Raw genomic sequence first — 137,002 nt, 5'->3', positions numbered from 1 at the left:
AATGGGAAGAATATTTGCAGAAATTCTATCTCAGGTGAAAGTACTGAAGTGACAAAATCAATCAACTTTTGCCATAATCTTTGCTAGTCAACTTCTGTAATCAGCAAAAGATTATGCTCAACACTTGCTGATGATAAGTTATTCCAGTTAAATCTAAAGCTAAGGTGGCTGTAAAATTAACAATCTCTACCAAACTACAACTAATCATGAACAAAACCTATGGGCATTGTTTTACAAAAGGCTTTAGACTAACTTTACTTTATGGGTTTCTGATTCTAAGTTTTGTGGTGTGGTCAAATTATACAACCAAAATAATATGTTTCATAAATATATGACTATTATATGATAGAGTATAGAATTATTCCTTAGTTGAGTTGGTTCTTTGATAATTGACATGGTATCAAAGTTAGCGTGACATAAAAGTCACAGGTTGAAATCTTACCATCCATCCTCTCTAAGTGGAAGATTTTAGCTCTATGTATTATGAGGGAGGTCTTTTTTTTTTTTATTCGGTAATTAACTAGCCAAATAGGCTCAGCTCTCATGAGTTAGGGGTAACAAGGGGATCTCAACCCATAAAAACTTCCAGAGATTGAAAAGTGGGGATTTATACCAACAAGCAGATATCCACACAAACACCCCAAATTTGGGATTAATGAGAGTCGAGCTCCCGACCATGAGGTTGGGGATGGGAGCTCCAACCATTGGGACATGATTCTCTTATAAGGGAGGTCTGTGTTACATCTATACTTCAAGCCCAACGGACTATCGCGTGAGGGGTGTGATAAAGTATAAAACTTGTCATGGAAATCCAACCATTAACTTAAACTTTTAGTTAAGTTCATCCTTTAATAAGACATAAGTCAAAGTGAAACAACTAAAGACGGTGATCACAAACAGACAGGATATTAAATTGGCTGGAAGCCTAACCAACTTCAGTTGCACAACATCTACTTTCTGAGAGAAAACAGAAGCACCCCAAATACATGATCCACTTCACATTTCTTGTGCTATTTAATTCAAATAATGGTAAGCCTTCCCCTATTTCCTTTCACTTTCTGCCATCCGAAGTACAGGAATCAAGTTTATGTGGAGTAGTTTTCAACAGAAGAATATGCTTTAGACCCACCACCACAACATGCATATCAAAAACAAAAAGGAAACTGTATAGTGATTAGTGAGATATTGCTAGTGCTACAATATTCAATGTTCAATCAACAAAATCCAACCATTCTTTTCTTGTATGCTACTTATGAGTTATGACAATTGCCCATAGGTCAGCAAAAGCGACTTGAAATTTAAAACAAAATCATGCCAACACTCTCTACTAACTTCATAGAATCTCTCCTGTACTATAGCATCTTATCTACTTTTTGATAATTGATCTGAAAAGTCATAAAAGTTGTACACTATAATTATTTTTAAGGTAGGTAAGATGAACGATCTTAGTAAACTAATACCTCGCTCAAGTTAAATCAATCATGTTTGTAAGTAAGACTCGTTGGGAGGAAAGGGTAGTAAGAAAAACCTCATTCCCAAAAAGCTTCTGGTGGGATTCAATCCATAATCTTGAAGTCATGAGGTCAAGGTAGGTAAGATGAACGATCTTAATCAACTGATACCTCACTGAGTTAAACCAATCATGTTTGTAAGTAAGACTCGTTGGGAGGGAGGGGTGGTAAGGAAAGCCTCACTTCCAAAAAGCTTCTAGTGGGATTCAATTCATAATCTTGAAGTCATAAGATCAAATTTTTACCGCTATCAATTAGGTAACTAAATGCATTTACAAAAATGTTTTGTATACCTTAAATTTTTAGATTTCATTCTAAATCTTACAGAAGTTGCTCCATGTTTCATAAAGGTCACCCGAAGTCATGTAGAAGTATTTCATAAAAGGGTGACTATTATACAATTTTGGTGACATGTACAATAATTGTCTAAGCTACTATAAAAACTCTATACTAATGGTAGGATTTATGCATCTTTTGTATCTAATTGTAAATAGAATAAGAGAATTAATTAACTAAGCTAAGAAAGAACCAAAACACATAGATTTCAAAAGAAAAAGGCATATTACTCGAGTTTTTACAAGCACAATGTATCTCATACTACTAGTCTAACAATACATATAATCTTATTACCAAAAACAGATAGCATACAAGTATTAGCTTCTCTAATCTCCTAAGCCTGTGGCTGGATTCATACTAGATTGTTGTTGTCGTCGTCGTCGTCATCGTTGTTAGTTTGTCAAGGGAGAACTTCAAGTTCTTCACTTCAACAAACCAAACAAAGGAAAATTACAAATTTTCCAAAAACATAGGGACATATATAAATCCCACTTAAACCATTTGAAAAACTGTTCTCCACGAAACATATAAAATAATATATCCACCTGGTGTGGACTCCGCGAACAAGTTTTTCATTTAGCCTTTTTTTCTGCAACACAAAAGAAAATAGTATATCCACCTGGTGTGGAGTCCACACCAGTTGCGAACAAGTTCTTCATTTAGCCTTTTTCCGCAACACAAAACGGCCTCGAAAAATCTAGATTACATAATCAGACCACTCAGTAATATGAGAAGTATGATCCATAGTAAAACTAGGTATCTTATCAAGTCTCATTGGATTTTCTTTACCACCAATAAGTCTTGCAGGATTACCAACAGCAGTAGTTCTTGGTGGTACACTTTTTAAAACCACAGAACCTGCACCAATTTTAGCACCATCACCAATCTTAACATTCCCTAAAACACAAGTTCCTGCACCAATTAACACACCATCTCCAATCTTAGGGTGCCTATCTCCACAAGTTTTACCAGTACCACCTAAAGTAACATTATGCAAAATTGAAACATTGTTACCAATAACAGCAGTTTCACCAATCACAACTCCAGTAGCATGATCAAACAATATCCCACGTCCAATTTTTGCACCAGGATGAATATCAACAGCAAAAACCTCAGAAACTCTATTTTGTATCAATAAAGCTAGGATTTTTCTACCATTAGACCATAAATTATGTGCAATTCTATGAGATTGACAAGCTAAAAACCCTTTAAAATTCAAGAAACAATGAACATAACTTATACAAGCTGGGTCTCTTTCTTTAGCTGCCCTTAAATCTTCCTTCACATCATTGATGATTTCCCTGTTCTCAACAAACACACCAAGAAATAAATCAAAAAGGGTGTTTGAATTTAAGCTTGAAAAGCTTAATTTCTCTGCTAAATGATTAGCCAAAGCTTTCTCTATGCATTTATGTGACAGAATTGAATTGTAATAATAACTTGACAATATTGGTTCTTGTTCAACATCTGATTTTGCTTCTTCCACCATTTTTGACCATAAATCTTCAACTTTTTCTTCTTCTGAATCTTCATTAAATTCCTTTGAATTTATGGGTTTTTGATGATTCTGTGAAATGGGTGTGCAGGAAAGAAGATCAGAAAAAGTGGGTCGGCAGTAATTTATGTATCTATAACGATGATGATCTGATTGAGATCTATCTGTGTCACAATTTTTTGTGGGTTCTGCCCTAGAAGAATGAACACAAGTTGCCATTTTTGGGGAATAATTTATGGGTTTGTAAAATTTAGGGTTATTAGAAGAAGAAATTGAGAGAGAAGTGTGAGATTTGGGAGGAGAGAGAAAATAATGTTGATGTGGGTGTTTTGAGAGTGAAGGTAAGCTATGGTTATTATTATTTTGATAACTATATATAAAGCTCAAAACTTTTTTTGATGAAATTGTGATTTTATGAGATAAAATTATGGGATTGGAGGAGTAAACAAGTAGTAGGCTCATGTCACTGATTTTGTCACTCCCTTCTAAATAGTTTTTGTAAGAAGGGAGTATTAAACAAAAAAAAATGGGAGAGGTTTCTTTGTTGGTGAAAGGTTGTGGATGTAGAGCTACATAAAAAGGTTTTCTTGGTCATGACATGAGGGGTAATTTAGTAATTTTGTATTATTATAAGTTGATTTTTTGTTGGTCAAATTATTTTTTGATATAGGAGTATGATTTTATCCACTTTATATAGATTATGTTTATGAGGGAGAGGTACCCGGAATTCCAGGATATTATTCAGGGTTCGAATCCTTATCCCAATAATATGTTGGATCATTTACTTTTGGGTGGTTTAGTCTTGTACCTAACCTCTAAGCTGGTGTGCCCAACAGGCTAATAGCCTATTAAAAATTAGTTTTCGAACCAGTTATCTTTCCTAATAAAAAAAAATAAAGTAAGATATGTTTATACATTATCATTAGACATCTTTGAAGAGGAATTTGTCATATGAGAATATTATTGAAATGTATATATGAGGAAGGATTAAGCAAGAGAAATAATTAAATAAAGATAGCTTGTGAAATTAAAGTCTAACAGAAGTATTTATAGTTCCTTACTTCCTTGCAAATTTAAACTACATTATGTGCAAGTTTCAAACATTTTTGCATCATATGTCAACAGCTGACAAGTCTTCTCAATGAAACTTCATAGTTACACTATTCTATGTCAAACTTCATAACCTCACAAGTTATGTTTATTTTATGCATAAAATACATTTTCTCCATTTCATATTACCTGTAACACTTTTATTTTTATGCATGCCAATGCAAAATTTTGAGGACATATATCTTTAATTTTATATTTGTAAAAATTATAAAAAGTACATATTAAAAATACATAATAAGACGAATCTAACAAGATCTCACATGACTATATTTTTATTCACGTATAAATCACACACGATGGTCAAAGTGAAATTTATTAATTATGTAAAAATTACAAATATTGTATGTAATATGAAACGGAAGAAGTATAAAACTTATTTTGCAAAAGTACTTTTTGAAAAAATTGGAACGAATCTACCATATTATATATAAGTGTTTATAAGTAGTTGCACTAGCAACACAAAATATACTACTCTTTTCAGAGCTTTCTTTATAGTCATTGTGGTAATTTCTTCTTGATTTTTAATACAACTTTAAGTTCTAACAATGTAAATCTCTAACAAAGAACCTATTAATAAAAAAACAGAAAGTTGATATATAAAAATATATATTGAAACTACTATTCCTAAAAGCAAGATCCCAAATATTTTTTTGGATAAGATGCTAAACTTTAGAAAATATGATCTGATCTGATCTATCTAAGAAGGAAGATGAAAATACATACCACTACAAATACAAAGGAATTTACATATATACCAAACGAATTATCAATAGAATTTTTTTTAACAAGGTAAGTTAAAGTCCCTTACAAGTAGGGAAAATTGAAGAATTTCTCTTACAAGATATGAGACTCGTTCTCATAATCTCTAAGATAGCGAGATGATGTCAGTGCCACTAGATCATTACCTTATTGCTCATATGCACAACAAATAATGGATTAATCAAAGGCAACTACTCAACTCAAAAGTTGAAAAATATAGCTTTTTTTGTTGCATGTAAGAATTAGTATTTTCTATGAATTATTATTTCCCTTGAAATTTCATTTTTTAAGAAGTGATAAAAGTTATTTGATTGATCATGGAAAAAAACAACTTCTCATGAATTTATAATCTAGAAACCTAATTAACTAACTTCTTTCATTTAGTGAAAAGTAGAACTTTCTAAGAACTAGTATTTTCTATGAATTATTATTTCCCTTGAAATTTCATTTTTTAAGAAGTGATAAAAGTTATTTGATTGATCATGGAAAAAAACAACTTCTCATGAATTTATACTCTAGAAACCTAATTAACTAACTTCCTTCATTTAGTGAAAAGTAGAACTTCCTAAGAACTATTAAGGGGTTGTTTGGTTAACATTATTTAACATAGAAAGTTAGAAATCCTATGAATTAGAATTGTTTGGTGTTGTTTGGTTGACAAATTCATGGAAAGTAGAAATTCCTAAGAAGTTCCTCTTCCAACAAAATGGAGGAAATTACTTACCTAGGGGGACCTAGCCCACCTAGGTAAGTGGAAATTCTCATGGGAATTTTCATTTCTCTTGAATCACCAAACATCTAGCAATTCCTAGGAAATACAATTACATATGAAGATAATATTCCAAGGAATTTGCACTTCCTATATTCAACCAAACGAGCACTAAAAAGTACAACTTTCTACTTTTACATCAATAATAAATTGACAGTAGAGGTCTGAACTTTTGACAATAATTTTAAAAAGGTTTGAACTATTGATTAACTTGTGTAGGTCCCAACTTTAGGGGGTCTTAACTTTTAGCGGACCTCGGTGACTTAAAACTGACGATTTTTTTAAAAATCTCACCTAGTTCCTACTTCCCTCCCTCAATTAACCCTTCTAGTGTGACCCAGATTTTACAAGTTATATATGACCTATTAAGCCAGTTTCAAATCACTAAGGTCCGCTAAAAGTTAATATCCCTAAAATTGGGACATACACAGGTTAATCAATAATTCAAACCTTTTAAAATTTTAAAATTTATCATACCAAGTTAAGACCTCTCTCGTCAATTTTTCCTATTTTAATTTATAGGAAGTTCTACTACCATTCATTTTTATATCAACCAAATAACCCGCAAATCTATGATTAGAAAGATTAGCAATTAAGAATGGCAGTCGGCTAGTGGCGGCCTTCCACAGCTCCAGTGATGGAGTTGACCGATCTGACGGGTGAGAATCCTTAATCAAAAACCGTAATAACAACAACATTATGTAACTTTTGTCTTTATTTGCATGTGTCACATTTTAACCTACAGTAAAATCTGACACGTGCATCGACCATCGCGTGTTACTCACGGAATTCAGTAAATGAGTAAAATCGTTTTTTTTTGGGTTTTTATTTTTTAAGCATGCGTGCCTAATACGGGTGATATTTGGGTCCATTAATTAAGTTATTGGCCTAATTTAGTTGGGCTAAGTGCCAAATCACGAGGTTACCATGTTTTACTACCGTAGAAGGTGTCTGTACTAGGGCTAAATTTTTGCGTTGATACAAGCAAAATCGAAACGCGAAACGTGAAACTTTTTTTTTTAAAAAAAAAGCGAAACGTGGAAGTTGAAACATGAAATAAAAAATACTCCATCTGTTTTTATTTAATTGCTACATTGATTATTATCGTGTGCACAACAATTTAGGCAATATCACTTTCAAACTTTTGTAATTGTACTTTTTGACTCATTTCATGTAAAATAATAAGGAGAAAAGAAAAAGTAGTACTTTTGGGTAAAAAAGAAAAAGAAAAACAAATATAATAGTAGAACTTTATGCCTTTATGGTGGGTCAAGTACCTTAAATAATAAAAGGTTAAATAATGAAGCAATTAAAAAGAAACACTCATATATGAAAAATGTACCCAAAACGGATTTGTAAATAAAAACTGGAGGAGTATGTCTTTTTTAACCATGTTTAATTTTTTTTTTTGTAATAATAGATAAATAAGCTAAGCTACTCCCTACTAAAGGAACAACATAACTCGTTCAAGCGATGGGGTAGGGGTGCTAATCGAGCGAGTCGGTCACGAGCATAGGCTTACTCGACTCGTGTTCCCTAAGTTTCGAGTCGAGCTGCTTAAGAGTTTCGATTCATCTAGCTAGTTCTAGCATTTGATTCTTATATCTTCTTTTTTAATTTTTTTTTCCTTTTGTACTAGATCAGCATATTTTTTTAGTGTTAATGTATTTCTTAATTTCAAAGAGAAATTAATTGAAAACGGTTGAAATGCGTGCAATGTTATCGAGTTTCAAGCGAGCTCGAGCTAACTCGAGTCAAGTTTTGACTGGGTTGAGTTCAAGCTGCTCGCGAGCTGCTTAATTCGATTAGACCCCTACGATTGACAACATAAGTAGTGGAATTAAATTAGCCTAAGTTGACTATAAGATCTGCTATTTTGAGTGTCTCTTGAAAAAAAAAATCGGACTTAACACGTGAAAAAGTTTATGTAAATAGAAATCTTGATAAAGTTGAATATAGAGCATGCACTACAGGCTTACGGCGAAAACAACATAAACATCATGATACGAAAATAAAATTAGTGAAAATACTTGATACCTAGGCTCCAATTGGTTGGACATAAAACATACATATTTAAGGAAAATTCACGGAAAAGATCTTCAAAGGTAAAAGTGAAACATATTTATGGTGCAACTTTCCTTTGTTTGGTTAATTGTACAAATAATTTCGGAGAAAATAATGAAGATAGAACAGGAAAAGGAATGATGAATTGGAAGAAGATAAAAGAAAGTAGATCTAGAATAAAATGTGTTTTTCTTTTAAACCCTTGTAAAAGCTACTTTAACCTTTTGGAAAAAATATTTTCCACTCTTTAAAACGAAACAAAGGTAAAAAAAAAAAAAAACACACATTTAAACACTCCACAAAGTGAACTTATGCCAAACTTTAAGACAATAAAGTAGAAATTCATTTGAACATTCTAAAATGATGCATGAAAATGGTAACAAAATATTGTATTGTTGACGTGGTAAGACACGAATTTGAAAATGAGGAAATACAAAGACACCTCAGTAAAAACACAGTTTATTTTTTTAAAAAACTATACGATCAAATACTAGTTTAAAATTAGTAACTTCTCTTTTAATGTTTTTTACATTGTGCTTTTTGATTAATAATATGATACTTCAAATACAAATTAAAGATGATCTCAAATCATATAGTAGAAATCATCAAAAGAAACAATAACTCAACTAAAAAAATATCATCCAAGTCAATAATCAAAATTTGTATTTCAAGATTCCACATTGGGATTGATTTCAAATCAAAAGAATATATAATCAGCTTAACTAATGATTGATTGCAATGTAAAATATGGAAAATGTTTGAGTAACCCTTAGAGCAAGAATATCGGTAGTCTAGAGCACCGAGTCTCAGCGCAGACTTTGGTGAGTCTGCCACCAGATTACTGATATTTGGACTAAATGGGATGATGAGTCTAGGAATGAGTTTTGGTTTCCCAAACTCAATCTCATACTTGGTTGTGGGCTTTTGGTAGAATAAATGTTATCTAAAATAATATGTTCAACTTTTGGTAGAGAGTCTGGAGTGAGTTTGAGGGATAAAGTGTAAAATTGGAATGAGTCTGGAGTGAGTTGATGTGACACAGTCTGAAAGTTGGGTTTTGGGTCTGAGGGATAAACTCACCCTTAGAATTATCAATCCAATTAAATATATTACAATATAATATTGATACTATGTAATAAATAATGGAAGAGGTGATATAAAAATAGTATTTTAATATATTTCAATCAATAAAAATTCAATAATAAGAGGATTGACAATCTTTAAAATGGCTCAATCAATCTTCGTAAAATATTCATAATCCTATAGGTCCTAGTCCTAGTCCTAGTTGCAAACTTTAAATTAGATCAATAATTCGCTCGTGAATACTCTTTGACTAGAAATAATGAAGACCGAAGTCGTGACGTTTGAGGTGACGTGGCTACTCAATGGGTCTCAACTCTCACTCACCGCGTCCGGCGGAGTATCTGCAAGGAATATTACCGACCTTTTAAAATTTCCCACCAAAAGGATTCCCTGTTTTTCTTTATTTTTTCTTTTGCTAAATAGTAAAATATCCAATCCAATTAATAACTAATAAGCATACTTCTATGATTTTAATTATTTTCGGTGTTCATAAGTATCCGATCCAATTAATCCAATTTGGTTGATCCGATCAATTCGCCCCGATTTTTCGGATAGTCGGTACACTTTTAAAAATTTTGGATATTTCGGATCGGATATAGATCGGCATTTTTCGTTTTCAGATATCCGAAACATGGAATATTTTTGGATTTTTTCGAAATTTCGATCCGAAATATCCGTTTTCAAGACCGTGTATATGAAATATCTGATGATCCGATCCGAAACTTTATGAACTTTTCCTTTGAAAATGTCATTTTTTTAATTTTCGGATATCCGATTATCTGATTTGATATGATCCGAAAAAATTTGGGTCAGATTCGGATCGCCTTTTCCCGAACACCCATACTAATTACTATGTCACTAGTTTTATATGCACACTATGCGGTTAAATTCAAAGGTTGAGTGTTAACTACTTTGCAGTTTATTTGATCAATTTTTCTTTTTTTCATTTTTATTTTTAAACTAATAAAATTACAGGTGTTGTAGTTTTCTTTTTCATATAGGGTTATATTGGTAAAAAATGGTAAACACTAAAGTTTTTAAGAGTTCCATATATAATAGAGATTATCCTATTATGTGAATGAATACAATACAAACTTTACAAAAGTTCCTCATTTTTTTAATATATATGCAATAATATAATAGTTAGTTTTTTTTAAAAGAGATATTTCATTTATTGAAGGCAAACGACATCAATAATAATTATTAAAAGAAAAAAATATAATCTGAAAAAAATCAAGTCAAATTCATTTTCAAATAAACTAGCTACATGAACCAGATCGAGCAATACAACGCAACCCCTTGGATTTGCCGAATCACACAGCTATTGATGGAGAAGTCTGTTATTCTGACACAGGGGAAGAAAATTCTTGATTTAACCATGTTCAGCGCTTTCGAATTGCCAATATCTCGATTTTTATGGTCTCGAATTTCAATCAATAAGAACAATTCTCCATACCATTTTTTAAAACTTCCAGCCACGTAGAAAGAGAATAAAACCAAACCTCAAACTCCCATGAAAGCAGAAAAAGAACCCAAAATTTGAGTAGAAAACTCCGAAAAGAGATAGAGTGGAAGATTATTATCAACAAAAACAATAAAATCCAAAAGAAAAAAGAGGAATTGGGGACTTAATTACCACCATCAAAAGGATGATGGCAGCCCCAAACTAAAAGAAAAGAATTAGTATTTTTTTGAGGAGAAAGAGGAGAGAGGAGAAAGGGGAGGAGGCTTCATAGTTAGTTGATGGTAGTTAGTAGTTAGTACTCCCTCCTCTATTTTTAATAATTTTTCCTTGTATTTATATTAGAGTAGTATGTTTTTAAAAAATTTCTAGAGGTGAAAATATACATTATTTGGACAACAAAAAGTAGAGTGAAGTACTTATAAAAATTTTAAAAGATGAAAAGAAAATAAGAGATCAAATTTCGCAAAAAGTAAATTTACTTGGTTCATTTCACATCCCCTATAGGAAGTGTTTGGGCTTATTTCCTGGGATAGGCTTACCAGGGATAATCCAGCCCAATAAAGGCCTTAGAACCTCCAGTGGACCCCACCTGTGATGGTGCATCCCAGCTGTCAGTGCCCCCCAGCTGGCCTACAGTTGGGATATCCCCAGCACTATAAATACTCAACCCCCCATCAATGAGAGGGTATTGAATTCTTACCTAACAAACCAGAGCATCTCTCTCTAGACTTTATCTCTCTAAGCTTGATCACTGACTTGAGCGTCGGAGAGGCGATCCCGGAACAACCCCGGGGCAGTCTAACCATTACTTTTGCAGGATTCCGGCGTACGGACTTTAGACTCAAGACATTCAAATCTGACCCGGTATTCCCTAAGCAAAGGAGTTAGAACCCTTAATTTCTAGACAGAAACAGTTTGGCGCCGTCTGTGGGGAAAGTACAAAAGGTTACTTCGCCACTACTCACTCAGATTTATTCACTCAGCTACTCAGCTCAGAACGCCAATTGACATGGCACCAACCAAAAACACTCGCGGCAAGCCAGCCTCCGAGCAGGTCTCTCGGCCAGAGAGAGGCCACTCGCCCGCACATAATCGGGATCCCCCAATCCCCCGACCGGAGCGAGGTCATTCGCCTGCGCATAACCGGGAGGCCGAGCGGACTCCCTCACCGGCTCGGAGGTCACCTACCGTCCAAACCTGGACCCCGGTCGTATCCCAGCATATTCAGCATGTGGAGCCTCAGCCGCTCTTTGCGTCTGACCTGGCCCTTATCACGGCTCAGCTCCAGGAACTTCCAAAAGGGTATGATGGACATGATGGCCATGCTCAGCAGAGGCAGCCACAACAAGTCGTCCCGCTCAATCAGCATGAGCCCAGGGAGCGCACGGTCGTCCGCTCTCAGAGGGACAACTCTCGTTCTAATCGAGACCCGCAGCCTAGCCGGCCACGGTCCGATGCGAGAGACCCGAGCCACCGGGAAAGGGAAAAGTCAGCGCGACAGGGGTCGACCCGTCAGCATGCAGAGACCCATGTTTCTAAATCCCCAAGGGGGGCGGGTCGGAAACCCCAAGATGCCCGAGAGTTCCTTAACAAAAGAAGCGCCTCAGCCAAGGCTATGACGCGGGAGTTCCTCAGGAAGAAAGCAAAGACCGAGAGGGCCAAGGGAGACTCGGCTCATTCTCAGCCCCTAGGCTAGCTGGAGGAGGGCTCAAGTTCCTGATCCCCTTCAGTCAGGAAATCCTAGGGACTCAACCCCCGGGTAAAATTAAAACCCCCCTGATCGAGCCATTCGCGGGCCTAACCGACCCAGATGATCATATGGCTAGTTACAAGGCTCAAATGAGCGTACAGACAAGCTGCGAGGCCACTTGGTGTCGCTTCTTCCCTACCACCCTCAAGGGTTGGCTCTGAATTGTGTTCCAAGACTGCCGGCGGGGGTCATCACTGACTTCGCCATATTGAGCACCTCTTCATCCATCAGTTCGTAGCAGGAAAGAGGCAAAGAAAAACCAGCCTTCACCTCATGGGGGTGAAGCAAGACAAGAATGAATCCTTGTCGGACTATATAAAGAGGTTCAACGAAGAGTCTCTCAAAATAACCGACCTACAGGAGTGGTAGCCTTCGCTGCCCTCATGTCCGGCCTCCAACCAGGTCGGCTTAGATGGTCATTGGCCGAGAATGAAGTCAAAACTTACTCGGAAGCCATGGCTCGGGCTCAACGATTCATCCAAGCAACGGATATCTGCCGTTACTCGGACGAGGGTGGCAAGAAAAGGAAGGACGAAGGGAATCACGCGGGTCAGCCTAAACATCAAAGAACGGGGGGCCGAGGGGATCGGCTCACCGATAATGGCAATGATCCCCGGTTCAATAAAAATCGAAAGGAAATCTACTTTGAGATCCGGAATAAAAATTGGCTCCCCAGGCCAGCACCCATCCGGACATCATCGTCTCGGAGGGATAAGAGCTTGTGGTGTGACTACCACAAGGAATGTGGACACACCACCAACGACTGTCGGGAGCTCAAGAAGTCCTTGAACGGTTTAGCCGACCAGGGTAAACTCAACCCCTACCTAAAGCGTTCGAGCGAGGAAAAGGGGAAGCAAAAGGCGGGTCAGTCGAACAGTGGGGACACTGAAGGATTCATTGGTGTCATCGCTGGGGGATTCGCGTCGGGAGGCCTAACCGGCCGAGCGCGCAAGGCTCACCTTCAAAGCCTTAAACACCAGGTGCTTGACGTCCAGCTCCCCCGAGCTAGTGGTCCCGTCATGACCTTCGGGGAACCCAGTCGGACGTTGCACGTTCCGCACGATGACCCCCTCGTCATCGAGCTCAAGGTAGCTAATACCAAGGTGAAGAGGGTGCTGGTGGATAGTGGATCATCCGCCGATATAATCACCCTCGACTGCCTCAAAAAACTGAAATACACCGAGCGGGATGTTACCCCCATGGCTCAGCCGCTCATAGGCTTCGGGGGCAACTCTGTCCACCCGGTCGGATCAATAAAATTACCCACTCGGATGGGTGAAAAGGGTAAGGGGAGAAGCCTACCGATCGACTTCTTGGTGGTAGACATACCTCTGCCTTACAACATAATAATGGGGAGGCCCATGCTAAACAAGGCCAAGGCCGCCATCTCCACCTACCAGCTCCTCTTGCAGTTTGAGACTGATGATGGGAAGGTAGGAAAAATTCAAGGCGACCAACAGGCCGCAAGAGAGTGCTACGTGAATAGCCTCAAAAATACCGACGTCCAAAAGGACTCGGACAACGACGTCCAAAAGGACTCGAAAAAAAGAAGAAAATACGAGGAGGGTCAGCCCTCAACGGGCCTCGGGTGTACATAACTGAAAACCCCAAGCAATACGAGCGTCCTCAGCCAGCCGAGGATGACGAAGAGTCGCGATCGGCCAGGACCCCGGTCGGACTGTCAGGGTAGGCAAGGCCATGGACCGCAAACAAGGCAAGATATAATCCAAGTCTCACGGAAGTACCAAGATGTCTTTGCCTATGAGGCCACAGAAATGCCGGGGCTCGACCCGAAAATCATGTGCCATGACTTAAATCAAAGAGGGGTTCAGACCTATCAAGCAGAAGCTCAGGCACCAAGGTCCCGAAAGAAATGCCCGCGCAGCAGCAGAAGTCAAGAAGCTGCTCGAAGCGGGTTTCATAGAAGAGTGTCAATACTCGGAATGGCTGGCCAATGTGGTCTTGGTCAAAAAGCCGAGTGGGGCATGGCGAATGTGTGTCGACTTCACCGACTTAAACAAAGCCTGCCCAAAAGACAATCACCCTTTGCCAAAGATCGATAGGCTGGTCGATTCAACGGCAGGGCACGCCCTTCTCAGCTTCATGGATGCAAATGCCGGCTATCATCAAATTCCCATGGCCGAGAAGGATAGGGTTCATACAGCGTTCATCACTCCTCAGGGTGTCTACTGCTACAAAATGATGCCATTCGGCCTCAAAAATGCCGGGGCGACATATCAGCGTACCGTGAACAAAATCTTCAGCGACCAATTGTGTCGGAACATTGAGGTATATGTTGACGATATGATAGTCAAAAGCAAGGCCCAGTCGGATCACCCTGCAGATCTGAAAGAAACGCTGAGCACCCTAAGGAAATACCGAATGATGCTCAACCCTAAAAAATGCGTCTTCGGAGTTAAAGGGGGAAAGTGCCTCGGATTTCTAGTGGATGAGAGAGGTATAGAGGCCAACCCGGACAAAATCAAAGCGGTCTTAGAAATGAAATCGCCTCGGAATGTTCGGGAAGTACAGCGCCTAACCGGCTGCTTAGCGGCACGTCGGTTCCTCCCCGGTCGGCCGATAAAAGCTTGCTGTTCTTCAAGGCCCTGAAGCGAAAAGAGTTCGCATGGTATGACGAAGCCGAGCAAGCCTTCGCTGACCTCAAGAATCACTTGGCATCTTTGCCCAAACTGATCTCCCCCTTGCCGGGGGAACCCCTGTTTATCTACTTGGCTGTCTCGGACTACGCTCTTAGCGTCGTCTTGATAGCCGAGCGAGAAGGAAAGCAACACCCGGTATACTTCATCAGCCATGCCTATAGGGGGGCCGAAGCGAAGTACAGCGATGTTGAGAAAATGGTCTTCGCCTTGGTGATGGCGAGCCGGAAGCTCAAGCCCTATTTCCAAGCACACCCCATCAAAGTCCTAACCGGACAACCGCTCCGGAAGCTTATTGAGAATAGAAACCACTCGAGTCGGATGAGTGATTGGGCAGACCAGTTAGCAGATTTCGGGCTCGAGTTCGAACCCCGAAGAGCCATCAAGGCCCAAGCACTTGCTGACTTCATCACTGAATGCGCAACTCGACCCCCGGTCGGTTCGCAAGAGGGTGGGAGCTGCTTGTTGATGGATCATCCACAAAGAGTGGTTGTGGAGCCGGATTGGTCATCAAACCTCCGGTCGGAGAAAAAATCGAATATGCTGTTAAGTTCGAATTTCTCGGATCTAACAATGAAGCCGAGTATGAGGCTCTCATCCTCGGAATACAGCTATGCATCCTAGCTGGGGCAACCTCAATCATAGCCAAGTCCGACTCACAACTCATAGTGGGTCAGATTTCCGGAGACTATGAGGCCAAGGAGGACAACATGAGGATGTACTTGGCCAAAGCCCGAGCTGTCATTGCGAGGTTATCCGGATTCCGGATTACTCACATTCCTCGCTCGGAAAATCAGCAAGCAGACGCACTCGCTCGGATGGCTAGTTCTGCTGAGGGGTCGGCCCCCAGAACCATAACTTGGGAGGTGTTGAAGGAGCCTAGCATAAATGCCAAAGAGCAGCTCGTACTCAATCGATCCTCAAACTGGATGGGTGAAATTGTGGTAGTACTTGCGAGACGGGACCTTACCTAGCGATCCTAAAGAAGCCGACCGGGTTAAGCATAAGTCAGGTTGGTTCCTTTGGCACGAAAGGCAGCTCTATAAAAAGTCTTTCACTCATCCCCTCCTCAAGTGTATAACTCCCGAGGAAGGAAATTATGTCCTCTGGGAAATACACCAAGGAGCCTGCGGAAGCCATCAAGGGGGTCGAACTATAGCCGGAAAGGCACTAAGGGCCGGATACTATTGGCCTACTCTGAAAGCTGATGCCTCGGACTTAGTCCGGAGGTGTCCATCTTGCCAGATTCATTCGGACATACCGAGGGCGCCGGCCACTCCCCTCACCACCATTCAAGCAGTCCTACCCTTCGACAAGTGGGGCATGGACCTGCTCGGACCTTTTCCCCCGGCTTCTGGGCAAAGAAAGTTCCTAATTGTGGCTATTGATTACTTCACCAAGTGGACCGAAGCCGAGCCACTGGCGTCAATTACTGACAAGCAGGTTCAGCTGTTCGTTTGGCGGAATATAATTACCCGGTTCGGAATTCCAAGAACCTTGGTATCAGACAATGGTCGACAGTTCAACAGCGGGCCGACACGAGCATATTGTGTCCGGTTCGGCATACAAACAAGGTTCTCGGCAGTCTCCCGTCCTCAGACCAACGGACAAGCCGAGTCAGCCAATAAAATTGTTCTAAAGGGTATCAAAAAATCCCTTGATGCGGCTAAAGGGGCATGGGTAGACGACCTACCTGGAGTACTCTGGTCGGCTCGGACAACGGTGAAAGAAGCCACCGGGCACTCTCCTTTCGGCTTGGTCTATGGAAGCGAAGCTGTCCTTCCGGTCGAGGTGGGAATCCCCTCCCCTCGGATGACATTCTATGAATTCGACCAAAATGAAGAAGAAAAGCCCGTCAACTTAGACCTATTGCCAGAAACCCGAGGCAATGCTTTGCTACAAGCCATCCGGTACAAGCAAAGAATCACGAGGCACTTTAACCGGCGAGTAAAGCCTCGGCCAATCAGTCTAGGCGACTGGGTCGTCCGGAAGGTCGAAGCCACCGGACTTTCCCATCTCAAAGGAAAGTTGGGGGCAAATTGGGACGGTCTTTACAAGGTTACAGAAATCATCAAGCCAGGGACATTCCGACTCGAATCTCCCGAAGGGGTCCCCCTGGCTCGGTCTTGGAACCTAGACAATCTCAAAAGATTCTATGTGTAACTCCTTTTTCGTTACTTGCACTAGGGGCATGATGTAAGGCCAGTACTACCTGGTCGGTTTAAGCGAGCAAATCCAACTGTACTCGGACTTAACCAGTCCATGTACCAAGTCGATTTCATTCTAGAAATAAAAAGACTTAGCCAGTCTCATTATTTTGATCAAAAGGACAAGCAAAACTTAACCAGTTTATTGTCTTTTAAATGTTGTAATATATTGCAAATAACGAAAAAGTACGACACAAGACAAGTTGCAAAATAGTAGTTGTATTCCAATTGATAAAAAGTTGAAAAACACAACCAAGAGTTTACAAAAATACAGGACCAAAAGCGAGGCAAAAATAGAAAAGCTAGAAGGCCGACAAGGCCAAAGCTAAGAAAGCAAAATCCTAAAGCAGCTAAGGACCAGCAGCAGGTTGCTCAGCAGCAGGCTGCTCGGTAGGAGGTGGCACGGTGCTAGCAGCATCTTCTTCTTCGTCGTCAGACTCGTCATCTGAGCTCATCTCCTCAGCCATCTTGGCTTTGATCTCGGCTGCTTCGGCCTCAGCCAACTCTTGATAGCGAGACCAGACTGAATTCCAGTCAGCCTCGGGGAAGGAGTCGGCCAAGGCTTCCCTCAGCTTGGAGAGCGCTTCGTCCTCGCCCACATTATGGGAGGATTGGCCCACCTCAGCGCAAAAGTCGGTACAGTCGTCCGACCCCTGCCAGGCTTTGAACCACTCCTCCTAAGAGCGAGAAACGGCCGCTTGAGCTTCCTTTAATTGGGCCTCAGCCGCAGAGAGCTGGAGCTTGACTTCCTCCAACTCCTTCTCGGCCTGAGCCTGCTTAGTTTCGGCCGTGACCTTGGCCGACTCAGCATTCTCCTTAGCCAAGGAGAGGTTGGCTCTCTCTTCCTTCCACTCCTGCTGCTCTTTTTGCCAGGCCTCCTCGCCCTTCCGGATCTTCTCCTCCACCTCTTCCTTGCGGAGCTCGGCCAATCTTTTGTCCTCTTTGGCTCGGTACAGCTCGTCAAAATGGGACCGAGCCGCGTCCCTCAGCTCCTGGACTTCTTGGACGAAAGCGAGCCGATCCTCGGCTACTTTGGTCATCCGGATGGAAAACTGCAAAACAAAGACAAGTTAAAAAATAGAAATGAAAAAGTTAAAAGAGGAGTAAGGCTAAGGTACTTACGTCCATCCAGGAGCGAAAGAGCTCACTCGACTCATTCCTCTGATTGACCTCATTGATGTGGTCTCGGTCAGTTTGAATGCATAGGATCTCCAGGGAGTCGGAAATCCTTTTCTTCTTGTCCGTCTTGGACATCTGTGTGAAGGGGACGGGCGCCTCGGACAGAGAGCGCTCGGCCGAGAAGGGTGGGAGGCCCCCGGTCTTCGACTCCGAACAGGCTCGAAATCCGAGGGATGGACCGAGACATGGGTGTCCCCACCTCCGGAATCGGGTCGAGGACTATTCACCTCGACAGAAGGCTCCTTTCGAGCCTTCTTCGCTGACGCCTCCTTCTCGGCCCGAGCTTTGGCCAGGGCCTTCTCCGTCAGTTCAACCCTCTCCTCGGCCCTCTCCTTTCGCTTCCTCGGCTTGGGGTTGGACGGATCCTGTGAATACCAAGATGTTAGCAAGATATGCAAGGAAAACTCGAATCGGGTCGGATGGTAAAATGTTTACCTTCGGCTTGGAAGGCTTATTAATCTTATTGGCCTTCATCTCGGCCCTGATCCGAGCGGCCTTGAGAGCAGCGGAAGTTAATCGCTCAGCCATCTCCGGATCGGTCTCTTTTAAGAATGCTAAGGAAGCTTCTGCAAAAAGAAAAAACACAGTTAGCAAAATATAACAAGTAAACACAAACAAGTCAACCAGCCCCTTTTGCCGAATTACCCTTGGGAAAGGCCGGACTCAGGCCGAATGCGGCGAGGAAGTGCTCGTTCTTGAATAGCTTACAGCTCGGGAGCCAATTCCCCGCTACAAAAACCTCACCGCCATCCACTATCTTCGCCTCTAATTGCATATAGATGGCAGCCACTGCTTCATCTTCTGATAGCTCGGGAACTTTAAAGTTGAGGTAGTGGTTGGGGTCGGCAGACGGAGGTACGATGGGGATGCCCCAATCTCCCCATAGTAAACAAAAGCAAATCCTCGACGAAAACCCTTCTGCGAGGTGGGTAGGTCGAGGACGGTCCGGTAGCCCCGTCGAGCCTGGAAGCACCACCAACCAGGTCCATGATCCTTCTCCTCGAACAGCTTGTATAAATGGCGCCATAGGGTGAGGGTCGGCTTAACACCGATAATATCACAAATCACCTGAACCGCCAATATACCCCCCAAGAGTTCGGAGATAGCTGACCCAGGCACAATTGGTACGCATTCAATATATCCTTCTCAAACTGGGTCAGCGGGAACCTCAAGCCCATCTCCATGGCCTTGTAATAAAAGGCGGTGCATCTAGGGGGTGGGCTCAAAATGGTGTGGCTAGCATCGGGTCGGACCAGCAGATAGGGGTCCTTTATCTGAAACTTCGCTGCTTGGCCTCGAGCATCCTCCATTAGGGCCTTTATTAGAGAAGGGAGGGGGAATTTTGCTCCCGGACCACCTTTAGGGTCGATCTCAGGATACGCGAGCCGACCGGATGTAGACGCTTCGCCTTCTTCTCCCGGCATAGCTATCCTAACTACACCATCAGACAAATATCTGTCTAAGTAACTCCTCGAAGAGGGATAGGCCAGGGACACCTCCCAGGGTAGGGGGATGGCACCCTCGGCCTCCTCCTCCTCGGCTTGCGAAGGAGTACTCGGGAGGGAAAGCGCCTCAGGCACAGCCGAGGGGTCCGGGCAACTTATTAAAGTTGACACCAATACCATTCCCATACCCCTCACTTCCTCGGCTAAATTGTAAGGAGGTGAGGGAGGGGGTGTCACTGACTCGGACGAGCTCCCCATTATTTATCAACAGAAGGGGGTCGGCCGATTTTATTAAAAGAAAGAGAAGAAAAAACTTAGCGAAAATACAAAACAAAGGCGTACCTGGTCGGACGAAGAAGATGGAGCCCAGACTTAGAGAGAGAAAATGCTCTGAAGTAGAGAGAGAGAGAGAGCAGAAAACTCAAAGTTAGAGAGAGAGAGAGAATTGTAAAAGTGACAAAATCTCTCTCCTCTCTCCCTACTTATAGGCAAAATCCTCGGTCCCCGTGTTCCACGTCATCTCTTGGACCGGGCCTTGTGTCTTCAACACCTTAATGGGCCTCCCAACTGCCCAAAACTGTTCAAAATGTACAACCCCTCGGAATATCAATCGTCACAAAAGTCATAAATAACCAGAAGTTGAATCGCCACCATGTTTTCAAGCACCCCAATAATCCACCGTTGCCACGTGGCATTTGGGTTCCCAAGAAGCTATTAAGTTCACCAGCTCAATATTGCCAGTTCATCAGCTCAAGGTTACCCACTCGGTCACCTCAGCCAGTGGTCCAAAACCTTAGGCACCGACTCGGACAAGCATGGGGCTCATTGGCCCCTCATCCGAGCCGCGTCCAACAAGCTCAGCCCTTGGAGGCACTCCTCCTTGGTTGAGTAAGTCTCCTAAGTCCCAGATTGACTTAGCGAGAGCAGGCACCGACTCGGACAAGCATGGGGCTCATTGGCCCCTCATCCGAGCCGCGTCCAACTAGCTCAGCCCTTGGAGGCACTCCTCCTTGGTTGAGTAAGTCTCCTAAGTCCCAGATTGACTTACGAGAGCAGGCACCGGCTCGGACAAGCATGGGGCTCATTGGCCCCTCATCCGAGCCGCGTCCAACTAGCTCAGCCCTTGGAGGCACTCCTCCTTGGTTGAGTAATTCTCCTAAGTCCCAGTTGACTTAGCGAGAGCAGGCACCGGCTCGGACAAGCATGGGGCTCATTGGCCCCTCATCCGAGCCGCGTCCAACTAGCTCAGCCCTTGGAGGCACTCCTCCTTGGTTGAGTAAGTCTCCTAAGTCCCAGATTGACTTAGCGAGAGCAGGCACCGGCTCGGACAAGCATGGGGCTCATTGACCCCTCATCCGAGCCGCGTCCAACTAGCTCGGCCCTTGGAGGCACTCCTCCTTGGTTGAGTAAGTCTCCTAAGTCCCAGATTGACTTAGCGAGAGTAGGCACCGGCTCGGACTAGCATGGGGCTCGTTGGCCCCTCATCCGAGCCACGTCCAACCGGCTCGGCCTAAAGAGGCCCTCCTTGATTGACTTAGCGAATGAGGACACCGGCTCGGACAAGCATGGGGCTCATTGGTCCCTAGCCCGAGCCGTAAACTAACCACACCCCTCCATTTCTCGACGAGATTGGGTCGGCATTCATGCCACCCCTCTCCCTGAGGACACCGGGTCGGCACTCGAGCCACCTCTCCCCTTGAGGAGACCGGGTCGGCACTCAAGCCATCCCTCTCCTCGAGGAGACCGGGTCGGCACTCCAGCCACCCCTCTCCTTGAGGAGACCGGGTCGGCACTCAAGCCACCCTTCTCCTTGAGGAGATCGGGTCGGCACTCAAGCCACCCCTCTCCTTGAGGAGACTGGGTCGGCACTCAAGCCATCCCTCTCCTCGAGGGGATCGGGTCGGCACTCCAGCCACCCCTCTCCTTGAGGAGACCGGGTCGGCACTCAAGCCACCCTTCTCCTTGAGGAGACTGGGTCGGCACTCCAGCCACCCCTCTCCTTGAGGAGACCGGGTCGGCACTCAAGCCACCCTTCTCCTCGAGGAGACCGGGTCGGCACTCGAGCCACCCCTCCTCCTTGAGGAGACTGGGTCGGCACGTGCCCTATTTTCCTGCCTAAGAAGCAGGTCAGCCTGGGTTCCAAACTATCTAGGTTCCGCCACGAACGGGAAACATTTCAGCAAGGCCTCGATATTTCCCATTCCTGGCGTGGGGCTAATTGTTTGGGCTTATTTCCTGGGATAGGCTTACCAGGGATAATCCAGCCCAATAAAGGCCTTAAAACCTCCAGTGGACCCCACCTGTGATGGTGCATCCCAGCTGTCAGTGCCCCCCAGCTGGCCTACAGTTGGGATATCCCCAGCACTATAAATACTCAACCCCCTCATCAATGAGAGGGTATTGAATTCTTACCTAACAAACCAGAGCATCTCTCTCTAGACTTTATCTCTCTAAGCTTGATCACTGACTTGAGCGTCGGAGAGGCGATCCCGGAACAACCCCCGGGGCAGTCTAACCATTACTTTTGCAGGATTCCGGCGTACGGACTTTAGACTCAAGACATTCAAATCTGACCCGGTATTCCCTAAGCAAAGGAGTTAGAACCCTTAATTTCTAGACAGAAACAGGAAGACCTTAAAGAAACAGAAAAAGTAAGTACTATATGCGGCTATGATTTAAGTTGATGCAAAATAGTATATATATATCATGAGTTCACTTTAAATTTTAGCCTTGATATATTGTATATATTCAAGTACATATGTTACCAAATAGCTAAAAGATATATTTCCTACATTATATACTTTCAATAATTTTTCTAGTTTGAAATATTGACATAATAAAATAGGCCAATGCACAAAAAAAAAAAACATGATTGTTTTAATTTCTTATAAATTACTCTTTTCACAAATTTCACTACAAACTTCTCCATTATTCATAATGTTTTATAGAAGCCAAACCATTAATTTGTGTGCAAGTTTCTACTTCTTATCTACAACTAAGCATACGAACATAGAAAAAAAGTATACGCAAAACGTTTTTGGGCGACACATATAGCACTAGTACACTAATAGGATACGACTAACATGCAACTATTTGATGTTGAAGCGATTAGCGAGATAAAGACATCACATAGTTAGCCACTTCCTTTTGAACTCCTATACATAGGATAGTAGGATACAATGTACATCATTTTCAGATTTCAGCTTTTATATCGTCAGAGGATCAACTCAATCAAAAGTTTAAATTGATGGTTGGAGTTCCACACGTCTTCTCACACAAGAGCCCATTGGACTTGAAGTGTGGATACATCAGAGACCTCCCTCATGCATAACGATAAACATTCCATTTAGAAAGGAAGGGTGGACGAGATTTGAACCCGTGATCTTTATGTACACTAGCTCTGATACTATGTCAAAAGACCAACTCAACCAAAAGATTAAGCTGATGGTGAAAATTCCAGAAATAGTTTTATATTCTATCACATATATTATGCTAAAGTCCATCATATCATTAGTGTAGCTCAAGTGAGCAAATATCGTGTAGTTAGTAGTTAGTACCTCTCCTAAGAATTTCATTACGACAACTATACTAGCAAATGAGCCAATAGGACATCAAAGACAATAATCTATCTGTCAAATGTCAACTAGAATAGGAATATATGATAAAGTGACAAAGTGGTATTTAGGGCTATGATTGAATTTTATTTCCATTTTTGTTTTTGTGGCTCTCATTTTTGTTTGAAAATGTTAGTAGTTCTTCTTAAAATGCTTGGATAGAAACTCATAACGTCAAGGTTTTAGGGAACTAAAATAGGGTTAATAGTAATAAATGAATCGTTGGTCACGGATAATGAATTAGATTTCAAGAAAAAAAAGTAGCTTATTCATTAGATTAGACACTACTTCTTTAGCACTTCATAAAATATGGCAAATTTCCTTGTTAAGGCAAATTAAATTGAATATTATTCGAACTAATTAAAACATAAAATTAAGAGTATCTTGTGTTGAGCACAAATCATTTATTGTTTTACCAAACTCATAACCAAGAAGCTAAGGGATGTTATATGTACTTATGTCATTATATAATTATCCTTTGATTTGTAGGAAAACAAGCAAGTAGTGATTGTCCTATCTCATAACGGATTTAATATTATAATATTACTATTTGTTTATTCTCTTTAATTTCATTTCAAACATAACACTATCAATAATAAAAAGAACAACACTAATGATGAAAGAGGTAAGTTCAAGTTACATGGATTATACATTTTTATTGTGTTAAGAGATTAGAGATTTTGGAATTATTTTTCCAATAGTAGATATGTCATGACATAAACATATACGAAGGATAAAACTTAATGGAAAGAGAAATCATCCCCACACATAAACTATAAGATTTGGATTTATTGAAGTGGGATGAGAGCATAATTCTATCTTGAATATTAGTCTTATTACTAAATAATTCATCTTTTATTTGATAATTGGACAATTGAATTACAGTGTGATACAATGAGTCTAATATTTGCATTATAAGTACAGTTATGTATGCTCTTGTTAGTAAGACCATGTATATATTACCATTAACCTTATTACAACTCTACCGATTTTATCAATAATTTCATATATGCATTATGAGTAGCACTATCTATGTTATTAGAATAATCCACGTCATACCATCAATTAATAATAATAGATAGGTTATCGGGTGTAAAAAATATATATTTTAGATCTTAATCAACCAAAAAAAGTAGAAGTATAATATTATTGGAATTGTAGTCTTTATAATTTTTCTTTCTTTACCTCTCTTTCTAATTTTCACATGCATTTATTCAAGCAAACATATTTTTACTATAACTTTAAAATTATAATATGAAGCAATATTTCTAGGTTTACAAGTCATACAAAATAAGACTGCCCTTCAATTTTGGCAGGCTACAAGAATTAATAAATGTAATTTGGGGACATATATCACTATCATTCTCACTTCACCACAAGTACCTTAATTGAATATTGACCTCTTATAATTTGATGCACCATAACAAAAGCATCTTATTGTATGGAGTTTAATCACTGCCCATTCATGCTTTTAGGAGCCAACAACAGAATCTTCATTTTTGTTATTGATTTTCTGGTTACTTTCATAGAAAAGAGAACTAATGATCACTTGATGTGGATACCTTTGCATTGGCACTTTTGACGATTTTGCGCCACTCTTAGAAATTTGTGGTCGCCGCATATGAAATTTGTTTGAGATGCTCTAAACGGTCTCTCTTTATTAGCCGTAAGGGTGAAAATTCGGTGTACGATTTGAATTTTTACTTAATTTAATTTGATTCGAACAAAATTTGGATTCTAATTTTTCAATCCAAAACCAATTAAAGTTAGAGTCCAAACCAATATAATCCGAAATTTCAGACACTAGATGAGATTTGATCCGAATTTATCCAAGTTTTTCTAATTTATGTTTTTTCGCTGAAATGAATTTGACACGAGGATCAAAATAAAGTGTTCGATACTAGAAGTAATTCCTATAGTCTCTTAAAAATTCATTAATAAACTAATAACAACTAATAATTCATTGCAAACTCATAATTTATTATAACAGAATAATCAACAACAACATAACAACATATTCACCTTTACAGCAAGTTAGAGTTATAACTTTTAGAAAAAGGGAAGAGCTGTCGAACCACTTGAGCTTTAAAAAATCGATAAGCCTACTCATAAATATAAAATATAAGGCCTATTTACTATTCAGTTATTTTGGATTTTTGGATCCAATCACCATTTATACAATCCAACATGAAGATCCGTCCGATTTTTCAAAAAGAAAAATTCAGTCCGAACATAGTCCAATCCGAATTACTAATAATTCGATTTAGATTAGATTAGGTTTCGTTTTTTTTTCTAAATTACTTTCACCCCTAATTAGACTATATATATATCTTGAATATGAAGATTAAATGCCACTATGATTTTTTTTTAATAAATAAAATAGTTATTAGTCAGGAATAGTGTTTCATATTATTTTATAATCAAGAAAATAACTACCCCTCCCATTATAAAATAGATCGAATTTGAAGGTTAATTATTCTCAGTTTAAGTGGCAAAAAATAATAAGAAAATATTATTATAGTATTTTTCATAAGAAATCTAATAGTATAATTTTGTAATTTTTATTTGTCATATACTCATATCATAAGAAATAAAATAACATTAGATATACACTTTTTTTTTTCTTCTTTTGAAAGGTAAGGCGAAATTCACATGTTTTAAAACGAAAGCATTTATTATTACTATTATTACTGATGCAAGTAAGGATCTTTAGATGTTTAAGGAAGTTAACATTCGCCACATCGGGAGGGACGGGAACATGGGCGACGAATTTCATTGCTTCCAAGGGACACCTTTAGGGTTTGTTCTCCCTATCTTATTTTCAGTTCGGTTCAGTTTTAATCGGTTTAGTTATAATCAATTCAGTTGTAAATCAGTTCAGTTCAGTTCAGTTGTAATCAGTTCAGTTCAGTTGTAATCAGTTTGGTTCAGTTGTAATTAGTTCGTTTCAGTTGTAATCAGTCTGGTTCAGTTGCAATCATTTTGATTTAGTTCGGCTTCATTTATCATTTCTATTAGTTATAATTCAATTCATTATTTAAATTCAGTTGCAATCAGTTCAGTTCAATTCAGTTTAGTTTAATTCAGTTTAGTTTAATTGTTTTATGTCGAAGAGAACATGCCCTTATAATAGTATACTATTTCCTTCCCTCTATATGTATTGATTTTTTCCTCCTGGTCGAAAAGGACGTTTTAAGTTAGCCTCGCAATATATAGTTAGCCTAGCTTTTTCTCTCATTGGTAAAGAAAGAAAGAAAGAAAGAATGGAAGCATTTATTAGGCTATAATGAGTAATTGAGTACACATAACACAATGCATATAATTGGGCTGGTTTCCAAACATTTATCAAGCCCATATAGATCAAATACTTGAGTTAAGGGCTTGGCCATCTATAATGAAATTTTAAGTCCACTTCAAAAGATGATGGTGATCCAATAAAAGGCCCCACAACATCTGCAATTTGTATTCCAAATTTAATGTGCATATCTAGCCCATATCTTTTAAATTTTTTAAAAAATCATCTAAAAAATAAAAAAAAATTCTATATTCCCTTCCAAAATATTCTCTCTCCTTTTAATCCAAAAATTAAAAAAGAAATATATTCTCTCTCCTCAGCTGAGCTACACCTACATGACATGTCTTAAAGTCCTTCATTTCTGTGACTTTCATCACCATTTTTATGGCTTACCTAAGACTCATCTGCTCCTCCTCCATTTTCACTTCTTGTGCTCTTTTTTTACCCACTTCCAAATTATGATTACAGCAAAAAAGACATGATTTTTAACTCTTTTCTTTGAGTTTCTTACAACTTTGATTGTACCCTTTTTTTTAATTCTTCATTTGAGCTTCTAAAGTTTCATTTTTACTCTTTAATTACCTAAAATAAGAGTGCCCATCTCATTCTTTTGATGATTTGTTGCATTATATGATGTCAAAATCAAGTCTTTAGCATTTCTAAGGTGCTTTTGACTGGGTGCCCCACCTTATATTCTTGTGATCTGGCTGTAATATTCTTGATTTCTTTGTTGTTGTAGAATCTTTATACATTTGGGAATATTACTCATGATTTGATTTTTTTTTTTTTGTGTTTATTTACTTTGAGCTGGAATGTTTGATTGTGGTTTCTAGGGTTTAACAATCTAGGGTTTTCTGGTGTAATTTGGGGAAATTCCCCCATTTCTTGTAGGTTTTGTAATTGTTTGTTGTACTATTATAGCTTCTTGGAGGATTAGTTTTGCTGGTTTGGGAAGGATGTTGTAGTATCTTGCCCCTGAGAAGAATTTCTTGTAGTTAGGGTTTGTTTGGGAAATTTGATTGAACTTTGGAGCTTTTCGAAGAATGGCGGAAAATGGTGTATCTTTTGTGGAATGGAAGGAGGAATATGTGTCTCAGGAGAGAGGTGGCCGTATAGTTCATTATATATTAAAGGATTCTTGTGGGGAATCCATACTTGCAGTAGTGGGCACTGAGAGGAGTCTTAGGCATATGGTTTATGTTGTTGCTGAGGAGTTTTTGAGTTATTCTGGCACTGATAATCCGGTCCAAGCCGGGTTTAAATGGAGATCGAGAAGGGAGGTGGTTGACTGGCTTACATCTATGCTGGCCAAGCAGCAACAAGCAGGTGATCCATCATTGCTATCACCTTAAATTTATGTTTTTAATATATTTGTGTATCTTCTTGCTTTAGTGGAAGTTAGTACACTTTGTTGTTAACTGGCAAGTTGATGTTTGATAGGTAGATGGCGCTTTGGTGGTTTTCTTTAACATTTCGTGTGCTTTGATCATTTTGTGGGTGGGAGAGTGAATGGCTAAACTACATTTTCAGTTTTTTCAATGTGAAGGGGTATTCATGGGGTTCTCTTGTATCCGTTGGTACTTTGATGTTTTCTTATGACTTCGCTCTTGTTGTTGTGGTAGTATGATTGAGAGAATGCTTTCAATCAAGAAACTGAATCATTGAATCCAATAACCAAACAAATGGATGTTGAAATACAACTATACAAGGGATTTTCCAGTCTTGTTGCTAGAAATAACAAATCATTATGCTGAATGACAACTGAAACGTATCTGCCTAAGAACCTAAGAAATGAGTCACTAGTATCAATAAAGCCATAAGTCTGACTGTATAGGCTGACTAGTTAAGTATATAAATTATCTCTCTTTTCAGTCAATTAGCTCGACCTTCAATCTGCAGAACCATCCTCCTAGTATCAATAGAATGACCACCAAAGCCGTCAAGAGTACTCCATTTACGTCTATCTACCATCCAAAATACTGCCAACCTCTGTGACCCATTAAGTTTCCATGATAGGTTTTAACTTCAATAAGCGCCACCTATATAATTGCTAAAACTTTTGAATTAATGGTAGCTCACCCAATTGAATACAATCTGTGATGTACCAACATGTAAGTTCATAACCTAAGATGCTATACTATGTTAGCACTCAAATGAAATACTTCATCTCTATGTTTTGTACCTTGTAGCTGCCTTGTGAATTTGTTATATCTATCTTCACCACTCTTTCTGTTAACTTGGTTAAAAGAATTTTCTTCATATCTATCATATTTGTTAAAAAGAGAGAAAAAGAATATGATTTCATCGAATTATGAGTAAATTTCACCTCTATATCTTTGTTACATCTTTCACATATTATATAGGATTAGGTCTATCATGTGTAATTAAAATAAGGTGGAATTTATCTCTATCTTCTTTACAATCTTGTCTAGCATTTTGTAGTCTTTAGATGTAGGTCATTAATTCATTGCACTATGTGACAACACTGCACATGTTCTAGATGAGCAAGTCTTAGGGTTAGACCATCTCACACTAATTGTTTTTGAGGCACTTGAAGTTACTCCAAAAAAGTATGGTAATCACCTCTGAAAATTTGGTCTCACTTGTTAATTGAGTGTTTTATCGCTTCCATACAAATCTCTGCCTTCTAAAATGTTCCCGACTAGAGCATCAGTCGAGAGCCTCGTATATCGTTACTCTTACCAACAGTAGGCGTCAACGATATATACTGAGCAAATACTTATATTCTTCTGCTGCTGATCATGACAGATTCTCCAAGTGGTGATTCAACCCAGTCTTTAGGATCTTCTGAGTTGTTAAGTGCTCCATACTTTTCTGCAAATAAAATGGTAAATCCCAGAGTCTCAGAAACGTTTTTTCCCCCCTAACATCAATTTATTGATATAAAGTTGGTAATGTATTTTGAATTTTTCAGGATCATCGTGTCAGAAACTTGAAGCAATCCTACTCAGATATAGTGTGGTTAGGTGCTGCATGGACTTGTGGAAAGCAGCTAAAACACTACCCTGCGTTTTGCAGGAATGGCACTACGATTGCAGTAAGCACTTACCGTTTTCTGTAATAAGTTATATCATGACATTTTGGGTTCTTGATTCTTGAAGAATCATATAAACCCCCTCCCCTTTTGGTGTAGTAGGGATGTTTGAACTAAAATCTATCCTATGAAGATCGGATTTGTTAATCGTATTTGTTATTGTATTTTTAGGGATTAACCCAATTACAACCAATGATTAAAGTAATTAGTCAGAAGTTATAATATTATTAACCAAGAGAATACACTTCCGGGAACCTTCAAGAGAGGGTGAAAAAGTCCACAAGTAAAGGATACCTCAACCACTATGATTAACGAGAACAAGGAGAATGGATATTTCTCGCTTCTTACAATATCAATGGTGCTCGTTGGATGTATTTAGTGTTCTGTTAGAAACCGGAATCGCAGGGGAGACAGGATGAAATATGGCTCAAAGCTCTCTCTACACACCCACATAAAATGCCTAGTTTAGAATGGGGTATTTTACATGGGACAATTATGCTAACAGCTTAGTTCAATCTCAGACTCGGCAGAGTATTATTGGTGTTCATGACATCGCAAGGATTCACTTCAGCTGCAGCATCTGTAGCATGCCACAGCTTTATTTTGCATATTGGCCCATGCTGCTTTCTGGAGACAAAATGTAATGGCAGTGACAGAATACCTGTACCCATCAACACAGTGTCATAGCCCGCCCTTCCTGATTTACACTTTGTGGCACTGCCACCTGCTGAATTAGCCTTCATGACTCTATGTTTATAGTGCTTCCACTTCTAAAATATACTCATGTTAATCCCAAAACTACATACTAAAACACTAGTAGGCACCATGCAAGTCATACATGACACTAACCTTTAAAGGAAGCACAATGCTTGCTTTACAGTTTTGAAATGATAGAAATGCTTAGCAGTGTTACAACAGGTTACTGCTAAGAAATGATATTCGAGAAAGAGTACTTTAGGTATAATCTTAGTTATAAGCTTGCGGAATAAGTTAGATAGTTTATTAGGAGGTAAAACTCTATATATCGAGGGATTTAGAGAGAGAGAGAGAGAGAGAGAGAGAGAGAGAGAGAGGCAGGTTCAAAATTGATGAGTGCTTGATTAGCTTTTAGGAGTTCATTTGGGAGAGAATCAAGCCTTTCGAAAGCTTGAGTATCGTTTACGTTTGCCGTAGTTTCAGTTTATTAATCAAATCATCTCCGTCTTTCTTAATTTCTGCCATTAATGATGCTTAAGCTATGCTAATTCATAGTTCACTGGTTAACTAGGATTCAATGGTGATCCTTGTTTCATTTTATGACAAGCTACAGTCAATGATTGCATTTTTGACATGTTGATGTCTTTAGTACATGAAATAAATAGCTGTCTGAATGATAATGCATCAACAGTTTTAGTCATTTAGAATGTTATAATAATAATCTAATAGCTTCCTCTGTGTTGCTATGCAGGCTCAATCATTTGTGTTTGTGATGGCTAAAGAGGGAAACCGGTATGTTGCCTATCTGGAGGATATGTATGAAGATAAGAAGGGTGTAAAGAAAGTTAAAGTAAGATGGTTTCATCACAGTCAGGAAGTTAAGGGTATAGTTCGTTTGCGGAACGCTCACCCCAAGGAAGTTTATATTACACCTTACACGCAGGTGATAAGTGTTGAGTGTGTTGATGGTCCCGCTATAGTCTTAACCCGTGAGCACTTTGAGAAATGCTTAGAAGGCTTTCCAGATGGTTTATTGGGAAAGCTACATCTTTGCTGTCGTCAGTTTAGAAGTAATAAAATTAAACCATTTGATTTGAGTAAATTAAGGGGTTATTTTAATCAGCCTGTTATTTCTTTTTTGGAGTCAGAAACCTTCCTAAATTCCGACTCTGTGTGCCGTGGGGTAATGGGTAACAGATTTAAGATGTTCGGGCCAGGTGATAGGGTAGCCAAAGGGACCAAGAGAACTAGGAATTATGGAGACCGAGAAAACTTATTGACAAGTTATACTGGGGTGGAAGGTTTTGACAAGAGGAAATGTACTCGTGCACCATTTGTTAAGAGTGGGAACTCTGATACCTTCAATAAAAGGCTGCTTTCATTCAATAATGGGGAATCCCAGCGGTTGCACATCCAGCTATTCCGGGTAGATGACAAAGTAGAGCTGCTGTGCCAGGACAGTGGCATCCGAGGCTGTTGGTTTACATGTACTGTCTTGGAGCTATCTCGAAAGCAGATGAAACTCCAATATAGGGATCTGGAGGACCAAGATGGATACGGAAATCTTGAGGTACTGTGTCAGACCTTTCCCATATGATGATGGTGTGCTTTTTTTGATGATGATTTGCTTAGTAACAGTATTTGGAGTTCACCATCTTGAAAGGTTTCACTGTCTTCTGGTTGCTGTAGGATATAAATGCTTTATAAATTCTGCTGAAAATATCTCCTTTGTTGTGTTGGCTGTGCCTGGCTGAAGTTTAAGCTGTCGAATTTTTTAATTCTATATGGCCGGGGAAGCAGAGTACTTCTAATGATTTATCTTAAGTGAAGACATAAAATTTGTTTGACATCTGATACCGCATCGCAATATGTCTTGAAGCTCTCCAAATGAACTAGTTATCAACGTGTGCTGTTTTATTTTGTAGTGTCTTTTCGTGTCAAATCTCTTGCAGTTGTTATGTTCTTCCTCTCACATCTCTTTTCCATCTGGTAACTAAAGGATTTCTTCCGAGTATGATATCTTTATACTACCTAGTTTCCGTTTAGGTGACTTGTTTTGACTTTTGACACTATTTACATACTCCACTTAGGCCGTCGTTTGTGTAATTTACTCAAGATTAAATATAATTATGTGCGACCTTATTAGATTCGCTTCGTTGTATTTTTTTTCAGAATATCAACTTTATATGTTTTATTATTACTGGTAATTAAAGGTGTGTATGATTAAGTTGTGTGTTGGCAAATGTGATAAAAGAAACTAGTCAACTGAAAAGAAATGGAGGAAGTATTATTTAGAAAGTAGAAAATGGACTTGTGAATGCTGGAACTCAAATCAAGACATCATGAGCAAGTCAAGACCTAAAGACCGTAAATTCACAGAAAACTTAATGTTTTTCTAAAAGTTCATATTGCGCTTCAGAAGTCCTAGAATGATGTAGTAGGAAATTAGAAATTTTTGCTGCTTACTGACACCAAGTTTAAGGCATAAACTAATAATACTCAAGTCTAATGGTATCAAGTTGCAAGGTTGTTTCTTGATATCCTTTTTTTTTTTTTTTTTTTGAGGGGTATCGATGACATCTGTTTCTGCTTGCTTAGTTTTTGATTGAGCTATGTCAATATGAAGTGGTAAAGAGATTTATGCTGAACCTCTTGGAGTTCTTGTCAACTGTTTATTTTACTTTATCTTATGTGATGGGGCCTGGGCCACTTCCAGCTTTTTTTTTATTTTTTATGTCTGTTAAGGATATAAATAATGTTTGCTTGCGTTGTTGATATATGCTGTTTAATGAATTTCAGGAATGGGTTCCAGCTTTTAGGTTAGCTGCTCCAGATAAGCTGGGGATGAGATGTCATGGACGACCTACAATCAGGCCATGCCCTCCTGTTAGTGATTCTGTGGATATAGAGTTTGAGGTTGGAGCTCCAGTAGATGCTTGGTGGAGCGATGGCTGGTGGGAAGGTGTTGTAACTGCAGTAAACAATGCCAGAGATGATAGTGTACAGGTCTATGTTCCAGGTACTAGCTGACCCTTTTTTCCCCTCTAGTCAGGCATCTTGTTTGTGATTCAGTTACAAGTCTGTTCTGCCCATTGGTGTTATCTAATGCTCTTTTACTCTCCCTTCTTGTTTTGATTTTTTTCTAATAATATATTATTGTACTTACATCAGGGGAGAACAAGTTCTTAGATGTGCCCACCAAGGATTTAAGAGTTTCCCGAGATTGGCTGAGTGGAAAGTGGGTGGATGTTAAGGCAAATCCGGATATACTTTTGGCTATCAGTGGTGAATTTAAACCACCTGTAGCCTCAACAGTCAGGAAGGATGGTGATGATGCTGATGATTCGACCCTCAAAAATGAAGTCAACGAAAATGAAGATGAAACAGCTGACGTGCCTGCTCCAGCCTCTTCCATTGGCAATATTGAAAAAATTTCCGCTTCAGAAGAAGATGATCAAGATGATGGTCACCATGTGAATGACAAAAGTAATGATGTTGGTGTTCAGGATATGTGCTGTGATGATGACCAGAAAGTTGGCAATGATGAAAATGATGATCGGAGAGAAGGTGAATCGGGTAATGGAGATGTGGAAACTGCAGCACAGGCCAATGATACATTGGATCAGACAGATGTCGTGTAGGAGCTCTTTGAAGCTCAAGATACCAGTGTAGATCTGTCAATTGTACAAATTAGTGTAGATTTGCTGAGCGCGAGGCTACGTTGATAGCATTTGATCCTGCTTTGGAGAGAACACCCCCCAGGTGTACAGCAATTAGGTGAGTCTTCCAAATCGGTTGTCTTAGATAAGTTTCTAGGATATGCCTGTGATCAAGTTCCAGTCATTTAGAATCCTTTAAGTGGATTAGATCGTGCTCATGTTTCCTGTCGGTTACTTCGGATGATGATGGTTCAGGAGTTCTTTACTAACAAAAATAGCCGTAACTTTTTGAAAATGTCTTCCAAATCGGCTTTCTTAGACAAATTTCTAGGAAATGCCTGCGATGAAGCAAGTTCGAGTCATTTAGAATCCCTTTCAAGTGGATTAGGCCTTTTGCTTATGTCTGTTGTAACATCCGTGTGAACTTTTCTCAGTTGTATGATGTCAAGTCGTGGTGAAATGAAATTCACCACTACTAAATTGTTTGTTGGTTACTCCGGATGATGGGTCAAAAGTTCTATTACTAACAAAGTAGTGACACTTCAAGGAAATATACTGTGTTCTTGAAGACCAGTGTAAATGTATTCAAATGTATGATTATTTTGTGGAGTTGATAAATTGTAAATGAATTATAATTGGGACAAGCTAAAAGAATATGTTGTATGCTCTGTAATGTACATGTTTACAATATAGAGCTAATCAGTTGACCTGACTAATCCCACAGGTTTTTATCTAATTGTTTCTGTAAGCTATAGTCTCAGCCATTTGTTGCCATCAATAAACTCCATATCAAGAAATGGTCTAGCATCGTCAATCCTGAAAGACTTCGCCCATGGCACCCGCCTTGTTGTGTTTGCTCCTGTTCCGATGCACTGAAATTCGCCAAACACTGTGGTTCTGAAATAAAACCCAGAAATCATTCTCGTTACTCTCAATACTTGCAAGTCTGATCAAATTTTTTTCAGTTAAAGTTAAAGTGAGCCTTATCACATTTCTGTCCTTACTATTTCTTGATCTAGATGCAGGCCAGGCACTTGGAAGTATTGGGGGAGGGGTTTGGAAAGGTACATGGAACCCCACCTTCCAAGTGTCCTCAGTTGGCAGGAATCGGACGCAAATAAGTACATGCACCCAAGTCCATGTAGAGCATGGTGCACCCTTTTCTAAACTACGTCGTTTTATTATTTTTAGAGTCTATAATTTAAAAAAATTATTGTTATTTGTTTCCTTAAATTTTGCAAGTAAAGATTTCTTTTTCAAATTTAAATTTAAAAGATATATGTTCTTTTACCTTAAGTGTAGATGTTCATTTATTAGTTCTTTTCATTATAACATTTGTTCTTTTATAAATATAGATTTACACGTTCTTTAATTCTAAGCCATGTGTTCTTTTTTAAAGTAGAAAAGTTGTTGAAAAAAGTTCATGTTCTTTTATATTAATTGTATGTTCTTTTTGGGTGCACAATGAGCATTGTGCACCCTAGTCCATAATCCACGCTTTGGGAATCGGACCGCTGACCTTACGGACAGGAGGTGAGATCCTTGCCAATTGAGCCAATCATTGTTAGTAAGGTTGATGATCATGCTATATGTAGTTTCAATGTTAACCTATACATACTTCTGCCTTTCTGGGTCACCCCAGTCACTCCATCCTTCTGGTGCTATGACATCTCCCATGTCGCAATATGAATATACTGCTCTTGAGTATGGCCCCCAGGCTCTCCCTAGGTAGATCATTCCGCTTCCACTGATCGTACAGTTCAAGAACGAAAACCCAGTATTTTCATCAGGTGAATTTCGGTGATGTGCTGCAATTGCGCCTGACCGGTTGGCTATCGAACGAAGAACTGAATTCTGTTGGATGTTATTGTTCAGTATCAGCAGGGGAAAAGTTCTGTACTAAACTCTGAGAAGATGGAGAGGAAAAGTGAATGTTTTCAGGTTACCTGATATAGTGATCTTGCATTGCCAAAAATGAAATCAACTGATCCTTGGATTAGGCAGTGATAGAAGTAGTGTGAGCCTGTCTCATCTAAGAGAGTATCTTGGGAACCCAGCACATTTACTTTGTAAAACATTGCCCTTTCAGCTGCTACTCTTAGTGCCACTGCTTGCATCCCCAACCCACCTGGTATTGCCACTACTGTATTCTGCATCCATTACATATTAACATTCAGTTTTTGGGTATATTTAGGGGAATAAAAAGGGTGATATGAAGATGATATGATTTCTCACAAGGGAATGATCTAAATGAATATCTACATTTATTGTGTTAGGTTATTTCGAGAACTGTTTGCAACTCAACATGTAAGGAGGGACGTGTTGGCAAAAATATTCAATGTGGATCTTATACCATTTCTTTTTTTCACCTAGGTGTAGAACACGTCCTTCATTTAGCCTTTTTTTTTTTTTAATTTGATGATTAGAAAACATGCCGTTTATTGTTTCGTATTATTTTACTCGTCACTCTTTATAAAATGACCAACATGCCCTTTCCCTAAGATACTATTATACAAATGAAGTGCTTAAGATACCTCAAAAGTAATCTGAGATGCACAGAAATAATCAGAGTATATGGTGATAGTAGCTGAACCAAAAGTTCCAAGTTCAACCCCATTGCTATTCTTATCAGAGGCTTTATTATTCCATGTAATTACTGTATTTGAAGCCTGATTTTCTGTTCCAATAAAGGAAATGTAAGGCTTGGAGCTTGGTACAGTTACCCTCTCCCTGCATGAAAACAAATAAAACCACTCAATATTATATTCTGAACCACAGGATACTGAAAATTTTGGTTTTTCTACCACAAATCTTGAGCTATAGTACTACTATTTCTTGCTCTCAATAACACTAGGACCATAATATATATATATATAACGTCTTTTTTTTTTTTTTGTTTTGAGGTAAGATGAAATCCCTTGCAAGGAGGGGGAAAATTGGGAATACCTCCTGGCAAGGGGTGAGACTCGATCTCAGGATCTCTGGAATCGGAGATAATGTCAATACGGCAATACCACTAGACTATCACTTGCTGCTAATAATATATAACGTATTGTTGTATCAACTACATTACTTGAGAGTTGAAATACTAAGGTACAAGCACCAAAAGTGATTACTTATGCTACATAACAAACAAACATCGTTTAGGAAATTTAATGTGGAGTTAGTAATGAATTTGGCTAAACTAACTTAATTCAGTACTAGTATTGTTTATTAAAGGAGAAAGTTCTTCAAGGGAGAGATGATAATAGATTAGAATCTTCCAACAACCATAATGTTACTCTAATTCAATAATGGCATCATAATTAAAGAACAAAAGAGAACAGAAGGAGTATATATATAGTCCTCCCCTCATATTTTTCCTAAAATGGTCTCAGAAGTTCTAAAATATTCCTATCTTGGTGTTTGTCAAGGGGAAATAACATCCCATTTTCGATATGATGCATAGTAATCGGTATGATCAAATTATGGTGTGTCGTTATTAGTAATTTTATACTATACATTATTTCTAGTTTTGTGAGAAGGTAAGTAAACGGCTTTTAGGTGACTTTTCTTTTATTGTCTTTTGCCTTTTTATGTAGACAAACAATAACGCGAAAGTATCTAGTTTATGTAGACAAACAATAACGCGAAAGTATCTACAAGATGACTTTTTGGTAGCTAAATAGCAATTGGTCAAGCAAAAGTAAAAAAGCTAGCACGAACCATTGCTCTTACCAAAAAAAACATTTATAAACAGTCAATAGTCAAACAATCAATACAAACAACTTATTAATAAGTCACATAACGCCATATCATGTACAATAATTTGATAAAAAGTTTTTCTAAAAAAAAAGTTCCACATTCTTTTCCCAAGTGTGTGAAAGTTAAAAAAGAATTTTCCAAAAAGAAAGTAAAAAAAAAAATCACTAAAAAATGGAAAAAGAGGGAAAATATACAATACAGTTAAAAAAAAAAAGTCCAGATAACTGTCAAGTGGTAAACAGTAAACACCCACGTAGCTCCAAAAATACTACTCAAAACACAACTGCCAACTCACTAACCGCAGTAAATTCAAAGAGTAAGAAAGATTATAAAAAAAAAAAAAAAAACTTGATCAACATAATACTGCAAAATTCATCAAATAAAATTTAGAATTTACCTGTAAATTCCTGGAAGTATTAAAATCCTAATTCTCTGAGAATTTCCATAAGGAACCAAATCAACAGCACCTTGAACTGTCACTGAATCCCCTGTTTTTCCACTTTTATCAACAACAATAATTCCACTATTATTCCAATTTTGCTTTCCTTTAATCTCATTTTTCGACATTGAATCTCTTAATTCATCAACTTTTATATCATTCCATGTTATGTAATTGTAATTTCTGGTACTTTTTTGACAAAATCCCAACTCAACTAAAACACCCAAAAAACAGAGTATCTGTATATTTCTAAGCAACATAACTCAATTAATATGATTATGAGTAGCTAAATTTTTGTGGGTATTTGCTAAAATTGTTGAATTTGATGAAATATGAAGTGGGTATTGAAGGTTTTGATGAGAATGTGAAAGAGGTGAGAGAAATAAATACTTGGAGCGTCTTACTCTGTGACACTTCGGTGGTAATCAAAATTAATATTGGTTGTATAAATGTGAAATGATTTTTTCGGGTTTTTAATATTTATTGGGAGGGAAAATAATTTTTGGGGGGAAATAAATTTGGGAAATGTAATGAAAAATGGGTGTCATTAAAAGAGTGTTAGAAGTGTTATAATCCAAAGTTTTTATTTTGTGGGTAAGAAAGAATTTTGAAGATGTAGGAGTTGAGAATTTTGTTTTTATAAGTTTGTTTGTAGAAATTGGATTGAAGATGTGAGAAAATTTTAATTGAGTAAAAAAGATGAGTAGTTAAGAAACTTGAGAGCAAAGAAAACGCTTAAGGTGCTCTTAATTGAAGTATAATTTTATGTTTAGTTGTTATTAATGCTAAATTTCAATGTGAATGAATTTTTCCTAAATTTTCTACTTAAAGGAGTTGGAGTAACTCCTGTAATTTTATAATCTATAAAATATTTTTAAATAGCTGATTAGATATTGATGATGAATTAGAGAAGTAGACAGCCTTTAAGGAGAACTGTGTTGCATTGCATTTTAATAGGAAGTTTATTGTCGTTGTTGAGATTAATTTTCTTTAGCTTCATTTCATTCATATGGTAAGAGCCTTTAGATTAATAGAGTGAGGCAAAGAGTCATGGGATATATGAAAATTTTATTTGAGCAAGCACTATGCCGTTGGAATTTCCCCTTCAATTATTTCATGTGTTCTATATATCCTAAATTCTTTGGATAAAAGCCATATTTGATGCATTTATCACCAAGATTGTGTACTCTAATCTAGTACTTTCTAACTTGAATGATTCGTCTTGAATCTAACTCAAAAAATAAATCTGTATTTAGAGGTAACACCATGAGATGATAATAGAGATTACACCCGAATTTAGGATTATACTTGGATGTAGAATTCTGGCGTGTATTATTATTATGTTAGATTTTACTCAATTTTGGTACATTTTCTTAGTTTAACATGAAACTGTTAATAAATTAACCGAGAAAAACAAGTGGGATATTCACACCTATTCATCAGGTAGTCTTAAGTGGTTATATATGCAATTAATTTTGAGAGTTCGGAAAGGACGCAAAGGTAAGAAAAAATTGAACTCTTGATGATGATATTAGGGATGATATAAGGGTTTTTTCACCAAATACCCCTGACAAATTAACAAATTTACAATATATCCTCAATGTTCCAAAAATGCACCACATACTCCTGAGTTTTCGAATACGTTCACCAAATACCCTGTTCGTAACTGTCGTTATCTTATCGTTAGCATTATTTACAATTTTGCCACAATTTAACCCTAACCCTAACATCTAAACCTAAACCCTTACCCTACCCCAAACCCTAACCCTAACCCACCCAGTCCACCACCCCTCCACCCCAGCCCAACCTCCCACCCCCAGCCCCACCCCAACCTCCACCCCCAGCCCCACCCCTCCACCCTCCACCTTCCACCACCGCATCCCCCCCTCCCCTCCCTCTCTCCTCCGCCGCAACGCCCTTCTCTCCCCCCTCCCTTCTTTGTTCACTGTCGCATCACCTGTCGGATTTTCACGCAAGGGGTGGGTGAACGAAGAGGGGGTGGGTCGGATTTTCGCGAAGGGGGTGGGGGAATCAACAGTGAACTAAGAGGGGGTGGGTCAGATTTTCGCACAGGGGGTGGGGGAGGCCCGCGTAGAACGAATGGGGGGTGGGGGAATCGACGGAGAACGAAGAGGGGGTGGGTTAGATTTTCGCATGGGGGGATACGACGGTGAACGAACGCGCAGGGGGTGGGGGAGGCCGGCGGTCAACGGACGCGCAGGGGTTGGGGGGATGTCGGTGGTGAACGGTGCTGCAGTGGGGGAGGGGGAGGGGTAGGGGCTGGGGTAGGGTGGAGGGGAGGGGGTGGGGGCTGCCAAGGACTTAGGGTTAAGGTTAGGGGTAAGGGGAAGGGTTTAGGGGTAGAGTTAGATTATAATTAGGGTTAGGGTTAGATTAGAATTAGGATTAGAGCTTACTATGGCAAAATCGTAAATAAAGCTAATGACGAGTTAACGGAAGTTAGAAAAAGGGCATCTGGTGCACGTTTTCGAAAACTTAGTCGTATATGGTGAAATTTTTAAACATTAAGGATATATGATGAATTTGTTAATTTGTCGGGGGTATTTGGTGAAAAAACCTTAAAAATATTAACTGACAGATAAAGAGTCAAAGGAGGAGAAAATAGGACCTTAGCTGTTTTGGTATAGCTCCTTGACCTCAGCAGTATTATTGATATTTTGTTTGGCTGCATCCTGCATGCTTTTGTTTCGTATTAGAGCTTGATGTTGGGTTTTTTGTTTTGAAGTTTGAAGTTTGGACAGTCTTGTGTTGGGTTAATGTGTTTAATAAGGTAAAGCCCAAATATTGCATTCAATTTCATTCTTACAAATTACGATGTGTGCTTCCAAAAGTACCCCATATGTTAATAGCCCAATGCCTCAAATTCCTTCAATATGGTCCAATAAAAAAATCCATATTTTAAAAAATTGAGAAAAATCAGGAAATGTTAAATCTAAAAAACAAAGGAATTTTTTTTTTTTGGATAGAAGATAACATTTACATAACCCTGTAATTCCAAACCAGTAGGCTAAAGAACATAGGGAGGAAGAAGAAAAGAGAGATAAAGGTGTGTTTGTTTGCCAAAAATGGCTACTTCTTCAATTTCTGCTGCATTATTATCTCCACTAACTCTTCGTAATACTTCTTCTACATCAACCAAACATGACTTTTCCACACTCTCTCTTCCTTCATCTCTTATAAACCTTAGAAGAACCCTAAGTCCTTTTCAACTCTCACCCACCACAAAGTTCACTACTTTTGCTGCTCCTGAAGCTTTGGAGTCTCAGGAAACTGTCCCAGAATCGCTTGAGGTTAATTCTTCTTTAAATTTACGGAAGTTGTTTTATTTGATGAAAAACTAGCATTTGTTGTTTTGGGTTTGTTTGCATTTCTTGTATTTAAACTTGTAATTGTGTACTTTGTGCAAAGTTTTGAGGTGGGTATGTATTGAATTTGTAATTTGAGCATTTTGGTGAAAATGGGTGGTTGTTAATTTTGGTGTTTGGATAAATAATTTGTGCAAAGTTTTGTTGTGGGTACATCTTAATTGTGTAATTTGAGCATTTTGGTGAAAATGGGTGGTTGTTAATTTTTGGTGTTTGGATAAAGAAATCATTGATTTTGGATTATGTTTATGAATTGTGAACTCATTAGTCCATGCTTACTGTCTAGATGGGATAGTCAATATTGATGATTCTTGTTAAAGGATAAAGTGGATGGGTGTTTCTTCTTTTTCCTTGGTTAATCTATGATTTGTGCTATATGATAAACTGGATAGGTGAAATCTCTTTCCTTGACTAATTTGTGGTTCGAGATTTTAATTTAAGTTGAAGATGGGAGTTAACACAAGAGGTGTAATTCTTTGGTTCACATGTGCTTGTTCTAATATATGATTTAGTAGTTGAGATAAGGTGCATCTCGAGTGGTTCATGAACTCGTATGTGTGTTGGTCGAGTGTGTTTACCTAGTGTGTTGGTTTCGTATTTCAACGAGAATTAACAAATGAAGCGTTGTGCTTTTGGTTCAATGTGCTATTATATGATGTGACATTAATACATTATGCATCTTTGAGATGAGTATGTCATAGTTCCATATACGCTGCAAATTATCAAATTAGTGAACGAGTCTGCTTTTGATTCAAAATTTAAATAAATAATGAATCGGAGCTCATGAAACCCTTTTCTTTCTATCAAGAAAAACATGGAATTGATTGTTGCTTCTTTTCTTATGGATTTCTCTGCAATGTTGTATAGGAGGATGCTTCTGAGACTTCCAAACTAAGCATTGCTGCTGACTCCGATCAGGTATTTGGCTTTTCTTCCCTTAATTGCCTTTTTGATACCAAGTTTCTAATTCTTTAACTTAGAGACTGTTGTGCTATATGGGTAAATCTGGTATAAAGACAAACAATATAAAGTAAAATCCCATGAGAACTTTTCTCTTCTACATCCTTTGAACCTTGAAAGACATAGAAGGAGTATACTTCAAGCTGCCCTTATTTCTTAATGTCTTCACTTTCACTAGAAGGATGCTTAGCAATGAATTTTAGATTTAACCATGCTTCAAGTTTCACATTTTTGCAAGCATCTTGAAGATACGAGCTTACAACCTTAGGTTTGATGGCTTCCTTTATGTGAAAAAATTGATTTATAACATGTCGAAAATGAGTTTGGCTTTTCGTTTCCCGAAAACCTCTTATTGGTAGCTTAAGGATGGTTCTGTATGCAGAAGATGGTGAAGATTGTCCTATTTTGGGATGTAAGACTAATCGTTCTAACTTCTAAGCACATTTTCAATACTGACATAGGCCATGTTATATAGCATCTCTTGTGTAGGGTCCTTTTGTTGTACTGATTGTGGATCATTGAACAAAGATGCAGTGCCTACTGCATAGTATAGATATAGCTTAGCAATTAATCTAGGAAAAGTTAAAGTCTCCGTCGCTTACCCCATCTAAGGTCCCGTTTCCTTCTTTTCTGTCCCTATTATGTTTGGGCATGGCCTCATGGGGATAGACTGGCGGAATGTGTTCCTTTGTATCGTTCTGTAAGATAAAGAAGTGAAACATTTGCAAAGGGATGGTGGTTTACCTCACTACAAAGTCTATATTCAGGGATTCCTTTACTCAAAGCCTGAGGTCCCTAGAAAAAACAAAAGGCAAATGTAAAGACAAGAAAGCAAACAATCTTCAATTCCCCTTCCAGAAGAAGAAGGGAAAAAAAAAGAAACGGGAAACAGCTAGCCTAATGCTACTATGAACAACATTTATGAAAAAGGCTATAGCAGATGAAATCATGAAACTAGGTTAGGATTAATTTCATTAACAGATATACTAAAGATCCTGCTTAACTTTTTTCAACTTAATCTCATTCACAATTAAATCCACCTTTTCTGGCTCATTGTGCAACTTTTTGGCCAATCTGATAGTTGCAACTAAGCACCTTTTCTAACATAGCTCATATAGCATTTGTGTTGAACTTTCAGATAGTACATATACTACATACCACATACCACATATTTCTTGCTTTAAGCCCCTCTGCCTTTCTTTTAATCCAACCCATCTGAAAATCTCACTCCCCAGCTGATATAAAAATCTTGCTCTGGAAGATCACATGTGCCTGTATTGCAAATCCTTCTTTGAATTAGCAAATCAATGAGTGGCAAGTGTGAGAGTCGGCCTTTGTTTCTGAGTTCTGGTGTCTGAATTTCTGAGACAATCATAAGCTTCCTTCATCAGAAAAGTCTCATGTACTCAGTTCACTGGGATGCTTACAGCTCGGAGTTGTTGATCTTTCACCTTTTTAAATGTTCCTTACTGACATAAGAACTTCTAGATCTACACATCCCGGATGCCGTGACATTTAATGTTTATGTATTTGACTGGCTGAAATCTCACCCTTACCATTGAGTGGTGTATGGCTTGGTGCTCATCTGTTGTATTGTGTTGTGCTTTTTAGTGGCACATCGTATATCTTATGATAAGTTTATTTTGCACTATCAGATGGCTCCAAAGCAGAAGATAAGAATTAAGTTGAGGTCGTATTGGGTCCCCTTGATAGAGGACTCCTGCAAACAGATAATGGATGCTGCAAGGACGACAAATGCGAAAACTATGGGGCCTGTACCATTGCCGACAAAGAAGAGGATTTACTGTGTGCTCAAATCTCCCCATGTGCACAAGGATGCCCGATTCCACTTCGAGATCCGAACTCACCAGCGCCTCATTGACATATTGCACCCAACTGCCCAGACAATTGACTCATTGATGCAGCTTGATCTCCCTGCAGGTGTCGATGTGGAAGTTAAGCTCTGAAGATCTTGGGTAAGAATTTCTCGAGGCATCAGTGTACTTAGGTTGAGGGTGTGTTCTCTTTACTATTGTCACTTATCTTAAGTTATTTGAATTTATTAGCCGTGAACTTATTGGCCCTGAACTCAACTTATCTGAATTATTTCTCTTGAAACCAAGTAAAAAGGAGGTGAAGACTGAGGAGAACACAACCTAACACAGTGAAAGAATAGGACCTTTTCCCTCCTAATCTTGTATTTAAGCCATATTCTCTACTTCTCTTCTCCTTTTCATGGGCAACTTCATTCTTTTCGCTTCTAAAATGCTTATGTGAACTTAGCCTTAGTTTAATTGTGCTTCTAAAATTCTTATGTGGGCTTGGCCTTAATTTTAACTTAATTTAGTTGCAACTTGAACTTAGATAGTCCTTATATGAACTTATTGGTCCCTATGTGAACTTTTGAGCACTTATATCAGAACTTGCTTTCTCATGGTAGAAAAAGATATTAGCACTGTCCAATTCATTGTTAGAATCTTGATGCGCATAGTGCACATGTAATCTATCCTCATTCATGAAATTTGATTGTCGGAGAATCAGGTGAGATCTGATGAATGATGATCATTCAAATCTGGGCCTTTGGCTTCTGCTATTATTAAGGATACAGTAATTTGCATGTTTACAGTGCTTGAGCTCCTAAGATATGAGCCACACCTGAATTGTCCCATGATTCTTACAATGATAGTGTTTTCGGTTTATGCGTGGCTCATAAACTTAGCCACTTTCATAAGACAATTGCTGAAATCCCATAAGAGATGCTAAAGCCGGATTTAGATATAATCACAACGGCATAGATTTGGTTTTCTTTTACTGATGTATTTTTCGTGTGCTTTCTTCATGTACCAGACTGACATTGTTTTCTTCTTGTAGGACCTGTAAAATTCGTCTCATGTCAATGGTTACAGATGTAGATCCAGAAGCCAGTCTTGATGGATTTTTTGCTTGTTAAAATTGCATGATTTAAGCTAGGTTTGGTTAATTTTCTAGTTTTTCACCCAAAAAAAAGTTCTGCAAGCTGTATAATTGCATATATTTTTTTTCTGTAAAAACATCTTGTGCAATGAAAAGTAGGGGAAAGGATGCAATTAAAGTCTGAGTTATAGAGCCTGCAGTTATAATATTGTTGTGCACTTCAATTCCTGAATACTGCAGTCACTTTATATCTTCTATTCTTGATCTTTTACCTTTCTATTCTCGATCTTTGATAATGTACACGAAAGAGAGAAGATACGGTATAACTTGGAACCTAATGTGTCTTGGTATTAGTCAGAATCACCACTGAGGTGAGACAAAAAGACCTTAGTGTAGGCTACAACTCACTCATTTTTCCAGAAACAACAACAATGCACCTTTCATAAAAAACAACAACAATGCACCTGCATATCGATAAACACAGATTCAGAAATCGTTGTGCGCCATCTAAGATCCACCTGCCTCCGCAACACCACCTCAAAACACGCTCTCGAGGATATAGAAACTATTGCCAAAACACTACACTGCTGCACGATAACAAAGGGTAAGCGAAACCAGGTTAAAAAAAACCCATGAGCTTGCATTCACTTGCCGAAGTACCGGCATACCTTTTATTAGTTCTCAATTTTGTACGCTTTCTCGATGTCAAAATATAATACTCATTCATTTTTTTAAAGGGGTCACTTTCATTCCCCTAAATATATACAATCTGATATGATGTTCCCTCTAAGTCAAAACTAAAGTTACAAAGGAATCATCAAACAGTTGATACAACCTAACTGAAAAAGAGAAAGTGTGCTTCTCTATTTCATGAATTTTTCAAATGATAAAAATTTGTTCCACAACCAATACAAGATTCAAAGAAGCCCATATACTTGTAAGTTATAAGTACCAAAAATATGCACTCTTGTCATAGCTCTTCAATGACATCCCTTGAATAATTGTGATCCTGAAAAAGATAAAAATAAAAAAAAACTTAGAGAGCAAAAACATCACCAGAAATTAAGCAGCTGAAGCCTTATTTACTTCCAAATTGCAATCATAAAATGTACCTGTCAAGTACCAAGATTAGGAGGCAAAGTCGTCAATGGAGGTCCACGTGAGTATCTCCATTCACTACATGCTGAACATCTTTCCAGGTTTATGCTATTCTCTAAGGTACATATTTTACAAGACCAGAATTTATACTGCACCGATGCATCTTTCGGCTTCAGGGTTTCACATGCCTCGCAGACTGGAGCCAATGGCTGCAAAATTTCCAAGTTTAACGTTATTGAATATAAATCCATCCTCAGTGTTTGCATGAGCTGACAAAATTTACATAAAGACTGTCCTTAGCTTGTTAGGTGCTTCAATGCGGTTTATCCATGGTGTGTGCACTGTGAAGCATTAAAACTTCTATGCTTAGTGTGTTCTTCCTAAGTCCCTAAACTAATATGTAACGAGGGAGAAAACCAATTTACTGGTGTGAGTGGGCATCCAAAAAAGGTAATAACGAGCAAATATTATGACAAAGAGGTACACGATATTCACTAAGGAGACACTCACAGGATTCAACAGAGTGCATGTTTCACAAGTCCACTGGACAGCCTCTTCTAACTTGTTCCCTGCAGCATGATTAGGTGTCGACCCAGAGGCTGAGACGCCCATGGATGAAGAAGATGAACTAGAGCAGGAACCACTGGTTTTTCTACTTTTGTCACGAGCACCAGATGAGGTAAAATTTTCAACATTGCTTAAATCAATTAGATTGGTAATGCTGCCACTCTGAGGCCTTTTCCGAGATGCTGCAGCTCCAGATTGCACATTGTCACCATTAGAAGCTTTAGAACTGGTGCTAGCAGCACCGGGCTGACAGAGTACTAAAGTTTCTAAGGAGTCAGGATCTCCCTCTTCTTCAGCATCAAGGCCACCAGAAGCAGAAGCACACCATATTTCATCCCGTAGTCTCCTTTCAGCTGCCATGGCAGCAGCCTGAACAGGACTTAATGTGGACATTATGTTTCTATCACCACCAACCCGTAAAGGTCCAGATGGTAGAAGGGATTTAAGCTGTTTCCTATTTTCTGCAGCAGCAACTGTTGTTTTTCGGAGGGAAGAAAGAGGTGGCTGACGAGATAAACCACCTAAACGTCTTCCTGGAAGATCAAATCCTTCTCCAGCGCCACTTATTCCCTTGGACATCAATTCTTCACATTCCTGTATATGATGGAAAAAGAAGTAAAGAGACAAGAAAGGTAATTAGAAAACCTGCTCAGAAATCAAGGATATGGCTTACTTACGGCTTAGGGTAACCTATATAAATTACCCTACAACAATTACATACACCCCCTTTCCAAAAAAACTCTACCCATTTGTTTTTCTCACGGTCTCTAAGGCACAACCTTGACCATATATGTATGTAAATTATGTATTAATAAAAGTTACTCCAAAGCCAATTCACAATCAAATGTTAAATACTAGTATCATTTTACAAGCTCAATAATGGCTTCTGTTTATACCATTAACTGATTTCATATTTAGATTGCTGCTGACCTTTCTAAGTTGATCCCATAGCTGATAGAAACTGGCATTATGAGGACCATGAGCATTATGGCAAAGCTCATGAAGCATTGTATCAAGTACCATATCGAATGGGTAGAACTCCAACTCGTTGTTAGGACTTCGAAGCCTCAGCTTCACCTCTATCCCACGTCCAACATTTAATCCCAAAAGATTCTTTCTCTTTCCACTGCAAGTCCAGCAATGAACAACTATTAATTCCATGATATACAATTATGAATAAATTCAGTTATAGTCAAGCAAAACTATATATTAACATAAACTACAAATATAAAACTACATAGTCCAATTTAATATTTACTCAATAGTCCATACATTATGAGGAAGCAATGACAATCACTCCTCTTCGACCCAGATCACCCATAATTTATCAATCACCCTTGGATACTATAGCATAGTAGAACCAAAATGAAAAAACAAAGAAACTTCAATATAGCCATGTTCCATTCTTAGACAATTAACTGAAACACTGCTTTACCCATCAGCCTGAGAACTATAGCGGCATTGAAAAGTGTGTCAAAGACTCGAAACGATGGTAAGATGTATGTATTTTAGAAGTTATAGAATCAACAACAATAGGTAAGCACTAAGCAATTCTGTGACAAGTCCTTAAGATATAGATAGAAAAAATTAGTATTACAAGGCTTCAAAAAGCACCAATGAAATACTACAACCGACAAATGATGGAGTCAAATGCCACAAATAGGACTTGATACTTATAGTCGAATGCTCAAAAAGTGGCAAATTATTACTTCATGCTTTCCGTTTTGTCTTTTTTTCCTTTTGAATCCTTTTCTTTTTATTGAACCTCTTAGGATCATTCCCTTCTATCATTGATTACCTCCAAATGGTCACCTAATGTGTCTCACTTACCCTATCAAGTCTACAAACACATCCTTTCATCATTATTTAACCCCATATACCGCCCAATAGGTCCCACTTTCCCTTTCAACTTCACACACTTTTTCTCCTCAATATCCTTATCAAAACAACAAAAAGGAGCACAGGGAGCAGTTACGCTATAATTGACCAAATAGTGGTACACAATCTAAGGGAAGGAAGGCCAATCATAGCCCATATGTGTCCAACGAACTTAAAGGAGAAGAATAACATATCTTTACACTAGAAGCAATACAAGTAATCACAAAGGTGCAAAATTTCATCCATTGACAAGTCTAAAAACACCCCTTTACATCAGCAAACAAAAAAGGAATTTAGAACCAACCTTAATCCAATTAAAAAAAATACAACTTTCTAGCATCTATAATGTCCTACAATTTGGAACATATGCTATTGTCAATCACTCATAATAACCCAAAAAGTATATCCGAATGCAAAGGCAATGTACATATCAACAGCCATTATCAACAAAACCATACAACAACTAATAAAAGTGTGTGACAATTAAATGAACACAACTTTCTAGCATCTAAACTTTCCTTCTATAATTTGGAACATATGCTATTGTCAATCACTCGTAATCACCCGAAAAGTATATCCGAAATGCGAAAGCTATGAGCATATCAACAGCCATTAATAACAAAACCATACAACAACTAATAGAAGAGTGTGACATTTGACAAACAAGTGATCAACAAATATGAACAATGTTCTAACAAAACAATTATAAGAAAAAAACATCCAATTTCCCCTGCACACTAATAAGAAGGTGAAATGATGTAAATTTGAAGAATTAAAGAGCAAGAAATTGCAGGAAACATACTACATTTCAGAGAGAACTTTGACCCGCCAATTATGTTTGCGCATAATGGGTTGAACTTGTTTAGCAATGCGTTCAAGAATTTTCATTGCTTCATCTTGTTTAGGTTTTCTTTTCAAAGCTTTGATTTCCCATACTTTGTTGAGATCCCCTGATTGCATTTTCTGAAATTTAAAACCCAACCAAATATAAACCCTAATTTGAAGAAAAATTCCCCCTTTTCTTAACTAATCACTTTGAGTTTTGGTTGCTAAGATCAATTTAATTATCTGGGTTCGTTGTATAAAGGGTTGATTTTGATTTTTGGGGAATTTTGAATTGGGTAAGAAGAGTGATGAGGTTTGAGGAGAGAGAAAATTGCTTACATTTGGTATTGTAGATGGAGAGGGAAGGAGGAGGAGAGTAGGCGGCAATGATTTGAATGAGGGTGCTATATACGCACCAAAATTCACCCAATGACAACCCAAGATTTTTATTTTATTTTGAGGGATAGGAATTTAGGCGAGATTCAATCTCAAGTCTTGCGATTTTATGAATTATGGTTTGTTATACTTGTAAATTATCAAACTCCTAATCTTCTTTATCAATTTTCATTATTAATATATTTTTGTAATATTCTAACCCATTAGTTAAAAAATTTATTGGAACAATGAAAAAATAAATATATCGAGTATCGAAAATTGTAGAGAAGGACTATGAAACAAACACGTCGATCATCTACTTGGCTAGTCTGATTTATGCGGCTGTGAGGCGGGGTGGGAGGGGGAATGGGGTGGTTTTTGGTGGGTGTAGGTGGGGGAGGAAGGAGGAATTTTTTTTAAAAAAATTACTTTTAACCTGTCGCGACTCGGGAGAGTAGTATAAAAGTTGATATATTAAAAAATAACTAAAAGTTTGTATTATTTTCGAAAAATTGGGCAAATTTTGTATTATTCTAATTAAATATTTAAAAAACAAAGCTAGTATAATTTTGTTATATTAAGTGATATAAGTGAAAAAGTGACAATAATAATTGGATTTAAATCCTACCTTACATAAGTTTCACCTTCTTCAGATCTTGATTAATAATTTTTCTCAAATTTAATTTATTCTAATCAACCTACTGAAAATCGAACTTAAACTGAACTTGAACTTGTGATCAATTGTTCACAGCAATTCAATCTTAACTATTAGGTCAAGATATCTTTGATAAACTTAAACTGAATTGTGATTCTATAGAATTAAAGGGTGGAGCCTATGATGACTCATTAATCACTATAATCCCTTTTTGAAGTTTTGATGATTCACATTATTGAGGTAATTAAAGAGTGAAAAGAAACCGACAAATAACAAGGCAACAAAGCCTTTTAAAAGCTTCCTAGTCCCTATATAATTGGTTAATCTACTTAAGTTTGCCTCACACCACTTTTATCAAAATCCCTTCAAAACCCAAAACTTGCAACAAAATCCAACGATTTTCATCTAATTCTCTTTTACCAACATGACTCAGTAGTCTTCCACAGAGGACTGTCTTCTTCTTTCAAGAAAAAACCCACCAAAATCAGGGAAAAACAAGTGCCAAGAAAAACCCAAGTTTGAATCTTTAATAATCCCTGTTTATGTATTTTAATCTATTTTCTGTGGGATATTATTATCATCTAAAATTAATAAGAGAGATTGATTTGATTGAATTGGGTAATTTTTTTCTGGGATTTTAAGATCAAATAACGAAGAAGCTGAATAAATTATGTCAGGAATTGCTGTAATATTAGATCTGTTGAGGAAAAATCCCAACTTTTATTCAACACATAGCTTGCATTCTTTTGGTTCTTTCTCAGCTAAAGTTGCAGTCTCAGGTGCTGCGGCTTCTGTTCTTGCCTCTTACCCTTTTGGGTTTAGGGCTTTCCTTGGAAGGTACTATTTTTCTTTATTTCGTTTTCCTAAATGTAATCTTTTTTTGTACAATAAAAATAAAAATTGAGGAACATAATTTTTCTTGTTGGGTTATTTGATTTTGTATATACTTTACTGTGCATCTATTGTCTTCAAGGTGGGAATTTTTTTTTTGGGTTAACATTATTCTTCTTATGTTGCACTTTTTGTACATTCTAGCTGAATAATTAATGGGTATGATTTTCCAATAAATAACATAAAATAATTGGCATATTTTTCTCGTGTTTATTGTTTTGACAATGTGCATATTGATTGGATTTAATTGGTTACATAATTGTGAATTTAATATGAGAAGTTGGCTATGATTAGTTTTGTTTGTCATCAAGTAATTGGAGTTCTTTACAGTTAAAGAAAATAGTTTGCTAAATTAGCTTCAATCAACTATGGAGATAAATTGCCTTTAGTCATTGTGTTTTGCTCATATGAGCTCAAAAGTCATAATCTTTCTCATTGGTTTTGGTTGAACTTACACCTAACTAAGTGAAATTGTTATCATATATTCCTAATTAAGCGTCTATCATGTATGGCAAGGCCTTCCGTAGATTGTTTTAAACTGTAGATTCATTAAGCAATCTCAGCTCCCACTCTACATCACAATTAGTGATGTTAATTCCCCTAAGGTATTATCCATAACTTTTATTTGGGAACTAGTAACAGCCAGATTGTCACCCTCGACAATCAGGGTACTAATTTCCAAGAAAGATGCTCCTTTTAGACCTTCTTTAAGGCCCGAAGCTTCCACTTGGAGGATGCTGCTGCTGGGAGATTGGGTCTTACAAGTTTAGAACCTAATTCGCTTGCTTCCCTATGTTTCTGTATCAGTTAATGATTCTTATCATGTGACTATCAATAGCGCATTGCGACATTGTAGTTAATATATCATGGTAGTGTCAACTGCCTTGTTTTTTTGGGGCTGAAGGGTTTGCATTGAGTGGCATTATACCAAATGCTAAGAGAAGCACAAAGAAAGCAACTTTAGATGATGTAGCTGCCAAGATTTTGGTAGTTCTTTTTCTGTGGCAAAATTTAGTGACTATTGTGTTCGAGTCTTAGGATTTTTCAAGTTTTGCCACAGTTGTGTTTTCACTGTGGTAGGGTGAAACAGTATTTAAACTAGTTACGCCTTTGTTTCTGTCTTGGTTGTTTCATCTGATTGTTAGAATGATTCACTTTCATCATTGGTCCAATTGAAAACGCCGTCGATGAATCTGGTTTGGGAAATTATTACTTGCATCTAGCTGTTCGTTTTTTAGGGACTGTGATTAGTTGTACCATTTATTGGTTGTTTGTTCACCCAATGATTTGCATGTGATGATCTGCAGCAATAACAGAGTTGCTTACTGCGATGCTGCTGCAACATGGAATGAGGATCACATCTCTAAGGATCATGATGAACATCGATTCGAGGATCTTGACATCCCTAAACATGTTTTTGAGCATTATTCCCTGTACAATGGGAAAGTATATAATGTTGACCTGAAACCACTTTCCTCAGCTTTTCACCCAAGGACATTTGCTCTCACAGTCTTGAGATCATTTTTGATGTATTATTTACCGCTTTTGGAGCCTCGGACGGCATTGGAAGACGATGATGAAGACTTCCTTGATGATAATGTAGAAGATAAGCGCTATGATTTGGTTGGTCCATTCTACAAGTCAGTAAATCAAATTATGCGTGAGGTTTGTAGTATTTCCCAATTTCCCTTAGTATTTGCATTACTTTATCTCCCATCATGTTTGACTGTGGCCAATGGATGTTCATCTGGAATGTAATTTGTTTGATATTGTGCAACCGTTCTTCCCCCTTTCTCTTTTATGTCAATGAATGTCTGAAATTGTTTTATAAAGGTTTCGACCATGTGATGTTCAATTAACTTACAAGTTTAGCCTAATATCTTCAATGTTTCACAATAAATCACTCTACCTTCTTGTGAATTGCTTCATTTGTCGACATGGCATCTTTCATGTGAAAAATGACATTTTAACTAGCATTTTCTTAAACCAAAGGATTATGACTCTCGATAGGCAGACTGTTGGGCATATTAGCCAGAGCGCTTTTCTGATATAACTTATGCTCTAATAGGAAATGATGAGGCCTTGCTTTGAGTTTTGCAGTTTATGATTGCATTTACTTCCCATCTTTTATGTGAGAGTTCCATCATTATATGGTATGTAAAGTTTCTTTCGGTTGTTTCCACTTGAAGTTCTTTGTAAGTCAATATACCTAATATAGCTTCTATGAGGTGCAAGAGTTGTTTTTCTGAATCTTCCTTCTATTACTCTGTTTGTCAGTTTAAGTTCTCACAATACTAGTTCAAATTACACTATAAATGTCACTGTTAATTCCGTGTGGAGGAAATAATTAATTATTAATCAAGGCAAAAGAAGAAAAAGAAAAGAAACTAATATAGCCTTCGCGGCTCCCCCCTTTCTTCTCTCCCTCCCCTGTTCTGCAAATTTCATTCAAAGTTTTAGAAATTTTCATGCTTTGTGATGGCTATTAAACTTTCTTTTGCATTCAGAGTTTTCTGCTTGCTGATAATATTATTTTAATAGTTCGTTTTTTGTTTTGCATCTTGTGTGTCATCTGTGATGTTCGATTTACAGCGATACATGGTCTCGAATAGTAACATATACTAAGAAATGCTGAAATTAGTCTCAGTTACCTTTTCCCTTTTGTGGTCAAATTTTGATAGTATGGTATAGGAGCGTGCAATGTTACTGGTGTAGGCCTCAAAATGTCATCTCTCTGTGTGTGCTCGCCCCCGCCCCCCCCTTCCATGTCAGCTGGCTTTGATTTGGTGGTTATGATTCAGATATGATCAAGAAGCTGGGTTTTGCGTTTCTTATTGAAACTCTGTTTTCTTTTAGCTCTTTTAGGGTTAGTACTGAGACCATTTGTTTTGCTTTATATCTCAGAGTGCTGTCATTACTACTAGGAGGGTATTGGAAAAGTTAGCTGTCTCTTATCTCTCTCAACGTTGGGCATGGAAGCTTCTTAAAGGTATGTTGTGTGTTTAGTTAGACGTTAGTCTTATGAAAATCAAATACAATCACTTAATATTTGCCATTTTCGCTACACTACGCCCAAGAAATAATTAAAAAAAAGAGAGATGACAACACTTGTTCACATCAACAAGTCATTGACTGATATCAATTTTTTCTATAGATGCTCGTAAATCAGCCTTGCGTAAGGCACAACGAGGTTTTCCATCAACTGTTTACATCTCTGCTGTTACAAAAACAACTTTCAGAGGTAGACTTGCAGTTCCAAAGTTTTCCTCATGCTTTTAGCTTTGAGAATTTCAACGTATACCTATTCTTTTCCTTGTTGATCTGTTTCCCTATTGGAGCAGCTCATTGTCTGGGAGTGGCAGCATCTTGGATTGTTCAAGTTGGAGTTGACATCTATAAAACCCTCTTCCGTCTCTTTAACTCTAAAGAAGATATAGAAGAAGTTAAAAAAGCAGAGGAAATTCAGCTTCTTGTTGGGAAGATATATGCTGTGACTCTCAAGTGCTCTGCATCATTAGTCTTTGCTGCCATCGGTGCGGGCGTTGGTGCGTCATGTATACATGCTTCATATGGTCAATGGATCGGTAAGAACTTCTACCAACGATGCCCTCTACTCATGTCTTCTGTTTGACGAGTTACATGCTAACAGCAATAATGTGGGGGTCATGCTGTACTTTTCAATACTCCCTCCGTCTTTGTCACATTGTTCTAACTTCTAACCCCTTATAAATATGGACTCATCACTATTTTACTAAAATACTCTTGAAGAGGGATTATCTTTGAAGATTTAACCATATCAATTTCTATTTTGACATTCCAAAACTACTACATATAATATGAAGTAACTATTATTTACAGACAGAGGAGTAACGTTGTTAAAAATTTAAAGGCCCCTTATTCTAGAAAGTGGACAGTAACTAGTATGGAGCAACTCTGTAGGAAATTCGTGAAAAAGTGGGGTAGTGAGGGAAAATGGTGAAAAAATTCAGTTAATGGGTGGATAAATGAAAAATTGAAAACTAAGGAGTAGTTCAATGAAATGGAATTTGTACATAAGGATTAAGCTTGTTCATAAAGGCTAGTATGTATTTTAATCTTTGAGCTATTCGATTACAGGCTGTGCTGCTGGAGATTTGGCGGGTCCAGTGTTTGTAGCACTTTGTTTCGACAAGCTTATTCATGCCAATGTTTAGATTCTCTGGAATTTGCTCATAACGACACACTGATTTGAGTGCCTCAGTATCGGATTCAGTTGTATACTCCTGTTGTGTTTTCAAAACAATAATACCACCCGATCACCAGCCTCAAGGTTAGTCAGACCCAGCAAGAAACATCTTTTTAACAGACTTCGGAATGTGTTGATTTCAGATACAATTTTTCGTGAAGCTTTCTGGAATAAAGACTTCTTCTTCATAGATACTAACGGCTGCTAAGTTTCTTTTTTATTAACCTAGTTATTGAGAAATCTATTGTCTCGAGAAAAAATAGGATTAAGGTTTTTGTGCTTTATATTGTGTTAGCGTTGATACTTTCTTTGTACATTTATCTATAAGATATCAGCAGCAGCATTTCCCTTTAGATAAGATGTTTACCTATTCAAACTTCATAAAGAATAGAGGGATTTGAGTAGTATTTTCGTGTTTTTTGCTGTTTTTAAGTGCTTCTCTAGTTGATCCGGTGACCCCGTCACAGCGATTAGGTAAAATTCATCTATTCTCGGGGGGTTTTGTTCCAAAATATATATTTAGTGAAGAAAACCCCTAAATGGAGGAATACCTACCCCTGAGATTGGATCTGTTTTGCCCATCTTTGAGACGGAATCACCATCGATCACATCTGCACTCCCTTGTGCGATATGATTTGTTACTTGACATTTGGTGGGGGTGTGTAATATCATTTGTCTGACTAATTGAGCCTCAAATTTTCGATAAAAGGGGGGAGACGGCATTCAACTTGAAAGTCGATGTTTCATTGATTGCCTTGTTGCTTGATAGTTGATGAAATAGAGCATAATTGACCCATGTAGATCATCTGTTCTAACAATTACTTGAAAGCTTTGTTTTTATAGCATTGCAAATTGTGGTGAAATAGACTACTCTGCAAGTGCAAATAGTTGAAAACATGGGATAATTATTAGATAAAAGGATGTAGATAAGTAAAGCATATGTGAACAGAAGACCTGAAATTGATGGAGACAAGACAGATAACTGATAAGTTGTTGCTTCCTTCTTTTAACAACCATTCTTTTTGCTTCATGAATTTGCAAACCTTGTTAGTTGTTACAGTCATTGTATTGCATTTATTCGTGACTTGCAAGTGACTACTCTTTCTTGCAAACTTGTAATTGTGATGGTTTGTTTTGTTATTGTAAGAGAACAAACTGGTAGGACCATAATTTACTAGAATTAGTTGACAAATTAGGCTGAATCTTCTAACAAGGACAATAATAATAGAGGTATGTGGCTTGCTTAACTATGGCATCGTGTAGCGATTAGCTGTTGGCTGGTGCACTTGCATTGTTCGACTATTAAGTATCTCAATTGTTCGTATTAGCTATTTGTATTGGTTGGTTTAAACCGTAGTTGAATCGGTCTAGCCGCCGGAAGTGGTGTGAATGTTTAACACTTTAAGGAAAAGAAAGAGAGATCTTTTAAGGCTGTTACAGAAAATTGGAATATATTCACCCACTCCCACCTTCAAAATCTAAGTAAAAGAACTCATGATGGCTAGCATTGTTTAGGGTCCTCTTGGCACTTTAGAAAAATTATAATGTCACTCCATTGTTTTAATTAAAAAAAAAATACTCATATATATTTTTTAATAGTAAGAAGATTGACTTTGTCTAAATCTCAACTCACGTGGCGTTCTTGGTCTAGTATTTATAGGCTAGACACTCAATCCCTGCCCCCAATTCTCTAGTACCGCATTTGGAATAATTCGGCTACATTCAGCTACACCAAAGTGAATCTCCAACCAATTACACCAAGCAAGCTTGACTATTATACTCATTTATATATGGTTAAACTTTCAAAGTCTAGAGTCTATATTTGCAATTATAAACTTCCAAGAAAAATATACTGGTGCTCTAAAGATATCATGTGTACATGCTCTACAATAGCAAAAATTGAGTCTCAAGTAGCTCTATTCTATCAAGTATCCCAAATCATTACCACAGCAATGACCCCAACTCCCAAGACCACAGCCAAAAATCTGAAGAAGGGAGTATCTACCCCAACTTTCTTTCGAGGAGAATAACCCTTGGCTAACAAATGGTTGATTGAAACATACACAAACACCCCACAAGCAATCCCCATGGATATAGCAAATATCCAATCAGCCACTTGTCCTTGGGCTGTCTGATCAATGATGATCCCGATCGCAACTCCGATAGGGCTTGAGATGGCGAAGGCAAATGCGTATGATGCGCACGAGAGGAAGGGTCTGTTCGGGATCATACGAAGGAGGGCTATTGCCATCGCGATGGCAGCAAATATCTTGTGTAGAGAGATTGTCCAAAGGGCTTTCCAGGCGTCTTCTTTGGTTTCCGATACTCCAATTGCTATGCCTTCAAAGACTGAGTGGAAGCATAAGGCTGTTATTAGTAGGATGGTGTCTCCTAAGGAACTTGCTGTTGCTAGGGTTGCATTGGCAAAGTGGTTATGTGTATCACCTTCCTGTTTTAACATCAATTTAACGTTAAATCAGAATTTCATCAGGCAATACCTAAAAAAAACTAACTCGACATGAATACGAAGTTGCTGATAAAACCCAAGTGCGATACAACACATACATGAAATTAACTCGAACTTAACCCTATTTGATACTTTTGAAAGATCAATATTGACCTGAAATGAATATTGCATACAATTTGTTTATCATAATTTAGATCTCTAGCAAAAATGAGGTGAATAGCCTTTTACTTTATAATTACAAGCCACATTACATGTCAAAATTCATTGACTATAAATTATGCTAGAAATCAGAAAGATAAGCCTAGCAATTGTAAATTCACATTATAACTCAATGCATATTTTGGAAAAATAACAGTTGAATTTTAGTTATTAAAGTCAATTAGTCGAATATAGTCAACAATCTTTAAACAGAGGTAGCAATTTCATCTTATGTACCTGAGAATGAGCTGTTGTATTTGTGTGCTGATTGTTGGTTTTCTGATTAGGGAGACCTTCTGTAAGCAGAGAACACATAGAAACACTAAATTAAAGCCAGGAACTTTTTTTATCAAACTGATTCATACATTGTTTAAGCAACTATTATTCTTTAGTGGGAGCATGTGATGCTATTAATTAATTTATGCATATACAACAATACAAGACTAACCTTTTCATCTTCAATTATGAAAATGCATCATTCAGAATCTAAGAATATATACTATCATCCACTAAAACCCTGAATCTCACCTTCATATCACGCAATCTTACTCCTAATTAAAAATGAATCCTAATGTAAAACAAAAATACTTGTTTGATATCATACGTCCCTTATATCCGGTGCTAATCCGTGACCTTTTTGTCATACTGGCTCTGATACCATGTTAAAGGACCAACTCAGCTAAAAATTTAAGATGATGGTTGAGGTCTCATGAATAGATTTATACTCAATCAAGAAAGCACAATAAGAACGAAAACAGTAGCAAAGAGAAGGAGTGTCGTGACCCTAATGGATCATAAAATCAGGCTTTAAGATTTTAAAGGTAGTAAAATATATAGTGTATAATACATCCAAAGCTATTTATAAGCAAATCAATCATAACAATAGAAAACGAAAAACTACCACGTTACTCATTTCAGCTATAAAATAACACGAAACTGAAAACAGAAAACGATAACGAAAAAGGAAAGAAAACAAACCTTCAAGCCCATTAGAATCTTGAGTTTTACTCTTTCTAAAGACATGTGTAATCACACAATCAGCCAACATGGTAATCAAATACCCAAAACAAGCTAACATAAACGCAAAAGGGTATTCTTTTGTAGTCAAATCTCCAAATGTTTCATTTGCATCACTCAAAAAATGCATCATAGCAGTACCCAGAAAAACCCCACCAGAAAACTGAGTACCCAACACTAAAAACCCATCATTCCATTTCAAGAAATAAGGAGAAACACCCCCTATAAAAGTTCCTAAAAAAACAATAATCAAACACCATATTTTCACAAGAATCAATGGTTTTGATCTAAGTTTAGCATGATCATCATCATGATCAGACGGTGCTAATGAATCCAGATCTTCATGTCCACTGTGAGATGACACACAGAGGATTAAAGTGAGAATTAGAGAGAGAAAGAAAGAGATTTTGTAAGACATTTTTTGGAGATTGTTTTAGAGAGAGAAAGAGAGGAACTTATTTTTGTTTGATTTTTATAAGTTCACGTGATAATTGGGTGAGAATAGTTTTTTTTTTGTGTACTGCAAAGATATAGGAGGAGAGAGAAAATGGTACTGCAAAAATCATTGTTAAGTGGGTGATTAGTGTTAATTTGGAAAGAAGATTAGGGTGATAATGAGAGGTTTAGAGACTTTAATGGGTAGTAGTACAATGATAGGGAAGTTTAGGAAAATGCAAAAGAAGTAGTACTGCAAAAATGTTTGTTGCAAGTTGGTAGTTGGTGCATTTTACACCAATCATTTACAAGTATGCCTTCCAAGAAATTACATGTTGACCTATTGTCCTATTGATGATGTATGGTCAACCTAGTAGGAGTATTAGTTGGGGTGGGAGTAGAGTTGGAAGATTTGGAAGTTTTATTTAGTTAATATTTGTTGGATTGGATTCGGATTGAAATTTAAAATTTAAATTAAATATCATTAGAAAATTACTGTGGGAAACAATCAGATTTAGGTGTTATTAACATTTATAATTTATGTAATGGTTTTATTAGATTTAGAAACAAAGATGAATTGTTTTTCAGGGGAAAATAAATAATCAAACAAACTATCAACATGCTCATTGTAATATCCCGAAAATTTAAACTCGCCTAAATTAAATAATAATAATTAGTGGTTAAAATTTTCCTTTAATCATAAGTTATTATTGAAATTTTGTTACTCTATAACCACATAATGATAATTAAATCGTTAAAGTTACAAATAATAATAAAGTTATGTTAGATTAAACATTAACAATAAATTAGAGTAAGGAAACAAAGTAGTAAACAAATTAGATACACTACTAATCCAATAATATTGGAACAACTTTGTTAATATTTGAAATAAAAAAGGAAAAGAAAAAGAGAAAAGAAAAGAAAAAGGGAAAAAGAAAAGAAAACAGTAGAAACTGTTTTCATCAACATTCAACCCATTTTTCCTTCCCAAATAACCCGACAATGGATTTTGACCCAGGACAGATTTTTTTTCACATAAACAAACTCAATTGCAATTAGAAACTTCAATTCAATTCAAACCTACCTAAAAATCTGATTTTATAATCAAACCCACCCAAATTTCAGTTTTTCTTCATCAAATCAACCCATCAAATTCATGAAATTTATCCCCCAACTATACCTATAAATACCCATTACTTCCTCCCTCAATTCACCACCACAACCATTCCACTTTCTTCGCCAAAAACCCGCTAACCCTCGCCGGAAAAAGCCACCAAAACGCTCCCCAAAGCTTCTGTTTTTTTTTCGCAACTCTTCCTCCTCTGTTTCGGGTCAGCCACCGCAGCCCCACCGCGGCGCCGCCATATTCCTGCGCCTCTTGTGCGCCACCACCACACCTACTCACCGCCGCGAACGCCCTCACTCGCTCGCCCCTTCTTTCTCTCTCTTATCTCTCACGCCCCAACTCTCTCTCCATCTCGTGTTCTCTCTCTCCTCGTGCGCCGACGAACTCGCGCACAACACCGCCGGAATACCGCGCCTCCCGCCGCTGTCGCCGGAGCTTGAACCCGCCGCATCCAACCTCTTTCCTCCCGCCCCTGTTCTTCGTGCCTGCTAAGTGAGCAGGAGGTATGTCAAATACCTCTTTACTCCATCTTTATATTTTAAGTTGTTAGTTGTGTTGTTAATGATCTAAGCCCAAATATCCAAGCAATATATAGAATTCTAAACTAGGCCCAAATCTGAATTTTCTTATTATGTGCTTAAATCATATTAATTCATGTCTTTAATTCATTAATTAAAATTTCCTTTTAAGAAAAGAAACCCAATATATCATGTGTTGTAATAGTAATTGTCAAATTATTCTGGTAATCTAGAAATAATAAATGAATATTAGTAATTTATGATTAGTTGGGCTACGATAACTTAAATTATTATAAAACTTGTTGAAGCTAATTTACTTATTAAATTGAATAAGATACCTAGTAGTATCAACAAATGATGAGTTTAATTATAATTCTATTAACTGAAGTAACGTAAGCTTAAATAATAAATATATGTAGCGACAACAACAATCTTCGATAATAAAAAGGATTAATAATAGCTAAAGGACAATTGTTAAAATAGATCAAATATTTATATTTTGTTGCGTCATTTCATGGTTAGATTAAATGGAAAGGATATTACAGCCGGAAAGGATATTACAGCCTCCCCCAGCTTTCAAGTTATTACGCAGGAACCGAGGTAACATCTATTGCTAACACCCACGATCCCCTTCGAAATGTGTTTATGAAATGATGTTTATAATTATGTAAACGATTTTGCGATGTGATTCTTATATGGATTGTGGGATTAAATTGTTTTCGAATGAGATTCGTAAATGATGATCTTATGACTTATTGATGCTCAAGTATGATTCATGAAAGATCTATGGCTTATGCCGATGAATGCTAAACGAAGGAAACATGATAAATAAAAGTGAAAGAGGTTCTGGCAGTATAATGTTACGCTTATCTACTTTATGGTCGTGCACGTACCTTCGCACCCGCCGTACACCCGAAAAGGGAGTTGGGCTCCTTGAGGGGTACCGCATGCTATTTTGGTGCGAGCGGTGTATCCAAAAAGGGAGCGGGGCTCCTTGAGGATCATCGCATGGTGGTGTATCCAAAAAGGGAGCTGGGCTCCTTGAGGATCATCACATGGTGGTGTACCCAAAAAGGGAGCTGGGCTCCTTGAGGGTCATCACATGTCTATACTCGCCAGTTACCAAGCTAAAAGATGAAAAGATAATGGGAACCTATGAAGTATCAAGATGCTATTTATACTTGTTTACCCTGCTATTATTTCATTACGAATTTGAAATATGTTTTACTATATTCTCTTCTCCCTGTTTGCAAATAAAATGAATTGAAATGAATTTACGTTGTTAGGGTAGTATGTTACCGAGCTTCGGCTCACGATGTTGCTTTTGGTTTTAGATACTAATGAAGATGACGGGATGGCGTAGAAGTGAGGATGGCCAACTACTTTACATTATGAAAACTATATTGGTTATGTAATCTAAATCTATGATCACTAGAACACGAACTTAGTTTAACTATAACTACGTAATCATCTATGCTTAGCTATTTATATTAATATAATTAAGATGCTTATTTTAATAACTATAATATGTTTAGCGTCATATATGAACGAATGTTTGCCTTGTATTTTCTCGAACGGAAAATACGGCAGTAGCGCACCGACCATCTAAGTTCCGCTGCTAACATTGGATTAATTAACTTAAAAATAATGTTTAGAGGTCGGGGCGTTACACTCATTGCCCAGGACTTAGACCTGGGCATGGACTAGACTTGTTCACGGGCTCGGCCCGCATGCTTGGGAAAATGACGGGTCATATCGGTCCCAATCTCGTGGGTGGCGGGCTGTGACTGGCCTGAAATTTTCAGAATTTGTCCACGGCTCGACCTAGGCCCATGGGCCCGCGAGCCGGACTCATGCCTCTTGCGGGCTTGGCTCGTTTTTTATATTGTTCTTTTGAATTTTTCACAATTCTAGGCTAAAAACAAGGGAAAGGGGCGTTTGGTTCGCGGGTTGGTCCACGGGCCATCTAGGTGGGCTAGTGCCGGTGCGGGCCTGAAATAAAATTTCTTGACCGTGATAGACCCACGGCCCAAGTAGCGGACAACGGGCCGGACAAGACCTCGAGCGTGCTCGGGGTGGGCCCAAACTGTGTCGAATCGGACCAGTCCGCGTGCTGGCCCGGCCCACGCCTACCTTTACCACGACTATACTTTATTCTAAAAAAGCAATATATAATGTACATTAAACTCAAAGAAATCAAGAAGAAAAGGGGGTGTTAAGACCCCCTTCATGGCTCTGTCACAACAGTTTCACCCCTATTTTTATATTACTTTCATTTCTTAATATTTGCGATATATGGAAATGACACATGAATTAAAGAAAGAATATGGAGTGAAATGTGACTTGACTCATTTGAAGAGGGGACTCTAAATCAGTCCCGGTTCGAATAATATGTAGGCCCTGTGTTAATATTGAAAAATAAGCCCTTATATGAAAAGTTCAAAGAGCCCACCAAAATATGCAAGTAAACCAAATAACAAACGTGCATCAAACTAAGCTTTTCTCTTCAAAATCTTTTGATACATTCCAAAAAGAGCTGAATTCAAGAAACTTGTAGACATTTTGACTGTCAACTTTTCTTCAACTTTATGTTAAAGATTTCTTTTTTCAATTTAGAGGGCTCTTTAAAAGTGAGACTCTATCGTTTCATGTCCCACTTTAAACATGTTAAAGGTCGAGCCTGCTCTAAATAAGAAATGTTGCCGGTCTTGTAAAACTTTTAAATTGAAATATGTTGTAAGTATTAAAAAACGAATGATTATTGGGATGGATTTCGAGCATTAAGTGGAGAGCAGACTTTTAGGGTAGCTGTTGAAACAAATGTCTATCTTACATTCACGGTGGCGTTGCCTTCACGTTGCGTAGCTGGTGTCAAACCCTTGTCTAATTGTCTTGGGTCTTGGCCCAAACATGCTGGAATTAGATTGATGTGCTGCATTTTCTGGCTTCTACAATCTTTCAGGTTATACATTGCCATTTAAGAAATTAAGAATAGTTAATGGTTTAATATTGTCTATACTTCATTTTAGTCATAGTTTTTCTTTGGAGTTTGTAACATTGAGTCATTGAGCAGGTAACTACAAAACGAATTACAAGAGCATATGAGGTGATGAAATGATGACAAATGATGAATCTCGTTGGTTTATAAGTTACTTGAACCAATCTCATTTTTCACATGTTGAGCATGAATCAACTCAAGGGATTTGTGGAATGACTTGGAGTTAGTTTAATTTTTCACAAATAATACAAAATAATTAAGCATAATTGTAAAGATTTATACAAAACTGTATAAGTTACAAGTACTGAAGCACTGTATGATTGAATCTATCATTTTTATTTTATGTGAGAAGCTGTAAATACATGGAAAGAAAGAAACGACATTATCTTTAATAACGTCACTTTTAATATTCCCAAAATACTCCATTAAGCCAAATTCCTCTATCACAAATGGGTCTTTTAAACATCACTTGATTCTTGCTATCTTACAGGTACTCCATTCTCCTCTCACAATCCACCACCTCCCAACGCACCTCTCATCACAACTCTATCATTCAAGTTTCTTGGGCTCCTTCACCTCCATCCCACTTCAAATCTCAATTTTGACGGCTCGGTCTCGAATAACTCAGCTGTTGCGGGGGTTAATATTCGCAATAATAACGGTGAGCTCACTCATGCCACCTCTTACAATCTAGGAATCACTCTAGTGTTCGTGGCCGAGGCTATTGCTCTTCAAAAGGGTCTTCTTTTGGCTTTGAATCATGTCACCCAGAAGATCCACATCAAAGGTGATAATCTTCTTGTAATCAACGCGGTTAAAAAACTGTGGAAGGTTCCTTGGCAGATACAACTTATCATACATGATATACACGCTCTATATCAACAATATCCATCATGTTTATAAGGAAGCTAACAAAGTTGCAGACTGGATAACAAATATAGGACATTTAGTTCATTTTAGTTGTGATATTACTTCTAGTAATAAGTCAACTCTTCATTCCATTCTTATAAATGACTTTTTAAGAGTTCCTTTTACGATAGGGTCTCCTAAAATTCTTTTTTCTTATCTTGTAAAAAAATTGTAAGTAGCAAAGTTGTCGTTATAGTTGGTTATAATATCCTTATTTCGAATATATTTTTGCTCATTTTTTAAATCATTTGTTATTTGTTCTAGTCAAACTTAGAGTTCTTGTTTCTTTCCAAGAGGTTTAACGTACATTACGTCAGATTTATTTTTTCTCTTTTAGAGTTTCCACTTGAAAACTTCCTTTTGCTCTTTAGAAGTTCCACCTCAATATCTCATGATTCCTACTAGAGGTGGTCATTGGGTGGGTCTAACTGGACCCAACATTGAACTCATATGTAAAAAAACTGATCAAAACCAGACAACTAAATGATTGGGCATGAATTAGCACGGAACTTGACAACCAAACAGGTTCTCGTGGGCTGAATTAATGAGCGAGGAAACCGACCCGATCCTAACACTGAATTGGACATTGAACCACACTGAGTCCTGAAGTCGGACTGCAAATCTTACTCAACCGTGAACCAACCCGTAAAATCAGTAGAGAAAATGCATAAAAGTACTTCATCCTCGGCCTAATTACCAAAAACACTAGTGTATATGGATGGTATCGAAAATTATTTATTGTAATTACTAGTGCATATATAATCAAAATTCAAAAATCAAAATGCATTTTCATTTACGTAAAAAAAAGAAAACACCGAACTGGTCCGAACCTTGATATAGACTGAATCGGAGCCGGACCAATTTAGATTTGAGAAAATCCAACCCTAAACCCGAACTGGCCCAGCCGGACTTGTAGCCATGTCTAATTCGTACCGATCATATTGCTTTTCCTTGATTTACTCTGAAGTCTGAACGTACATATGCATGATTGTGATTTAAAGACCACAGTGTACCAGTTTTTCGAGCATGTAAGATTCAAAAATCAAATGCATTTTCTTTATTGTTTGATATATATACAAGTAATAATCGATTCGAAAGACCTGCATTGGAAGTCCCATTACATGTTAACTTATACTTATTATAAATTAATCTAATCTTACATATGTTATTAGCTAGTTTTTCCTACATAAGTTCATTGGTTATAAATTATTATTATGAAAAATATGCTACTGTGGTTTATATTATTTGTAATGATTTGACATAAAATATCTAACAAAAATTATTAAAAAAATGGTCTAATTTTAAAATAAAAATAGACCTAGTTACTAAATGAAATAAACTAGTCACCCAAAGAAATTAATCAAGTCACTATTAGGCTAATTCTCTTTTTTATATTGCGCTTATCATTGCCTAATTTTAATTTAAAAAAAATAGACGGTCTCTTACAAGACAAAATCAATGTCTAATCGTTGCAAATAATATGAAACACAAATAGTATTTAGTGATGATATTCTATCTTTTTTCCTATGCATACTAGATTTATATATTCTTTAGCTAAATATATTTATCATTAACACATTCTCAATATTTTCTCTAATACCATCCCTCTTAAAACTTTCAACTAGGGTTGTTCGCGGTTTGGCTTGGTGCGGCTTGGGGTGTAACGCACGCAATCCAAACCGCAAATATACGGTTTTACATTTTTTCAACTCAAATAATCGCACCGCACTTTTTGCCCAAACCAACCCAAACCGAACCGCGCAAAACGGTTTGGTGCGGTTTGGTTTGCGATTTTATCATTTTTTCCTCCGTGACATTAATTTGGTAATCTAAGAGTAAAAAAAATTGTTTATAAGAGTCCAAATAAATATGAAGTTGACTTCATAATTAAACATAAATAATAATTTATCAAAAGTGTTAAAGTTCTTTACATCAAACTTCTTTTTCAGTTGTATACTTGTATGCCACCTTGTCAAGTATATTTTTTTTAAAAAATATATAATTGCAGTTTGCGATGCAGTTTTGGTTTACAAAAATTAAAACCCAACCCAAATTGCGGTTTGCTTGAAATCATAACCCAAACCGCAATTTTAAAACCGCAAACTAGCCCAAACCGCGAAAAAACAATTTGGATTACCGATTTGGTGTAGTTCAAACCGCACTTTAAACCGCCCTACTTCAACTACTCCCAAAAAAATATCTCCCATCTAATGTGGCCACTAATTCATGGGAGCACAAAAAGATTTGTATAGCTCACAAATTAAACCTGAACATAAAGTGGCCACGGTTATTCACACGCAAACGTCAATTAATTTGATACAAAATTTATGTCAAAAGTGGCATAACACAAAACAACCTAAAAAAGAAGTTTCTAGCAAATAATTTACATCTTCCATAACGTTCCAGCTGTCACACTTTGAATCTACCATATTAAACATCATGCATACATGATACTTACATTATTATTTATTACTTGCAATTCAAGCAAAAATTATATATTTTTCGAAAAATAATAATAAATACTCCATCTATAAATAAGAGCCTCCTTTTATGTCATATTAGGTTTAATAATACATACAAACTTCTCTCAAAAAACCTTCTTTTTTCCTTAGAAAACATGGCATTAAATTGGGTATCAAATTATACTTTGCCATGTTACCTAATAACACAAACAACTACATACCCAAATCACAACCTTAAAGATTATAAAAAGTCTGAAACTGAAAACCTTAATACTAAAAATAATGTGTTAATGGATGATTTTCGTGTGCCTCTTCATTATCCAAGGTATACAAAGGAAGATTATGCAAAAATGGAGGAATGGAAGTTGGATATGTTGCTAGGGCAATATGGACTTGATCATCATGTTAAGGGTAACCTTGATGAGAAGAGGAACTTTGCTATGGGTGCTTTTTTGTGGCCTGATCAACTCTAAAATGTCGATTTTTACTTTTTACTCATATAGTACTCCACTGTTTCCGAATATTCTTCCTACTTCGACTAGTTTCTTTTCTCAGCATAAAGATTTTAAATAGGAAGAACAAACGAAAACGGAGAAAGTAATATTTATCTCATACTAATTACTCCCTCCGTCCCATAATATAGTGCTTCATTTCCATTTTGGGTGTCCCAAAATATAGTGCTTGGTTCTATATTTAATTCCATAATTTTTTGTGATTTGCCTAGAAAAATCGTGCCATCATTATTTGTTTGCTTCTTGAAAATAGTTTTTTTGCTTTGTTTATTCAACCCAAGGGTTGCATTTAATGCTCTTTCACCAATTATTCTTCATTCTCTCTCCTAAGATCACCTTTTCCCACACAATATTTATTTTAATAATAAAAAGTTTTTACTTTCCTCTTAGATTCTATTTACCTTAATTCCCGTGAAAAAATGGAATCAAGCACTATATTATGGGACGGAGGGAGTAGTATGGTATATTTGGCTATGTGGCATGAAAACGCAAAAATCTTGAATGGTTTAAGTTGTTTTTGAATTTCGGAATTAGCGTGGAATAAATGTGATGGAATTTGGAGAACGGAAACGAATCGGGGAGAGGTTTTTGTGCTTCATAGAATCATAGTGTATTAATACCTTGTTGTTCTGATATATATGAGTATGTAGTTGTACTGTACTGTTTACCTTTTTGAATGATAAATTGAAGAACAACCAATATACATTTTTTTTGTGTGTGTTCTTATTAATTCACTCTTTAGTTCTTCAATTCTGCTTTTTTTTTCTTTATTGTGATATGGGATGCTATAATAAAGCTTGTTTTCTTTTTTAATGAAAGTAAAACTAGTTTGAAAATTGAATTCGTGTTTATGCGTCTTTTGTATTAGTCAAAATAATAGAATCATAGAAACATATTCTTATAAGAATCTGAACAGAATTTGCACTTCTAATTAAGCGTGAAATTAGCAATGTACACCAACAAATTGAAGTTTCTCGAATTGAATTGTTCACTATTCTTTTAACGATTTTGATATATTCGGTCCTAACTCTTTCAACGAATTGAAGTATGTTTTTACAGTATTCTTTCCTAAAAATGGTCTTCCTGCGTTTCATAATATAGTGCAGGAAAAGTGAAAAATAATACCGTAATATCATTTATATTACCTAAATACTTAATAATGTACTTGTATTTGAAGCTAATTGCCTTTTTATTTGTTGAAAAAAAAGGATCTATGGCTAAATATAACCAAGTAACAACCAGCATTAAATATTTACTAACATTAATCATATAGGAATTAAAGTTCGCATAAATTTGAACAAACCAAAATTAACCAATAAGATCCTGTCAAAAAAAAAACTGGCAAAAGACTTTATTGATCGATTCCACCATAGTTAAAATAGAAAATATAAAAAATGAACCATTTATTGAGACATTTAGAAAGGAATACAAGCACACTATATTATAGGACAGAGTGAGGATTACTTTCAAATTTTATGAAAAAATTCCCACGTGGATTAGTGCTATTAATGTCTATTTATTACTTAATATTTTCATATTTATGATGATTTTCGTTTATATACATAATTAAACTGAAAAAATTTAATGGAATAATACACCTTTAGAATCAGTTATAATCAACTTATTTTTGTTGAGCTCGATCTGCTCAAGTTATATTTGTTGAGTTTAACTTATTTTATTAACTCGTTTTTTTCAACCTAACTTATTTTATTCTAATTTTATTATGGGCAAATGATACATGTATACGAAGCTAAGAATATAAATATTATACAATAAATAAACATTAATAACATTGATTGATGCGTGATTCTGTCATAAGTTCCTAAATTAATACTATTTTAGAAAATATACTTAATATATGTTTATTTGCAACCCTGACGTCTCCATATATCAAAATTATGGCTCAATACAAAGCTCTCCCTCAACCGTCGCACGCAAACAAAATGCACAAATTAGATGTTGTACATGCATGCACTAAAATATATTATCGTGAATTTGATGCACCCAAGATGTATTAGTTACTTAGTAAAATCTTTTAGAGTCGTTAACCAAATCTTAGAATAGAATAATCTCGTTTACGTCACCGACAATTGGCTTATCAATCGTTCACACCCAAACAAAAAACAAGGTTCATCAGTTGCAAGTCCAGTAGGCTCACGACCTCGTTACCTACTTCCGTACTAAAACTTATCAAAGTGAGCCCGCCCTGGAAAATGTTCGACTTAGGTAGATTTTTTGGGCCTGAAATTGGGTTGGACTTTTTTTTGGGTTTGAGACGTGTTTTTGGTAAATTCAAAAGTAACTTTTTAATTCAATTTTGACTCGATTCGATTTTGGCTCGAAAAGCCCGTTTTTTTCGGCAAAAAAGCGGGCTTTGGGCAAAAACTTTGGCCCGCCCAACTAATGGGCAAGGAGCGGCCCAGCTTTGAACCCGACCTGTCATTTCATCACATCTACTTCGTACTATATTACTAGTAGTCTTCCTTTGTACACTTTTTGTGTTTCTTGTATACCAAGCTAAATTTGGCATAGTGGTAAAAGAATAACTTTCCAACCTAAAGGTTGAGGGATTCGATTCTCATTGAAAGCATTTTGGGAGAGGGTTACCCCTTACCATCACCCTGTTCTCAAAGTGTTTGCCCGACTGCCCGTAAACACAAGTCGAATTAACCTATAAGAGATTCCGATCTGACATACCTTTCATCTTACCATAGTGTCTACAGTTAGGGCCCAAGCAAAATAAGTTTCTTGTAGGTTGTTCTTACCGGGAAAAAAACACACATAATACCTCTATATTTTTTTTTAGTTGCATCATTTACTTTTTCACATCTGATGAGACGTTTATTTGAACGTTAATATCTCTTATTGGGTATAAGTAAAAATTATGAAAATTTGATATTTGGAATCCTTCCATTAAAACAAATCTAACAAGACTACACTTGACTATTTTTTTCTTATATAATAATGCGAAATAGTTTAGCAAAATTGATTGATGAATACTTGAATAGCAACACCAACAGAAATCGCGAGCAAAGAAAGGGCCTTTTCACAATCTGTCCGTCTTCTTCTTCTCTACGCCGGCGCCAGTAATCAGTTAGTACTCTATTTTCTCTCTTTCCTCTAATTAAATTTTTATCGTTACTTACATTTGTTTGTAAATTTTTTTTGTTGATTGCAATTTTAGCTATATATTGCTGTTCATATCTTGAAGTTTAGTACATTCTTTACCAAAAAAAAAAATTTCCTTGTAATATAAAAATCTATTTTCTTGTTTCTGGGTGTTTTTCTAAACAAAAATTAGATTTATGCATGTTAATTCTTTGATTATAAAGTTTAATTCTTGCTCCCAGATAACGAAATACCAAAAAAAAAAAAAACATTGAAAGTTTTCCGGTTGAAATTTGGGGAAAAAGGAAAGAAAATGAAGTTGAGATATGCAATGGTGTGTTCTTCCAACCAGAACAGAAGCATGGAAGCTCATTTTATAATGAAAAAACAAGGGTTTGATGTCTCATCTTATGGTACTGGTGCACATGTTAAGCTTCCTGGACCCTCCATTAGTAAACCTAATGTTTATGAGTTTGGTACTCCCTACAAGCAGATGTTCGACGAGTTACGTCGTAAAGACCCTGAATTGTATCCTTTGAATCATTGGCATATTCAGTTTTGGTTAATGTTTGAATTGGGTTTTGATTTTTGCTGTATGAAGTTGTTGAATGATGGTAGTTTGTTTGTGTTGATTGATGAAGTTGAAGAAGAGTAGGTGATTTGTGGATATGTGGTGTATCTCTTTAATATTAGTTGTGTTTTTGTTTATGTTGGTTTGTGCTTGATGAATATGGTTGACATTTGAGGTTTATTTAATGAAAATTGAATGTAATTGGAGCTTAGAGATAGCAGTTTTAGTTGGAGAATTTCAATCGAGTGTAGCATAAATATGGAGGATTGCTATCAAATGTAGCGTAGAAATTGTAGAGAGAAACCGTGGTGAGAGCCATTACAGTTTTGCCAAGTCTCTTGGCTTGACTCTGAAATTCAATTCACCAGGGAGGCAAATATATCATGCTTGAGTGTATTTCTATTTGAGATTTTAGTGCTCTATGACTTCTGACTGAGCTTGTGCATCAGGATAATTATGTGAGAGTAAGACTGGATCTTTTAAGTTGGGTTTGGCACATTATACTTTGTGTTCTACTATTGTTTTGAGTTGGTTCTTAACAGTTCTCTATGTACAAGCGTAATGGCATATTGCCAATGCTGAAGCGGAATTCATCTGTCAAGCTTGCTCCTCAACGCTGGCAAGATAATGCACATGATGGTGTATTCGATGTGGTGATAACATTTGAAGAAAAAGTCTTTGATATGGTTGTTGAAGGTAAATTTCTTTGGACTCTCTAGATCTTGCTAATGTTCTGTTTGTATATATATATATATATAGTCTAAGGAATGATTTGTTTGGATTTGGCTGTAAGAGCATTGGGTAATTGGGTAAAACTGATTATTGTAAGAATATTTGAGCTGTATTGTGACCTGTTGTTTATCACGAGATGTTGGCTTACTAGAAATACACTTGTTAATCAATGGCAGAAAGGGGAGGGAGGGGGGGGGATGCCACCCCTACAAGTGCTGCTACTAACCCTCTGCTCTAGTCAAATATGAAAAGCTAGACCCAGGTTATTAGGGAAGTTGTAGCTGTAGTGCTGTACTCATACTTATCAGAAGATTAGAAGAAAAAAAAGCGTATTACTATGTAAAAAAACGGAGGAAGTATATTGGTTCACATAAGGTCACTAGATTTGCGTTAAATTTTGTATAACTCGTAAATGTTGTATTACTATTGCCTTATGTCAACGATTATGAGACATTATTGATATCTATCCCCTTAACCTTAGAACCCTGGCTCTGTCATTGCTGATAAAGACAGCCAAGGCTTCATGTCTTAACGTATAGAAATTTCCTGCGTACTGAGACTGACTCAACACCCATTGTTTGAAAGGCTTTAGATCCTTTATGGTTCCCCAGAACAAATGCATGATCCATCACAGGCATACAAGCCTACCTGATGTCATTGACAATCTCACATTTCCTCTCGTCTTTGGTAAGAGATGATATGTTTTATGGCTTCTAAGTACTGAATATATCTTTTGTCACTAGAAGATACACATACACTACTGAGTTGTGTGGGCCTGGGGAAGCTTTTACCTTGATACCGAGTATCAATGGTCGGCAGTTTGTTCTGCTCTTAAATATCTAAATTATATATGTACTATATGATTTTACAGTGTCAAAAAGGTTTTAAGATAGTCAGGGACTACCTTTTATTTAAAGATTGTTATCCGTGTTAACTAGGAGTATATAGAAGCAAGTCACTTGATAGTTTCTTCCATTACATATCATTGGCTTCTTTTGCTTCGAGATAGTACTTATTCACTACATATAAGTTTAAAGTTCTTGTCTGTACTTTGCGTTATTTGTACTTCAGTCAGTTCATGTATTATTTATAGTTCCAGATGATATAAGAATTGAGAAGTATTCCTGAAGCTCATGTTGTTGGGCAGATCTATACAATCGTGAGCCTGTACTTATGAAACCTATTGTCATCATCAATCTGGAGGTGAAAGACAATCATGAAGAGGCAGCTATTGGAGCTCGCCTTACAATGGATTTATGCCAAGAGGTCTGCACTATTGTTTTCCTCCTTCATTAGTAATTAATCTCTCCACTCACCATAGAAACAATTCATTTTATATACTTTTTTTTGAAAATTTAACGAGGAATATTCCAAGTTTGGGCCATGAGAATAATTCCAGTTTGATGAACTCTCATAAGAAGCTCAACTTTTCTATGTCTGTGCTGTCATAAGTGAACTAATAATAGACACTTTTTTTTTGCTGAATATGTACTATATATAATCGTAAGAAAAGCCGAATTTTTTATATGTGATATGTATGATGATGGAGAGGATGGAAGGTAGGGAAGAAAGATGTAATTATAGGGTTTTAAGTGATGGAGTCGTGAGAAAAAGTTTGTCTTGGTATTATTTTTGCTTTATACCCCAAATCTGTTATTGTTCATGTCAATTGTTCCTAATTTTTTGGGGAGAGAGGAAGGTGGGAGTTGGGTTGCATAATTAAGATCGGTTTTTTGTTAGTTGTGCCGATTATTCAACTTTAAATGTATTGCTTTTAGTTTCTACTTTGGGCTATCCGCTATAATATCTGCTTTCTTTTTGTAGTAGTATTTTGAACTTGAATTTAAGATCAACTTAGACCATTTCTGAAACTTCAAGGGAGGAGGAAAACTTTCAAATGCAATAGAACACTATAGAGTGCCCAAAAACAAGAATACTCCTAAAAGATTCTTTTATTAAAAAATATGACTGTTTAGTTGGGATGTAAATAATTTTTCAAGAAAATTTCATTTTCCCATTTCTTTGTCTAGATTGTTAATGTCCAAAACAATTTTCTTCGGCTGAAAATGGTTTTCCAGACGGTGGGATATTATGTTTCTAACGCAAGGAGATACATGCCATATTTGCTTCCCTATTCCACTCACCTTGCTCCTCCTCTCCTCAGGCCCTACATTCCCCTCGCCTCCCCTTCGTTTCTCTTATTCCTTTTCTCTCTTTCTATCAAGAAACCAACCAAAGGGAAATGAACTCTGAAGCCCGAATTCTTTTTTCACCGAATTCAACTTCCCATTGAAATAATTCAGTTTAAATGCTTTCTTTTGAACCAAATACAGCCTATGTGAAATATCCATTCTCTGCTTCTTATCAGTATGCAATATTTGATGCAGATTGATGCAACTGAATCCTGGGAGGATAACATAGATGAGATCATTGCTGCCTTTGAGAGACATCAGAGGCGGAAGATTGTTTACACCATTTCCTTCTATTGAAGATATCATAGAGATGTTCAAATGCTATACTTGACCTATGTTTCGACTACTCTCCATGGATACATTTCACCTCTTACCCTAAGACTATGTTGTACATGAGGTAGCAACCTACTGACGGAAGTAGTTTGATGATGACAAGCCTCGGAAGCTGTGCCAATGCACAAAAGATTGTTACGGATTGATCGCCATCCATCAATACTTTGTAACGTAACAGTCTTAGACATAAGATGATGTATAGTTTCTATTTTTTCTAGTTAGAATTTTATGTGGTGCTTATTTTGCAAAGATATTTCAGTGGCTTTGATTTGATTTTTTATTACTAAATATTATCAATTGTATGATCACATATCATCCTACAAGGCAGTTATGTTTCTGAAGGTTGAACTATGCTATAGATGTTTCAGATTTAGAACGTTGTTGGCCAGATTCGACTATGATAGGGCTGGATGGGTATCTGTCGTCGAGATGGCTAGGGTTTGATGTGGATTCAAGGCTATGTAGATAGGTTGCTGTGAAGGTGAAATCTCCTTTTGAATCTGATCTTCTTGGGAAAGAAAGTCATGAAGGTTTCGCATCTCTTTCTTTTCTCATCATCTCCCCCCTAGGTGGCTGTCAAGGTGGTGGTGGATGGGTATAGAGCAAGCAAGCCGATGCCAAAGAAGTGGGTTACAGTTGTGGTTGGGATGACAATGGTGAAATATGGCTAGAAAGGAGTGCTTGGTTGTTAAGGTGGCTAGTAGGGAGTGACTGGTGGCGGGCTGGCGGCTAGTAGGAGGGTGGGTGGCTAATTGATAAATTGTTTAACTAAATGGGATCGCTAATTAAGTTACCCCTTCCAATTTCTCTCATATTCAATTAAATTTATATCATTTTGAAGTCTAGTAAGTTATATGAAATGGAGGGAGTAACTTTGCCAACAAAAGTTATTAAATCATTTGCATGTATGACAAACACATTCATTTCAATGTCAAACTATTCTCAATGTCTCAATGGAATTATAAGTCAAGCTAGTGTAGAATAGCATTTCGTGAACTAGAGGTGAGTTAGTGTGTGGAGAATAGGTAATTTTGCTATGAATAATTTTCTCGCTCTCAACTCTTTTAAAAGATTTGAGTCTTCAACATAAATTAAATTAAATGTTTAAAGATTCTCTGCTTTAATTTAGGCAAAAGATTCAAAGTTTACACATGATTTTTAGGTGGCTATAATAAATATTACCATGAAAAAAGAAAATCTAATAATTTAAAATAATTTTAATTCCATATATTTAAATCTAAAATCGCTCGAAACCACTAAATTTTCTATGGTCATATATATTAGCATCACCATAGTATTTTCATTTTTTTTTGAGGCAATAGTAGTGTTTGAGTTGATTCGAGATTACTGTAGTCTGTAACAATTTGCAGCTAAAAACCCTACCGAAACAGTATATTATAATCGTGCATTCTTTGGGTGCCATATTTTCTGCAAGAAATCATGAAACCGTTGTTATAAGCATTAAGCAATCAGTCACTGATTGGTATCCATAAGGAAGCAAAAGACAAGATAGTCAAACTAACTTGGACAGACATAGATAGAACCATTACCACAATACTCTTGATTGCACAAAACATTCTTTTGAATGGAAGCAAGCAAATAATGAGACAATTTTGTGTTTTGTTTGTTTCTATACCATAGCGTAATCAAGTATCATACACATATACTTCCTCCAATCTTTTTCTATTGCAACAATGATAAATTCACACTATTCATTCACCACCTTTTAACTATTTATTGTGATTTTTACATAAGAAAAAATATTGTCATGCAGGATCTTGTTAGATTCGTCTCAATATATACTTTCAAAATATCAAATTTTTATATTTTTTACTAAAAAGTAATTAAAGATGTGCATTGACAAACATGAAAAGTAAACTGTTGTAGTAGAAAAGAACGAAGGAAGTATATATTTAGTAAATCTCCTATTCTCCTATAATGGCCAAGATAACAGAGATTAAATGTAAGCAACCTAACAGCAACAATTGCAAGTGCAATGTGGAATGTTCTGTTACAATACCATACATAATAATCTTTGTGTTTGTTCCTTTCCTGAATATTTATATCCTTCACTCAAATGATCAACTGATACATAAATGCACCGAAAGCTGTGTATTCATTACTAGCTCTGTCCCAGTCTAATTATCATACTTCCTCCGTTATAAAATAAGTAAAACACTTCTATCTTTCAGTATAATAGTTCCAATTGTACTTTTAATTTGACAATTAATTCCAAACTAAGAAATGACCTAAGAAATTTTAAGTAATTTATAGACGAGTTGTAATTTGTAAATCTAAAGCGAACACACGACAGCAACCGAATCATATACTGCACATACAAAAAAAAAAGGTCATCAACATATATTTTGAAAGACTTGAAAATTCAAATGATTTGATTAGTATTTTATTAATTTAATTAGATAGGCTAATAGAGATTATAATTCACAAGTGTCAACAAGAACTGCAAGAATTAGTTTCTAATAATGCTTATGTAATGCAATAACTCGCTGGCATTCTGAATGGTCTTACAACTGATATCTTACAACTCAAGTTCAGCATTAAAAACAGGAAGCTGTTTTCTCTCATTTTCACCTTAATAATAATAAAAGAAGATATTAGCATTGATTGATTTTGTTACGTATAAGTAATCTACCTTAACCCATTATATAAATGTGATACTTTCTTCACTTTCCTAAGTTTTATACACTCATTTTCATCACTTGTACCCTAAACTTCCCCCTCCTCCCTTAAAATGGCCTTGAAGTGGTTGTTCAGTTCTGCTTTCACTCACACACTTGTGCACACACCTGATCAGAAAATCAAACAAGACCAAACTTTACAGAAAGTTAATTTACAGGCCAAACAGAATGGTGTTAGCACCTTCCAAATGCCCCTCCATTACCCGCGATACACAAAGGCGGAGTATGAGAAAATGGAGGAATGGAAAGTGGATATGCTGTTAAAGCAATATGGACTCGATCATCACGTCAAGGGAAGCCTCGACGAGAAGAGGAGATTTGCTATGGGAGCATTCTTGTGGACCTGAAATAGTTCTGAATCATTCAGGTTTTCGACACAGAATGCTCTAGGGAGCCCTCTGAAATAAGACATGTTTATGTCTTAGAACTTGTACTAGCACTATCTAAATCTTATATACAGAATAACAAATAGGTGGTGTTCACTAGCTTACTCTTTGTTGTTCACTGTTCCCGACAACTAAGTATGCAGTTGAGAGAGAGGCATAGGGGGGAGGGGGTAAGTAAAAGTATGTTTCTACTTAGTAGAGAGGCAAGGATCTTCTTGTAATGTACTAAATATGAGTATTACCAGTTATTTCCAGGTGAGTTATGTCCTGTTTGCAATTGATATATGATCTGCAACATAGAATCATACTCAAATCAATGAACAATAACAATTCCATCTCCCCAAGATAAGAAAAAAATTGAAAGAAAGACAACTGATCACGAACTTAAAAGTGCAACTTTTCCTGCAGAATCAGAGGACTAATTCTCTTTTCAACCAGCAAATTAACTGTTCAATAGTTGTGATTGTGTCCAATGTTTTTCCACACAAACAAATGACAATTCTCCTTATAATCAACAAGACCTGCAATTATCCCAGGGTCCTATCTCTAGAATGCCACCAAGGTAGGATGCTGGGGAGGAGGTGAGTACCAAGTTTCACACTTAAGACCAGTTGGATGAAAGGTGAAAGCCTAACCATCACGGCCAACCTTAACTCTCTCAAAAAAGCATATACGTAAGACTGTCGAAACAAGAAAATATTGGAGCAATAATAGTAAGAGTATAAAGTTTAATAGCCTAATAAAAAAATGGAATTTTTCGTCTATACCATTTTTCCTTTTAGGTGGCTATGGGTTATCAAGCATTTTCCAAAAGATCATACAAGAAAAAAACCGTAAGGGGAAACATAGGAAGACAATGGACACAAAAACTTTCACATGGAGTTAAGAACTTAAGATAATAATCGTTCTAGTTAATGGTAATGATACATATGAAGCACAGGCAACAAAAATATAGCTTATGTGGGCTCAGATGAAAGATTCAGCCAAATACCAAAATCCACAGTTTCAAAAGCATTTTGTGTTCCACTTGTTTACTATCTCATCTTCTCGATTCTTCTAAACCAAAGTACCCACTAGCACAATTACTTGCTTTGGAAAAATGAAAAATTTTAAAGTAGTATATTCTGCACTAAAGCAGATGAACTTTCAAAATAACTGGTTCCTAATTTTGGTCCGACTATTACTTGCTTTTGGTTGCTAAACTAGATAGACACTTCTTTACAGAGTGGTAAGCTCACAAAACAGTCTGAGTTTGACTAATCTAAGACTATTAACTTCTCCACCATCTTTGATCACAACTAGAACAAGACAAAATTAGACTATTGTTTGTAGACGGAGGATCGTAAGTAAGATCCTTCAAGCAAATCATATCAATATACCACATTTATCAAAAGTGAAGTTTCTATTCCCCACCCCATTTCAGTGGTGCAAAATCATCATATAGAACAGCTTGGCACGGGCCATGTCACGATGGATTGATGGGCAAAGAAAAAGGCTTGAGTGCCAAGCTTGTTCCAAAACTTTCTAGAAGGACTCATGCGCAGGCTATGTAGCACAGGTACCTCTTCTAGGTCACGTACTCATACCCGCACTCGTATCCCAGCCCAACCTACATGTCATGTCGGGCTGCATCACGCTAAGGCAACCCCCCCCCCCCCCCCAAGATTCTTGGTTTAAAATGAGCACATCGGATCAACTTATCATGCAACATTTTTTTGCAAATGATGTTCATACATGGCCCATCATCGTGTCTCTAGTACCACGTTTTGCTAGTAACAGGTTTGTGCTGGCCATTTTTATGCCTAGCTCCAGAGTTGAGAACATCCACATAATTCATGATCAACATGTCAAGATTATTATTGTTGTGGCTCATTCCACATAATTTGTTATTATCACTTTGCAAGGCAGTGATTACATCAACAATACACATATTCAATTCGAAAAAGAAGCAAACGGGTTAAGATCATGCCAAGTATATAAATAGATAAGTCGACATAGCAGAAATAGCATGAAACATATCACGTGCAAGAGGCCTACAAAGAGATAGATTTGGTGAATAAGAATGGAGACTTGGAGAAACAAGATAATAGTACAAATTAAATTCGACTTGTATATAAAAAAAAATGATACTTTGTCAATTTGCCGGGAGCTATAAAAATGATAGCTAGATTGCTCATCACCATTAAAATAAATTTGATCCTCTCTTTATAAAATATAAATTTTTATTTTTGAAAAATGATGTGGACCCCTTTGACTGTGAGTCAATACTAAGCATGCACATCACAGCCAAACTAGTGGGGAATTTTATTAGGAGTTGTCAATTTGTTGTGCTGTACAATTAGAACGAGCACTGATGCCTAATTACAAGTTGAAGTTAGAAGTGCATAATTCCAAGATGTTTAATGCATCATAATAATCTAACTAGTAACCATAATAAGTTAATACAATTACAACAAAGGAGTTGTTATAGTCAAGCTACATAGCTAAGCTAACTATACACTGTTACTAAGGATTGCACTGCAGCACAAAGTTGGCCGGTTGCTACCAGGGGTTCATAAAAAAGAGACCAACTATAGCAATTAGCAAACGTCATTCCTATGAGGTTATGCTTACAAATGCCCAGTCTAAAACAAACTTATTAGCTCGCTACTTGCTATCTAGATTTCCTCAGATATCTCCGAGTATTGAAATTCAACACGTTATTCTTAAAATACACCATTTTCGTTGAAAGTAGTCGTCAATTTATCACAATCCCTTGTATCTAAAAAAATACGCATAATTTGACAAAAACCCTTGTTATAATAGTCGGGTCAATTATGCTAGAGACATATGGGTAAACTTACTAAAAAAAAAAACAAAAGAACCATCAGTAAGCAGAATAAAGAAAAGATCACTTCTTCCTTAAAATCCTATAGTAGTGACTGAATCAAACCAACTGCATATATAATAACACTCACTTCGACTCGAATCCATATGTCTCTAACAATCTAGACTAGGATCAGGATTAGGCCTGGTCAACACCGACCTACATTTGTTCACCCAGCTAGTGCGCCGTTGGTCAAGCTCTTGATCCCCTAGTATATTCCCCTAGTCCAATCTAACCTAATCTGGTTCACCCATATATTTTAAGCCAATTTTTTTTAAAAAAATAACATGATCACCCAAATCGGTAATTGGCTATGCTGGTGTATCTAGTTCGATCAACCCGTCATAGCTCACCCCATAGCCACCTCTATCTTAGCCTTTCAACTATCAAGATTCAAGCATGCTTCAGATTACTGCCTTCGTTGGGCCAACGACCACTCCTCATATAATCATAGGGATGAGTAGAAAATAAGAATTGAACTATTGATCAGACTATGAAAGTCCTGCTTAATAATCAATGGATAGGTCATCATAGTTGGTAACTGATTGCAGAAGGTGACAAGATAATAAGCAACATGAACTAGTATGTTAGACCAAAATCCAAAACTTCCTAGCATACCATAAGGCAAAAACTATTCTACCTAGAAAGTTAAGCAATTATTGGTAACATTATTGACATTGTTTGCAAAAAAAGATCCCACAAATTTTATTGAGGAATAAAGTTGTCATCTTCTTATGTAAGTATGACAAAACTATCAGAATTAGTGCTTAAAATGTGTATTTGGATTTTAGCTCCTAAATTTCAAAGTAAAGTAAGAACAACGTTACACTAATTCATCAAAAATTGCAATTAACACGTCCCTTTTCCTGAAAGGCAGCTAAAATACCCCAACTTCAGGATGTTGGCAAAGCCTAGTAAGGTGACATGATGAGAAGCAAAATTACAGAGAAAGTGAGCACAATTAATATTTCAACCCAGAATGAAGCACCTCCTTGTCTCATAATTTTTGGTCCAATATAAATGCCTAACTTCAATAATGTACCCAGAAAGCAACTAGACGCTAAGGGCGGTAAACATGAAGGTAACTCTTACCAGAAAGTGTAATGATATCTAATCTATAGATGAAAAATTGTGTAAATAACAAAATGACCAACATCATATGACATACAAATCTTACATCACAATGATCCACGAAAGATGTACTTTTGGGTGTTTTATAGAAGCCTTCAATAGCCTCCACATTTCATAATAACCAAAGGGTAGTTTCGTCAATTCACATACATCCCAGGTGTTTTAAGCCCCTATATAAGGAAAGTAACTAAACTTTCAGGGTCTACAAAAACCAATCTTAAAAGTTCATATAACTTCAGGAAAGTTTTCCTCTTGTCTGAAACCAAAACACAGAAACAAAACCATGCATCAACAAGAACATAAACTTGATAATATGAACCAAGCTACACTCTATCACCAGTTTCGTAGAAAGCTCATTCAAATAGTTATTTCCTTCTCTGTGTTCTCTTTCTTATATTTGCACCCATCTTTCCATCCTTTCTTTGATTCTGTTATCTCTCACTTATCTACATTTTCATCCCAGCTTGTTTCCTTTGCAACTGACAAAAACTATATATTCCTTCTATGCAATGGGATCCTGGTTTTCATTGCAAAGAGCTCGAGTCATGCGGTTGATACTTGTCCACCACTCCAACCACAGACAAGTCCTGATAACGACTCAATTTTGAAGGGATACAGGCAGAGTATGCAATTGGGGATAGAGAACTCAGTTGCCACCAATGAAGATAAGAATGAAGATGGATCAGAAACAGATGAAATTATGGAAGAGGAAGATGTAGAGGAAAAACATGTCGTGTACCAGATCACATATGGGACACTGACGGAAAAAGAAGAAGATGGGATTATTGACGATGATGGCAGCAAGTACACAAACGAAAATTTTGATGGTTGGTCTTATGAGGAGCAGGAGGAGGAGGAGGACAACTTTGAAGAAAAAGAGTACACAGAGGAGAATTCTGACAGTTGGTCTTATGATGAGCACGAGGAAGACAATGTTCAAGAAGAAGAAGAAGAAGCAATTGCCAAGATGAGTACAGAGGAATTAAACAGAAAATTTGATGATTTCATTAGAAAAATGAAGGACGAGCTCAGAATCGAAGCTCGACAACAACTTATAGTGGTCTGAAACGATTAGCAAGATGAACACATCGTCACATTATAACATAATTCTCTTCCCCTCTTCTTCTGTTTCACTCCATATGAAGGGCTGCTATAGGCATAGATGTTTTATTTTTGTCAAACATGTTTTCACCCCTTTTTTGAGATCAGCTCTTGCACGCTTTCCTTGTATATATATCTTAGTTCATGCACTACTATAATATCACAGACATATATTGCCTTTTCAGTTTTGCAATCTTCTCTGATAAACATCACATAATGTCAAGATACACTCAAGTTTGAACTTGCAACATTAACTTAGGTCCAAAATTGCAATGGCTTGGTCACACTCAACTACATTAAGCAGGGGAAGCAGTGGCGGGCCCAGGAATTTGAATATGGGGGTACGATCGGACAACAAACACAAAATTAGGAGAAATAAGTTCTTATAAATTGTTCAACGATAAATTTTACTATCGAAATATCCAAAATATGCGTAGTCATACAACCCAAATAACAAAGAAAAACACAATAAGGTTAAAACTAAAATTACACTTACATCCTACTACTCTTCATATTAGGAAATCGAGATGATATCTTCATAGGGAACTTGTAGGAATACGTTTTTTTTTTAATAAAGTAATCCAAAAATCATTCATGACTAAATTGAACAATTCAATATATCCCTAAATTGAACAATTTAATCTATCCTAAATTGCTAAATCCCTAACAACTACATATGATTTCAATTTCAATAAGTAGCTCACTAATGATTAGTATACATTTGAATATTCTAATAATTTAAGAATTTAAGCTAACACATATTAAGCATCAAAGTATGAAAATTGAAAATAAAAAAAAAAAGAAACGGAACTTATGGATTAGTGGCTAGTGGCTACTGTGTCAAGAGTTTGCAGTTTTGCAAGACTACACTCAAACGGTAGTCGGCCAGTACAACTGTGAAGCAGAAGCAAAAGCAAACCTGTGGAGGAGAGTTGAGCTCTTTAGTGTAGATAAACATGGAGAAAGAGAATAGAGAAAGGAGCTAGCGTGGAAAAAGGGGTCTGGGGGTACAGTTGTACCCCCATGTACCCTTCTCGGTCCGCCAATGAGGGGAAGGGGGCATAACCACAAGAAGAACAAGGTGAAAGACAGTACTAAAGTAGACCATGTTCCCCACTGGCCATCTTTAAAAGTTGAAAATAGAATAAGACCTAATCATGCACATCATAGATATAATAGGCTTCATTACCATCATGTACCAAGCTAAGGGTGTGATGCAAATTCTTCTGCATTAACTTGTGATCTCTTCACTCATCAAACTGCCTTTCTTTTGAACTGTCTACTTTAAAAGGTGCGAAGAAAGTCGACGATAGGCAGGCACAAGACCAGATCCTATGCCATTATTCAGTAAAAAAACCTATCTAAACATGTTAGGCTAGGCCAAGTTATCCCGCTTAATTTGCTAATTTAATAGCAAGTTTTCCTCTTTTTCCAAAACAATATCGTATTATTCAATTGATCAAAGCTCTTCAATGATTTCTACTAAAAAAAAAAAAGCTCTTCAATGATTTCTACTAAAAAAAAAGCTCTTCAATGATTTCATTTCCTTGAGTTCAGATAAGATTTTGCATAAATTAGGGCAAGAATGAAAAGTTCTCCAAATTATTTTATTGATATGACTTGCTCTTGTTTCTATTACTTTATCCCATGATCAGACGTCGTCTTATAAACTCTACCAAGCCAGACAGCCACATATGTAAAAGATTCCAACTGCTGTTAATTATTATTAATGTATAACCAGAAGTGACACTAGTGCATTTTTAGTTGTACCTTTTCTTTTAACTTCACTATGCAATATCCTAGGTTCTCTCATGACGAGACAACAATCCAAACACATGAATTATATATACAGAGTGAACTCATTCTCCCTTAAAAAGCATGTATGTGCTCCAAGATCATAGGATGCACCAAATAAGTTCTTGAAACACACTGTTAATACCTTGCTCTTTTATCTCTGCGCATTGCATCTTACATGTACATATTCTTTTATACTTATTTTCTTCAACCAGTCAAAAAACAAAGAATAAAAAAGCTTTTTAAGTGTGAGAGAAATCGTTACTAGCCTACGATTCCTTTCAAGAGGCTGCGCGTAAAGGAGGATCTTAGTTAGGGTGGGTAGAGGATTGGTCCCCCAAAGTTTTTTTTTTTTTTTTTTTTTACCTATAATAAATATGTTGTCTAAAGTATAGATATAAAAGGTTGTAGCATAATAGTTAAATATTCAACTTTTGAACCAAAGGTTTGGCATTCCAATCTTCCCCCCAACTCTTAGTCTAAGATCATCACTAATTACTTGGACACATGATACGATACAATCACGAACAAAACATATTTACGTGGCTTCCTAATAATGTATTAGCTGAATCTACCACGCACTAAACGGAGTTTATTTATATTCCCCAAATATATATACTAACTAGGCCCTAAATAAGAGTTAAAAGTAGAACCCAAGGCTTAAAATGTCAGCTTGTAAATTGTAAACACACGTTGGTAAATAATGGTATGATAAATAAGTTTATCATAGAAGCCTTAATAACACGCTCTTAAACAAAGAAACTGATATGTTTTCTTTTTTGGTTGTTGTAATAGTAACAGTTGTTTACTTGTTTAAGGAAATATCTTCAGCAGAATCCATTCTAACATTAATCAAAAGTTCATGATAAGAACAAATTATTGCTAATCTCAGTCATACACGAACTCAATTTTCATTTGCAACATGAAGTTTGCAAAAACATGCAAAGATTAAAATATATCATATAAATAGTAATTGTCAACCAGCTGTAAAAACAGATAGCAATCCGTGATACACACATATCGACACCATTTACTAATATTGCCAATTGAAGTCAATTAATCCACATGTTCAAGTCATAGTTCAAAGAGTAATCTAATGGGTGGTGATAATATAAGTTTCTTTACGTCTTTATTTAGTATTAGAAATATGTATATTCATATTCATCATATTAACGTCACTTATTATAAATATAATCTCTCTCTATATATATATATACTAAAGTAAACTCTGAAGTAATTTGAGTCACGGTAGCTGTGTATGACATGGCTTAGTCTGACTTAGGACACGACAAGAGTCAGCAGAATGAGAGATTAAATCCAAGTCCAAATCATCTTAGATACTATATAGTAATAATGCAATCTAGTTCATGCATAAATAAATAATGCAACTCAGGCCAATCATAGTGTCAAAATAGTCAAACCCTACATAATGATTCATGAAAAAAAAATCTGAGAAAAAAACTGCCTTACACATCGTTTAACTCAGCTTGATTTGTGTTCCAGTAATTAATAGATACTTGTATTTCACTTTTTACTTTAAGTTGGTGGAAGAGATACATAGGCTACAAATTTACACCAAACTCTAATACGACTCTGAGCCCTCATTCTAACTGAGTTTGCTAAATTGTGTTTCATTTTAATCTACATACTTACACTTTTCATGCATGTCAATGCAAAATTTTGAAGACATATATTTTTAGTTTTGTATCTGTAAAAATTATATAAAGTACATATTGATAAAATACATGTTATGATGAATTTACCAAGATCCCACATGATTTTATTTTTATTCGCTTATAAATAAAAATTGATGGTCAAATTGAAATTTGTGAATAGTGTAAAATATCAAAGTGTAACAATTAAAATGAAACGGGAGGAGTAATTTTAAAGGAGATAAAGAACATGGAAAAGAGAGAGTGTGGGCCAAAAATGTATATCTTTAGTCAAACAAGCAATAAAACATAACGAGTTCATCTTTAAAAATCGGGATGAAAAAAGAAAGCGAGGAGATCTTCCGAAAATTGAGGAAGTAGTTCTCTATCTAAAGTATTGAATACTTTCTCTATAGTTTCATTTATTTTGTCAGGTTGCTTTTACACAATCCAAAATATTTTTGACAGTTATAATTTTAGCAAACATTACAAAAAATTTATATTCTAAAATTATACATCAACACCAATCCAACACGATCACGCACGGCTATGTATTTTCATATGAAAAACATTAAATAATATTCCAAATAAGCAAAATAAAAGAAATTACACAGAGTATACCATGCATAGACATTCATAGCACCTTTCTAAATCCAATTTGGACTAGATACACCCGAACCATATAGTCATTACACAAGGTATTAGAGACCTAATTAGCTTTTTATCCTTGTCATCACGGCTTTATTTTTTTCACCTTATTACCACATCTTTCAAGAAAGGTAAAGTAAGAAAAAGTAAACCTTCAAAAAAGTTTCCCATAACTTTGGACACCAAAAAAATCATCTTAAAGATATATTGAACTCACTCCCCTTATTTTGCTACTTCAAATTAAATTAGTATACAGCTATGACCTATTATCTGCCAAAATATATAATAAGAAGCTAGGCCTAGTGGCTAGTAACCTAGTATACTGTAGTTCAATTATGCTTTTCAAATTATGGTGGTAACAAACACAAGTAATAATATCTAAAATACGTGATTCAGCACATTACAGTCATAGGACCGTGACTTCTAATACATACTCCACTTTAACCTCCTACTTATTATAAGGTACAAAAAAATTTAAATAGTTCACAATCATAATAATTTATTGTGCACTAAAAACTATATGATATAGTCGATTTTCATTTAATATAGTCAATTTTTGTATGATATAGTCAATTTTCTATATATAATTACTTTTTGTATGATATAGTCGGGCTTTCTAATACAAACAATCTTTGTGTGATAAAGTAAGTTTGGTGCACAATAAGTTATTGTAAACATGATGTACCCCAGACATGTTGCATAAAGTATAATCAAGCATAAAAAAAAGAAAATAAAATTAAGCTAACTTGATAAAAATTAAAATCCAATTCCTTTATCATGTCAAATAGAAGAAAAAATAATCAACAATGTCCCAAGCTCTCCTGGACATAAAAAGTGGACCTTTTCTATACTTCTAATCTTTTGCCGTCGAAGAGAAGGATACGAGCGCTGTTCATATTGAGCAATGATTTCCAACAAGGTAAATGATTTGGTACTTGGCGAGAGTCTAGAAGATGATTTGGTACGGTTTTGGCTATGGGGCATTGACCAGCATGATTGGGAGACAAGAAAATAAAATGATTGTTTAGACTTGCATGGGCGGTCCACAGTTACATGAGTTGAGATATTCATAAGATTAACAGGGCACAATATGCGAGTAACACGTGGTCATAATCGCAACAAGCATGATGAGACTGCTGCACTAACAAATAATCATTATCTTATAACTACTTGGAAGTATTAAATGGCATCTAGAATATTGTGCTTTGCTCCAACTGCATCCGAATCCAATCCGAGTAGCACACTTGGCTTTAGTGAGTGAGTTTACCCATGAGAGTTTTTGCATACGTTAAGGCTCGAATTCGAGATCTCTCTTAAACGACATCATTTACTAACAGAACTTAAGCTCATACTTTAATTCCATATTTTTTAAAGCGAAAGTTAAGACTTTTGCAAGCAATAAAAATAAATGATGAAGCATATGGTGGATCCTGAATTCCTAATGTAATAGCTGATGGATCAGAAATATTACAAGAAAGTGGCTGTCAAGAAGAAGAGAAATTTCTTTATAAGAAAGTGTCTCAGCCTCTCTGGCGGTCATGCCTTTGTTTATGCTAGTGAAACTCTCCAAATATTTCATTGGAAAAATTGATGATAGAGGTCTGAACTTTGGGTGATAATTTTTAAAAGGTCTGAACTATTGATTAACCTGTGTAGGTCCCAACTTTAGGGGGTCTTAACTTTTAGCGGGCCTTAGTGACTTAAAATTGGCTTAATAGGTCATCACTTGTAAAACTTGGGTCACATCAGAAGGCTTAATTGAGGGAGGGATGTAGGAACTAGGCGAGATTTAAAAAAAAATCTTCAGTTTTAAGTCGTCGAGGCCCGCTAAAAGTTAAGACCCCCTAAAATTGGGACCTACACAGGTTAATCAATAGTTCAGACCTTTTAAAAATTATCATCCAAAGTTCAGACCTCTACTGTCAATTTTTCTTATTTCATTTTATTCATAAACTTACATTTACCTCTCTATACATTTTCTAGAGTAATGTGGATCTAGTTATTTATGATGTAAAACATATGATTAAGGATTTAAGGTTGGACAAGCATTATTAATTAAGGACAAAAGTGAAAGGTTTTCTATCAAACTACTTATTAGAGATTCATTACTATAACACCATAGAAGTACTACTATACAACTACCAAACATTTAAACAGGTTGATAAGCAACAATCAACGGATACCGGCAAAAACATTGAATATCGCCGATAAGCCTTATAGGGCTAAAGAGCAAGATGGAATTGAAATTGATTTTGGATGCGTAAATCTTATTCATCAAGTTACCAAGAAGTCTTCTACCTTTTTAAAAAAAACCGAAAATTGTAAGATGACTTGCAGATAAGTGATCCTTCAAATGAGTTTTTATGATATTTGAATCCTAAACCACAAGTACTTCTTCCTTTTTTTTGATTGCTACATTGTGTTTTGTACTAAGAATTTAGGCAATGTCATTTTTAAGCTTTTTAGAGGATATTTTTTGACCCATTTAATGTAAAAGAATGAAGAAAAATGAAAAATAATATTTTTGAATGGAAAAAGAGAAAAACAAATATAATAGTATTACTTTTTGGTGAGTCGAGTACCCCAAATAAGAAAAGTTTAAACAATGTAACAATTAAAAAAACGGCGGAGTATATGAGATAGGACTTAAAAAGTAAAGGGTACACATTTTTACTCTAAATCAAATAACTTGCCTCAATTCTACCCTGTCAACATAGCTACCCGAGTGACTCGGGCAAAAGAAAATTGATCAAAGGAGGGAAGAAGATAAAGGACGGACATCTGAACAAAGTGGGCAAATTACATATCAATAATTGACGTCCAAATTCTAGCTGGATAAATCTTTCCAAATTCTAACCAAGATAACCTCAAAATGCACAAAAATGATAAATTGGTGTTATATCTTGGTGACATGTAGAGCAAGTTTTAAGACTTCATAGGGGTTTTTCTATGGAGGTGTGGAACAAATAAAAAAGAATTTCTCGCGAAACTTTAGCAGTGTATTTTGCACTATTCACAAACCATGGGAAATAACTAGTATTTATTCCAAAACAACACCCCTTCATAATCACTAATCTATTATTGTTCATTGGTTTCACTAACACCTTAATTGGTATTTTGCTATTAAAAGAGAAAACATATAAGGTTCAAATGTATGAAACCTTATCCCTAATTCAACAATTATAGATGAGAGTACAAGAAAATCATTAAATCCCCTCATATTCAGTAATCACTAATCAGTACCATGCATAAACCTGGGTCACCCTATGATCTGAAATCTTGTGAATGTTCACATATTTTCCATGCTCTGGCCTACTAAGGGTTACCTGATTGCTATGTATGTTAGGCCTAAATCCAAAGGACTCAATGATTAGGGTAAAACCAATTATGGCTCAACCAGCACTTGCAACAAGACGCCACAAACAGTAGTGCCGACCCTCACACATAATGAGGGGATGGAAAAGAAAAATGCCAGATGGTACATAGTTCCTATACCCTGAAGCCAACACGTCAACGATAGCGACAAGAAAAAAGATGTGCCATCTAAAATGTACTTGGACCTCTGCAGTCAACAAGCTTAGGAAAGGCCACCAATCTCCTCTTTCAATGAAATGCTCCCTAAAATGGCTAATGAAGCGGGGGAAAATTACCATGTCTAGAGTCTAAACTCAAGCATGCTTTCATATTACTAGCAAAGTAATAGACAAATATAGCAAAATTTATCTATATTTTGAGTTCTATAGCATGTCTATTTCAGACAATAAACATGAAACATCAGCATTTATTATGTAAGACAAGACAATAACACATCGACATATAAATTTGCCTAGGAAGTTCGCGCTGCGGAGAATAAAACAATACATGCAGCACATGAAGCATTAAATGTCAAGATAATGAAATATACTTATATCTTCTTCGTCTACTTACTTCGTATAGCACAGGTGGCTGAAGAATCCATCTCATCTTTGTAGTTGTCTGGTTAAGTCCTCAATTGCTTTCACTTTCACCATCTTCTGTAGCTTTACGTTATTAGTAATTTGGTTCCCCGCGACAATGGTGAAGTGAATTAAATTTGATCGAGACTAATGTCTCATCTTGCATGCCTGCAGTTCGACAATGAGAAAGCAAATGAGATAACGCTTCAAGTTTAGTGATTATCTGGAAGAAAATGGTATGACCATCTGTACCTGTTTGCAACAGAAATGGAGACAAGGAAGAATAGTACGTCAACAATCCATCAAACGGTCCATTTCCGATATACCTATGAGGAGCGGGCAGGTATAAAGAAGAGAAACAATACAAAAAAAAAAAAAAAAGAACTGAAAAAAGAGAAAGAGGAGAGTATCATAAAGTATAGTCATGGGCAGTAATAAGTTAAGAAATAATTACAGAGAACTAGTTGACCACCAAGCATCAATGAACATTTTCAACTACAAAAAAAAATCCTTCAGGTTAAAGGGAAGACCTGAATAACACTGTTGCTGAAAGCAATTCAAGAGAATAAGCTATAGAAAATTAAAACCAGTGAGGTCCATCGGCAGTCACATAATTTGTCTCTAACGATTTTGGCATTAGAGTCCATTATTATGTGGGATCCATCAAAGAGCAAGTCTTAACCACGAATGTCATTTTAGTCCAAAGAATTGACAATAGATGAGAATAATAGTGCACTAAACATAAAGTGGTGAACAGAAAATCTAACTCCACCAAAGTAAAACTGATCCACAAATGCATCAGTGTACGTAAATGATTAAAGCAAATCCAGTATTGGCGGTAGTAGTGTGATACATTTCAGTGAAAGACAAGAAATAAGAACAAGAGAGGTTAATACATTTCAGTGAGAGCAATAGATTTGCAAACAAATGAGACATCGTTGCTACAGATTGCAAGCATTTTCAGGAGTATATATGAAGCTGCTGTTCATTTAGAAATATATATATGTTCATTTAAAACAGTGACCCTCTCTTGGTTTCTAACCTACTGGGTCTAAACATAAAAGCATTTAAGGTCATGCAAAACTGAAAAAAAGTAAGAAAAAAATAGCCAAAAGATTCACTAGTGCATTGATCCCGTTCACCCGAACCAGCACTCCCTCTTCCCCCTTAACCAACCCCCACCCAGAAAACGAAAAGGGAAAACAATGGACCAGATCTTCAATGAGCACTTTGATCATGCAAGTTAGTTAACGCATCTCTTTGTCCAGATAAGTAACAAAAGAATTTGTAGCAAACTTCCCTAGTTACCATTTCAACATGCCATAGATGTCAATTATTAATATCATAATATGCGTTCTGATTTGTGCAATTTGTAGACGGGTTATTAGTTATACTTCTTTATAAAGTTACTACAACTCAAAGCCCACATCATTAGTGATGGCATGGGAAAGTCCAAGTAAATCACCATGATTTGCAAAATTTTAAATCAAGGGACAAAATAGTGATAAAAAGTGTAGACATGGATGGGAGATAAAGTTGATTTGACACTATTACCATTCATCTACATGAAACTTGTTTACTGCATATTTGATAAATACTATCATATACCTTTATCTATTTGACTGCATAGTTATGAAATATTATTGCATTCTTTTGCTAATTGACTGCATAACATTTGAAGTATTATTGCATTCTTATGCTAATTGACTGCATAACAATTGATCATGCGATATTTACAGTTTTGCCACTTGATTGATTCATATCAAATCCGAATCTCTGTGATTGACTTGGCAAAGCTCGTGATACTATATATAATATGTCAATGTTTCATTTGTGCAACTTTACCTTAAGTTGTGCATATTTAGGATTCTTGTAACTATGTACATATGTCATCTTTTGACAGCAAAATATTACCTAAGGAGATCAGAAATACATGTACAAAGTGCGCATCATGTACCCCTTTATAAAGTGCTTGTGCAATTACTCAATTAGTATCTCCAATTTTAACAGCTACACACACACATCATTATTATTTAGTTCCGAGTAACAAAGGATGACAGAGCAATCAAGGCATCAGCTTCATATGATTCCTGGTTTGCTGCAAAGATAACTATTTGGCATGCCGCTTGGAGATGCTCAATAATTATTAAAGTAATTAAAAAAGTAAACAATGACCATTGCCCTTACCTTGGATTTTTGAAGGCAAGTACTCCTTTGACAAAAAGGAAAGTGAGTGGACAGACAATGCTTCAATCTCAAACTTCACACCTTTTTCTTGCATCCTCTCTAGCTCTAGTCTTCAGTGAAAAGAAAATGCAATTCAGAAAGCACTGAGCCATTAGTGATAAATCATGAATACTTAGTAAGGGTGAAAAATAGACCTCCAATGTGGATCATCATGCTGCAGATAACATCTATGTAGCAGTGCTTCAATTCTCTTCTTATCTAATGGAACAAAATTAGCATGAAGGATGAACTTTTATTATTTAATTTAAATAAGAAACAAAAGAGGGATAAACTTGATTCCTAATAGACAATACCATATGAAGTATTATTTCTATCTACCTTCAGTTGTCAAGGGAAGGAGACATTGTGAAGGAAGTGCATACTTCTCAGAGTCGGATATAAAAGCACCAAGCCAGCGGATATCTGGTACGCGCAGAAACTGTGCATCGTATGCCATTTCCTTAAAAAATCAAATACATGTAATTACAATCATAATAGTAACAATCAATTAAGACTATGATTTGATTACAAAAAGCTGCAGCTAGAATTTTTTATTACTTTATTATTAATGTTAAGAAGTTTTAAATCATAGTTTTCTACACAAGTAAAAATATTAACATGCCTATATTACACATGAACCACAATATAGCATCTTGCAACATATATGGATGTTACTAACCAGAGAGCCAAATCGATAAGTGGCCAAGATGTCAAACCCATATGGATCAGAATCCACCAAGCAATATATAGGTATGTACAACTTCTCGGTAAGGAGGCGCAAGAATCTGAAAAAAAGGTAAATTCACGCATATCATGGAAAATAGATGAGAGAGAATCCGGATTAGCGGTTGAAATATTGAATCATAAAACTTGGATCAGAAGATAGCAAATTTCTTCCAACTATGCACACTATAAAAAGGCTTATAAATACCTTCTTGTAGGAACATCTGGGTATCCTCGTCCCTGCAAAGGCTACAGTTAACACTGACTTTAAGTATATAGAAAACATGAGTATGCTTGATTACAGTAATAACAATGCATCGGTTGAAGCTGCAAAATTGATCATTTGCCAGTCGCTGGAAAACTGCAAATGAGTAGAAGAAAGTCCAATTAATTTATTGTCATAAGGCTGAGTACTCCAAGGATCATTACAGAAAAGTATTACCTGACTCCTTCTCAACAACTAAGATGTATTCAGCAAAACTAAGGATATCTGATTCAGTTGTCAAGCAAATCCTTTTTTTTCAGCACTTGCATATATTACACATGCAACCTAATTGACAAACAAGCCTATCATGCAAAAGACTTGAACAACATAAATGTAACAGTAGAGACAAAAATCATAAACATGTATTGGAACATTCATCACACCAATCTTTCAACTCATAGTTGAGCTCCTGCATTTCTGGATACTTTTAACTTCTTCAACTTGGACAGGAATGGGATGAGCCTGAAGCAAACCAAGATCTGTATAAGAATCTGAATATTTGTTCCATTAGATAGCATGGCATACCATGGACACTTACAGTGTTAGGACTAGCTATACAATCAGATTTCTTTCCCTCGTCAGAAAACCTTATCCAGCCCATCACTAACCTGAGATAGAGTATAAAAACACAAGATGTTGATATCATATGATTCTAACACTATTCTTTTGACCCGCACAATGCTCGATTCTATATCAATTATATTGTTTTACACATAAAGAAGGTAGAAAGAGAGAGTAATATACATCTCTTGAGGTTGTCTTTTAAAAATTACTACTATAAAGTAGTAGATAGATAAATAGATACATTATACTTTATCAAGTATACTTCAATTCCTGATAAATCTCTAAATGTGAGCAAGAAAAAAACACAATCTAATAGAATATTAGGTGAGGTAAAAGTCGAAGAAATCAGGCCATGAGGGACAGGGACATGTGGCATTAGAAGATGGGTTTTTGAAAAACTTAGTATAGACGGGAAGAAGAAATGCCACAAGCCATGATACATACAAATTTTGAAGTTCAAAGGTCACTCGGTTAGTTGTGGGAAGTATAACTTTTCAAGAAGTTGCAATACCCATTATATTTTGTTCCCTTGGAAGTCTACTTATCTAGGGAGACTCGGTAAGAAACCTCTTCCATTTGGTGGGAAGTAAAACTTCCTTGGAAGTTGAACTTCCTATGTTATTGCACCAAATAATTGCAAATATAACTGCTTCCTTCGAATCAACGTCCCTCACATTTATATGTCAACCAAAACAACTAGTTAGAATGCCTATGTAACTGTTTTGCTAGTGCATTGGTCTTAGGCATCTTAGCTACACCATAGTTTTAGAAAGCAAATTTGAATTAGGATGAATCTTGAGAGCTAATGGATAATAAGAGCGATCAAGCACATTAAATGACATTGTACTCCCATCATCAAGAAGCTGAATGCAGCTGAAACCTAGAATAATCCACTATGAAACACGGGGGATAGGAAGAAGAACAAAAAATATAAAAAAAAAATGAAAATTAAAATCATACCCTTTAGCAACAGACACCTGCAAAATATAAAGGACTAAGTGAGGGACAAAAGAGACACATTTCAAAGAAAATATATCAAAGTGTCAAGATAGACATAGAAGAAGATCACAAAATCATTGGCTATCCAGTATGGAATTTTCAGAATTTACAACTTGCTGCTCATTAATGAAGAGCACAAAATAATAGATATTCTCTTGCTTGAAGGGAGTTAAAAAAAAAAAAGGATACTCACTACATTTAAATTGTGGCGACTACACTCCAGGATTATACATATATCATTTATGGCCCGATCTACAACAGACTGATCTGCATGAATGGTATAAGTTCCACTTAGCTTCCAAGAACAGATAAGTCAAAAGGACATAATCAATGGATAACGTCAAGGATAGTCATTGATGAAATGTGTCATTTTCATTCAACACTCTAGGTCAACGTTATAGGAGGAAGAGGTTACTGGAATTCTAATTGCATGTGCACTACAATATCAGAGCAGTGAATGACCCAAATATCAGAATAGGAGCGAAGGTATCTTAAATTTTATATGTTTATCAGTCTAATATACAACAGATTCTACTACAGATTTCCTCTATAGAATGTGTAAACAAAAAGAGCCTACCTGAAAATAAGGATGGATATGTATAATATATATCGCGTTTTGATGCATGTTTGTTTTCTTGTAGAAGCTGCTGGACAATTAGCAACACCCTTAGCAGAACATCTGGTGGAAAGAAAAAGATGAAACATATCAATGGAAATGCATATCCATAATTGATATCTACAACCTATACTTAAGCACTTCTTTTTACCTCTCACGACAAACACTCTAAGAATTCAGTTTGAGCCAAAACCATTAAAATTTTTCATGAAGTCGGATATGCATACCAGAGTGTTGAATACAATCATCAGAGTCTGATTAACATAATCTATAATGGTGACATAACATGATATAAGTCTATGTTCTAAGAATGAAAGTTACCTATCCTATGAGCATGTGGTTGCCTTAGCAGGGTAAGTGCCTCTGTTCCTACAGGCAAGCTGGAGTTGCAGAAACTGCATAGAGAAGTAGCAAAATGTGAACACGCAAGTATCATCAAAAATAACATTCTCCACTCACTCTTTCATGAAAAATATTGGTTCGGAAAATTAGTCAGTAAAGTGATTTCAAAATTAAGTAATTGACAACTGATATTTAAAGTACCCTGAACTTGCATCAGTTTACACTTCTTTAGTTCTTTAGACATAGTACACTTTTCTAGCCTCTATCATGTTCAAACCCAGAATGTCACAGCTTAAATGTGATTGAATGCTCCAAGGTAGGAATATGTTATCGCTATAAAGATCACTACAGTGAAGCTTGAGCAACCTTGAGCCAGCATTGCTCAAACACTTGATCTTAAACATAAGTGGCAGTATCCAATCCTTGATTACTCTAATACTATATAATTGACGCAGAAGGAAATTATGGAGAAAAGCAAGCGCTAATTTCGATCAAGAACAAACATATTTACAAGCGATAAATCTGTAAAAACTCCGGAATCCACCAGAAAAGAGTAGGAACTCTGTGATATTATGAAAAGTCAAAAACTACCTCCAAACAATGACCTAACAATGTTTAAATACGTAAAACAAAACCCTAATACAAAATTAAGGAAATAATAAAATCCGGAAATAATTAAAATGCTGATTTCGGGCCGTAAACGAACTCGGATGGCTTAAGAAGCCTATAGGTCACGGCGTAGCGGTGAGTTTGACTCGTTGGCCTGTTCCGCTTCCGAAAAGGTATCACAATAAGCAATCGGACTCCGTCGGCCCGATTAGTAGAAATCATTTCAGGCTTTTTGTCGAACTTCATTATCGAACTTATCCGCTAACCTTCCTACGTCAATAACCCTTGGGGAATACAACTATTACTCAAAAATACCCGAAAAGAATGCTAAAAAAAGCTGAATCCAATCGTTGGACACTTCTGAATCATTATCTTGATTAAATTAATCCTAGCCTAGTCTATGTATCATCTAAGCAAGCCACATATACAGCTAAACTTGGCACAAGAGCCCCAAAATACATTTTGCTACTAAGAGCTTGTTCACTACATGGTTGAGCTCAAGGCACTGAGCTTCAGCTGCTCCGATAATCTCAACTCTCCACAGCAGACTAGCAGTTAGATTTATGCTTCTGTTATTAATTAGGTAAATACACAAAAGAAGTAAAGAACTTCCAAACAGAAATTTTCCATCAACATATAATCATATATTGAAAATACTCCTCAACAATCTCAACCACTCAGGTAATGCATATGGCATCATTCTCCATAATTCCAAAAATCAAATCACAATAGTATGAAGTGAGATATGGATAATGTACTTCTGATAAGATATTCCATCTTCGAAATCATACAAATTCCAGTACATGTTCATTAAGTAGCATGTTGACGAAAAATTTCAATGAAAGCATAAGCTTAACCTTCTTAATATGTATTAACTTATATAACATAAAATCTCCTAAATGCAAGCATAAATAAGCCAACTATATCAACGTCACATACTTTCGATTCCAATTTTGAGACCTAATCAAACTTTTAAGAGTAAACATGGAAATCGAACCAAAATTCTTTTAGCATGTTAAATCAAGTTCCAAAAATCATAAATATAAGATCAACCTTCCAAATTCTGTACAGAATAACATTAATCTCCTAAATGCAAACATCAATTCAACATGCATCTCAATTCTCAACCAATTCCACGTAAATTCAAACCTAAATCGAAAGTTTACAAGAGAAAAAATAAAATTAATACCAATTTTCAGCAGAATTCGTGCAATAAGTTCTGAATTTATTGATCAAAACCACCGGAGATTTACCATTGCAAAGATCTACGAGAATCGTGCAAGTAAAATCTAAAACCAAAACAAAAATGATGAGAGAGGAAATTTAGCTGAAAAAAAGAAATGAATTAAAATTGTGAATTATAAATTTCGATGATAATTTTGCATTTGAATTTACCTCGAATTTTCTGAAGCAAATCGCTGGGTTTGGGAGTTGAACGTTTTCCCTCCATTTTTGTTTGAGTGAGTTTTTTTATACTGAAATTTGAATTGAGAAGTAATTTGATATTTATACTACTGTATTTTCTGCTGTGACTGAGTTTTACATTTTTTTTGTTTTTTTGTTTTTTTGTTTGTTTGTTTGAAGAAGATGGAGGATGTAGGCCTGAAGTTGTGGGAAAGTGAGAAGTATGAAGAGATCAAGGTGTGCAGGCCCAGTTAAGGTGGGTTACTGGATGGTTGGGCTGAGGATATTTGTAGTTGCTTTGACAAGTACTTGAAACATTTGTATGTACATTGGGTCATTTGGCCAAGTAAATGCGTAAACCTTTGAGGCGACCCTAACAAAAATCATGCGCAATTTTTTTTTTTTTTTTTTTTTGATAAAGAGAAGAAAAAACTTAGGCAAAACCTCTAATCCGGAGGCCAGCCTACAACATCCTTACGGATGAGGAGAGAAAAATCCATATCATAAGGAGGGAAACTAAACACAAAGAGGAAACCGACACCCCGATGAGCCATGAAATCTGCCGCTCGATTAGCCTCGCGAAAACAATGCTTCACTGACACCGAATTGAACTTCAAGAGCTCCAAACCTACATCACAAATAATATTGTCAATTTCCCAAGGAATATGCCAAATATTATTAACCGCATTAACGACTGCAAGGTTATCTCCCTCAATCACAACATTGGAGAGATTCAAGGAAAGGGCACCCCGAACAGCTTCAAGCAACCCCCAAGCTTCCGCTTGAAGGATGGAAGTGCAAGACCCTAACGAATTAGAACTAGCCAAAATAACTTCACCCATAGCATCCCGGATCACGAAACCCAAAGAGGCCTGACCAGAACTAAGCTTAGAGCCATCAAAGTTGAGCTTAAACACACCATTAGGCGGGGGGGGGGGGGGGGGGACCAGCAGCAACCCGGGCCCCTACGAGGACCACCCCTAAGACCCCCCCTGCCCACACTCGCCTTGAGCTTGGACTTACAGCCAGCAGAAACAAACTCAACAATGGCAAAACTGGCTCTTCGCGAGGAAACACTCTCCTCATTGAAGATAGTCTTATTGCGAAAAGACCAAATAAACCACCAGGCAGTGGCAAACATGGCCACCTGTATTATTATCATCTATTTGAACAAGGAACGACGTCACATTACTTTTTATTTTCGGTTGCAAATGGTCAATGGAATCAAAGATCCCTAGATAATGACGGAGGTAGTATGTATTATATAATGTAAGTTTGAAAGTACAATGTGAAATATTAAATAGATCGAAATTGAAAATAAATATTGAAGAAACATGAGGAGATAACACAAAAAAAAGTATGGAGTGGATAGAATGGAAAACATTTTTTAATATGCTTTTTTATATCTTTGATTTGTATTTCAAGCTCTTTGAGTGGTTAAATAAATTTATAGACAAGATTGGTTCCTATAATTGAAGGCTTGTAAGTTAGAAGAATTACCATGGTTACAATTTCAAATAGCTATTCTATCATTTTATCTTAAGCAAATGTTTTTTAAAAAATAAACTATATGAATAATTGATTTAAACTTTTTTGGGAAATTATAAGGGAAATTATTATGGGATGGGGCGAAAGATTGAGACTTTCAAGGTGATATATATTTAGGGCATTATCCTTTTGTTGGTGGAGTGGTAGATAGTGTTGTTGGTATTGGTAGTGCCACCACGGTGGTGGTTGGAGAGAAGAAACTACTGACAAAGAGAGGGAAAGAGTGTAAGAATGGGAGATGAGTGTAAAAGAGTGAAATGGTCAAAATGAAAAATAGAGTACGATCTGCTAGATATATGTGTCATATTAACAACACCCTTTATTACTAGCTTTTACTAGTTTTTTGAGTGTATTTTCTTCTTCGTAATATTTTTTAGAAAAAATATTACTTCAAACAAAGCTTATGAGATTCATTAGATATAACAAATTAAGATAAATTACTGCTCAAGTTTTTTAAAAATGAAGAGCACATCTTAAAAATACAAATGTAAATTGCATCACAACAACTCAACTACTTAAAAATAATGGACATTTTGTTTGCGTACAAAATCTCATATAAAATAGTCTTACCATAATTTATTATCCAACAAGGATAACTTGTTGTCTTACAAGAATCACTTAGTAAAAATTACTACTTCTTTAAGGTGTAATCTGACCCGTTATTAACCATTTTAAGACACAAAGTGAGGTGATATTAACATAATTTTATCGAGGGCTACCAAGGATGTTTTGGCCTAGTGGTTAAGATTGAGGTACTGTAAACGATAGGTTATAGGTCCAAATCTCCCTTCCTATTCTTTGTACAGCCTTGCACCTGAAATTTTGGCAAAACATGTCATATGTAACCCGATATGTACTTGACCTGATAATAACGGATATCCGTTATCTGCTCTTGATCCGATAATTTATGACATGAACCTAAACTAATAACCGTCAAAAAAAGACTTATAACTGAAATGACCCGACCTGACAACGACCTGAACCCGATTCGACACCTGACCTGATTAGGACATGAAACTGATTATAACCCGACGTAACTTGTTATTAACCCGACATGTCGCGACCTGTTACCTGATATTATTAGACATGTTGTGACCGTACATTATTTCACCCGACTTGTTGCTACATGTGTACACGATGTTACCCAACTTGTTGCTACATGTTATCCGATTTTACGCGACTTGTTGATTGTTGATAACTCGACTTGTCATTGATTTCACCACATAGCAACATAAATCATAAACTAACACTACTATAAGAAGGCATATAAGTAGATGAACTATTCAAACATTGAATTTCAATGAAATCTTCAATAATGATGCAAATTTGAAGCCGTGCCACACAAAATTTATGACTTTTTCCGTGCTCAAAGCGACCCGAAAGTGATCTGAAACCAAGTATGGCGTAACACGATAACTACCAACCTGAACCCGACTCGAATATGACCCAAATCGCTATTGTCCCGACCTGATAAGTATCTGACTCACGCATAAACGGAACACTTGATCCGACACCACATTATCACAAAAGAAGACCTGCCTCGAAATTGACCGCATTGAACCCGACTGAAAAAATGAACCGAGACAAACCTGATCGAATTAGACCGTTTCCAATCTGCACCCAACATATTTGATTTAATTACTTGACATGACATGATATGACTGAACATGATCTGAAATCTGAGATGACCGAACCTGAACCCGACTCGAGTAACTGAATTGATAGCTCTGGTTTGCCCATCATATTTGCCGCATATTCGCATTCGCAGTTCGCACCAAATACTCTCCATAATGCGCGAAAATGGAGGGGAAAGCGTTCAACTCCAATCCGAGGGATTCTGCTGCTTCATAAAATCGGATACATCACTCAAGTCAATTCTTTTGCAATCGTCTTTCGCCGAGACGCCGAGTTTGTTCCGCCGAAAAACACAAGTCGTCTGAATTTCACTCCGAGAATTCTGATTAAATTTGGTTCGATCTCATTTTTTCTCTCGTAACTTTCAATTTAGGTTCAAATTTATGTAAAATTGGAAGTATATTTACATCGATTGTTGATTTTATACTTGTGCAAACTAATGCTTGCGTTTTAGAGATTCATATTCTATACATAATTTGGTAATTGAGGCATTTACTTAAGATTGTTTTAACATACTGTTCATTTCGAAGTATTGAATTTATACTTCTGTGATTTAATTCTTGAATTCTTGATATTTGATGTTATATAATACGAGAATATTGATAGTTCTGCATATAAGCTATTTACTTAAGATTTTTTAACATACTGTTCATTTCGAAGTATTGAAATTATACTTCTGTGATTTAATTCTTGAATTCTCGATATTTGATGCTATATAATCCGAGAATATTGAGAGTTTTGACTTTTGCATATAAGCTGTTAGCAAATTTTGATTTGGCAAATTGATTGATGTTCATTTGAGGTTTTTTTTTTTTTAAAAAAAAAAAATTCTAATAAGTTTTTGGATGGCAAATTTATCCAATTGATAGCAGAGATATTGCTGAGCTAAGAATGGCCGGCAGAGAGATGGGTGACGAGTCGCCGATGTTTAACTCGTCCACACCTGACTCAGTCTGGTTGAAAGAATGGATGTTGATATCATTATATTTATTTCCTCCATAACAGCAGGAGAATGTGCCAACTTAGCATTTCTTGTTGGACATATAAAGCTTATCTTATTTTCTCCCTGGTAAGAGCCATGTTTTCTAATCTTTCTCGTTTCGTTTCAATTACATTGCGTGTGCGTGGTCTCTAGTTATAAATTGGTTGTTGTGTCAATGTTCATGATAAATGTTAGCAACTGCATGCTTGACATTACATTGTTTATGCAATTATGCATAAAGGTTTTAAATGATGATTTAGAATATCATTTGCAAGATGAAGCTTTGCAGTTGGAGATGCTGTTTTGTATCCTAATAGCCTAATAGGAAGTATAATCTAAACAGAAGAATGGAAGTAGAATATGAGGAATTGATGTTAGTTGACTTTAGAACGAGATAAATAATCTATCTTTCTATAACGTGCTCAAGAGCTTTGATTGTAATCATGATGATTTGCTAGAAGTTTATATTGAGGATTAAAGTACTTCATCCGTCCCTAAATAAAGGATCATTGGACTGTAATGGTCATATTGTATTGACTTTGACCATTATCTGTTGAAACCTTTTCATGAGTTATGATGTGAAAATAATTGTTTTAGATCTTTTATGATGTATTTTCATTTGACATAGATTCACTACTATTATAAAAGTGAATTGTCAAAGCTGATATAAGTTTACCACAAAAGTCAAATGTAGGCTATATAATACAACTGCTTTTTTTTTTTTTAATTAAGAGTATTGGCAATCAATAATGGATGAGAGGATCTCATTAATCATACGCCACAATTCATGAATTACTGAAAGGCTTGAATAAGATAATGTGAGCTGCATTCCCTTAGCGATAGCCGATATGGCCAATTTGTAAAACTAGGATTAGTTCTACAAATATTTTGCAATCAACTTATGCCTGATTGAGTATTACCAGCTTGCTTAATGATTACATAGTTTTTTTATGGTATTTGCATATGAATGTCCATTATAGTGGAATTCCAATTCAAGTCTGTGTCCTTCATTTATATATATTAGTATTAGTTATGCACATGAAAGATCTCTTAATGCTAGTAATAAACCAAGTAAAATTATTTGATTAACATTTAACGCATCCTCAAATATGTACTAAATTTTGCAGAGATTTTATTAATTAGCATTCATCTACTATCTTTTAGAATATGTATCCCATACAACGGTTGTACCATGCGTTTCACTTCAACTCTGCAATCCTATAGCTCATCGCCCCCCCCCCCCAAAAAAAATAAAAATAAAGTAGTTTTGAAGAATTGGAGCTAAAGGCGAAATATTTAAAATTTTATGTTTGGTTGAAAGGTAAATGGTGGTAGTGCCACATAGAAATACAAAATATACAATTGCAATACTGCCGTGTTTAATTTTAATGGAAAGATTTCAATCTAAATTTTAAAAATTCAAGAGAGAATATATTGAATGAAAACCAAGTATATATCAACTAATGTAGGTTATTTGCTGATTCCGCTAGTTCTGTGGTTGCACTAATGGAGAATCAAAACAACTTAGAGAAACCTCTACTAGCAGAATCAACTAATCCTTTAAGTCAAGGTCATCAGAAGGATGTTGCTGACAGGAGGAAACTCTGCCGCTCGAGAAGTGCTCCTCTCATAGTGTCCCTTCCTAGAGACAATTTGATAATTGAGCCTGATCCTATACCTGAATCCTTGTTTAAGAGACTCCATCCAAGTTGCAAAAGAATTACAACATTCTTGTTGATTTACCTTCTTGTTGGTGCACTTTGCTTTAATCTAGTGAGGGATCAATTAAGTGGTAAAAAGACAGGTAATAGCATTGTTGATGCTCTTTACTTCTGTATGGTTACCATGACTACTGTTGGATATGGTGATATAGTCCCTCAAAGCACCCTTGCTAAGCTCCTCGCTTGTGCTTTCGTTTTCTTGGGGATGGCTTTAGTAGGGTTAGTTCTTAGCGAAGGTGCAGATTATCTCGTTGAGAAACAACAGACATTGGTCATGAGAGCATTAAAATTACGCAAAAAGTTCCGTCCAAGTGAAGTTATGAATGAGATGGAGACAAGGAGAGTTAGATATAAGTGCGTTGTGGTTGTTCTTGTTCTTTTTGTACTTGTGATCCTTGGGACCATTTTCCTGATTTTGGTTGAGAAGTTGGATGCTCTTGATGCATTTTACTGTGTATGTGTTACGATGACGTCCTTGGGCTATGGAGATTATGTTTTTTCGACAGTGGGAGGTCGTGTTTTTGCAGTTCTGTGGATATTGATGAGCACCATATGCTTTGCACAATTTTTCCTTTATGTTGCTGAGATGAGCACCGAAAGGAGGCAAAATGCTCTTGTCAAGTGGGTTCTTACTCGGCGTGTGACTATAGTAGATCTTGAGGCCGCTGATATCAACAATGATGGAGTCGTAGAGTAAGTATGAAACTTTTTGGTTTCTTAGTGATTATTTAATTGACGTAGAAAAGTATTAGAAGTAGAAATTCAACGGCAGTGAAAAATTCTAGAGTTGTTTGGTTGGCTTGTACTTTTGGAGAAGTTTTACTTCGTATAATCAACCAAACAACTTTTTGGACTCCTAAGAAATGGGACTACATGAACAAGTTCCCTATCATTTCGTATGTTCAATCAAACGACCCTATACTTTCTCATAAGGAAATAATAGGTCAGTAGATACTATATTTTAATGTCTTGGAGAGTTTTATTTCCTAAATCTTTAACTGTAAAAAAAATGACAACCTTACTATTAATATTGATGTTCTTAAGGAGTATAGTTTCTTATTTCTTTTCTCTAGTTACTACTGGATGGCCAATAATGGCATGCCTATGTAGCATAATACGACTTTCCTCCACTTGCAGCGGCGCTGAGTTTGTATTGTATAAGCTTAAGGAGATGGGGAAGATTACTCAGAATGATATCTCACTTGTAATGAAAGAGTTTGAAGAACTAGACGTCGATCAATCAGGAACTTTATCGGTGTATGACCTAGTCACCTAGAACAGTTATCTAAGTGACCTGCCAGAGAAATCATTAAAGCAGTATAATACCAGAGAGATCAACAGATCAGTGAAATGGAGATTTGCATATGTATATATAATGTTATGTGAAAATTGAGGCTTTGGTGTTTCTTATCATTTTGTAAATGTGCATGATTGTTCTCAGAATGTCAAGACTTTCGATGTACAATTGATGTATATTGCCTAATGTTCATCTTTGAACTTGCTAATATAGTGAACTATTTTATTTGGTAAATTTCTTCTACATAGCTACTCTTGTGGCTCCCTATGCAACAAAAAAACCTTTGGTTAATTCTTTTGCTCTATATATCATGTAGGGAATGATAATCATCGTAATCTAATAACTGATCAGATTGTAGAATTGTGCATTGTCGGGTAGGTGTAATATTCTGTATTTGTTGTTAATAATATTTTACATGGGGTGTTTTTCTGTTTCTTCTCTTTTCTTTTTTTATCAAATATTTATTTTTTTAAAAAAATAGTTTTACAAGGGATATTCCATCTATTTATTAGAGCTTTTCTTTTTGATGTAGACGAAATTCAATCTTAGGTCGTAAGTGTCACCTACCAAGATTTTAACCAAATTAATTGACATCCACGTAAATATTATTTTATAATTTCAATATTTTTTTTGATGCAATTTTTATAATTTCAATATGACTAGTAGAAAAAATCTGTCTAACCAATAGATAATTTATCCATTAGAGATAAATATTAATAGTTATTAGAGTGCAACTTAGTATAGATAATTATTTTTTAATCGTCTACCTCTAATAGATAGTAGCCTTGTTTGGTAATTGACGGTTGGCTGTTGGCTGTTTTGTGTGGCTGGTTTGACTGGCGGTTTGTATTGGCTGTTTGTGTTGGCTGTTTGACTATTTTTATTTTATAAACATGTTTGGTAAAATTGTATTTAGCTATTGGTTGTTAAACTATAAAATGATCATTATGGGAATGATTTTTTTTTCATCCAACTTATGCCATAAGGGTATATTTGTAATTTTATTATTAAAAAGCCAACAGCCAAGGAAAAAAGCTACTTGGAGTAGCTTTTGACTGAAAAGCCAACAGAAAAGCCACAAACCAAACATGATTTTTGGCTGTTTGACCAAGCTAAAAAGCTAAAAGCCAAAAGCCAAGCAAAAAGCCATTTACCAAACACGCCGTGTATTCAAATCAATAGACAAATGTATCAATCTCCGACTAGTAGTCTTGGTACTACTAGAAAACCATGTGCATGTACACATCAATATAGATCAACCGACTACCAAATTGCTTATTTCAGCATCAATAAAGAGGCCCCCTGAACCTCGCACTTTCAAGCTTTGTTGGCCTTTTATCCATTTCACCACTTAACACTTGGCCTGTAGGCTGTAGTCCTTGGATTTGGATTTTGAATCTCTCTTTCCCCAATTTCTTTTTCCTCTTCTTCCCTCAAAGTTTTCTCTCTCCTCCATTCAGTAGCAAAATCCAACAAACTTAAGTAATTTTGGGTTTCAGTTTGGACATAATCCCAATTTTACTGGGTATGACTTCCTTTTTCACTCTTTTTCTGATTCCTATTTAAATTAAAATATGCTTTTATTCTGTTTCTTGAGTAGTTATTTTTTTTAATCCATATAAACTACGAAGACAGTGCAATGTACAACGAAGGGGATTCAAACTTGTGACCTAGCGTTCACAGCACCTCAATCTTGATCATTAGGCCAAGAGATCCTTAGTTTTCTTGAGTAGTTATTGCTTGTTGTTTAGTGCTGTGAAATTCTGTTAATTCTGTTGAACCAACTTTGAATATGAATAGTGAATACTATTTGCCAACCAAAAGAAAGAATCTGGAAATTACCCATAAATGGTGTTTGATTAAGTTATAATTAGCTATTTGTGGACTTATTACCATATATGATATATGCTTTGTGTTACACTATATCAGATCATGTAAATGTCTGTTAGCTTAAAGCCTTACATCATGAAATGTTGGAGATTGTAATATTTTCTCGTTCCATATTTTGCAACACTTTGAAGAAAAAGCTCACTTTTTTATTTTAATAAAGTATTGCAAGTAATTCAGAACGGAGGAAGTAACTAGGAACGTATATTGTCTATATTACTGCCCTTAGCAGCTCTTTGAGCTTGCAAACGGAGGGGGAAGGGAGGCTAGAGGCGGTAGAAGCACGAAAGAGGGGGTGGAGATGGTTAATGGGTAGTAATTACTAAGTAGTAAGTGTAATTGCTTCAAATCTTAAGTGCTAATGTGCACTGCTGAGTGTGAGGTATCGAGAGTCGAGACAACAGTTTCTTTAATCTGTAATTTATGCTAAAGGTCGTGTTAAGATATGGTAATTATCCTTCACTAATCACTACTTAATGTTTTATATATCTAGAATATCAAATGGTTTTTTTGTTATTCTTTTTGGAATTCATAGTAAAGGTTTCATCAAAGATAGTATGATAAATTTGCTATATAGGGTATTACGGAGTATATTTGAGCTGTATCAGAAAATGTTGTGGTTGAATTAGAAACCTCGTGAGTTTCCTTATCATAGTTTTCTTAGAATATGGAAGTTGCAATTCCTACGAATAGGAAATTATACGCCCATGGTGTGGTGGAGAAGAGAATTAAAGAAAGATATACACACAATTTATGATGCACAAGATGGCTGGTGACTTAATGGTGTATGTGGTGTGAGCTCTTGTGTCCATTGTTGAACCTTATCGCCGTACTTATGGTCGTGGATCGAACATGTGAAATTAGTGTGGACAACGCCAAAAAGGAGGGACTGCGGTGTGGTATGCATGCTTGAGATGGTATTGCTCGAGCTGTATCGTATGTGCTCAGCTGTGTGGTTGTTTAACATAGAGTTGCTCAAGTTCTGTGATCATTGCTCGCATAGGAGTCTAAGAGACTTGTGGACATGGTGCATGAGTCAGTGGTGTTAGGAGACTTGTGGATGCAGTGAATGAGTTATATGACTTCTGCTCAAGATGTGTAGCAATTCAAGTATGGTATATGTGTTAGATTTCAGACATTTTAGTTATTTAAACTTGTAAAACACTCTTCAAAGAAGGATGAAAAGTCAAGGGTAACCTGGGGCTACTGAAAGGCTCGAGACACTCCATCTGTACCACCCCCTTTCTATTGGCTTGCAATTTGGCACAATGTCAAGTAAAAAGCAAACAAACTGGCTAGCTCACAATTGAAGGAGAACAAAAATCTGACTACGAATTCTATGATGAAATATGTACAGGTTGATAGCTTTAGAGTGTGTAGTATTTGTGCTGTTTCAATTTAAGGAGTATGTTAATTTAAAAACCAAGGCATTAAAGTGGGGAGGCCCATTTTTAGATGTAGTACTTAGAAGTTAGAAGGCCTTCTGTAAGGGGCCTGAAGTGTCAAGTTCTAAATTGTTTTTACTGACATGAGTACAAATTTTTCATTGTCTAATTACTTTCTTAATAGATCAAACTTGTTCTTGACATATTCCGTGATATCAAGCTCTCAAAGCTTTGGTTGGTATGTTAGAAGTTATGAAGTTCCTGCTTCACCTGTTTCAAATTAGCTGCAACAGGGGGGGGGGGTGGTGATGAGTTTTAAGGCTTGCATATTAATTGGAGAGATAGATAGAGAGAAATGCAAAGAAAGCTGTGTGATGAGGCGAGAGATGGAGAGGACTGATCACCAAACAAGGTAATGTTAAAACTAATTTGAAAGGAAGTTTTGTAACTAATTGGTATCTAATTACCCCTTCTGTTACGCCCTTCGACTCTTCCATTTGATAATATCCATTCAATATTTGGCAATATATGAATAATCGTACATGGAAGAAATCCCACGAAGATAAGATGAAAGGATATTAGCATGAAAATTGATGTTAACTGCCAATGTTCTCCTGTAAGACCTGGTATTGATGCTTTAAAGTTAATGTAAACTAAGTTGTGTAGAAGAAATTTCTAGAGCAACAATGTTGTCGTTACTCATGGATTCCATATATAATACTTCTAGTCTCCCCCGATCCTATTGAATTATGATAACATAGCCATATATACCTTTTATGTAGAATCTTATTTTAGTTTTCATGGTATTGGTGAGTCGTTCATTTTTCGATGAGAATCGGATTTCTAAGTTTCTATGTTTAGCAGGTGGTAGGTAATTGTTACCAATTTGACAGCGTCTGATGGCCATCGACAACAACTTGAAGGAGTTCCTACTACCTGAACCCGTCAATCGAAAGGATGCTGTCAAGAGGAGAAGATTTCGTCGATCAAAGAGTGCACCTCGCGCTGAGCACCTTCCAGGAAAAGTAAATGGCACTGGCAGTGCTGCCTGTGAAACCGGAACCGAATCTGAATCTCTGTTTGGGAATTTGCATCCTAGTTTTATAAAAATTGCTACATATCTGTTCATTTACCTAGGCGTTGGCGTTGTTTCCTTTTACTTAGTCAGACATCACATAGTTGGTAAAAAAACAAATGATGTAGTTGATGCTCTTTATCTCTGTATTGTCACTATGACTACAGTCGGGTATGGAGACCTAGTCCCGCAGAGTGTACTTGCAAAGCTCATGGCTTGTGCCTTTGTCTTCTTAGGCATGGCTCTGGTTGGATTAGTTCTTAGTAAAGGAGCAGATTACCTTGTTGAGAAGCAAGAGGTATTGATCGTTAAAGCTTTACATATGAGACAACAACTTGGTCCAAGCGACATTATGAAGGAAATTGAAACGAATAAAACTAGATACAAGTTCATCTTGGCATCAGTATTTCTCTTGATACTCATCACAACTGGATCAATCTTCTTAACATTTGTTGAGAAGTTGGATTTTATAGATGCCTTTTACTGTGTGTGTTGTACCATCACTACCCTGGGTTATGGAGACCGCAGTTTCTCAACAGAGGGAGGTCGTATATTTGCAATTGTTTGGATTCTGATGAGCACAGTTTGCGTAGCTCAGTTTTTCCTCTATCTTACTGAGCTGACCACTGAAAGGAGTCAAAAGTTCCTGGTCCAGCGTGTCCTAACTCGGCATATGACCAATGTGGATCTTGAGGCAGCTGATCTTGATGATGATGGAGTCGTAGAGTAAGTGAAAAATGATGCTTTTTAGTATGTTTTCTCCTTGGATATCATAGTTTTTGCTTCTTGAAGTAAACTTTATTTCGTTGATATTGACGATGAAGCTATCAAGAGATTAGGGAAATTCGATGTTGTTAGTATGATATCCCCTTTTCCTCTTTCCTGTGTTGGGATTTTCATACTTTTGGTTTCTTAGGTAAATCTGATTCTTCCTTTAACTTTCCTGTGTTGGGAAGTATTCTGATTAATCTCTTACATGCAGCGCTGCTGAGTTCATTTTATATAAGCTCAAAGAGATGGGCAAAATTACTCAGGAAGATATATCAGTTGTGATGGAAGAATTTGAAGACTTGGATGTTGATCAATCAGGAACCTTATCTGTTTCTGATTTAGCACTAGCTCAGTCATCTTCACAAGCAAGACTTCCGGCTTCTGGCCAGGAGAGACCTATTTGACATTATTTCTGAATATATTCTAGACTTTGATTTGTCTATATCTCTGTGAATATTCAAGATCATATCTCGACTGTGCTGTAAGTGACTTGATCTCTGAGTATCATCGTGCTTCTTAGGTCACAGTTTCTTTGGATTCACTTGTTCCTCGGCACATTGATGTTGTCTTTTGGCCATGCTCTAACCATGGTATTGTTTCAGATTCATGGCCCTACTTTCTTTTAGCTCATATCTGATGATGTAAATATGATGTTGGTAAATTTTCTTAGCTTTTGTATACAGACCTGATAATGTACTATGGCCTATAGCCTATGCCCTACAGGTATAAAGTTGAAGTACATAATATTTCATGATTATGATTCTGTTCTATAGAGAACTTACTGCGTATGTTGAATGCACGAGTAGTTTCTATTGTATACATATTTCATGGTTATGTTGAATGCACGAGTAGTTATTCTTCATTGCCTATTTATGTGAACTTCCTGATTTGTTCTTAGTCTGTCGTAATCTGCAGCATCTTCAGATTCTTTCTTCAATCTATTTGAAGACTTAATGTCCATATACCCGGGAATTTTCCGAAATAGCACCTCATTCTTCATTCATTGTACTACCAACTAATCTTGTATTCTGGTTACAACCCAATGCATTATCTCAGATCTTATTGGAGCTGGTTGTCTGACTGTGGCGTACATTGTGTCACTGTTTCGTACATATATAGTTATATTATGAATTTCTGGTGTTGGCCTGTTGGGTGGACTTCAAATTTGCTGTGCAGTGGATCAATTTGCTGAATCCTGCATAAATTGATCTATAATTTCTTCTTAGTTGCTATGCTACTCTTATTGACTTATTATGTAGCATATGAGCAAAGGTTGTACTCAAGTAATAACAAGTATAAATTGTGGCAAAACCGATGCAATCAAGTATATATATGGTGGACTTGTGATTGCCCCTTCGATGCTCAAGTCAGTGAGGGATTATTATAGTGACACAAAAAGACTTTTTACATTTTTTAGGTCATGATAAAGAGCTCATGGATCTGACTAAGTTTTATGGTGAGTTTAACACCTTAATTGATAGAATCTTAAGAATGATATGAAGAATCTTGACTCAATATTGCACTCAACAAAAGAGAATGGAGGTTGACAAATGATGATCTATGTGGAAGATCATTAGAGTTACAATCTTGACTCCTGCAGCCGATCCCATCCTACTGGAATTAAGGCTTTGGCGTTGTTGAAAATAAAGAATCATCTTAGGAAAAAGAAAGTTGAGTTTATTGGAAAAAATTTCATGCATGCCAACACTGTAGTTCTGCTAATGACTATAAAAGGTTGTCACATGAGCTTGGAATATCATTCTCCATTACACCAAAAAAGAAGTTAAAATCTCAAATCATATTGCAAAGCTAATATAGCTTCAGCAAGGTGAGACTGTTCTTGGACACAAGCGCAAGTTATACTAGGTGAGGCCTACTTTCTTCTTTTTCCCCTTGTTTCTGTTTGATTATGTTTATCCTGAACCTCGATCTGGGAACACTTACTAACGAGTAGCGTCTCATTTCTGCAACTGTTATTATATCTCTGTAACTATTTTATTGTTAGATGCAATCCTTACTGCTCTCTCGTTCTAGAAAATGATTGCAAACGTCTCTTGGAAACAATTTCTCCATTTATACTGGCAAGAGGTGAGACTGCATAATTTTGAACCCTCCTCAACTCCAGGATCCGTAGGTGGTAGCTGTCATTGATATTGTTTCATTTAGGGTGCGTTTGCTTCAGTTAAAAAAACAAATTAGTTTGAGGAAATTGAGTTTCAATAAGTTTTCATAAGCTTAGAAAAATTCAAGTGAACACACCCTTAGTTGTGGACTTGTGGTTATATAAGACATATATTCCATTGTGGTTTGTTCTTATTAGATCAACATTTGAGCTTGGAACTATAGTTAGAAAAGGAAATTTTCTTTTATCTTCTGGCTTAGCAATAGTTTCCATTTGCTTGAGGATTGGATTTGTAGTATTGTTCATATGTTCATATGTACTTCTCTGACAGACTTCTTAAACCATTCATGCTCTGTAGGCAATCTGTCGGTGCTGACATCTTCTGAGGGCTGGTAACAACTTACAGGAAGTCATTTTACCTGTATCATTGGAACCTAGGAAAGAAAGCCGTTAGAAGGATGCTATCAAGAGAAGAAGATTTCGCTGTGCAAGAAGTGCTCCTGTCAGGGAGTTTATCAGACAAGCGAATGATGATGCTACTCCTACTAAAAGTCCGGCCTCATATAAGAATGTTCATCCAAGTGGACCAAGTCTCAGAAAAGTGACCGCTATCCTGAGTTCCTGACTGTATGTTGGTGTTGTTTGCTTTTTCTTAATCAGACATCACATTAGCGGTAAAAAAGCGAATGCTCTACTTGATGCTCTTTATTTCTCTGTAATCATAACGACAACAGTAGGGTATGGGGACCTAGTCCCGAGCAGTGATCTTGCAGAGCTCCTTGCTAGTGCTTTTGTCTTCATAGGGATGGCTTTAATTGGATTGATCCTTAGCAACGCGGCAAATTACCTTGTAGAGAAGCAGTAGGCGTCGCTTTTAAAGGGTTGCATATGACTATATGAGTGAAGAACTCGGTCCTAGTGACATCATGAAGAAACTTGAAACAAACAAAGGGTGACATAAGTGTTTCTTGGTCTTTGTTTTTCTCTTGGTACTTATAATAACTGGAACGTTGTTTCTAAGGTTTGTGGAGAAGCTGCATTTTGTTGAGGCATTTTACTGTGTCTGTGCTACCATTACTACCTTGGGTTATGGATTACCCAGTTTTAATTCGATGGGAGATTGTATATTTGCAGTTTTGTGGATTTTGATGGGAAATATATGCGTAGTGCAGTGTTTCCTTTATCTTGCTGAGTTCAATGCTGAAAAGAAACAGAAGCGCCTGGTCAAGCATGTTCTTACTCGTCGTATGACAAATTTCGATCTAGAGGCCGCTGATCTACATGATGATGGAGTTGTTAAGTAAGTGAAAGCTCCTTTCTTCTCACCTTATTTTCACTTGTTTCATGAAACATAAGTTCAGACAATTTCTGTTCAACTAATTAATTTAAATATTGGACTAATTAGTTCAGATAAAGGTTAGTAAGGGTTCACCAAAAAAAAAGAGCTAGTAAGGGCTTAAACAAGATCCAATGAGTCCCGATAAGAGCTAGTAAGTTCGTATATACGAGCTACAGGTGAAGGTGACACACCCTTAATATGAACTTTTCATTCTTTCCTTCACATATTTACTTTTTCTTTTATCAATGTCAACTTCATGATTCCATAACTTCGTGTGGATTTCGGAACTTTTTCACCTGCAGTGCTGCTGAATTTGCTTTATACAAGCTGAAAGAGATGGGAAAGATTACGTCAGAAGATATTTCGCTCGTAATAAGCTTGATGTTGATCAGTCAGGGACATTACCATTAGCTGATATAACACTAGCTCAATCATCTCCACGAGTAACAAAATCGGTTTCTATCGGGAAGAAACCTTGACACACGCTATTCTATAGACGTCCAGAATTCGATGTCTTTCATTGAATATATGAGATTATGCAGGAATTGCTGTTTCCTGTAAGTTGATTGGTTTCTGATCTGTACTGCATTAGTTCATTGGGAATGCTTTAACCATGGTTCTGATTACATTGCTTCTAGTGCACTCGAAAATACAGATACTGGGGAGGTATTAGATTCTTCTTCTTCCTCCTTTTTCCCTGTAAGATACAAATTACTATATGATACTACTGCTGTTTGCTGGAAATGAACTTCAAGATACTGGGGAAGTATTTAGAATTTGCCTCTGTCAAAACCAAAATATGACCAGAATTTGTGTGCCATCCACTTCTTCTTTTTTATATATCCTCTTGATTATGCTATCACAGCAGGCAAGATTAACAATTTACATCTATTTTACTCGGATTAAAGTAGTACTCGTTTTGGACAAGGTTATGTATACAAGTATTTGATTCGACTATTTTGTGGAAAGTGTTGACGATTCTACTTTGAATCAAAGTGTTATACCCATTGCTTCATTAGTAGCCATTAGTGGTTCCCCCTCAAGTAGCCACTAGTGGTTCTTAAAGGCAAGAACTACCAAAGTTTTAGTATTTTTCATATCTCAAATCTGTCACATGTAGATAAACTGTGATTAATAGAACATGTTAATTAGTCAGGGAAAGATTTCCAGTTTCCCAATTATTAAATATAAATCAAATGAAGATGAAATAAAATATAGAAAATACAAAGTCAGCAAACTATCCTGCAAACAAGTAATGTGGTGCAGACCGTGGGAATTGGACAGAATAAATATCAAGTGCTTAGCTCCCACGCTTCCATAATTCCTAATGTTGCTCAGTTGCTCTCATGAATGGGAGCCCATGTGCCTTTTTACTTTTGGTTGATCTGCTCAACCAAATTAGCCCATATGTCAGAATTGGCATGGGATATTATCAGAGAACCAACTCAATCAAAAATTTAAGTTAATGGTTGAGGCCTCAGGAATAGATTTATACTTTATCAGATATACTATATAGCAAAGGAGAAATGTTAAGATTCGAACTTATATGCTTGAAAACTGCATAAACTAGTTGCAATATGATAGATAAATTGAATTATAATTGACAAATCAACAAATGTTTTGTGTCAAATAAAATTGATTGTTTGATACATAAAAGCCATGTTTGGTAAATGGTTTTTCATTGCCGTATGGCTTTTCAATTTGGTTAAACAGCCTAAAAAAGTGTTTGGTAATTGGTTTTTGGTTGGCTGAAAAGCTGGCTTTTAAGCCAAAATAAAAAAAACTCCTGGAGCAGCTTTTTGGATTGACTTTTGGCTTATTGGCCCACAGACTCTCTAATAAATAGCCAACAGTCACAATTAATTTTGCCAAACTTTTGTAAACAGTTGGCTTAAACAACCAACTTAAAAAACCAATACATACAGCCAATGCTTCTAGCCAGTCAAACAAACCAACTTAACTAGCCAAAAACCAACAAGCCGATTGCCAAACAACCCCAAACTGTTGAGGTTTATAATAGAAACTCTTAAGTAAAATTCATACATGATGTACATAAATATTCCAATTTCACTCCTATACTTTCTACTAATTTTATATAGCTAAGCTTAACCTAATGAAAAATAAAACATTTAAACCTTAAGGTTAGAGATTCAATAATCTCCACTAATAATACTCCATCCGTCCCATATTATTTGCTACATTTGCTTTATCACAAAGACCAATGAGGGAGTGGAAACTATTGCCATAACAAGAATTAACAAAAAAAGCAAATAGGTAAATTGTGGGACCTGTATATTATATATGGAAATATTTACAAAAACCAAGGAGGGAGTGATGGTAAATTTGTAAATAAAGTGTGGAACCTATGTACTATATATGAAAATAGTTGCAAATGTAGCAAATAAATTGGGACACACCTAAATGTCAAAATGTAGCAAATAAATTAAAACGGAAGGAGTAGCATTATGTGGGAAGAAATTTCCCTTATTTCCCCTCTCTTCTAAAGTATCTAACCTGTTAATCTAAATCGAATTGATGTACAAAAAGTTTCAATTTTATATAATGTTCGCTAGCTTACCTAACTCAAAAAGTCTACCAATAATCTGATGTGATTCGACAATCCAACCTTAAGATATACAAGATTTTCAATCAATTTAGAACCGACCACATATGCAATTATTCCCATTTGGCCATCATCATTTTTTGTAAATTGTACCTTTCATAGTCATTCATTTGCGGTCCACAGACCACAACAAAGTGTTCTTGGTACTAATTACCAAATGCCTTTTTATCAAAACAACAAAGAAAAGAAAAAACCTCCAAAAATAGAATACTACAACTATTTTAGCAAGTTTCGCAAATTAGCCTAGTAATAAGGAAAGAACCTTCTCATTTCAAAGTTGGAAATTCGATCACTATTAAAGACACTTTGGAAGACCATTTCCCCTTATCATCCCTCACTCTCAAAGTGTCTGCTCGCAAACTCAAAACTGATTAACCTGCGAAAGATGCCAGTTTGACATAGCAGTTCATCTTACCATTGATCCCATAGTAGGCCCAAGGGAAAAAAAATACATACACGATACACCCACCAAAAGGGCAATTTAGTAAAACCACATACATCGTATCTGATTCGCCACGTCTCATCATCTTTCTCTTTCCTTCAACTCAATATCAGAGCTTTCTAGGGTTCTCTTTCTCTCTCCTCTTTTCTCACTCTCTCACTTAAAATTAGGGATTTTGACATCAAAAGTTGTCAATTGCACTTTCACAAAACACAAATTCATATCAAAAGTTTGACTAAAATAACCATTGGGTTGTGAAATTTGTATGTTTTGCTGGGCTTAATCGCCCTTTTAGTGTGCAAATCGATGATCGTCATTGTTCCATGGACCCGTCTTCTCTGCAAACCACTTCCCCTATTGAACAAGAAGATGAATGGGGTATTATTTTTTTCTTTAATTCTTGCAAATAATCATTTTTTTTTACAAGTTTTTATTTTTTTCTTATTTTTTTGCTTTGAAGTAATGAATTTCTTGCTTGGGTTACTGATTCTCCCAATATAATTAACCTTCCGTGCTTAGGTTTAATGGTGATTGTTGGGTTCCTGTTTTATTTTTGATTTGAAAGAATTTTTGGTGAAAATATGAAAGAATGGTACTTTTGTTTTTTTCTATCTTAAATGTGAGAAAAATGTTAATTCTAGGGTAATTTCATATTTTGATGTTGAAGTATGTTTTCACTTTTTGTTTGGTGAAGTATTGTGTTTTTTTTTGGTATTTTAACATTAGTTGGTATTATAAAAAGACCATCTCACCTTACTATTTGAGCAAAAGGAGGTCACTTGAAGAGTAGTGTATGTAAAAAGTGAGTACAAACAGTGAGATGCTATGTTACTCCAACACCTTCATTTACCTGGACGACACGACACTTCATTTTAAACTAAAAACTTGTCTTTTTCCTACAAAATAACCTCGTATCCGATCAGACATTCAATCCGTTTCTGAGCAACGATGTCATTTGAGAATATGTGTTTCAACATTAGAGGTTAATTCTAGTTGAAATTAGTTTGTAGGTTAAGAAATCAATGCTGGATATGGGTGACTTTCAGAAAAGCAGGGTTTAGTTCCAGATTGTTGAAGTAGGCCTTACCTTTGCTTAGGTTAAACATTGTTTTCTTTTAGAATAGTTTTGTTTATTTCATCATTGGGTTTTAGTTTAAGTTTGATCAGTTTCTAGTCTATTAAGCAAAAAAATGATCTTTCGCGCAAGGGAAGCTTCAAAGACTTAAACACGTGACATGATCTTTCGCGCATTTTAATGATGCTATTTTGATGAGTCTGCTGATATGAGATAAGCTTAGTAAGAATTTCTCAGGTTCATTGTTCAGTTGTTTGTCTAAGAGAGTTATTGGTGTTTCTTCAAGTTACATCTGATTGTAGTTGCTCTTTAAGTTGTAGTTGCTGCAGCTTCGTATAGCATTAATGTTTGGTTGTCATTGTCATATCATTGGTATTTTGCGTAGTAGTGTGTAACAGTGTATCCTCATGTGTTCTTCCATCATTTAAAAAAAAAAAATTTACTTCTACTTCACACATCATATGCTTCTTCTGAAACATTTTAGATTCCACTTCAGTAGCTGATAACCAGGGATTTTCCTTTCTCTGCTCGAAATTGAGTAGTTATTTCAAGGCAATAACCGATGGGATTTGATTAGTTTTTTCTAGGTTGTCACGTACGTTAATGGTGGTTTCACATTATACTTCAAGATTAATAACACCAGTACATCTCTCTTTTACCTCTTTAAAATATTTGCGGCCTTGATTAGTAGAAGAGATAAAAAGGAATCGAGGAGTGAGTCATAATAAGGAATCGTTTATTATGAATGCTTTTGCTGACTTCTTAAATGGGCTCAACGAGAGATGGGAGACGAGGAAATTGGTGCTTTCATCTCTAAGATGGTGAAATTTGTTGTTTTACCATCATGATAAAGCTTCTTGCTGGAAACGTCCGTTGTTGATTGACCATTGAAAATCAACCGATTGTATTTGTTCTGAGAACTTGAAAGTTTAGTGTTCGCAACTGTAAAGTAACTATATTGTACATCTTGTTCATATCTGATTGAGAACTGTAAGTTGGAAATGTCATGATCTAGTTTTGTGTTTTAGTTGTTCAGTATACTTGTAATCTTGTCCTTTTCAAGTCCTCGTTAGATTTTTTTGTTTCTATATCACATCGTATTCTTTTGTATAATATCTTTTTTTTTTTGGTCCTAACGTATTTGCATGGTTGCTTCCAGACACTGATGGATTTGTAATACCAAGTTTGGGAATAGAGAACCCTGATCAAATTGAATCTGAGCCATTTAAGGTAGATGACTCCAAGTCTCCTCCCCTAAAGGTAAAATTTGAGGTATCCATCTTTTTCTTATATTTTTTGTTCACATTCCTCGGTGACTTACCATCTGTGTTCACTTGGTGAAACTTTTTCTTGATGTCCAGGATAAGCTGGAAAAAATCTATTTGGGTCCCCACGGTGCTCCACCTCAGTCGAAGCAACAAGAACCAAACTCCTCCACCAACCGCAAACAGCGTTTTAAACAGAAGCTAAAGGAAGCTGACAGGAGGATTGGCAGCATAGGGCGAGAGAATAAAGCCGAGAGCTTAAAAGAGCTTGTTGGTGTTGGTGGTAAGTTGAGTGGAAAGATGGCAAAGGGTTCGCCTAAGGATTGGCTTGACCCACATTGTGATGAGTCTTTGTTTGACCGACCAAACCGTCAGTGATCGAATGGTTTGCAAGCTTGAGAGAGACTACTCTTTATACATTTACTAAGCATGATGTACCTTGACTATGAATATGTTTATAATGTTTGTGTTACATATTTTTGGTTATTTGAGTCTGCTGCTTGCTACATATGCTTTTGATTTTTTAGGCTAAGCTAGGTAGTATTTCGGCATGCAATTCGAATCTTCTGTCTCGTCCACCTCTCAATCATAGAGATTATGGCAGCACAGCATTGCTAGTTCAGCTCACTTGCTGTTCTGTGCTGCACTGTGCTTTGCCTTCATTTCTGATTAACAGAAGATAAGCATAAACTTGAAGCATCCTTTCAGATGAGTACAATTTGCTACAAACAAAACGATAGGGCTAAAATTTATATGTTTTCGCACTATAGTTATTCATACAAACAAAATGTTTCTAAAAAACACTAGAAGATTGTGTTCATAAAAAGGGATTCACAAAATATGATTCTCCACAAACTTTATTAACATGCACATTCACATATCAAGGATTCAAGAGCTTGAACATGAATCTCTATATCTTCATTATGTTTCCCCATTAATCATGACTGTGGATTGAAGGGGTTAATCAATAAGAAGATAGAGATAATCCTTAATAATAAACCACGACGCTCAGCAATTTGGCTTTCAATGAGTCACCATCAACAATCAAACTATCCACACAAAATATGAATTTATCTTCCTCATACTACACAAAACTTGGTGAGCTTAGCCTCTACATCTAATTCAAAAGAACGAAGCTTTCGTGTCGTTTCCAAAATTTATGGTTTTAAAGTCAGGGTTCGGTTTCTATAAGAGTTCGAAAACAGAGGCTAACAAAAGGGATGGACAATGAATAGGTCCGCTATTTCCTATCTCTCTTCTTGTTAAAGACCAAGAAATTCCAAACCGGTGGCAGTTGGAGACAAATCAAGTTGAGAGAGGTACTCAGCCTTGTAGAACCTACTCAAATGTCTCATTCCGTTGTCACATAGAATTGTAATAATGGTATGGCCAGGACCCATAGCCTGTGCAACCCTAACAGCTCCAACGCAATTCATGGATGAAGAGCTGCCTAAGAAAAGCCCGTCATTCTTCAAGAGGTACCTACAAAGTTCAACACTTGAATAAGAATTCATGTTGAACAGATAAGAAACAAGAAATCAAATAAGAGGAAACAGGTACCAACACCCATTAAACTTGTGTTTAGATAAGCAATGAGTCAATGACGGAAGGAAAGGTGGGGAAAGAAGGGGGACGGCAGAGTGAGCTTGTGTTTCCTTTCCTTCTAATTTTGTTCCCTTACCCTCCCCCATGTATTCAAACAAAGGAAAATAAATCCCTTCTCTTTTTCTTCCTTTCTCTCCAAATTCGCATATCCAAACAAACTATTTAGTGTCATAGCCCCCCAAAAGAAAACCCAAAGATGTACTATACAACTCGGAAAAAGGATCCTCTATCGAAGTTACTTACAAATATTGTATTGATAGTATAAAAGGCATTCAATATTGCATCAGTGTCGTAAAAGGTGAAATAGGCAAATAGCTGAAGCGACATATATTTTGAATCAAAGGGAATATGAAATATTTAAAATACTTGTGGAAATTCAAAATTGCAACAAAAAAAAAGTGGCATAATGCATAATACGAGTTGCAAGACTTTTACTAGTAGAAAAAAGATTCACGAATGGAAAAATTGATTATAGCACCTAGCAATCAAAGAGAACAAGTGAAAACCTAAAGGTAAAGGTCTAAGATGTTTCCCCTACGATGCTTGAATTTATGAAAGGAAATGTTTGGGAAAAGGCCGAAAGGGGGAAATGTTGCATATCTCAATGAAGGCTTTACCACATAAACCCAACACGCAAAAAAATTGATATGAGATATTTATATAATATATGTGGTACAAAGAGTTAAAGCATAAACTAACCTAGACATTTCAACAGCTTCCTTGTCTGTGCCTCGGAAAGCGCCATCCAACTTCGCCATCATGAAATTCTGAGTCAACCTGTTAATTCCAATGCCCTCAGTTATAGTATCAAAGGGATTCCTAAGCCTCTTTCCTTCAGCCTCCTCTTTAGAGTACATAACTCCCCTTGTTACTCTATTGAACAATCCAGAACCAGGAGGATCAATGAGGAAACACTTAATATTTGCATTTTTGTCCTGTCAAGTGGGAGAGGAATCAATTACCTACTTCAAAAGGAAAAAGCAGATGACTAGAAATAATTTCAAAAAGTCGGTCTTACCTTGAGAAACTGTGACACGCCAGCTACTGTGCCTCCTGTTCCAGCAGCAGCTACAAATGCATGCACCTTCCCTTCAGTTTGCTCCCAGATTTCAGGTCCAGTACCTTCATAATGGGCCCGATAATTGGCCAAATTTTCAAACTGGTCGGCAAAAAAACCTCCGGTGCAACCACTTGAAAATACGTAGTTGTCGTTCTGCTCCTCAAATGTTTCACCATTTGTTTGCTCTTTGTCTTTGTTAGGTGTTTGAATACTTTTCTCACGGTTTGCTGCTTGTTCATTAGCTTCTTCTGCCCGTCTTCTAGCTACATTTACAAAGTGGTCTTTGTGAGTTATCGATACTGGCCTGACCCGCTCAACTGTTGCTCCGAGGGCTTCGATAATTTGAGACTGTATTTTTTGGATGAGACACAGTACATGAGTGAGAACCAATGTGGAACTGCATAGAATTGTAGCAGAGAGTCGTTTTCATGCATTGGTAGAGGAAGCCAAAACATACCTTCTCAATAGCAACATCATCTGGAATCACAACATGACATTTGCATCCATAAGCAGGAGCAACTGTCGCGAGACTAATAGCAGTACTTCCAGCACTACCTTCAGTAACTACTCCACCTGGAGCTAGTTGGCCAGATGCAAGTGCCTGAGCATAGGCCATGTGTTAGAAGCCACAGAATCATATGCAATCAAAGGCAAAAGCAGGAATTCCATCCCCATATGGAGCACATGACAGGAGAACCGAAGGGTAAAGACTAAACAGTCTAAATATTACATCTGAATACTGAGGCCACAAAAAGGCAACACAAAATTCTTAGAAAAGAGATTGACTGAAAATTTGACAAACATGTTAGGAATGTAGGTGTCAAACTAAGCCATTGAATAAGAATTTTGCATGTTCTAGCCAATATGCATTTCTCTGTATCTACTATCCATACTCAAGTGAAAATTTTATCTTGTATCCAGCAGCGTAATTGATGTAAAATGACAAGTGTAAGTTACTTCATGCCATGAAATCGCTCCAGGATTGTCCATCATAATCCCAAGAGCTCACTTTCGATAGATTAGTTAAATGATACCCCCGACAGTTTGTGGTAACTCATAAGTAAGAACTGTATCAAGGATGTTGCTTAGACTACAGAGTAAAGTTCTTGGAGAATCCTAGTGAGCTCTCTAAACACACTTCTGTGATACCGTTGCCCTCTGTTCGGCTCATAAGGTGCCCGCAATTTTAACCCTAGAAAATCGAAGAGATTGACCGTGTACTGGATATGTTAACCTAGCTAAGATGGTGACTTGCACTATGAAGGCATGAGTCATGAGGTAGAAACATGTAGATGGTCCTATGTTGAACTCTACAAAGAAAGTCCATCTAAATGTTTCAGAATATAAGGATTACCTGGTCCTAAATTGCCACCTTAAATATGCATTTCAGTGAGGCACCCTACAAAATATTCAATTCCAAACTAAGCTTCTCATAAGGAACTAACCATGCCTTCAAAATTCTCATTTCTAAAATAAGGTTATCATTCACCAATCAAACATTATTCACATACCCTTGTCAGCTCACAAGATGAAGTGCACATTCAATACACTCTTTGGTTTGAATAGTTTTTCCAAAGCTTAATTACACATAACTTCACCAACGAAAGTAGTTTAGAGTTCCTTTCTCATCCCCCAAATTTTTGTTGATTATGTTCCTTTCAACAAAAGTAATCAGACAACATACTTCACTTTTGTTCTTACACCAAATGAAAGTATATGTCCGGAGGTCGACAACCTCAATATCATTACCCACAATGCTTTTAACATATACACAGCATTAATCCTACGATAACAAAGAGGCACTTCGGCATAATTTATAATACATTTGTGGATTCAAATTTTCAAGTACCGAAATGTGATAAACTTCATTGGGCCTGTACACAAGCCCATGTCGGAGGAGTGACCACATACAAGGTTGGCAGGGGTTCCATCCTAAAACCAATTGGTGATAGGTGGAGTAACCCACCAACCTATATGTTAGTCATTCCCTCTAATTCTTCAATGTGGGACAATTATTTCCTACCTCACGTGTGGGTTATACTCTTAACAAAATGCCTTAGTAAATTGCATATATTAGTAGGTACTAAAAGGTCATATACACAGCTGGTCCACTAGTTTTACACTAATATATATCTATATCAGATAATACATGGTCTCTAAAACTACATCACTAAGAAGTATAACCAAAATTAAGAATCATAATATGCAAGACTCAAACTTGTACAAATTTATAATCAATTGCATAACACCACAAAAATTAGCTAAATATACCTCTTCTATGATTTTGACAGCAATCCTATCCTTGACACTTCCACCTGGATTCAAAAACTCAGCTTTCCCCAGAATCTGCCAAACAAATTTTAAAACTAATGAAACTAATGAAATGAATCATTTTTGTGCTGAAACTAATGAAATGAATCATTTTTATGCTGAAACTAATGAAATGAATCATTTTTATGCTGAAACTAATGAAATGAATCATTTTTATGATGAAACTAATGAAATGAATCATTTTTATGATGAAACTAATGAAATGAATCATTTTTACAAACATTTCAGAAAGTAGTTACTGAGCTCCAGCTAAAACTAAGAGTTTATGAAATTGATACACAAACAAATACTATTACCAACTAACCCAAATTTCATCCACAGAATCTTTCCCTGAAGTTGAAATTAACAACTAATTTTGTTTTAACTACCACCCAACTAAAACCCACAAAATTTATTTTCAAAAATTCAATCTTTTGAAGAACCAAATCACAAAAAACTCCAGAAAATTAATAATTTCAGCTCATCAAATAAAACAAGAGAGTACCTCACAACCAGTTGCATCAGAAAGGCTATTAATTCTAATTAAGGGTGTATTTCCAATTAAACCAACAATTCCACTACCATATTTTTTACAAGAATTGGGTTTATGGGATTTTGATTTGGGATTCTTGAAAGTTCGTTGTTGGTTGAAAAGGAAGTAAGAGAGAGTAGCTAAGGAGAGAGAGAAAACGGCAACACAGCCAACAATTGCGCCATTGGTGCAGTTCACAGGCGCCATTAGTGGCTTGATGGGTCCAATTTGCTTTAACCATTTTTTGAATAGGTTTCAGGGCGGTGTGTGTGGGTGCGGTTTGTGGGTTTTAGACCGTCTAAAACTGGCTAAAAAATCGGACTTGGGAATTTCATGCCCACCCAAAAGTTTCCAATAAGTGGAGTTTGGACTCTTGAATTTAGACCCAATTTTAATACTAGGGTTAGGAATGAAAGTTATTCGGATAAAATTCAAAATCTAATTTGAATTTGTAATTTAGACCGGATTAAAACTATGTTTGGATTGGATTCGAATTGGAATTTTTTGAAAAATTGAATTTTCGGATCAGATTGGATTGAGGGTAATTGGATCCAAAAAGTCAATATAACCGAATAGTAATATGCATTGTATTATGTATCTGAATTGGGTTTAAGTGCTTAAATGATTTTTTATATAAAAAAAAGCCTAGTATGTAGCCTAGTTGGCGTAACTTTTCCAACCTTCCTCTAAAATCCTAACAACACTTAATTCCTCGTTCCTAAATCTACTAAGTTGCTATTGTGATTAACTTATTTCATCGAGAAAATAGAGTTTTAGAAAATCGAATTTTCGGATCTGATCCACTCTAGAGTATGAAAATTCGGATTGGATTAGATCGGATTCAAACTCTAATTGGTTTGGATTCGGATTGGAAAACTGAAATCCAGATTTTGTTCGGATCAGATTGAATTAGACCCTAATCCAAATCGTACACCGAACTTTCACCCCTATCTAGGGTAGGGTCTGGTAGTATTTCCTTCGTCCTATATTAATTCGATACAATTTGATTTTTCACATATATTTATGTATTTTGAGTAGGGTTGGCAAAAATTGACCCAACTTGATAAGCTGATCTGGAACTAACAACTTTAGGTTGAGATTTTCGACTACTTGAAATTAAAAATGGGTCGACCCAACCCGACCTAAAACATCAACGGATTAGGTTCAGGTCGACCTTTTGAATCCGAAAAACATGATTTAGAATTTGGGTTACGTTCGGGTTGGGTTAACCTGATAACCAGGCTTTAATAACTTATGTCACCCATTTCTAATTATAAACTTATATTGGGCCAAGGACGTTTCTTAATTTGAAGCTGATGGTTACTTTATGGCTTTTGAGTTTGAATCTTTAATTTAATTGACATTTGAAATTAGGATTCGTAATGCTTAAATTCTATAATGTACAATTATTGCAAATATAAAATATAAATAATGTCATATGTTTGTGTTATTTAGATATAACTAGTTTCATTGATTGTGCAAAACACATATTATGTGCACAAACTAGGTTTTGGGTCCGAGCAATTCTCCGAAAACGTTATTTGGGCTATGACTTTTTTTCTTTATAAGGCAAAAGCATTTAGTAGTTGGATTTATACTTTAATTAGGAAAATGTGATGTAGTTTGGTGGTAGTATGATGATATTTTAAATAGATGGTTAAGGGATCAAAATTGTTGCACAACTTTTTGAATCACATACAATGAAAAGATACATGGCGGCAAAGAAATACCACTTCATGTATGACAATGGCACCATGTTAGCTTTTGAAAGAGGGGATAAATAATGACAGACATTTAACAAGATAGGATCAAGATGAGGATACAATTTTTTTTAGTGAAAATATAATAGGAAGAAAGAAATAAAGGTCTTAGGAAGTGTTTCAAGATAATTCTAACATTTCCTTTTATATGATGTTGAATTAGAAAGAATTAGAAACCCCATATGAAATTAATAAATTTTTTAGCACATAATTTAAGTGGGTGGAGTTTTATTTATCCTCCACATAATACGGAAATAGTTTCTATCATGATGTATAACCCTAATAATTCCGTTTAATATTTTCTTTATCAACATAAATATGCTACTTAGTATTAAAAAAAAGGCAAAATTGACCTCAACACCCTCGACTATAGCGCACATGCACCAAATAGCCCGGACTACGGCTTATAGCCAGAATACCCCAAAATTTGGACATGGGTGCAGTCCGTACCATAAATAAGGTTGGTGCCAATAATTTTCACCGAATTTTCTCCCCTTTCTTATTTTTTCATTTTTAACCCTAATTTTTTTACTTTAACAAAAAAATAATATGTGCCTTCATTTTCTTCTTCCAAAACTAAAGAAATATGCTTTCTTCCCCAAATTCCCTCTTACTTCCCATTTCCTCTTTTTTTTCCCCAAATGAACCCTAAATTATGAAATAGTGAAATTTGCATAACAACAATGAGCTTAGCTTCATCTTCAAGTTTCAAGAATAATTCAAATACTAGTTTAGATAATATTAGGGTATAATGTCGACATCGATTGCCTGCAGTAGTCCAAATTACTTGGAAGTTCAACCACAATCAAGGAAAATGCTTATATAGTTATCCAATATCTAGCACTCGACTTATAGCCGGTGAGAATTCTGATCACCGACCTCGTTTATGGTACGAACTGCACCCAAATCTATACTTTGGGGATATTCTGACTATAAGTTGTAGTTGAGATTGTTTGATACATCAGCGCTATAGTTCAGGATGTTGAGACCAATTTTACCTAAAAAAAAATATACTTCATATTATAATAGGCAATTACTCTTGATATAGCTGTTTATTATTCCACCTTTTCCTCTTATTTTGTGCAAAAATTATCCAAATAGCCTACCTTTTCATCATAGTCCTAAATTGAAGAGAAAAAAAAGACATGCAAAAGAAAAAGATGAGGTTTAGCAAAGAAAGAGTAAAAAGGACAGTCACTTATTGGGCATTGACTACTAAAGACTCCAAATAAGACGAACTAGTGAAGCAGTGCGATCCACTAAACACTAGCAATAGCCAATACCTATAACTTTCACCAACCAAAACATACTAAATAGTTGGCCACAAAGTAAACTCCAAGCAATTAAGGAATATGTTCCTGCACACAACAGATAAAAAAAAAGTATTCTTAATTGATGGGATCTCTTTATCTCACAAACCAAGTTATTCCTTGGATTCTAAAACGTTACAAATGAAAAAAAGGTGGATTGAATCTCAAATCATACTTACGCAAATATACTCTTTTTCCTTTTCCTTTAGCCTTTGCCTTTTTCACATTTTTATACCTTCCTATAGCCAACTAACCTAACCCTTCGTGCAAGCAAATGAAACGAATTATACGTTGCTTGAAAAACCCTTGTGATAAACTAGAACTTAAAAACTCGGTGTAGAAGAGACACCAGTACTCTCTACTGAATTTAAGAGAGTCGATAATTTATTGTACGTTTTACAGTCAGATATGATTAATTTTGAATTTATTATATGATTCGTAATATATAACTTTAGGAAAAGAATTTAAAATTGAAAATTGACAATGATACTAAACATTATATATATGTACAATTTATTGACATAAAATAAATTTTAAATGTACAAGAATAATTACATAAATGTATAATATTGTAGTAATATAATATAATATAATTTACGAGTTCCTAAACATAAGTCTAGTGAGCCAAGCCAATATAAATGTCTTAACGTGATATTTTGTTATATAGTTTCAAAGCAATTGCCATTTCTTTTATGTACATGCATGTGAAACCTAAACTATTAACATAAATTCAAGAAAAGGAAGACACGTCATATTAGCATATGTGTCTGACCTCGTGCTTCGTTCGCGACATATGATGATTATTAAGACTTTTTTAGCAACTCGATTTGTTTCTCCTTAAATATGTATAACGTGGACTTAATCAAACTTGAGCAATAGAGGTTGGATATCTTCGATGAATTGGATAGGAGTACCATGAAAATTTATAGAGGTCTGGAAGTACGTTACGTTGATGTCGAGAAAGCAGTCCCCTTCATCTACGAAGTTAAATACAATTGCATCATGAGCTAAAGATTATGTTGAAGAAAAATTGATTATCAAGTTAAAGTATATATAGACTTGAATAGTTTTATTTGTAGCACATAGATGCCATTATGAAGTTTTTTCCATGTAAAGACTTGAGGAATTTTAGGCGTGACATCAAGATCCCTTATCAAGTGATAATACCTTTAATTAGGTGTATCTAGAACATGTAGGGTAATTGAGTATTTTATCCCTTTGGTAAAATGATGCAATTGGAAACCTTAAGGTCGACGATTGTCCATTTACGTATGTGAAAGTAAAAATATAAGTACTGATGAAGATATCATAATATGATTTTAGATTCCATTGAATATTTTTTCTATAACTTTGAGTTTGGAGAAGAAGTAATTAATTATAGCAATAAACTCAAACTATTTTTTCTTGGCTCTTATTGATGTATTTAATGAATTAGTTATTTAGGCTATTATTGTTGTAGTACAAGTGAAAGAATGTACCACCCTTAGGTTTAATGGCATGGTAGGGTTAATTGCAAAGACTTTCGGTTGATATGCATGATATTGACCAAAGCTTGCTTGTCCTACATGGGACATTATTGCTCATTCGTTTGCACAATATTCACAAGAAAAAACCAACTCTAATTATTAATATGTCCTGCTTACGCAGGAGTATACATTTAAGTAGTACTAGAAAATGAAAGGCATTTGTCATAGAACATGATAGTTATAAATTTATAATGAACTTGAAGAAAAATGCCATTTGAGATTTACGGTGATTATTTGTTTATACAAAAAATACATAAGAAGTACAATTTTTCCCATGTAAAAAAAAGTGCAAATGTTATAGCAATAAGAAAGTCGAAAATTATTCGGTTAACAAAAAAATAGGTAATCCAAAAGTGGGAAAACATTTTATCTCTTTTAAAATGTATTCATAGTGAAACTTTTCACATAAAGTTCGACTTTTAATAGATCTAAATAAACAATTGGGTTTTGTCCTTTTAGACTTATGTTCAATTCAGACGTTTAGTTAAGTTTCTCGCAATTTAGTTTAGACACTCTTTCATGGTAAGTTTTCTCGCAGTTCAGTTTAGTTCACATCCTCCCAATCCAGGCCATATTCGAAAACGAAAATAGATGGAAGAGAAACGTACTAAGACAAAGCTCGAAATGTACATCTATAACGGGAACAAATTGAAGTGAAAAACGTTGCCATACAGATCACAAGAACATATGAGAAATAGATCCCATTTTCCTCAAAAGGTAACAAAAACATTGGTAAAGCACTTGTTACAAACAGCCGACAATGCAGTGAAGTAGACAAAATACATGTGTATGAAAATGTTTCGTGCATTTTTTCCTATTAAAATTACTTATCTACTACCTAAGGGTAAAAATGATATTCTTCGTTGATTTTTTTGCTCAGTTGGTTGAATTTTTGGTTCATAATCTTGACTAGAGTCACTAGATTGAAATGAAATCAATCATAGTACCTTTTGACAGTGAATCTAGGTGTGTATAAACTCAACTAGATGAACAGAAAACTATGGTTAGATTCAACTTAGCTCCATTGATAGGTGACTGTACCTTAAATTGGAAGAAAGAATCAAGATGAGATTGCAAAAATAAGCTAATGCCTCAATCTCAAAGTTGGAATGACATGAAAAATAAATTCTATTAGATAGTTACAATTTCATTTTAATAAAAGATCGATAAAGGTTACGTAAATTTGCAAAAACGAAAAATAAATAAATTAAGATGGTAATATTAATATTAACTCGAAAAGGCTACAGGTGCTAAATGCCATTAATTAGATTATAAACGTAAGTACATAATCAATCTAAGTCATTAGATTTTTATGGTTATATATAAACTGACCACCTAATAATCATCCTCAAAGTAATAACGATCCTAAAAAGGTAGCTATATATTCTTCACGTAAACCTATTCGATGAATTTCTTTCACTTAAACATATTTGCATTTTACTTGAACTTTTATGTATCAAATTGAACTTTTTAGACATAATTAGATCTAACTAACCATAATATCACCTCATGTTTATACTTAAATGCAATAAATTTTATCAGAAATCCTGGTGTACCATGAGCATGGTACACTGAAGGCTATTTTTTTGACTTATTACTCATTGCTCATCTGAAATCATCCAAATGAGCAAATGGATGGTACACCCGTGTGTATGATGAACGTACTTCACTTAAATGTTCTTGATCAGCCCTTAAACTTATTGTTCTACTGTAAAAAAGAATACACCCTTAATTCAGATTGAAAATACAGGAGATCAAGTGATCATATCTTGAATTTCCAAAAATCTAATCAATCTCATCGCCGAAAGACACAATTCACAAATCACAAGTTACCAAGCTTGCTTCAAAGTCACAAATTTAAACCCCACTACGTACTACTTGTGCTTAAGAGTATAGATTTTCTTAAATATCCATACTCTCAAGCATTAACCTGTTTAAATGAACTAACTAGCCTATGAAAATTGCTGCTTTAGTAGGGTCCTTTTTCTTATCAAGAGATTCTCTAGTAGAATCCAAAAAAACACAAATCACAATCCATATAGCATCTCCAAATCCAAAACCAGAGTACCCGACTTGAGACATATTTTATCAATATTTTTTAAAAATTAATAAGAAGAATTTCTCTTAGCTACTCTCGACACACGCCCCCACCGAGATGCCCATATTTTATCAATGTGGGCAAAGGTGGAATCAAACAAACTAACAAAGAAAGAAACAACTACAACACCATTAAACAACAAAAAAGTAAGAAAAACCCACCCAAGGAAAAAAACAGGATCCAATTAATTAACAGAGCAGAAATCCAAACTCAAAAAACCCCAAACAAAAACAAAAAGTTTTTTTTTTCTTTTTATCAATAGTAAATTACTAAATTTTACAGCCCCCAATACTTCTCTCAGAGAATCTCTGCAAAGTGAGATAATCAACCAACTTACTTCATCTTTCTCTTTCTCTCTCTTCTTTCTTTCCTCTCATTCATATTTCTCTCTCTCCAAATACCCAGAAAAACCCATCTGGGTATTTCTGATTTTCTCTTTTCTTTTCTCTAAAGTTTCAATCTTTCAATCAAAAATCCATTCAAAAATAAAAATTCACTAAAAAAAAAAAGAAAAAATGGAGATCCCAGAACAAGTAATGAAATTTAAATTCCATATAATTTTTGGAACAATATTATCTGTTTCAATCTTTGGGATAATCCGAGTTGCACCACGTTTTCTTGATTTATTGGTTTATTTTTGGCCACTTTTGGCTTCAACGGCTCTTTTTTTAGCTGTTGTTGTGGTGTTTAGCCGTGTATCACCACCGGCTACCGATGGTCCTGGTGAGAAAGCTGCTGAAGGTCTATTGGATTATGTTGCTGGGCAACCGGAAGTTGTAGGTGAAAGTTACAAGCATGAGTGAATGAGTGAGTGAGAAAACAAAAAAAAAAATGTAAAAGTTGTTTGTTTTTATTTGTAGAGTAAAATTAAATTTCCTATCTCCCCCATATTTTTATTTTTCTATTTTCTTTCTATTATCTTTTATTTTATTTTATTTTATTTAGATTAGATTTGTTAGAGATTATAAAAAAAATGAAATGTAAATTTTAAGGGGGAGTAATAATAAGAATAATAAATAATAATGATGATGATGTTTTTTTTGGATATTAATGGGGGGTTGCTTTCTTAGTTTTACTTTCTTACATTTGTGTTTATATTAAATTTTCTTGGCTTAGATTAATTCAGTACTCATTGCTGGCACACAGTTTTGAGGGCTTTCCAGTTCATAATTTTTGTGGTTATTAAATCACAAATGTATACATTAAAATCAAATATTAGCATCTTAATTATAAGAAGTACAATAATAATTATATTTACAATTTAATATACTATTTCTGTTTAATATTATTTGCAACGATTAGACATTTTTTATTCACATTTTATGTCAAATTATTACAAATAATATGAAATGGAGGTAGTACAACATTTGTTATAAAGTATAAATTCGGAGAATCTTTGTTATACTTCCTCCGTTTCTAAATAAGTGCAACATTTGCATAGTGTTTACTATTCACAGTTTAAACTTTAATTAGTTTTGGTGATTTACATTTTAAGAAAAACATAGTCATGTGGGATCTTGTTAGATTCGTCTGAATGTGAATTTTTTTAATATCAACTTTTTATAATTTTTACTTATTGATAATTGAAGATATTAATGGTTAAAATAATGCATTGGCAAACGTGAAAACAAGAAATGTTGCACTTATTTAGAAACGGAGGAAGTATATGGCAATCCATGAAAAGAAGAAAAATAGGGAATAATTAACTTGACTCATATAAATGAAAAAAGCATACATTTTACTGAATAACAATTTTTTGAAAAAACAAAATCGGAGATAATTTATACACATTTCGTACATATAAAGCTAGTGTAATGTTCATAACTTCATACTATGTTATGAAATGAGAAATTTCTGATATTTTGTTTTTTAACTTTTAAATGGTACTTCCTCAATTTTCTTTTTCTTACCTGCATTTTTGCACATTTGGTAATATCTAATATGTAACTTTAAACATCATTGTTTATAATTTGGTTTCTCTATCTCATGCACCTAGTGTAAAAGATAAGTACTATATTATATCGTTAACTAACACAATTCAGATTGCTAAAATGGGATGTAAGTAATTGATAAGGAAACTAAAAGATTACTCAATAGTACTTAAGCATAATTTTAGAGACAAATTTCTCTGTCAGTTAAGATGTACTCAATGTATGAATTGCTAAAAGAAGATATAATAGAGGCCTTATTCTTTACACTAACGGCTCGTTTGATTGAAGTTGAAAAATATAATTTCTCATGAATTTGTATGCTCATGAAATTTTATTTCCTATGAAATACATTTTTTATTTGGTTAAACATGAGAAATTCTATTTATCATTGGAATTTCCACTTACCTAGGAGGTCTAAGTGAGTTATTTCCTCTATTTTGTAATGAAACTTCCTAGGAAGTTTTTTTTTTAGAAAAGTAGAACGATAATATATAATAAGGGTCACAGAACAGGGTATTTAGCCATGCATGGTCGGAGTGATCGCAAGCCATGGCTTCTATATTACAACTAATCAAGTCTGAATATAAATACTTAATACATTTCTAGGAAGTTTTACTTTCCATGTTTTTGCCAACCAGACAACAACACATGTATTTACTTCCCAGAAATTCTAATTAACGAGTAGACCACTAGAAGTATTTGCCAATCTACCATTACAAGAATTGAAGAATAGTGATCAGATTTCTTATCTTGCGCGGTGGTGGTAACTGGCCTGGTAAGTGCGCATCTATCTCATTTTTTGGGATAACTTTCAATGTTGACAACTTGCGAATGAAATTGCCTATCAAGTATTAAATACAAAGGAAAAATTAGTAATTCGTAATTTTGTCATTTTCAATGGAGGGGGATTAAACTAGCTTCAGTGTGAACGCTATTTGTCTATTGGGCTTGATTCTTGAATACTCCCTCCATTTTTTTTAGGTTTTTTTTTATATACTTACCTTATTTCGAAGGAGAATTAAATAGAAATTTCAAATGTAAGAGAAAGAAATTAAAAAGATTGAAATAATAGTTAAGATGGACTGATATATTAAAATGTGGATCACATGCCTGAAAAAATAGAAAAAAAATAAATAAGACATATTACTAAAACAAAAAGAAAAGCGTAAAGATGAAAAAGAAACAGAGATATTTCTAACCTTCATTTCCAAATAAGTGCAACAACTTGACTTTTACGCTCGTCAAAGTACAACTAACTTTGACCAATAATATCTCTAATTATGTATCTATAGAAGTTATAAAAAGTTGATATTATGATAATATCATTGAAACAAAATCCAACAACATTTTATATGATCATTTTTGTTTTTATTATATAAAAGATACAGACATACAGTCAAAGTTTAATGAGGTATGCGAATAGTGCAAATTTAAAGTGTTTCACTTAAAAAAAAAAGTGAAGTATTTGTTACTTGTTAACCAAACCGTATAGACTAGTGTGTGCCTCTTCCATATTGAGTATATGTATGGGTTCCTCTTCCATAATTTTGTATATGCTGGTGGGCGTGGTGTGGGCTGCAGGTGGTGTGGGCTGGGGTGAAGTGGGGGTTGCTGGGGTGGGTGGGGGGCTGGCGGCAGGTGTTGGTAGTGGTGGCTAGGTGATGATTATGAAGGAAGAAGGGAAATAGAAGTAGTCAACGCCGGAAAGTACATGGTCAACATCGGAAAATGAGATTAGGGTTCATCTTGTAAAAATAATTTACTTTTTGTTTGTATTTACAAAGGATGTTTTATAAGATTTTTTTTTCACAAAACTAAACTTTAAAAAAAAAATTTGACAAATTTTCCTAACTAAAAACACAGAAGAAACTTCTTATAAATTTACTTGCTCGTATGAGTCACAACCCACTATGAGTCCATGACTGAGGCTGACCAGCGAGTACCACTATTATTTTGGGCTACATGCCCAAGGCTCATACATGATCCATTTGATATATGACCTGTAAACATACTCTATAAAGTAGCTATGAAGCCCATTAAAATTTGCGTAAACATCGTTT

At 36.0% G+C, this 137,002-nt stretch overlaps 15 protein-coding genes and 1 pseudogene across 32 annotated transcripts; 10 read left to right on the top strand and 6 right to left on the bottom strand.

Moving 5' to 3' along the window:
* Positions 1-2,053: 2,053 nt before the first annotated feature.
* LOC104891831 (serine acetyltransferase 1, chloroplastic) lies at positions 2,054-3,880 on the bottom strand. Its single transcript, XM_010677595.4, has one exon. The coding sequence runs from the start codon at positions 3,802-3,804 to the stop codon at positions 2,545-2,547; it is 1,260 nt and encodes a 419-aa protein (XP_010675897.1). The 5' UTR covers positions 3,805-3,880; the 3' UTR covers positions 2,054-2,544.
* Positions 3,881-27,011: 23,131 nt separating this feature from the next.
* LOC104891832 (hypothetical protein) lies at positions 27,012-34,885 on the top strand. Its single transcript, XM_010677597.4, has 6 exons — positions 27,012-28,065; positions 29,509-29,588; positions 29,675-29,797; positions 31,242-32,060; positions 33,290-33,509; positions 33,662-34,885. The coding sequence occupies exons 1-6, from the start codon at positions 27,783-27,785 to the stop codon at positions 34,129-34,131; spliced, it is 1,995 nt and encodes a 664-aa protein (XP_010675899.2). The 5' UTR covers positions 27,012-27,782; the 3' UTR covers positions 34,132-34,885.
* Positions 34,445-39,028, bottom strand: LOC104891833 (pectinesterase QRT1). The gene is made up of 5 exons (XM_010677598.4): positions 38,291-39,028; positions 36,684-36,879; positions 36,096-36,299; positions 35,768-36,003; positions 34,445-35,046 (listed from the first exon to the last, which is right to left on the bottom strand). Exons 1-5 carry the CDS (start codon positions 38,590-38,592, stop codon positions 34,899-34,901), a joined length of 1,086 nt encoding a protein of 361 aa, XP_010675900.2. The 5' UTR covers positions 38,593-39,028; the 3' UTR covers positions 34,445-34,898.
* A 2,272-nt stretch (positions 39,029-41,300) lies between these two features.
* Positions 41,301-45,775, top strand: LOC104891834 (30S ribosomal protein S10 alpha, chloroplastic). Of its 2 annotated transcripts, none has more exons than XM_048642490.1 (4): positions 41,301-41,643; positions 42,586-42,636; positions 44,334-44,693; positions 45,550-45,775. In XM_048642490.1, the coding sequence occupies exons 1-3, from the start codon at positions 41,419-41,421 to the stop codon at positions 44,643-44,645; spliced, it is 588 nt and encodes a 195-aa protein (XP_048498447.1). In that variant the 5' UTR covers positions 41,301-41,418; the 3' UTR covers positions 44,646-44,693; positions 45,550-45,775. The 2 variants fall into 2 exon arrangements, with proteins under 2 accessions (XP_048498447.1, XP_010675901.2); XM_010677599.3 differs by having other exon boundaries at positions 41,302-41,643; positions 44,334-44,654.
* Positions 45,776-46,294: 519 nt separating this feature from the next.
* LOC104891835 (DNA-dependent metalloprotease WSS1) lies at positions 46,295-50,475 on the bottom strand. Of its 2 annotated transcripts, none has more exons than XM_057393821.1 (5): positions 49,940-50,475; positions 48,187-48,382; positions 47,200-47,850; positions 46,704-46,898; positions 46,295-46,600 (listed from the first exon to the last, which is right to left on the bottom strand). In XM_057393821.1, the coding sequence occupies exons 1-4, from the start codon at positions 50,092-50,094 to the stop codon at positions 46,707-46,709; spliced, it is 1,194 nt and encodes a 397-aa protein (XP_057249804.1). In that variant the 5' UTR covers positions 50,095-50,475; the 3' UTR covers positions 46,295-46,600; positions 46,704-46,706. The 2 variants fall into 2 exon arrangements, with proteins under 2 accessions (XP_057249804.1, XP_010675902.2); XM_010677600.4 differs by having other exon boundaries at positions 49,937-50,470.
* Positions 50,476-51,310: 835 nt separating this feature from the next.
* On the top strand, positions 51,311-56,512 carry LOC104891836 (hypothetical protein). Its single transcript, XM_010677601.3, has 6 exons — positions 51,311-51,826; positions 53,188-53,545; positions 54,785-54,869; positions 55,035-55,121; positions 55,222-55,464; positions 55,997-56,512. The coding sequence occupies exons 1-6, from the start codon at positions 51,660-51,662 to the stop codon at positions 56,071-56,073; spliced, it is 1,017 nt and encodes a 338-aa protein (XP_010675903.2). The 5' UTR covers positions 51,311-51,659; the 3' UTR covers positions 56,074-56,512.
* Positions 56,513-57,872: 1,360 nt separating this feature from the next.
* On the bottom strand, positions 57,873-60,774 carry LOC104891837 (zinc transporter 11). The gene is made up of 3 exons (XM_010677602.4): positions 59,749-60,774; positions 59,008-59,066; positions 57,873-58,554 (listed from the first exon to the last, which is right to left on the bottom strand). Exons 1-3 carry the CDS (start codon positions 60,203-60,205, stop codon positions 58,030-58,032), a joined length of 1,041 nt encoding a protein of 346 aa, XP_010675904.2. The 5' UTR covers positions 60,206-60,774; the 3' UTR covers positions 57,873-58,029.
* Positions 60,775-71,709: 10,935 nt separating this feature from the next.
* LOC104891838 (uncharacterized) lies at positions 71,710-75,998 on the top strand. Of its 4 annotated transcripts, none has more exons than XM_057393816.1 (5): positions 71,710-71,844; positions 72,098-72,386; positions 72,980-73,122; positions 74,306-74,424; positions 75,546-75,998. In XM_057393816.1, the coding sequence occupies exons 2-5, from the start codon at positions 72,169-72,171 to the stop codon at positions 75,645-75,647; spliced, it is 582 nt and encodes a 193-aa protein (XP_057249799.1). In that variant the 5' UTR covers positions 71,710-71,844; positions 72,098-72,168; the 3' UTR covers positions 75,648-75,998. The 4 variants fall into 4 exon arrangements, with proteins under 4 accessions (XP_057249799.1, XP_057249800.1, XP_057249801.1 ...); XM_057393817.1 differs by having other exon boundaries at positions 71,733-71,840; XM_057393818.1 differs by having other exon boundaries at positions 71,733-71,844; positions 72,208-72,386.
* A 1,670-nt stretch (positions 75,999-77,668) lies between these two features.
* Positions 77,669-99,943, bottom strand: LOC104891839 (meiotic recombination protein SPO11-1). Of its 7 annotated transcripts, none has more exons than XM_010677606.4 (19): positions 99,635-99,941; positions 99,429-99,528; positions 97,610-97,683; positions 97,250-97,351; positions 96,866-96,939; positions 96,634-96,650; positions 95,648-95,717; positions 95,535-95,571; positions 95,287-95,334; positions 95,147-95,205; positions 95,053-95,084; positions 94,801-94,906; positions 94,461-94,581; positions 94,277-94,340; positions 94,083-94,192; positions 92,148-92,221; positions 91,888-92,063; positions 79,011-79,057; positions 77,669-78,012 (listed from the first exon to the last, which is right to left on the bottom strand). In XM_010677606.4, the coding sequence occupies exons 1-16, from the start codon at positions 99,687-99,689 to the stop codon at positions 92,187-92,189; spliced, it is 1,104 nt and encodes a 367-aa protein (XP_010675908.1). In that variant the 5' UTR covers positions 99,690-99,941; the 3' UTR covers positions 77,669-78,012; positions 79,011-79,057; positions 91,888-92,063; positions 92,148-92,186. The 7 variants fall into 7 exon arrangements, with proteins under 7 accessions (XP_010675908.1, XP_057249795.1, XP_057249794.1 ...); XM_057393811.1 differs by lacking the exon at positions 77,669-78,012 and adding an exon at positions 78,042-78,490; XM_057393812.1 differs by lacking the exon at positions 79,011-79,057.
* LOC104891964 (uncharacterized) lies at positions 83,049-83,831 on the top strand. Its single transcript, XM_048641674.1, has one exon. The coding sequence runs from the start codon at positions 83,049-83,051 to the stop codon at positions 83,829-83,831; it is 783 nt and encodes a 260-aa protein (XP_048497631.1).
* A 2,967-nt stretch (positions 99,944-102,910) lies between the features above and the next one.
* Positions 102,911-107,054, top strand: LOC104891840 (two-pore potassium channel 1). Of its 3 annotated transcripts, none has more exons than XM_048642484.2 (4): positions 102,911-103,161; positions 103,699-103,895; positions 105,278-106,222; positions 106,667-107,054. In XM_048642484.2, the coding sequence occupies exons 2-4, from the start codon at positions 103,792-103,794 to the stop codon at positions 106,803-106,805; spliced, it is 1,188 nt and encodes a 395-aa protein (XP_048498441.1). In that variant the 5' UTR covers positions 102,911-103,161; positions 103,699-103,791; the 3' UTR covers positions 106,806-107,054. The 3 variants fall into 3 exon arrangements, with proteins under 3 accessions (XP_048498441.1, XP_048498440.1, XP_010675911.2); XM_048642483.2 differs by having other exon boundaries at positions 103,696-103,895; XM_010677609.4 differs by having other exon boundaries at positions 102,913-103,161; positions 103,696-103,895; positions 105,299-106,222.
* A 1,056-nt stretch (positions 107,055-108,110) lies between these two features.
* LOC104891841 (two pore potassium channel a) lies at positions 108,111-112,721 on the top strand. Of its 3 annotated transcripts, none has more exons than XM_019249175.3 (3): positions 108,111-108,351; positions 110,960-111,899; positions 112,156-112,721. In XM_019249175.3, exons 2-3 carry the CDS (start codon positions 110,998-111,000, stop codon positions 112,346-112,348), a joined length of 1,095 nt encoding a protein of 364 aa, XP_019104720.1. In that variant the 5' UTR covers positions 108,111-108,351; positions 110,960-110,997; the 3' UTR covers positions 112,349-112,721. The 3 variants fall into 3 exon arrangements, with proteins under 3 accessions (XP_019104720.1, XP_010675912.1, XP_048498439.1); XM_010677610.4 differs by having other exon boundaries at positions 108,113-108,351; positions 110,963-111,899; XM_048642482.2 differs by lacking the exon at positions 108,111-108,351 and adding an exon at positions 108,358-110,510 and having other exon boundaries at positions 110,963-111,899.
* Positions 112,722-114,694: 1,973 nt separating this feature from the next.
* On the top strand, positions 114,695-116,031 carry LOC104891843 (two-pore potassium channel 1-like; annotated as a pseudogene).
* Positions 116,032-118,557: 2,526 nt separating this feature from the next.
* On the top strand, positions 118,558-121,296 carry LOC104891844 (hypothetical protein). Of its 2 annotated transcripts, none has more exons than XM_048642481.2 (3): positions 118,558-118,848; positions 120,705-120,817; positions 120,907-121,296. In XM_048642481.2, the coding sequence occupies exons 1-3, from the start codon at positions 118,794-118,796 to the stop codon at positions 121,186-121,188; spliced, it is 450 nt and encodes a 149-aa protein (XP_048498438.1). In that variant the 5' UTR covers positions 118,558-118,793; the 3' UTR covers positions 121,189-121,296. The 2 variants fall into 2 exon arrangements, with proteins under 2 accessions (XP_048498438.1, XP_010675914.1); XM_010677612.4 differs by having other exon boundaries at positions 118,565-118,848; positions 120,705-120,805.
* Positions 121,297-121,640: 344 nt separating this feature from the next.
* On the bottom strand, positions 121,641-126,640 carry LOC104891845 (cysteine synthase 2). 2 transcript variants are annotated; one of them, XM_048642480.2, is made up of 6 exons: positions 126,291-126,640; positions 125,747-125,821; positions 123,933-124,076; positions 123,434-123,823; positions 123,115-123,350; positions 121,641-122,307 (listed from the first exon to the last, which is right to left on the bottom strand). In XM_048642480.2, exons 1-6 carry the CDS (start codon positions 126,522-126,524, stop codon positions 122,073-122,075), a joined length of 1,314 nt encoding a protein of 437 aa, XP_048498437.1. In that variant the 5' UTR covers positions 126,525-126,640; the 3' UTR covers positions 121,641-122,072. The 2 variants fall into 2 exon arrangements, with proteins under 2 accessions (XP_048498437.1, XP_010675915.2); XM_010677613.4 differs by having other exon boundaries at positions 121,641-122,292; positions 126,291-126,636.
* Positions 126,641-133,231: 6,591 nt separating this feature from the next.
* Positions 133,232-134,062, top strand: LOC104891846 (hypothetical protein). The gene has a single exon (XM_010677615.4). The coding sequence runs from the start codon at positions 133,527-133,529 to the stop codon at positions 133,812-133,814; it is 288 nt and encodes a 95-aa protein (XP_010675917.1). The 5' UTR covers positions 133,232-133,526; the 3' UTR covers positions 133,815-134,062.
* Positions 134,063-137,002: the final 2,940 nt, after the last annotated feature.

The sequence above is a fragment of the Beta vulgaris genome, chromosome 4, assembly GCF_026745355.1.
Source record: "Beta vulgaris subsp. vulgaris cultivar EL10 chromosome 4, EL10.2, whole genome shotgun sequence".
NCBI lineage: Eukaryota > Viridiplantae > Streptophyta > Magnoliopsida > Caryophyllales > Amaranthaceae > Beta > Beta vulgaris.
Note: the sequence above shows the minus strand (reverse complement) of the source record. Positions and strands in the feature narration are given on the sequence as shown.

Excerpts from the sequence above, each read along its gene's own strand:
- LOC104891831 (XM_010677595.4), bottom strand. The coding sequence starts at position 3,804 with ATGAGCCTACTACTTGTTTACTCCTCCAATCCCATAATTTTATCTCAT.
- LOC104891832 (XM_010677597.4), top strand. The coding sequence starts at position 27,783 with ATGGCGGAAAATGGTGTATCTTTTGTGGAATGGAAGGAGGAATATGTG. Across the intron at positions 29,589-29,674 it reads ACTTTTCTGCAAATAAAATG|GATCATCGTGTCAGAAACTT; the intron begins GTAAATCCCAGA and ends TGAATTTTTCAG. Across the intron at positions 33,510-33,661 it reads TGTACAGGTCTATGTTCCAG|GGGAGAACAAGTTCTTAGAT; the intron begins GTACTAGCTGAC and ends TACTTACATCAG.
- LOC104891833 (XM_010677598.4), bottom strand. The coding sequence starts at position 38,592 with ATGTTGCTTAGAAATATACAGATACTCTGTTTTTTGGGTGTTTTAGTT. Across the intron at positions 36,880-38,290 it reads ATACTTCCAGGAATTTACAG|GGAGAGGGTAACTGTACCAA; the intron begins GTAAATTCTAAA and ends GTTTTCATGCAG. Across the intron at positions 36,004-36,095 it reads ATGCAAGATCACTATATCAG|AATTCAGTTCTTCGTTCGAT; the intron begins GTAACCTGAAAA and ends AACATCCAACAG.
- LOC104891834 (XM_048642490.1), top strand. The coding sequence starts at position 41,419 with ATGGCTACTTCTTCAATTTCTGCTGCATTATTATCTCCACTAACTCTT. Across the intron at positions 41,644-42,585 it reads CTGTCCCAGAATCGCTTGAG|GAGGATGCTTCTGAGACTTC; the intron begins GTTAATTCTTCT and ends AATGTTGTATAG. Across the intron at positions 42,637-44,333 it reads TTGCTGCTGACTCCGATCAG|ATGGCTCCAAAGCAGAAGAT; the intron begins GTATTTGGCTTT and ends TTGCACTATCAG.
- LOC104891835 (XM_010677600.4), bottom strand. The coding sequence starts at position 50,094 with ATGCAATCAGGGGATCTCAACAAAGTATGGGAAATCAAAGCTTTGAAA. Across the intron at positions 48,383-49,936 it reads AAAGTTCTCTCTGAAATGTA|TGGAAAGAGAAAGAATCTTT; the intron begins GTATGTTTCCTG and ends CTGGACTTGCAG. Across the intron at positions 47,851-48,186 it reads TATGGGATCAACTTAGAAAG|GAATGTGAAGAATTGATGTC; the intron begins GTCAGCAGCAAT and ends CATCATATACAG.
- LOC104891836 (XM_010677601.3), top strand. The coding sequence starts at position 51,660 with ATGTCAGGAATTGCTGTAATATTAGATCTGTTGAGGAAAAATCCCAAC. Across the intron at positions 55,122-55,221 it reads TACAAAAACAACTTTCAGAG|CTCATTGTCTGGGAGTGGCA; the intron begins GTAGACTTGCAG and ends CTATTGGAGCAG. Across the intron at positions 55,465-55,996 it reads TTCATATGGTCAATGGATCG|GCTGTGCTGCTGGAGATTTG; the intron begins GTAAGAACTTCT and ends ATTCGATTACAG.
- LOC104891837 (XM_010677602.4), bottom strand. The coding sequence starts at position 60,205 with ATGTCTTACAAAATCTCTTTCTTTCTCTCTCTAATTCTCACTTTAATC. Across the intron at positions 59,067-59,748 it reads AGATTCTAATGGGCTTGAAG|AAGGTCTCCCTAATCAGAAA; the intron begins GTTTGTTTTCTT and ends CTCTGCTTACAG. Across the intron at positions 58,555-59,007 it reads ATACAACAGCTCATTCTCAG|GAAGGTGATACACATAACCA; the intron begins GTACATAAGATG and ends ATGTTAAAACAG.
- LOC104891838 (XM_057393816.1), top strand. The coding sequence starts at position 72,169 with ATGAAGTTGAGATATGCAATGGTGTGTTCTTCCAACCAGAACAGAAGC. Across the intron at positions 72,387-72,979 it reads CGTAAAGACCCTGAATTGTA|CAAGCGTAATGGCATATTGC; the intron begins TCCTTTGAATCA and ends GTTCTCTATGTA. Across the intron at positions 74,425-75,545 it reads CAATGGATTTATGCCAAGAG|ATTGATGCAACTGAATCCTG; the intron begins GTCTGCACTATT and ends TATTTGATGCAG.
- LOC104891964 (XM_048641674.1), top strand. The coding sequence starts at position 83,049 with ATGCATCAACAAGAACATAAACTTGATAATATGAACCAAGCTACACTC.
- LOC104891839 (XM_010677606.4), bottom strand. The coding sequence starts at position 99,689 with ATGGAGGGAAAACGTTCAACTCCCAAACCCAGCGATTTGCTTCAGAAA. Across the intron at positions 95,572-95,647 it reads GTATAGCTAGTCCTAACACT|GCTCATCCCATTCCTGTCCA; the intron begins GTAAGTGTCCAT and ends GGTTTGCTTCAG. Across the intron at positions 95,335-95,534 it reads CCAAGTTGAAGAAGTTAAAA|ATATCCTTAGTTTTGCTGAA; the intron begins GTATCCAGAAAT and ends CAACTGAATCAG.
- LOC104891840 (XM_048642484.2), top strand. The coding sequence starts at position 103,792 with ATGGATGTTGATATCATTATATTTATTTCCTCCATAACAGCAGGAGAA. Across the intron at positions 103,896-105,277 it reads CTTATCTTATTTTCTCCCTG|GTTATTTGCTGATTCCGCTA; the intron begins GTAAGAGCCATG and ends CAACTAATGTAG. Across the intron at positions 106,223-106,666 it reads AACAATGATGGAGTCGTAGA|CGGCGCTGAGTTTGTATTGT; the intron begins GTAAGTATGAAA and ends CTCCACTTGCAG.
- LOC104891841 (XM_019249175.3), top strand. The coding sequence starts at position 110,998 with ATGGCCATCGACAACAACTTGAAGGAGTTCCTACTACCTGAACCCGTC. Across the intron at positions 111,900-112,155 it reads GATGATGATGGAGTCGTAGA|CGCTGCTGAGTTCATTTTAT; the intron begins GTAAGTGAAAAA and ends TCTTACATGCAG.
- LOC104891844 (XM_048642481.2), top strand. The coding sequence starts at position 118,794 with ATGGACCCGTCTTCTCTGCAAACCACTTCCCCTATTGAACAAGAAGAT. Across the intron at positions 118,849-120,704 it reads TGAACAAGAAGATGAATGGG|ACACTGATGGATTTGTAATA; the intron begins GTATTATTTTTT and ends GGTTGCTTCCAG. Across the intron at positions 120,818-120,906 it reads CCCTAAAGGTAAAATTTGAG|GATAAGCTGGAAAAAATCTA; the intron begins GTATCCATCTTT and ends CTTGATGTCCAG.
- LOC104891845 (XM_048642480.2), bottom strand. The coding sequence starts at position 126,524 with ATGGCGCCTGTGAACTGCACCAATGGCGCAATTGTTGGCTGTGTTGCC. Across the intron at positions 125,822-126,290 it reads CTGATGCAACTGGTTGTGAG|ATTCTGGGGAAAGCTGAGTT; the intron begins GTACTCTCTTGT and ends TTTGTTTGGCAG. Across the intron at positions 122,308-123,114 it reads GAAGCTGTTGAAATGTCTAG|TGTTGAACTTTGTAGGTACC; the intron begins GTTAGTTTATGC and ends TTCTTATTCAAG.
- LOC104891846 (XM_010677615.4), top strand. The coding sequence starts at position 133,527 with ATGGAGATCCCAGAACAAGTAATGAAATTTAAATTCCATATAATTTTT.